At 36.8% G+C, this 144179-nt stretch overlaps 1 protein-coding gene and 1 pseudogene across 1 annotated transcript; one reads left to right on the top strand and one right to left on the bottom strand.

Annotated features, from left to right (window-relative positions):
- Positions 1-29267: 29267 nt before the first annotated feature.
- ITGB8 (integrin subunit beta 8) lies at positions 29268-109989 on the top strand. Its single transcript, XM_058526851.1, has 14 exons — positions 29268-30064; positions 61460-61545; positions 67375-67546; positions 75676-75922; positions 77325-77490; positions 78088-78246; positions 88836-88931; positions 92078-92167; positions 96107-96241; positions 98990-99395; positions 101819-102044; positions 103586-103692; positions 106716-106879; positions 106975-109989. Exons 1-14 carry the CDS (start codon positions 29938-29940, stop codon positions 107095-107097), a joined length of 2304 nt encoding a protein of 767 aa, XP_058382834.1. The 5' UTR covers positions 29268-29937; the 3' UTR covers positions 107098-109989.
- Positions 37895-59177, bottom strand: LOC131422716 (large ribosomal subunit protein eL31-like; annotated as a pseudogene).
- Positions 109990-144179: the final 34190 nt, after the last annotated feature.

The raw sequence follows: 144179 nt of genomic DNA on the forward strand, positions 1-144179 counted from the left end.
GGGTATGACCTTAAAGTAATGGGATCTTGGAAGACAATAGATCTAAATAAACTTTGTTGGACATCCAGTAATAACAGGCAAGGCATTTCTTATTCTTGGTTTTTATTTTCCTTTCCTTTGCTCTGGCTATTTTTCTGTAACTCCTATCTCAGTTAGATGTCACCACTCCCCTCTTTGAGGACCCAAAAGCAAGGGAGTCATCTTGACTCTTCCTTCTGCTACTGTACTTGGTATTTGTCTTTAAATAGACTCAGCATTTTTTTAACTTAAATAAACGTGTTTAAAAGGAAATCTTCATATTATTAATAAAATAGAAAACCACTATGAGTTACTATAAAAGAAATATATGTTTTTTAAATTCAATGAAAATAAAGTAACATCTTTAAATTTTAGCAGAAATCCACTCCCTCTTTGTTAAAAAGGCTGATTCGCAAATACCTTGTAAGATATAGATTAGTATCACAAACTAGTTAGAAGAATTAAAAGATAATTGAAAATGTTTTCTTCATTATGTGACTTAATTATGGTTTAATGCTGCATCCTTATACCACCAAAATGTCACCTGTAGACGAGTCCCACACTTTGCGAAGCACTGGACTACAGGATAAAATCCACACTCAATAGCCTGGTATGATCTCACCCCTGAATACCTTTCAACCTCCTTTCCTGCGACTCTACAAGCCACATACTCTGACTATATTTGACCCCATTAATTTCCCCATCGTGTCTGCTGGGAAAACTTGTATGCCTCCCTCAAGAGGTTTCAAATGTGAAGTCTTGAGGGACCTCCCTGGCACATTTCTCCTTAGCACTGACAAAGATTCCTCCTGGCCAAATTCTAGTCAGATTCCTCTGAGTCCTTTTCTTGACTAGGCTTCAATGTTGGCCTATAAAGACTTGAACAAACACTAATGTAGTTTCTAACAGCTCAAGGCTGCATCCCTAGGATGACCCTAGACCCTTACAGTACTTGCCTGAGAATACTCAAGGCTGCCAAAAAAATTCACTGTTTGTTCCAGCCAACACCTGAAGACAGCGCCCCGCCTCCCAGTATCTTGGAGAGGGTCAGAGTCTAACTTTGATAAGTGCCAGTTAGCAAACCCAGATGGATTTCACATGGACCAAATCCTCCTCTCCTGCTTTCTGTAATTTTTTTCCTTCGCTGAAAAGCCCTTCCCTACTCCCTCATTCTTCCTTTAAGACACCCAGTCACCTCTGTACAAATCAAAGTTGAGTTCAGTTCACACTGGACTCTTTTTCATATTACTATAGTTATTACTGATTAAAATCTATCTTTACCTCTAACTAATGTCTGCCTTTGTTTATCTTTGACAGCACTTCATATCTGCTTCTAATTTACTACATTCTAATTATTGAACTATCCCTCTTACTTGCTATGCCATGCTCATTTTTGTACTCCAAGCGGCCAGATCACTACCTATACAGTGTCTCCTACATTAGAAATGGTAAACTTTTGTTAACTCACAGGTTAATAAGGTGAAATGATTAAACAATGTTTTGTCAGATAGATTTTTGCACTATATGTGTACCAGTATGAAATAACTAAACAATATTTTGTCACATATACACCCATCTACCACTGAGGTGGTATTTTCTTGAGAGAAATCTTTAAGTTTAAATAAATGCATACATAGAAAGGAGGAACTGAGTTATCTGACTACTAGGAACAGGGTCATGTGGAGAGGATCTAACACGTTGCTTTAGTTTTTGTCTCAACTTACAAATCATCAGAGGGACATCACACATTGCATTAAATTTTACAGTTTAAAAATAGTTTAAAAATCTTTATCAGCTTATTTTCCTTCTTTCTTAGCTTTGTCAGTATCATTTTTAATTCCAATGTCTCCTTTAACCTCATATCTTCCTCTTTTGGATGTCCACTTCCTTTTAAAATAACAATTGCCTATTGCTTTTCATATCTTTTGTTTTATATTAGTAAGACCATTTTTATAACTACAGCATGGGGAATTTACATGCAAGTTATGGGAGACACTGGGTTTTTATTTCAAAATTAGTTTTGTTTTATTTGCTTCTACCTTATAGGTGAAAATGTTACTTTACATAGAGGCCTACTTTATTCCATAAAATTAATTGAACCATACGCCCAAAGTGCAATGAGATACACACAGCGTGACCACATTATTTCAGAAAACTGACGAGCTGCCAGTCCGTTGATCTCAGACTTCATGAACCACAGCGCAGCTCAAATTGGTTCCCTGCAGTAGCTTTGACCTTCTGCCAAACAGCCACTGCAGGACTCTGAAAAACACAAAGTAAGGAGATGGCATGTAGGCACATTTTTTATAATGTTAACTCTTTTATTGAACTTTATTTTGTTACTTTTACTAAAGAGGTTGGTGTCACATTGAACATTTTTCTTACTTAAAGGTAATATGCAATAATTGCTAGGATAGCATACTACTGAAAACATAGAACTAAATGTGGGGCCTATGTGAGCGTCCTTCTTTTGCCAATGAATTGCAAATGCTTCTTACCTATATATGATTGTACTAACGTTAAACAATAAATGTAAAGGGTTGTTATTGTGGGTTGATCTTTGGCATATCAAGTCTCTTTGTTTTCTATCGCTACCTATATCAGCATCACCCAGTTGCCTAAAAACTTGTTTCAGTCTCTGGCCATCCAGTCTCAGAGTCAATCCTGATGCAATTAGGGACTATGTTAAGAGCTCTATCCATGATGATTAAATGGAGCCTGGAATTAACCATGCATGCCGGTGGAGTGTCCTATGCGTTCATGCACCCAGCAAGCTGCAGCCACTCTCCCACACAATTCTTTTGCCCAATCCTCATTGTCAGATGCCTGTCCTTGCAGACATACTTCACTCTTGGGGCTGCAACAGGTGTCCTAAGCTAAACCACCACTGGTTTAATAGGAGCCCTGCCCCCTGACCAAAATCAGCCTTGCACCTCACACCCTGTCCCTAGACACTGGCTGGAGCTCTGCTTCCAACTGAATGAGTTCTTTCCTTCCCTTGCCTGGAGCTCAAACACTAGCACTGCCAGGAACTCCTGTTGCCATATCCTCCCCCACCAGATTCCAACCTTTTATAAATCATTCCTGGCCCAGGAGCCCGGTCCCTCTACCCTCAGATATTGTGATTGTAAATGCTGGTCACTCACCCACTTTAGATCCTTGATCCCAGCCCTCTTTATTCGGCTTACTTCTCTTTCCCTGACCTGAAGCCCAGCACACCTCACAGTAGGTGTGGTGTGGGATGAGACAATGTGAGTGCGCAAAGAGCACTCATCATATATAGAAGATCTTGAAGGCATCTTTTTTATTCAATGAAAATAAGCACTACAATTAACCTGTTTGGTGGTTTCTTTTTTCTTTAATGAAAAATAAACTTTTACATTTTTTCTGATGAGAAAACAGTATAGTTTCCTCTTATTTTATTGCTCCAAAGTTTGATAAGCCACAGGATCAAGTTATTCTTGAGATGCCATAATATGTAAGGTGTTAGAGAACCCAGCTAGTACTTGCATTATGTAGTTAAATTTGTGCCATTAGCTTGATTCATTCTATAAAGCTTTCTGTACTATCTATATTATGCGCTACCCAGTTTCCATGGCAACATGTTTGGTCCCATGGAGAAACAAAAATGAACAACTAAACAGAGTTGAACTTGAAGATATAAAACTTCACTCAATGAATAGTTTGCTCAGAGGCTATTAAAGGGCAAAACAAAGAGACAGGAAAGCAGAAAATACATCTAGTTGTCAAGTTCCAGCTCAAAGCTAAGAAACTACCTCTGATTTCTTTTGACCTGCTAAGTAAGAAATCGTTCTTGGTGTCCTTAATAGCAACTTTAAACAGACTGTTTTTTCCCAAAAAGCAGTTTTTAAAACTCACTACTTAGGCAAAAGGCCTTTTTTAATGGTGAGTTGATGGTTTGTTTTATTTTAGTAATTTGGTCCTCATAGTGGTAATTAGTACTTACATATTTCAAGATTTTGCAATTTTCATGAAACTGCCTAAATTGAAGCCAACTTGATTTGGAAAAAAACAAAAAACTAAACACTAAAGCAATGAGTCTGCAGGCAAATGAGCATAAGATTATTTTTTAATAAAGATTCTTTTTTTAATGTCCAGAATTTTTCTAGCCTACCTATTGCCAGATTATGCCATTTCAATAGAGCTTGCAAACTGCAAATGGATGGAAAGAAATCTGGCTGCTTTGGTTGAATATGAAAGGATGTTGGTAGCCTTAGTTAAGGCTCACACTGCTGTGCCCAATTCCTAATGCTATTACAGCAGGACTTTGAATGATACCAGTAAAATAATTCACACCCACTTGCAAGCTCCGTGCGAGTGGTATAAAACTCCACTTGTGCAAGACAAAGCAAAATCACTTGTCCCCCATGGCTCTCTGCTCTGCGACCTCGCTCCCTCCTGCCTCCCCACTGCCGCCCCCTTTAGAATCTAGACATGGCTCCCTTTCCATTTGCGTGCTGCTTCTTTGTCTGCTGTTCTCTAGCCTTCTTTGTGTTCTTTTTTGCCCTTATTCCTTGACCTCCTTTTTCCCATTCTCTTCTGGTGTTCCTACTCGAAATTTTCGTCACTTTTTTCCAGCTTTACTCTCTTTATGCTTTGATCTTTAACTTTTTTCGTATTATCTTTATTTCCAGTCTCCTTCCCTGCCTTTAGTTTATTTTCATTCTTCCACATGTTTTTCCCTCTTTGCACTGCCTCTTCTAGAAGTTTGTGCATTTTGCTCTATCTTTTAAAATTATTATTATGTATTGTTTCTGGATGAATTCTTTTTCTCTCTCCTTCCATGTATTATTTTTTCCTGATTGTTTGAATCCTAGTCTCACTGATTTTGTGCAAAAGGTTATGATTGGTGCAATTTAAAGTATTTATTTAATATAATAAAAGTGAGAAGAAAAATTAGCCTTAGAAAATAGCATCTTGAACAGTAGACTGCCTTTATTTTTAACCAGATTCTTTGTCCCCCATGTAGGATCACAGTGAATAGAATCAATGAGATATGTCATTATTTATTTGTCTAGATCAAGCATTATTCACTCTAATCAAATAGTGAAGAGCAGGATTCTGAAATCACCAAGTCCAGCATGCTGAGTTGTTGCCATTCAAGATAAAATAACTTTTGTCGATTGTGTGGTCAACTGATAAACAGTAGAATAAAGATGTGGCCCAGGATTAATTGTAGTTTTTGAAGCAATAGTTACAAGGAAACAAGGCACAAAGATTTTTACCCTATTTATCTTTGTATGATGATGGGGGTAGGGGCACTTCTATCATTTTATATTGTTTATTCCATATGGCAGATAGAATAATAAAAATTTCTTGAATACAGAGCTTTTTTCTGATCCCCTATCATCAAATGGGCATACACTTTGAGTTGCTTTATTTATTTTTTTGTTTGTTTTAGTTTTGGGAATTGGATGTTCATCTTTCCTTTATAGACTTTCACCAATTTCCAAAGGTACACAAAAGTGGATTGCATGTAAAAATAAATGGTCCACTCAGGTTTAAATGCATTGCTTTGAACTAATGAGATATATATCATAATATCTGAATTATTCATGATCATATAGTTATATAAATTGTATGATATATATATCATATATCTATATATGTATATATAACTGAATCCATTAGCATAGTGGCAGATTCTTTATGCCTCGGCATATTTAAAATTAAATTTTAACGTAGATCACATTTATTAAGCACTTAAAAGTCATATTCCTCCCCTGATAAATTTTCTGTCTTTTAAATCCATGAGAAAATATTGATGCCCCATAATATCTACTGGTTTTATAGCACTAAAAGCCTTGGTCAATCATTTTCACCCACCATAGTTATCTGCCCTTTCTGTTTACCTCAGTTTATCGCTTTTGCATTTAACACTTTTTATCTTGCTTAAAGACTCCAGCTTCTAAAAAGAGACTATGACTTGGAAAGTAAACCACTATTACATAAAATTCTTAGTACAGAGGAATTTTCCATATCTTCTTTTCTTTATTATTGATATAATTATAGAGCCGACACATACAGTCAGGCAAGTTGAGTATTGCACAATGCTAGGGGGCCATTCTTGACCCATGTGTGGGGTCCTGGTTACAGTTGCAGTTCTCACTGAAATTATACCATGCTTTTACTCATCAGATGGACAAAATTCTCTACTTTGATAATATTGGATTAAGTTTGGTTTTACTCTCTAAAATTCCCAAAATATAACATTTTAGAGTTAGGAGGAAACTTAGAGATCATCTGGTGCTCCTCTTTCATGTTACAGAGAAGGAAGATGCTTCCAGAGAAATGATGCATCCTGACCACAATTTTATCACCATATATACCATCAGAGTCTGAGTTAGAGCCAGCTTTCCTAATTCCTAGCTTCAGGAATGTCATTTTGAAGATATTCATGGTGACATAGAAAATATTATATTTCTACCGCATAAATCCTTTAGGTACAACTTTCTAGATTTTTAGCCTAACTTTACTCCTAGAAAATTTTACACTGCAAATTGCTAGGGGATTGAAGTAATTTCTGGGTAATTCTCCTTGTGTAGCTTGCCATGTAATCCAGCAACATACTAAATGGTTCTTTAAGAGGGGACGTCACCATCTCATTGACTAATGCAGTGGAAAATATTTAGAAAAGGAACTGTTCAATGCTACTATTACATCTATATTACTACAGTATAATTTTGGAATATTAACATTAAGTAATTGAAATAGAGTGTCTTAGGAATTAAAATGTTTACTTTCCCCATAATGTACTGGGAAACCACCAGTTTACTTTTCTTCTCTATGAAGTTTTCTTTATTAATATCAACTCACACTTTTCCTTCTCTTCTTTTTGATTACTCAACTATAATGTGTGGTTTTTGCTATAGTATTTTAATTTGTTTCTGTTCTCTTATTGCATCTAGAAAGCTTGTCAACTCCATGTGCACCAAGTTTGTCTTTATATATTTTCTCTCCTCCATGATTCTGGGTGTGCATACAGTTGATGTTAAATGTGTGCTATTTAAGTGGACAAGAATTGAACTAGAGACACTTTATCAAAGAAGTCCTGATTAATTGGAAGCAAATACCTAAATTTAGTCTATGTTGCCAAAAACGTTGTCAAAGGTGCACATTATGAATCTAAATGCTAATAGAATTATTCATTAATGGAAAAACTTATTACTATAAAGCAATATCTACTAGTGATGTTTAAAATTGTTTCTTCTTGGGGCCGGCATGGTGGTGCAGTGGTTAAGTGCGGGCGCTCCGCTTCGGCAGCCCGGGGTTCACAGGTTCGGATCCCAGAGGCGCACTGACTCACCGCTTGTTAAGCCATGCTGTGGCGGCGTCCCATATGAAGTAGAGGAAGATGGGCACGGATGTTAGCCCAGGGCCAATCTTCCTCAAGGAAAAAAGGGGAGGACTGGCATCGGATGTCAGCTCAGGGCTAGTTCTCCTCACAAAAAAAAAAAATTTTTTTAATTTAAAAATAAAATTGTTTCTTCTTTTAGTAGATTAATGCATATTGTTGAAAAGAACAACAAGCAGGGAGGAAAAACTAGTACATATTATCACAAAATCATGATGCTGTTTAAAAAATATTTCATCTTTTCCCTTTTTTTGAGAAAGCAATGAAAGAAGAGAAAAAGAACACATTAGTATTCTGAGAAGCCACAGCTTCTCGAAGATGTTGTAAGAATGAGTTAGATCATTGACATTTTTTTCAGAGGCCTTGTGTCAATTTTGAGTGGAGTTTCCAATTGCACAATGAGCATCTGGACAGTTTTGACATCTTTATTACAGTCTCCGAGTTCTTAAAATGCTACCATTTTGTTTAAAGATGATTTCTTTCAAGATTAAAACAATTATTTAACTGCCAAGAGGAATTAATACCATGACTCAAGAGCAATACAATTATATTCTCAGATCTGGTTTCCTAACTAATATTCATAATCAGAATACTCGTTTAATCAAAATTAAGATTTGATTGATTGTTTAATGATATTAACACTCAAATCCATTTCTTTCTAGGCCTAATTTTGTTTCTTGTATTTGCTTTGTACTGAGTTATTGTGGTTTAAATAGCCTGTTTAACATGACCACTTTTAAACAAGATCATAAATTCTCATAAAAGCAGACTAAGGAATTCATAATCACAGCTCTTGGTCGCCACCTAAAGGTTTCTTTCTTGTTTTATTTTACATAAGACCTACTGTGCATTCCTTTTATAAAAAAACTATTGCCTGTATCATCACATGTTTCTACATAACTATAGGGTAAAGAGACTTATCTCACTACGTTTTTTCACTTTTGTGTATTTGCACGAGCAGCCTGTATGTGCAGTATATCCACTTCTCAATCGGTTTGGTACACAAAAGCAATTTAAACTAGGTCCTCTCAGTGATCTGAAAATTTTCCATTTATTCAAGAAATAGTGTGTCCTTATTGTGTACCACCCCCTCTTCTAGGTCCATCTTGGAAATAGAAAAATACTTAAGTCCTGGTCTCTGGCTTCAAGAAGCATGTACCAGTTACCAACATTGTAAGAAATTGGCTTCTCTTTTGTCATAATCTGTGTTAGAATTATTATTAATTGGATGCATGGAGTAAATTTAGGAGAAGCCTGAACAAAGAGAAATGTTTCTCATTTCCAGTTTTCCAAGGTAAATTCAATTAAACTCATGTTTATTGCACCATTGCTGAATGTAATGTATATGCCAAACTCTTCAAATTCCATAGAGAACATGAATAACAGGTGTAATCTCTTGATTATGCTTGAGGGTAAATGGGACATCAGAATTAATATTTCCCTGCTCCATATCCTATTCTCACTCCCTTTATTCTCCTCCAAAGAAACACTTGATTGAATCAAGCCAAATATCTCCAACCAAATACTTGGATTCTGACAAAGTCATGTTTGGAGAATGGAATCAATGCAATCTATGACACGATAGTGAAAAGTTAGTTATAAAATCTACAAACTTTTCATTTCAAAATCCATATGAATATAGCATCTATGAGTCACCCAAATTATTCTTAAACATATAGACGTGTTTTATTAGCATGTGCACTTGCCATTATAGGTTCCATGTGTTTAGCCCTTGATTTATTTAGAGACCACTATTCATTCATTAATTAAGTCAAAAAATATTTACTAAGCACCTACTATGTGCCAGGCATTCACCATTGTCAGTGTTCAATAAAACAGACTGGTCTTTGCCCTCATGGGGCTTGTGAGGGAAACAGAAAATAAATAAATAAACGAAACACATTATGATATCCACTACAAAGTAACAACTCATTGTACTGTGATGGAGAATAATATTGAGAAGAGACAGACCTATGTTAGGTAGGGTAATCAAGAAAGGACTCTTGGAGGAAACAATATTCAAACTGAGACCTGAGAAATAAGGAGCCAGCTCTGCCAAGAATATAGAGAAGAGACAGAGGGAATTGTCTATGCAAAGGCCAAAGGGATCTAGAGCAGAGTGAACAAAGGAGAGTTTCCTGAAATGGGGCTGGAGAAGTAAGAAGGAATCCAATCATGCAGGGCTTTGAAAGCCAGGGGTAGAACTTTGGGTTTTATTTGAAATAGAATGGAAAGCAACAGCAGCAGATTAGAGAAGAAAGTAATTTGATCTGATGGCTGCATGGAGAAGAGACTGGAGGCAGCCAAGAGAAGAGCAAGACAGAAGTCTATTACAGAAATACAGATGGGAGAGATGATGATGACATGGACAAAGGCGGTGACAGTGGAGGCAAAGAGAAGTGAACACACTTGGGATGAATTTTGGAGCTAGACTCAATGGGACTTGGTGGTAGGTTCGATGATCCCTTGGTTCTGCCATTCCTTCCCAGCTTGTTAGCATTTGCTGATATAAATACAACTTTGAAATACTGACATAGTTTTCCATATTAGGTTTAGATCAATATATTAGATTTTATGCCACATTTAAGCATTTAACTTAGTAAAAGATATAATTTTAAGAAAATATCTTAACAGAATGATCTATTTGTACATCAATAAAGAAACACTTATTATCTAACATCCTCTGCAAATGAGGCAATCTACAAAAAATAATTTTATGGATACTGGAAATTTAAAAGCACCAAAGCTTATTTAATCTTAACCAGAAGATTAAGATTCTGGTTAGAATCTTAATAAGAAATTTTTTCTAAAATTATTAAATGTTGTCCTGATTTCTTAAACAGAAAATATTTAAAATAAGTTAAGTTTTTCAAAAACTCAGTCTCCCCATGATGAAAAATAGTTGCTGTACCTCTGTAATATAGTAGGACCCTTAAAAATAGTGAGATATAAAAGTGGCTTTCCCCTACTCTGAAAAACTGAAAACTACTCTGCTTTGAAATAAATTTTTTATTGCTCAGTTGCTCCTAGTTCTCGTTGTGCCAGACTGTAGCCCTTATTTTAGATCCATTCTAACATGATGTTTTTCCTTTGCTGTAAGCTGGGAACCCTGCTATCAGACTTTCATGCAAGTTAATAATACATAGACTACAAGTATAAACTTTTGTATTCTATTTTTATTGAACAGAGGCTTTTTTTACATCTTGTTTTCTAAAGTATATTTTAGGTCATTGAATTTGCTTGATTAGCAAAATTCAAGTCAGGGAAATGTAGCTCTACTAGCATTTTATTTCCTACAATTTTTATGATGCACCTTGAAAATGGAAGTCACATCACCATATACATTATCATTTTAGGTTTCTACTTCCTTCCTTATGACACAACTTTAACTACATCATTATAAATGTTTTTTTGTGTAATGCCTAAAGTATAATTTTCAAATGTAACATAAAAACATATAAAATTTGACCATAAAATTAAACTAAAAGGGGCCGGCCCGGTGGCGCAAGCGGTTAAGTGCGCGCGCTCCGCTGCGGCGTCCCGGGGTTCGCTGGTTCGGATTCCGGGCGCGCACCGACGCACTGCTTGGTAAGCCATGCTGTGGCGGCGTCCCATATAAAGTGGAGGAAGATAGGCACCGATGTTAGCCCAGGGCCGTCTTCCTCAGCAAAAAAGGAGGAGGATTGGCGGATGTTAGCTCAGGGCTGATCTCCTCACAAAAAAAAAAAAAAAAAAAAAAATTAAACTAAAAGAATTCCAAATTTCTTGTCTTGGACTATAACGTTATCTCTTTCCTCTTTTCATTTTGACATGCATGGAAACTGAAACAAAACCCCAATCAGCAACACTACTTTCCAAGCGTCTTTTGACAAGTAATACATGCATATTACAAACCCAAAGACATGTTTGAAGTGGCTCTTCTGAACAGTTACATTCCTCAAAGCTCTCTCTGTATCACCACCTTGTTTCACAGAAAAAAATGTGTAAATGTGCAATGGAAATGTGTAAATGATTAAAACATCTGTATAAACAAAGAAAATTCTTAACACACATAAGAATTATTTTGAGGACTTCTTGAAAAACTAGATACCAGATGCCTAAAGCTGACCTACCAAACGAGATTCCTTGGGAGACAGGTCTAGAAATTGGCATTTGAAACAGGCATTGCCCAGCTTATTGATATAGGTGGTCCTTAGAACAATCTTTAGATGGCACTGTTGTAGACTCCAGGGGAGCAATCCTAAATGATCTGTCTTTCCAACTTTGTGGCAGATTGTATTTTCCAAAGATGACTGGACCAATACATACCATCCTATATGCTCTTCCTATAAGGTGACATTGACACCTCTCCACCAAAACATGAGATTTATGTTCCCTCTCCTTGAGTCTGGGCAGACTTTTGACTACAGTGGAAGTGATGTTACGTGACTTCCAAGACCAATTCATAAAATGCGATACAGCTTCTCCCCGGTTTCCTGGATGCTTACCCTTGGAATCCAGCCCCTATGCTATGAGAAGGCCAAGCAGCCACACGACAAGGCCATGTGTGGGTCTTTCAGCCAGAGCTCATGCTGCAGCCCCTGTCAACAGCCAGCCATCAACCACCAGGCATGTGAGTGAGTTTCTAGATGATTCTAGCCCCCAGCTTTTGGGCCACCCTAGTAGAGCAAAAACAAGTTCTCTTACCTAGCCATAGCCAAATTTCAGATTTGTGAATAAAATTAACGTTCTCACTGTTTTAAGCCACTAAGTTTTACAATGGTTTTTTACGTAGCAATAGATAACCAGAACAAATTCCAAATACTTCCATGGCTTCTTCAGATGAAACGTAAAGCCCCAAATAAACCTTTATGCATTCCAGTTTGCATTTAAGGATTTATAATTCTATCCAGCCAAATTCTATCCAGACCCACTTGCTAAATTCTGCTTTAGTTTATTGCCTAGATCTGCGGTTCTCAACCAGGAACAATTTTGCCTCCCAGGGGACATTTGGCAATGTCTGGAGACATTTAATGTTTGTCACAACTGGGAAGGAAATGCAATTGGCATCTAGTGGGTGGAAACTGGGGATGCTTATAAACATCCTACAATGTGCAGCACAGCCCCTCTCCACAACAACAAAGAATTATCAAGCTTAACTAGTGTGGAGGTTGAGAAGCTTGAACCTAGATCTGGTCTAGCGGTGAGGTACTCCAGTCTTACCCATGAACTCTCTTTACCGTTCTATAGGTCTGGAATTCTCAACCAGGAGTTGAGGAAATGGTGGTGGGAGGAGGGGAGGAGGGGGGTGGTGGGGAGGGGGGTGGGGGGGCACGTGCAGGAGAGTTAAAATATCAAGATTATCTGTGAGGATTTTCAAACAACACAAGTGAGACTGTGGTGCTCAACGCTGCCTACAAATTAGAATAATTTGTCAAATTCTTATTTTTGCTTTTGAAATACCAACTCTATTTAAATACCAGCTCAATCCCCAACTCTAGAGATTTTGATTCAAAAAATACTGCATGCCAGTAGTTTTTAAAAACACCTTAGGTGATTCTACTGTGTAGCTAAGCATGAGAACCAGACATATTGGCCCCTTCACCTGGAGACTGTGACTCCTAACTAGGGGAGAAGAGAGTCTTTGTATTTGCCTAACTGGTGGGGTTTTTTGGCGGGGAGGTGGAGGTGGCAAGTCTCGCCTAACGAGGGGAGGCTCCTAACTAGTGGAGTGTGGAGAGTAAAATCAGAAAATCCTGACAGGTGATTCTGTTGGTGCCCCTCCCTGCTTCTCCCACCGAGAGCCTTTGGCCTACATCCCCCCCTGCACTTAGCCTGCCATATTCTGGCAAGAAAAGGACCTGTGCCAGACTCTCACTTCATTCTTCTGCACTTATTTGGGGTGAAAGCAAACCCTAAGGCTTAGTTAATTCTTGTTAAGCCAGTAAGCGGCACCATTTAGTAAATGCTGAATAGCCAATTCAGGTATAGTGGGTTCAGTCTGGTGTGTACCTCTTCACTAATAAAATCAGCTCTATTTACTAGATTTTCTATTAATTGCCTAAGGAGGATATAAAAACGTCAGTCAATATTCTTAGAATTTTACTGCTTGAATGTCAAGTTAAGTCAAATAATTTATACGATTTACATAGTTCAAGGTGATGACAAAAGTTGTTGATAGGATATTATCCTGCTGAAGTTCACCTCCTTCTAAATAGGACTTGCCTTGCCACCCTCACCTCCCCACCAAAAAACCCCACCAGTTAGGCAAATACATTGCCATCTGCCTCACACGCTAAGCAGATGAAAGTCTGCTCATTAAAAAAAATGACTTGAGTGGAGAAGGGAAAAATGTGAATAGCCTAGTATCATAATAATTACCTTGGCAAAAATGTGTTATTTCATCATGACAATAAGCTTTTCTGAACATATTATTATATTACATTTGTGGTAAAAAAAAAAAATCAAAACGATGTTTTTCTTTTCAAAGTGTATTTGTCGAAGGAAAACACCAATTTAATAAATTAAATTTATCAAAATTATCAAGTTGTAACTCTTCTGCTTTTAACTCTTTCCCATTAGAGCTAAAACCAGAAGGAATCTTTAATGCCATACTTATGCTACCTATCTATAAAAGAAAAACCCGAATGTCTCTAATGGTTTTGAGTGCTAATTGTAGAGTATGTGTACAATTATAGGCTATATCTGCTAGAAGATGGTCATGATTAAGAGTATTACCTCTTAAGTCAGATTGTCTAGGTTTAAATCATAACTCCACCATTTATAAAGTCATCTTGGGCATGTTGTTTTATCTCTTCTGACTCAGTTTACTCTTTTGCAAAATGATAATATTAATAGTACTGGAGTCATAATTGCCTTTGAAGATTAATAGATAAAATGAATAGAAAGTGCTTAGCGTAGTCCCTGGCACCTAACATGTACTTAGAGAATCAAACCTAACTGTCAAATCTAATTAATGCTGGCTCTGTCATTAATTAGTTGAGTAACTTTAAGTCACTTTCCCTCTCCAGTATTCAATTTTTCATTTGTATTATAAAAGCCTTAATTCCTAAAATACTATTAAACAATTATTCTTTGTACCAGGTTCCTTCTAGCTCTGAATTTCCACGAATCTGGCCTCTAAAGTAGGTCTGGACCTATTTCTCATATCAAGAGTGTCCAATCTATGTGAATACAACATGTTTTACTGGTTATTCTAACTAATGTAGTGCAAAGTCAGTTTCCATGGATTTCATTTCTTATGGCATCAAGTTAAGTATGTTTTGAAACACTAGAGTCTTTGAATTTCTGTGTCAAGTGTTACACATATTACTTATTTCCTGTTAGACATTTCCTCTGAAATGTTAATTCCTACCCCCAGGTAATGACAGGTAAGCCGTCCTACGGACACGGCTTGTATTGTGATACTAAACAAGAGTTTCCATACTGATCTTATAAAAATATTAAATATGACTGCATATATAAAGATTCTTTAAGAAAAGTAGAATTCACTCTCTCAGGTTGCTCTCTGACCTCTTTCCTCCTCATCTCATCTGAGCATCTCAAAAGATGTCTCCAACTGGTTCATGTACTGCAGTCTGGCTTCTAACCGCATCCTAGAGGATGCTCTCCCTAACGACAACACTGACCTCCTGGGTTCCAATCCAGTACGGAATTTGGAGCGCTTGTGATAATTGACTTTTCTGTAGCATTTGACCTCCTAAACACTCCTTCATTTTAAAAATGTTTCAGCTTTCTGGGTTTCTATCAGTGAGTCTCTACCATCCTTGTTCTCTTGCCTCATTGACCATCCTGTCTTTGCCTTCAATTACTATGTTTCCCAGATTCCTCTTCTTGCCATATTCTGTAATCCTTCTATATATTCCCCTATGGAATGCCCACGCCTTTCTGTGCCATCTAGCATATTTTTACTCCCAAATCTACAATAACAGTTCATACTTCTCTTTCAACCTTCAAACCTGTATTTCCAACTGCCTTCTGGATATCTCCATCTGAAATTCCTACAGGCCATTTCTAAATTATCTCCCCCAGTATACATTAGTTTTCCTCTTATATTCCTTAATTAATCACCAAATATATCCTAAATATCTCTTTTTACCCCCTAAATATCTCTTGAATCTTTTATCCCCTTCTCTATCATCAAATGTCACTTTCTTGGCCCAGGTCATTTTCACCTCTCACCTAAGCCTGCTTCAATCTCACACTCTTGAATTCATTCTCCACACTAACACCAGAGTGATGTATCCAAATGCCAATCTAACCAAATCATCTGCCTGCTTGGAACTTCTCAATGACTCCTCACCATTTGCAGGAGAAAGTCTAAGCTCCTTGGCCGACAGGGTCCTCCATGGTCTATTTCTACACATCTCTCTAGCCTCATGATTGGCTACTTTCTTCCACCGTCAAACTGGAACCCACTACAAAACTTAACACCTCTGGGCCTTTGCACATTCTGTTCCCTTCTCTTCATTATTCCAGTGTCTATTCCTTATTCATTCTTCAAAACCTTGCCCAAGTTTCTCTCATGTAGAGTCTTTCCTGATTTCCAGATGGAGTAAACTTCTCACTTCCCTATACTACCCTACATGTTCCACACATATTGCTATTATTGCTCATATAATCCTGTATTGCACTTATTTTTAAAATGACTGTCTCCCTCAGTATATCATGAAGTTCTGGTACATAGAGACTATGTCTTATTCATTATTGTATCCTAGCACCTAAGAGAAAGATGGGTACACACCAGAGCTCTATATGGTTAAGTTATTAATAGAATAAGGATATAAATTAGTTCACTAATGACCTAATTCAGTGTAAATGTACAAAGATAAAAGCCTAAGATAAATATTGCATGTAGTTAAAACTCTTACTTTTTTAATTTCAGCTTTACTGAGGTATAATTAACATATAAAATTATAAGATATTTAAAGTATACTTCATGGTGATATGCTATAGGTATACACTGTGAAAGGATTCCCCCCATCTAGTTAATTAATACATCCATCTCCTCACATATTTATCTTTCTTTTATTTATTTTTATTTTTTTGGTGAGAACATTTAAGTTCTACTCTCTTAGCAAATTTCAGTGATACAATACAGTGTTATCAACTAGTCACCATGTTTTACATTAGATCCTCAGACCTTATTCATCTTATTAAAAATCTTACTTTTACTTTTAATTTTAGTCCTTAAACTTTTCACTCACGCCAGACGTGGCCCCCACATCCACCTCACCCCCATCTGGTACCATCCCTAATTTTCCTGACCCTGTTCACTCAGCTGCTCCAGGACCTCTTACGTCTCAGGACGACCAAGCCTTCAGAGACCTTCTTGTGTTATGTTTAAAAGGCTTTAATCACTCACTTAATCTAATACATCCTACCAAGACCTTTATCTCTTTGAATCCTGCTTAGTCTTAAGAATCTGGTTCCCAGTTAGCAAAAATTACTTTTCAACTTCCTCAAAACATCAACAGTATGTGTATTCTAATACGTCCTTGAATCTTCTGTCCTAGGGCCTAAAGTAGATAAGAGAAAACCAAAACAGAGTAAGGTTTTTGGAATGATTTTTCAAGCTCTGGTGTCCTTCTGAAGGAAGGTCGTATGGCAATTATGCCTTGTTATTTCTCTCCCTTCTCTAGAGACATTTTGTTTGCTATCTGAGTAAAATACTTAAAATGGGCCTTTGAGTTCTTCAAACTCAGATCATCTTTTAAACTTTCTAATACTCTAAAGAATATTTATAAATAGTTTCTTAAAGGTGCTAGCCCTAATGCCTTACTAAACATTTTATGTAAATAACAAAACCTGATATTGCCCAGTTGTATGTATATCTTCCCTTGAGCATGTCTCTAATACTGTCTTCAGTGTCCATGATGGAGACCCACATAATTATTTAGTTTCAGGACCTGAAACCAACGGGGTAGGGTTTAATTTCATAAGAGTAAATCTGTTTTAACAGAAAAGAAGCTGCTATAATTCTAGACCACTTCCTGCAGGCTGAATAAAACACAGAGAGAAGAGACACAATGTAAAGTGGTGAGGGCCAGAACACAGAACAGGTAACAGGCAATCAATATTTGGTAAAAGGAACTGTGAAAAGATTGTCAGTAATTTTACTTATGCCCCATCCCATTGGCTATAATGTAATTTCGCTGAATTGATATTAAATGTTCAGTTGAGCCTAAGTAAATAAAGAATCGAAGGCTGGGCACTGCCTGCTTTGTCCATGAGCCACTAGTGCAGGGATCACAAACTTAAATGTCTACAGGACTCTGGCACGTCACGTCACATACATGAGCAAACCCAGCCTAAGTATATGAAAAGCAATAACATGACCACAGTGAAAAATGGTAACTGACTCTTAAGAATACAACAGGGAGTGGTGAGGACTGTGGAAAACTGGAGAGCCTGGACTCCTTCTTAGGTGGCAGTAGATATGCAGCTCCAGCTCACTGCCTTGCAGAAATGTAAGCCCTGGTATGTCCAATATTCTGATTGTTGAAGAGAAGCTGAAAATAGGATTTTATGAAATCTCCTGATTTTAAAATATTTGGCAAAAAATTCAACAGTTTTTTAAACCACTCTATGGGCAGATAGTATAAGGGCCAAACAAAACATGTCTTCACATTTGATTCTGAAAGTGTTTCATAGTCAATCAAGAAGATCTGGGAAATCCAAGCAAACAATTACAGGTATATATGAGAGGAAAGGGACCTTAGCTAGCAGTGATACAAGCACTTAATAATTAGGCAAAGATGTGAAATTTGGAATAAGGAGCATTCTTCATGTTTCTTTTGCTAATTTTGCCAAGATAGATTATGGCTATCTTAATAAAGCCAATCTCCTTTCCCTTGGCCATTTGATCTTCTTTAAAGCTAAATGTGTTGGATATTTTCCATTTATTCATCCAATTCTCTTCTCTACCCTCTTTATGTCCCAGGCAGCTGGCCAGCATAGATTGTATTAAAGGGTTACTTTATCTCTGGCTTCCATGAGGTTTGGCCCATCTGGGGCACAGGCAGCAGTTTGGAGGGAGGAAGAAATTGATACCAAGGCATTTATTTGCCCTGCTTTGTCCCTGCTGGTTCACTGATTGGCTCCTTTCTTCCTATCTGGAGGCCCTCTTTATAGAGCTCCCCCATGCCCTTGGTGTGTTTGTGTTCTTTGAAATACTGCCTCTTCTTGACCCTTCAAGCCAAGGGTGCTAAAGGCTCCCCACTGTTATAAGCCCAAGGGACCACACCATCACTTATTCCCCTCCATAAAACTTGCCTTACAGGCTACAATTACCCAGCTTAACTCTGCTTTCCTTTTCCTGCTGGGAGCCTTAAGATGCCATTTCCAAGGACACAATCATTTCCAGGGTTGGGATCGTAACTGGACAAAGCTTTTCATCAAGTCGTTTAACTCTTATTTTTCTGGGTCCTTTAGAAAAGTAAAGCTATTTGGCAGGAAGTGTCAGAGCCTTGAGAATGTATCTAACATTTGACCTGTAACTTCACGTTGGAAACTTTTCCTAAGGAAAGAATCTTAGATATTCGAGAATTTGAATAAAGATTTGTGCAACTATGTTTATTATTAAAATGGTCAAAAACTGTAAACAACCCACATCCCATCCTAGGGGTATGCCAGGTATTTTTTGTTTGTCCCACTTCACTGTGCTGTCTGCCCTAAGGGACCAGCCTTTCTGGACTCTGGCTATGGCTCCACTACCTTCTGGCTTAGGGATGGGCTTTGCCAATGGTGTGTCTTGATGGGAAATCAGAGAAGGGGAAAAGAATGAAGTAGGGGTAGTTATTCTTCCTGTCCCTTCCCTGCAGATGACCTCAGGTGGCTGTGACTCTTGAATAAATGTGACAGAGCTTGTCAGTAGATATCCATATAGTCAATATCTCTGGGGTTCAGTAATTCATACTTTTGCCCCTTGAAGCCTAAGAATAGTGATGCATCTCCCCACTGTTTCTAATTCAAGGATACAACCCTATCACTGACACCCTATCCTCCTATTTATAAATAGTCCCTTTATTAACAAATTCTCCTCAGATTACTCAGTTTGAGCATGCCATCTGTTTCACTGCCAAGAATCCCGTGGCGTCAAAGAGCATATTTGAGTAAACTGAACAACAAATTTACTAGGGAATAATATATAACATAAAAAGATATTAATAAAGAATGCATATTAACAACAAAAATGGTAAGTCCAGGATGAACAAAGCTACATAAAAATAAAGGAAATAAAACTCACTATGAAAACGCAATATATTCTTTAAATTTTCTATAATAAAAACACACTAATTTTTTAAATGAAAAATTTTTATTTAAAGATTACTTAAAAGTGAAAGACGTTGTAGATTATACCTGGAGGAATCCAGAAAGACTTTGTAGAAGTCACGTTAGAAATGATTCTTGACAATCAAATAGGACAAAGGAGAAGGAAGAGGGGGAACACATGTTCAGCGGAAGATAAGGCATATGAAAAGGCGAGTGAAAGTGCGTGCTGAAAATCAGGATTCTGTTCTGTGCAGCGTGGCGTGGCTGGAGTTAGAAAGAGGGGAGGAAGATGTCATAGAAAATGGCACTGGGAATGTGATGGGCCCGGAATAATCAAGGTTTCATGCTTGATGCTAAGGGTCTATTTCATGGCCCAGAGAGAGGTTGAGAATGGCAAAAAATGAAACATAGAAGGGTTTAAGAAAAGGATAACCAGTTTAGGTTCGTGTTTCAGAATGAAAACTCCCACAGCACTGTGGGACTGTGACGGCTGGGAGTTCAAGAGAAGGATGAGAAAAGCCCGAACTAAGGCAGCAGTAAAAGCATTAAATAGAAATGAAAAGATTGCAGACACTTCACTAACATGGGATTAATATAATTTGTTAACTAATGAAAGACAGAGGTTACGCGTCATACATCTCTAAGAGAGAATAATAATAACTAGGGCACCCTTAAAAACTTAATAATCTTCTCTGCTACTTTAGCTTGAAAAAGGCTTAAATGAACGAAAATATCATTTGCATTTTTTTGTTGTGGTTGTATATCATACTAAATGTGCATCTTTATAAATAATCTTCTTATATTTCTGAATTTTTAGAGAACTAACTTCCCAGAAATGAGATTAGTGTTTTAAATATTTTAAAGATATATTATTACTTCTTGTCAACTGATTGCAAGAAAGATAGAGCTGATTTACCATTCCACTATAAATGAGTTCCTATTTCAACCCTCTATTGTTAACATTAAGCATTGTCATTTTGAAAAGTCTTTGACCATTTAATGGGTAAAAATGGCACCCAACTTTTCTAATTTGTATTTTTTGATAACTGATGAAGCTGAACTTTTCCAAGATGTTTTTAAGCATTTGTATTTCCTATCCTTGAATTACATGCTGATACTCGTTGCACATTTATCTATTGTAGACTAAATGTTTTCTTATCCATTTATATAAACATATTCTATGGTATGCTTTTGTACCCTTCCCTGAAATATTTATAAACATCTAAGTTTTAAAGAAATCATCATAAAATTTGTTGATTTGTTCTTCTGAAATTGGACAGATTATTTTTACATTTAGAAAGAATTTTTATTACCAATACTAGAAAAAAATGATATATATAGTCCTGTAGTTTTATACTAAGCCCTCTAATCAATCACGAATATATTCTGGTATAAAGTTAGTTTCTAAATTAATGTTGTTTTTGTCTAAATAGCTAACAATTGTCCCAACACCATTTATTAAATTATTTATTCCATTTCCATTGATTTTTAAGCATATTTTATGTTAAATTATTATTGATATTAGAATCTATTTGTGACCTATTCTATTTATAAACTCAGTCATCTTTTTTTTATTATTACACATTATTTCCAGATCAGATTATAATATCTTTGAGAAAAGAACTGGGTTTTACTGATGCTTGTATTTTCCATAGGACCTATCACTTTACACACAGTAAATGTTCAATAAATATTTATATATTTATTAAATGAATGTTTAAATTGAATATCCTGTGCCTATTTTACAAAGAATTTCCTCACTATGTTAAAAGGTCACATTCTTCAAGGTGAAACATGAAGTAATTTTGAAATTGGAGAAGGGGGCTGAGAATGGAAGCATTCCAAGTATAAAAATGTCATGTGAATTTGATTAGAATAATTTAAATTTTGTAGTGACTTCATTCTCCGGAGGCGATGTGATCATGAGAAAATGCTGAGAGGGGGAATTTTAGTCGTGGGCTCACTCTGAGTTATTGAAGTTTAGAAAGGCCTTTAGCTGTGTAATGATGTGCAAATCAGTTCACATACCATCGTGGCTCAACAGATGAACTATGTCAACGGTGAAATGTTGTCTTTATAATGTCTGCTGATACCTTTATTTGGGAGAACCAGCTGTGGGCCCTTAACATTGCTGTACATTTAGAGTACTGAGCAATAAAGCAATAACATTTAAAACTTATTACATATTCATTTATCCTCCTGACTACATGTAAGTTTAAACATGTTAAATTTTAAATAAAAGTCAGTATTAAGTATTAAGTATGTTGTCCCTGTCATGTACAAATAAGTGAAGCTTTCACATAGTTTTATGTCAAACTGTACAATGATGACTTCAGGCTGAAAAAATTGCGGAACAATTTTCTTTGATTAGGGAGACATAAAACTAAACTGTCACAAAGAATGCTAGGATTACAGGCTTCTATATAAAGACATTCTCACTACATTTATTAATGTGAGTAAAGAATTATATAGTTACCAGAAATGGAAAGTTATGTATTCACCAAAACCAAAGATGTTTGATGTTATTTTTATGACAATATGCAGGTCTTGAAATACATATTTATGTATCTTCAATGTTGTTTCCATTGTGAAATTAAAATAATCTAAATTACCACTGCAAAAACCTTTGGGATAATATAAGATAAATTCTGATATGTGTCATTTCTGATCTCTCCTTTGATTCTCACAATAATCTTATTTGGTAGTGGGGGGTGTGTGTGTGTGTCTGTGTCACATAGACTATTTTTTAGAGTAGTTTTAGGTTCACAGCACAACTGAATGGAAAGTACAGAGAGCTCCCTTATGCCCCTTAAACTCCTCCACACCTAGCCTCTCTCACCGTCAAGATCCCATACCACAATGGTACACTTGTAACAATGGATGGACCTACACTGACACATCATTTTCACTCAAAGTTCATAGTTTACCTTAGAGTTCACTCTTGGTGTTGCAGATTCTACAAGTTTTGACAAATGTACAATGACATGCTTCCACGATTGTAGTATTGTACAGAGTAGTTTCACTGCCCTAAAAATCCCCTGTGTTCTATCAATTTATCCTTCCCTCTCCCCTTACCCTGGCAACCATTTTTTTACTATCTCCATACTTTTGCCTTTTCCAAAAGGTCATACAGTTGGGATCATACAGTATGTAGCCTTTTTACATTGGCTTCTTTTACTCAGCAATATGCATTTAAGTTTCTTCCATGTCTTTTTATGGCTTGATAGCTCATTTCTTTTTAATGCTGAATAATATTCCATTGTCTGGAGGTACCACAGTTTATCCGTTCACCTAAATGAAAGGACATCTTGGTTGTTTCCAAGTTTTGGCAACTGTGAATAAAGCTGCTATAAACATCCAAGTGCAGGTTTTTGTGTGCACACATGTTTTCAACTCCTTTGGGTAAACATCAAGGAATGCAATTGCTGGATTATATGGTAAGAGTGTGTTTAGTTTTATAAGAAACCACCAAACTCTTCCAAAGTGGCTGTACCATTTTGCATTCCCACCATCAATGAATGAGGGTTCATGTTGCTCCACATCCTCACCAGCATTTGGTGTTGTCAGTATTTGGGATTATGGCCATTCTAATAGAAGTATAGTGGTATCTTGTTTTAATTTGCAATTTTGGTAGTTATTTTAATTTAATCATTGCACAGATGAATAAACTGAGGCTCAGGGAAGTTAAATAACTTGCCCAGGATTCTACAGCTACTAAGTGGTAGATTCAAACTTAGTTTTTTCAGACTCCAAAGCCCTTGTGCTTTTTATTCTGAGGGTTGCTTTATAGCTAGACAAGAATGAAATTCAAACTCACACATAGAGGACACCAGAGAGCAGTTTCTAGGCTCATTTATTACTTTTCTTAGTTTAGGTTCCTCCAGAAGAGGACCCTGAGACAAGGAAATACCAGGGAGCAGTGGGGAAATGAGGGAGAGAAGGGCAGTCAATAAAGGATATGTTTGAATATAGTGATCACTGTGGGCAACTGCAGCTTGCTCCTACAGGGGAACCTGGGGAAGTGATTCTCAATATTACGCAAAATGTGGTATGTGACAGTACTAGACCTTGAACAACATATTTGAGACTAGTGCAGGACAAAGAACATATAAAAAGTAAAATTAAATACTTAGAAACTTTTATAACAATTTGACATTTTTGTAATATCCATTTTTCTAATAATTCATTTTATTTTTTTAAAGTACCAATCCATGATAGACTAAAAATAAAAAACTGGTCCAAAAATAGTTTGAGAAGCACTAGTGTAGAACACAAGGCCCAAAGTGATTCCATACAAGGAGCAAGAGAGCTGGGGTATTTATACCTCATTTCCCATCAAGTCAGCCCTTAGTTGAGACAGCATCCAGGAATGTTCATCCCCCAGCACTTCTGGCTGTGTGGAATGAAGTGGTGTACCTGGAGAGACACAGGAAAGTCAACAATAGCATCTGCTACAGATTTGGTCAATAAAGAATTTCTCAAAGCTAAGAAATTAATTCAAATATCATCACATCTCTATAATCCTTCTGATAATGAGTTAAAGGCTAAATAAGCATTAATTTGCTACATGCTGTAGAAGAATAACAAAAAGCTAGGATTAGACTATGCACAGATAAAATGTTTCATTCAAAAGTACCCATGAAAATAACTGACACCGCCAATCAAAGCATTGGTCAGTGGGCAGGGTAGCTAAATTAAAGCTGCATCATTACTGAAAATCCAACTGCAATGCAAAGTAGTGACCTGTAGAAGTCAGGATATGGGAGTAATGAGCATTTGTCACTTTACAGGGTTCCCTTCAACAACCTAAGACAATTTTGTGTCATCTTATTGGGGAATAGTATTATATTTTCCCCTGAGGAAGCCAAAGGCAAGAGCTCCTCCTCCCCTCCTTCCACCCCCAGAAAGCCAGGGCACTAGCATGTGATTAAGTTCTGAAAATCAGACATTCCCAACCAGGTTTCTGAATCTTGAGCAAGTGGTCCAAAGATGAGAGGATGATTAGAAAGCATTCTCGTTTGCTCGACACTTACTGCTACTGCTTATGCCTTCCTTGGTTTCTGTCATTATTCAATCCTGGTCTCTCAGCCTCCTGCTGATTCTGTGAGCTCCCAATTTCCTTCCAATAATTTCCTTTTTTTACTCATGGCAGTCACCATCTGACTCTGTTACTTGAAACCAAAAGTCATCACTAATATGAGGTGATGGAGAAGAATCAGAGTTCTGATTCACACCTGCTCAGTAATTCTCTTGAAGAAGTGAGGTCAGTCTCCTCACCAAGGTGGTTCTTAGTTTCCACATTTGTAAAATAGGATTAGTTCAGCAGTGTGCTTATGGAAAATTAGTCTGTGAGATGTTCTCTGAATAAAGGGTTCTTCCTTTGGAAAATCCAATTGCATGTTGGCCTATTTAAGTTTTTGGAAAATCCTCCAGTAAAGGATTTAACTTAACTTTAACCCAGCATTTCCCAAACTTAATCATGGAAGTCTTGTTTCTGAAAACATTAACATCTCATAGAGTTAATCATCCATAGAATACCCTGGGAAGAGACATTGGCTCCAGCAGTTCATGTTTCTTAACTTTGCACCTGACACTGGAGTTTGTCAATAAGCACACAAGAGGCCTTTGAGGAGTCTCTGTATTAATCCACTATGGCAGGAGTTCTTAAGCCTCAGTTTATAAAGAACAATTTGAGGAGCTTGTAATAATGCATACTGTTGGGCATCACACCATATCTAACAAATTCAAAATCTCCTACCATAGAACTAAGGAATCACTCTACATGTGATCATGTTGCAGGTAGTCTTCAGTCCACCGTATGAGGAATACAACCTTATGTGATATTTCAGTGAAAAGTACCTTCCAGCGGCTTATGTTCTTTATCGTTGGAAGAAGTCAGAAGTCATGGTCACAATAATCCATCCCACTGGATGGACTATTCATCATCTCCTAAGAGCTGTAGATGAAGCAAGCTCATAGACAACTTGTGAACATCTGCTTAAAACCTATTGACTATCTCTGATTCCAACTTCAGAAAGATATAATATTAAAACGTGAACGTGGTTTTAGCTGTAACTCAGGTCAGTAAGGTCAATAATTTGGACAAGATCTAGTTAAAGGCCGAATGCACACTGAAAGGAGCAGTCTCTCAGATGTCTCTCACTCCTGCTGTCTATAGCTTATTCACACCATAAACTGAATCAGTGAGAAATCAAGGTTAAAGGAGTAGGGAAGAAACTTAATTCATCGAATTTTATGACGTATTAGCAACTAAAAGAATCTGAAGATAGGATGGCTGGAATGAATAGCTAAAATGTGATTTTTAGACTATCTAAATTTCATTTGCTCTCATTACCACAAATGATGAAAAATTAGCCGTCAGAAATTTCAAAGCAAGACAGCAGAACATGATAGAAACAGAAATTAATTAAGTCACCATCTTGAGGAACATTTTTTTCCCTGTTAGAATTCTTTAGGAAATATGATGACGATAAGGCTTCACAATATCCTATAGATTTTCTTACAGGAAAAAGGATGAGTTGTGGTGACCAATGACATTTATTGGAAACAAGCAAACTTTTTGTTCCTGGGCCACTAGTTATATTTATTGTAAGAAAACCCTACAGATTATTTGCAGGCTCAAGAGAATTCACTTTTATCTTTATAGCCCAAACTGTACAGATAACTTATTTGTAAATAACTTGCAAGGATCATGGTTTCACAGCTGAGATATTCTGTCCTATTTTATTTTGATAACCATAATTATAACCTCTTTACAACTGGGAAGTGGTGATAAATGGCACCGTGCTTCTTCTTCAACAACTCCATAAAACTGGCATCTGACATATATTTGCATGAGCTTCATATAATAAAACGCAGAAGTCGTTCTTTCTAAGGGGCTTCAAAATTTCCTGTAACAGATTTACAAGCTTTGTTTTATTCTTCTTACTACACAGTTGTTTCAGCTTAATATATAGGACATATTGACATCTAACAATATAGAGTTAAAAAATTAGTGCATACCTCATCAATTTCATAAAATTACATCCATTATTATTTGCATAAACTTATATTTTATTTAATTCTGTAATTGTCCCTTACATTTCCAACATCAAGAGTTAGATTAAAAAATATGTCATGTAACTCTGATGTGATAGTCATTTTACAATATAGAGTGCACTAACACATCCTTACAGGAATTATGGATTGACATTTTTCTTTATTGCAGCACAGCACTGTCTCAAGGGTGGCTGCCTTCCTTAGGAATGTGAAATGATTTCTGGAAAATACACGTTGTCCCACTGAAGAGTCATTAATTAGAGCTTGAATATGTCCCTTTTTTGTTCAAATTTCAAGTTCTCATCCCCATCCTAGCCACTTTCATGTCTTTCCTTTAAGACCACCGAAAGCAAAATTATAGCTGTTCAAATTTGGAACTGAGGAAAGAAAATAAGTAATGAAGCTGAGCTGGATTTAATTCTACCTATTTAGAGTACATTGCCTATAGTGGAATTGTGTTTACAAGTATCAGTTTTTCAAGTTTGGATCATTCATTTGGTCTCTCAAAAGGACCTGCTTTAGGGAGCTGGCCCGGTGGCACAAGCAGTTAAGTGCGCGCTCTCCGCTGCGGTGGCCCAGGGTTCGCCAGCCCGGATCCCGGGCACGCACCGATGCACCGCTTGTCAAGCCATGCTGTGGCGGCGTCCCACATAAAGTAGAGGAAGATGGGCATGAATGTTAGCCCAGGGCCAGTCTTCCTCAGCAAAAAAGAAGAGGATTGGCAGATGTTAGCTCTGGGCCAATCTTCCTCACAAAAAAATTAAAAAAAGGACCTGCTTTATAGATTCAGGGCCCTTGTAATTTTAATTTTCCAACTGGGTTCCTGGTTTACTTGGTTAATTCTGTGGGCCTCAATGTGCAGTCCACACCTGAAAAGGGGGAGTTTTCAATGCTGTGGTTTATTAACCAGGTACTTTCCATTCACTCAGTGAACAATTAGAAAACAGAAAGAAAAAAGAGAGAAAGAGAGAAAGCCTCCTACTTGTTTTTTTACCCTAAATATGGAGATGGAAACTATTGAACAAATAAGAAGGAGGGAAACTCCCGCATATTTCACCTTGACCTGACTGGACTGCTCTGATGCCTGTAAGTGCTCTATGGAAGACGTCGGGCAGGCTGCTAGTGGAAAAATGAGAGTTCAGACTTGAGCAAGGGGAACCACTCCTGCCCCTAGAGGAAAAAGAGAACCATCACCCTGTGTCTCAGATTGGAAACTGCCTTGTTTTCAATTTGGGGGACTGGGTTCCCTCCTTCGGCCTAGCGTGGTAGTGACAGGATCCAAGGAGGCGCACGGCTTTCCCGACAGTCGCCCAGAAAAACACCAGCTCCCAGACTGCACCGAAATTTCTGAGCTGCAAGCAAGCAGAAATGCTCTCCCACCTCCTCTCCTGAGCTTCTCTCTCCTACTTCGCCGCCCTTTGTAACTTCTTTGTTCCGTTTATTGGGAAGGTGACGCTTAAGGTCAAAAGACCCACTGTAACTAGCAAAAGTCCAGAGCCACCACTTGCTGGGAAGAGCAGGCAGGCTATCCAACCCAAAGCTTCTCCAGGCTACGAGTCGAGAAAGGGCCGCGAGAAATTTCGGCCAGCAGCTCCGGGTACACCTCCGTGTACCGGTCCAACTCTCCAAGGGTTGGGGAGACGCCGGACTGTCTTGGGGTGGGGCAAAGGGTGAGCTCCTCACTCTGCAAGCAAAATGGGCAGTGCGCACCCGCGGAACGTAGGGTGTTGGGGGCGGGGAGAGGCCCGCGGACTCCACTTTGTATGCGGCAGCTGCCAGGCAGTGAGACTCTCCGAACAAAGGAGCGCGCAGCGCCTGGGTGAGAGGCTGGGGTTTGCGCACAGCTGCCACTCATGCTGAGCGAGACTCCGCACCCGCTAGGCGAGCGTTGGGGTGCAAGGATTGGGGAAGGAGGGGGAAAGGGAACAGGCCGTGCGATTCCTGTTGCGCGGCTACGCATGACGAGTTCTTGTGAACGATGGGAATGGCAACTATCAGAGCTAAGGGGGAGAAAAAGAGCTGGAGTGAGCAAAACAAAGAGCGAGTGTGGGCCGCGGTGACTTCATGCCTCACCAATGTCCCGCCCACGCTGCTTCGAGCTGTTGCTGCTGCTGCCGCCGGAGCCTCCGCCGCGCCTGCGGGCGGCCGGGGCGAGGCGCTCGGTAGCGTGGGGCGGTTTCCTAGCAACTCGCGGCCCCGAGCGCGCGTAGCTATGTGCACATCGGGAGCCACCCCCGTGGGCCGGGGCAGGACCACTCCTCCCCCGCCCCTCGCCAGCCTCGTCTCCTCGCATCCTCGCCGGTTGCACCCCAGAGCGCGCCAGCTGCCCGGGCTCTGGACGGCGGGACGCCTGAGCCGCACACTGGGGCCAAAAGGCGAGGGCACGAAGCTCCCGCCCCGCGAGGCCGGGCTCCTGCACCCCCGCAGAACCTCCCCTCCTGCGCTCGCGGCGGTGCGCTCCACCCCCGGCCAAGCAGGGAGTTGCGATGCCTCGCTCTGTGTCCGCGGGCGCCGGCGGGGGCTTCTAAGGCGCTCCCGGAGCCGCCTCCCCCGGCCGCTGGCACCCGGAGCTTCCTCCCTCGCCAGCCAGGACGCTGCCGCTTCGATTTTGCCCGCTGCTCAGCTGACGAGGTTGCAAAGCTGCAACAAAGTGGAGTTGGCCTCCCTGCCCACCTGTGGAAGAAGCTCGCGCTGATTGATGCGCCATCGACTTTTTTCCCCTTCGGCCTCGCCGGCGTCCCCTCCCACAGATGCAGCATCACCCAGTGAATGTACATTAGGCTGGTTTTTCCCCCCAGCTTCAGGCTTTGTTTGGGTTTGATTGTGTTTGGCTCTTCGCTAAGCTGATTTATGCAGCAGAAGCCCCATCGGCTGGAGAGAAACAAAAGCTCTTTTCTTTGTCCCAGAGCGGGCTGCAGAGCCTTCGCTCGCGTCGCCGCCCCGGGCCATTGGCCGTCGGAGGAGGTGCTTCTCGCGGAGATCGCGGGACCCGCCGTGCTGAGCTGGGAGGGCCGCGGGGGCCCTGACATGCCGAGCGGTGCCCGGGCCAGCGTACCTGCACCGCTTGCTTCGAGCCGCGGGGTCCGCCTGCCGGGCCTGCGGGAAACGTCCTAGCGACACTTGGCCCGCGGGCCCCGAGGTGCGCCCGGGAGGCGCAAGCGCGCATCCGGAGAGCAGCCAGGCAGCGGGCGCGGTGCTGGCTGCTTTGCATTATGTGCCGCCCGGCCCTGGCTTTTTTTACTGCCGCATTTGTCTGCCTGCAAAACTGCCGGCCAGGTCCTGCCCCATTCCTCCGGGCGGCCTGGGTGTTTTCAGTTGCTCTTGGACTGGGCCAAAGTGGTAAGTTGTTTTGCTTTCCTTTGTTTTCTCCTCTTACCCAAAGGTCTTGGGCTGTCACAAAGAGCATCCAGGCCAGGTAAGGGGCCCGGTGTCAGCCTCCATCTGCCTTGAGAATTTCATAAGGGGGTGTGTGGCAGCGTTCTCCATTGCAGGCGGCCTGAGGGAGGCCAGGTGTCAAACATTTCCGCCCCGGAGTGACAGCAATAACCAATTATACGAGGAGACTGTGTATTGCTCCCGTGTGTTGGGGAAGCAGTAATAGAATGGAAGTTTGGAAGAGTATTTACAGAAGCCAATTTAGGGGTTCTGCTCCATCCTTGAAGGCATCCTCCTTGAAGACATCCTTGAAGATGCTCCCCATCTTTCTAGTATTGGTGGGTCCATTACCCACTAGTTTGCATTTGATTCAAGGCTGAAGATAAATTGGTATAATAGGAGTGAGTCTTCTGTTTTTGAAGAAAACTATGAAAGAAAAGGATGGCAGCATACAAGTTTGTTCTATGATGGTCCTCAGCCTGAATGAATTAAAAACACTTGAGGAATATTCTTGCTTTAAGTCACCATTTTTTTAGCTTAAAAGAAAAATTCTAGCTAATTGATCCCTCAGTGAGATCAATTCCTGGGACTGAGACCCTGAAACAGAACCCTGGACCAGGATTGACAGCTTTCAGTCCAGATAAGCCACTTCTGTCAGAATTACCTGGATTTGGAGAGCATACTTATTTATAAAGTATATTGTCCTCATATTACAAATGAGGATAATAATACCTGCCTAAATCACAAAGAAAAGCTCAGGTCAAATAGTGTATGAAAAGGTGTTTTGGCACATCTGAATTATATGCAAATATAAGGTGGCAGTACGGGATTGTTAGCAAACAGTAAAACATATAGTAAGTAATAGTAATAATCATCAATTTAGGATGAATTCTTATCGGTTTTAAATATAGGCCATACATTTATTTTTGCCAATGCAATGATTATTGCCATACTTTTTTTTTTAATTTTACTCTGTGTTTGGTCATTGAGCCCTTAAATTCTATTAGAGCCTTTCTCTGACCTCTCCTGTTGAAGAACAGATGTAATTGTTTGTAGACTAAAATTTTATCTTATGCTTTGAATTGATGTGCCAAGTTTCTGCCCAAAGCTAATTAAAATGGTCAAGTCATAACCTTTTAAATAAGGGTTTATAATGGAAACATCCAGTTAGCTTCACTTATTTGTTGTATATATAGTTGTCTAATCTTTATTTCAAAAAGAGATTTACCCAGTTATGTGAAATGAGAGCAATTAGAGTAAATTTTTATCTTGTGGTTATTTTTTGGCTTATATGTTGCTTTCAAAACAAGTGAAACGTAAGGCAAAGGAAAAAAGTAACATTCATTATCAATTTTCTTAAGTGGAATACCCATTTGTTGCAGCAGATTTTCCACTGAGCATAATTCCATCCAGTATCAATAAGTGACAAAGTATTTTTCTAGATTTAGTAAACACATATACAATAGTAAAATAACCAAAACTTGTGCCAACAGAGTATATTTTGTCCCCAATACATAGGCAAAGGAAAAAAATCCTACTTGCCTCTAGAATTTGCTAATAATAGTAATAATTTTTTAATATTCATTGTGCTTGTAAAGATTTGTCAAGTTCTCGTGTAATAGCATTGTATTTCCATCCAGTGAGTATAATTGATTTGAAGCAAATGTTATGAATGGGCTCCCTTGCACCTGCAGTTGTGAAAAGGGAATGCTTATCCGAAATCAGAACAAGGCATCCTTTTCCCAGTCTCTGTCAATATACAAAGGTTTCAGATGTACACTGGTTTGCATTGCAGTTAAAAAACATGCAAAAAATTTAAATTATAGCCAGTGCAACTCAGAAAATTAGAGATCAGCATAAACTGTTATACTTTTGTGATATAGCTACAAGTCTCAAATTATATGTCTTCACAGTGCAAATTAGATGCTTAAAGCAGAATAGAAATTTAGGTATCAGTTACAAAAGAAATCTTGTTCTCTTGCTCACTAGTTTACACCAAGGAAATGTTGAGGGCAATAAAGTTATACAAAAGAAACCATAAACTGCACAACAACATAACTTTGGGTTTAATTTTTGAAGTAGAATTTGTAGGTCCCAAATACATAGTGGATTTTTAATAATAAATATATAGTGAGCAAGGGGGATATTATTAATAAAAACTGAAAATTTTTATGATCTAGAAAAAAAAATTATTGGAGTTTGTTTTTCAACTTTCCCTAGTGGAAATTACCAACAATTAGAGAAACAATAACACTATAAAATGGTTAATGAGTAACTGGAAAACACTAAAGACTACCTAATGGTTAATATTTGAAGAGTTAATTTAGCAACACTGTTGTTTCTACATTTGCTAGTTTTGAAGGGTTAAAAATCTTTTTTACCTAAATTTTTATATAGCAATATGAGTGAGAAATTTTTTTTAAAAAAGTGGTAATTGTTATTGCAGTGAAATTGCACCTTCTGTGCATAATGAACTATTTATTCTTTTAAATAACAATCAACTGAATTAGCATTGTTTTGTAACTGTAGTAGTACTTTACCGCAGAACATATTTCATAGCATAAGTGTTCTCAGGTTTCTTTCTGCTTACCTAAAGTGAGACAACAAAGCCTTCATTTTTAAAAATCCAGTCTTCCAAATTATTTGCACAATAAGCATCCAAATTAATTCTATGTTAAAGCAACTGAGACACTTTCTGATAAAAAAGTTGGAGCTTATATGAAAGATCTATGTGCTGTATATGAAAGCAAAGTAGTTGATACGATTTGAAAAATGCCAGAAAAATTCCTGTGCCCCCAAATAGCCCCTTCACCTGTTACCAAATTATCTGAAATTTCACCATTTAATGGATTTCTTTGGATTAAGCATGATATTGAAACTATGTTTCTTTTAACTTTTAACTTTATATTGTGGAAATTTTCAAACACATACAGAAATAGAGAGAATGGTATAAGGAATCGCCATACACCCATCACCCAGCTTCATCAATTATCAACTAAAGGCCAACTTTCATCTCTTCCCCTACCCAGTTCATCTTCTCCCCCAAATAGATTATTTTGAAGCAAATCTCGCATATCATTTTATCCTAAAATATTTCAGTATCAAAATACTACTGGAGGAGAAACACAGTCATTAATCCCACAACATGAATTTTTTTAGCTGAAATTTAGGGCCACAAGAATGTTCACTGTCTTTAAAGGGAGGAATGCGGAAGCAAGGGAGGCATGCAAAGACAAAGACAATTTCAACCATTTACTTTTCAATGGTTCTACTATGGCTCCATTAAAAATATTTTTCTTAAAAGTATGCATATGTAACAGCTTTTTTGTATGCATGTATATGAAGAAGAAAAAATAACATGAATAAAAATAAAAAATAACATGAATAAATCTACTTCCCCTGACAAACTTGAATTACTTTATCCCAATGGAATCACAGCAGGTATACCTTGTTTGAGTTTCAGTTTTAAGGATTATTCCCTCTGGCTATTGAATCAGCAGTTTTTCTCCTCTCTACTGGATCATTTATAGCATACGCATATCCATACATCCTGTAATATCTTTCATCTTCTATTTCTCAATCTCCTTTGTAGCAAAAATCCTTGAAAGAGTTGTCCATCTGTGCTATCTCCAGGTCTTCTCACCTTCTCTTTGATTCCACTGAGGTCAGGCTTTCTTTATCACCTCTGCAGTTATACCACTCTGTTAAGATCACAGTGACCTCCCTATTGCCAAATCCGATAGCCTATAGTTCATAGTCTTCATCCTGCTTGACCTATCATCTGTCAATGAGTTAACACTATTCAAAATACTTCTTTCCTTGGCTTCCTGGACCCACATTCTCTTGGTTTAAGCTCCTTCTCCATCTCTGATGTTGGTTCTTCCTCATGTCCCAACATCCAAATGTAGGAGTGGCCCAGGACTGAGTCCTCAGGCTTTCTCTTCTGGATATGTACTGCGTCCTCAGGTGGACTGATCCAGTCTTAAGTCTTAAATACCATTCTATGCTGACAACCCCAGTCCTGACCTCTTATCTCATCTCTATAGGGTATAGCAAACTGCCTATTCAACATCTCCAGTGTACATCTACAGGCAAAATCAACCCTAACATATTCAAAACCAAACTTCCAATTTTCTCCCTTAAGCTTGCTCCTTTCACACTCATGCTCATCTCAGTAAGTGGTAAGTCAGTCTTCTAGTAGTTCAGAGTAACAGTTTGGCAGCATTCTTGACTTCTCTGTTTCTCTCACGTTCGACAGTCAGTTTACCACCTCCACTGCCGCCACTCTGGTCTATGCCATTTTTTGCTTGAACTCTTGAATCCTTATTGAACTGGCTTCTTTGCTCCACGGTGCAGCCAGACTTACCTTTTTAAAAAGCTCCTCAGGTTCTGTCACCCCTCCACTCAGAACTCTACATGGCGTTTCATCTGTCTCAGATGGAAGGCCAAGTCTTTACATGGCTTCCAAGGTCCGTCTGACTTCCTGACCTTACCCCCTTACCCTCTTTCCCTCCCTCCTTTTGTCCCAGCAACACTGGTCCTTGCTATACCTTGGATGCACCAAGCATGATCCTACCTCCAATCGTGAACTCACTGTTTCTCTGCATGGAATGTGCTTCCCTGAGATATCTTGTTGATTCCCTCGCCCTCATTTCTTCCAGATGTCTATTCAAATATCATCTTATCAGAGAGGGTGTTTCTGTCCTCCTCATCAACACTATCTAGCCCACTTACCCTGCATCTTTTTCTTTTATATACCTTAGCATCCCTGATCTATTATGTATTTGTTTGTTTACTGCCTTTCTTTCTTGGTCCCAACCTAGCAACTAGATTGCAGCTCATGAGGGAAGGTACTTTATGTTCTTTCCGGCTATGGAAATGCCAGCTATGTAAAAGGTGCTCAGTACACACATGTTGATGAATAAAAGAAAAAATAAGTAAATTTATTCTTCATTTTGTCATCAGATTGATTCACTGTTCATTCCAAGACAGGGCTTCATTTATTTTCTATCAGTCTCTCTTCTCTTTGTAACAAATAGATGAACTGAAGAATCAAGTTCTATTATATTTATTAGAAAATAACAGAATCATCTTCCAGAAGAAAAAATAATAAAGGTATTTCTACATGTAGTATAAACATGCAAAAAAATAAAGATCTGCCTAATAAGCCAATTTTGCTGTGATTTTTTTATTTGTCCATTCATATTTGATAAAAGTTACCTTAATCCTGTAACCTCTTTTTTCTTTTTTTTTTTGGTGAGGAAGATTAGCCCTGAGCCAACATCTGTTGCCAATATTCCCCTTTTTTGCTGAGAAAGATTGACCCTGGGCTAACATCTCTGCCCATCTTCCTCTATTTTTTATATGTGGGACGCCTGCCACAGCATGGCTTGACGAGTGGTGCGTAGGTCCGCACCCGGATCCGAACCCTTGAACCCCCGGCCGCCAAAGTGGAGCGCACGAACCCAACCACTACGCCAACGGACCAGCCCCTGTAACCTCTTTTTTTTGAAAAGTATAGGATATCTTCAAGTGGTAGAACCATATATAGGACTATAAAAAATAGGAGGACTGACCATGTAGAAAAGGTTCTCAGAATAATTTTATCAGCTTACAATTTTTTAAATGAATGTTTAAGTTTTAAAGATATACTATTTATTCATGAATATATACACCTGCTAAGCTAATTAAGCCTTGATTAGACTGAAAACAAAATTAGTTAATAATTTTAATAAACCAAGGGAAATCAAGGGATATAGTTTCGAAGAGAAAGGGACATTTTTTAATAGGATTTAAAATAGGCAATTAAGATAAATATAATAATCAGTCTTCATTGCAATTTGATTTTTTTATGATACATGAGAAATATGATATAGCAACATTATATTACCTTTTCAGTTTTCCTGTACTCCATTTTGAATAAACCATTCTCAAAGCAAATAAAATATCTGAGATAATCTGGTCTTTGTTTAAATAGTTTAGAGCCTTTTCTGCCCTACCTGTTAAATTTGATTTACGCAGGTATAAATAGTTTGGTGTTAAATTCTTCACTTTGTTCACCACCCCAGGGCCATTTTATTGACCACTAGATAGGTTGTCAGAGGGTATGGTTTTAATCTAAGGTTCTTGCAAGTTTAACAAACTCTGATCCTATGCAGAGACCATTCAGTTTTCTTGAAAAGTAATAAACCATTTACCTTGTGATGCAGTCTTTCTCTTGTTTGTACTTTATAAGCAAAGATGCTCAAAACATCCTCCTTGAAAGTGCCTCAGTCATTTAAATGATGTCTGTTTGCTGGTTTGATAAGTCTCAGTGAGTAACAGATATAAAAATTGTGTTACTTATAATATTATTGAATATTACCCTACCAAACTGACATCAGGAAATAGTCTTTTTATATGTTCATTGAATAACCTAACAACTTTCATAACCAAACCTGTATTGTATATACTCAGTCGTTCTTGGTCCTCAAAACTTTAGTCCCTGTTGCAGCCCATGTCTACACATTTAGAGGAGTTTTGCCAGCATGAGGACTGTGAGGACCTGTGTATCTTCTCCAATTATATATGAAATATATTCTGTAAGCTATATATTGATTATAAAATAAAATAAGCGATAGAAAAATAACATTTTATGTAGATTCATATTGCATTTTATTAAATTGAACAATTACTGAGCTTCTTAAGTAGGTGGCCTAATTATTAATCTCTGAAAATGTAACTTTTCCCATTATATCCTAAAGATGTCATATAAGTATGGCTTCTATAGTGGACAGAAAGTGTAATTCTCATATAATTTAACAAACACTTAGGTGGCTGTCACTCTGTGCCATGCACTGATCTAAATGATTCACCATAGTAACTTCATCTTCGTACTAACACTACAAGAGAGGTGGACTTATTATCCCTGTTTTAGAAATGAGGAAGATGAAGCACAGAGGAGATTAGTAACTTGCTCAGTCACCTAGCTAGGAAGTAGAAGAGATGGGATTTTAACACTGTTATATTGCCTCATACTTTCTTCAAAAAATTTCTGGAAGTTGCTCTACCTTAAACATTCAGTGTGACAGTCAGATGAAGGAAGACCTTCACACTCATTCCTTGGGGATTCCTGGGCCCTGCCCTGTAACATTGCTGCCCTCACAGAGTAACTGCAGATAGGAGGATAAAGATTTGTGTGTTGAAGGCCTGGTCAAAGCATACCTCCTATTGAAGCTCCCACATACTCTCAACCCACCTTAAATGCACCTCACGCTGGTTGTTTTCATATAGGAGTAAGAAAGGGAGAGAAGACATATGGTTTTATGGGAGTAATCTGGAGTGTAACTCTGCCTCCCACAGGATTTCCGATGTATTATATAGATGTGTATGACTTGTGGTTATGAAAGAGAAAGAAAAAAAGACACTGACCTGCTAAGTGGCTGGTAACCAGTTCAGTCAAAAGTGTTCAAAGGGACAAAGTCAGGGTACACGAGTCAGACTATTGATCAACATAGGGCTCACCACATTCTTAGCTGCTTGGAGCCACTCTATTATAGATTGATACTCTATATTGTTTAATATATTCATATTATTTTTTCTCCATACATTTTTACTAAAGTAGGTGTTCCTTCCACTGTTAAATATTTGCGGTGAAGAGCCATGTATAGCAGTATTGGTCATTTAGAGCACGGCATTTCCAGTATATTCTAGGCTAAAGACGTATACTGCTGTGCTTTCTTCAGGCAGAAGTTTTTGCGGTTTGTGTGTGTATTTGTAAAATAAAGTTTTATAACTTTATTTGACAATCAGTAGTTAGTTCTCATCCATATTGACTGTCTATAGGTTTTTGAAAGTGTGACAGGTATGTAGGTAACCAATGTATAGAGCTTGTTGAGTGAATCTTCACCCTCATGTTTTCTGAACAACCACACATGGGTACGGTATAGGACATTCCTTATTCCTTTAGCCCAGACAGCTTTGTTGAACCTGGTGTCAATGCATACATCTGGAGTTCCCATCTCCTTCCTGGCAAATTTCCAGATCTCTTTGAGTGCCTGAGGAGCACATTTCTTAAAGCCCACTCTGTGGATGCACTTATGAATGCCAATGGTGTATTCTCTGGTCACTACCTCATTGATGGCAAAATGGCCCTTCTTCTCGCCATTCTTATGTGTGGGAGCTATCCAAAGAGCACAAGGGATTGTGTCTCTTCAGGCAGAAGTTTGATGCTGAGACATCAAAGGCTCTAAGCACTGGGAGTACAGCAGAGAGCAAAACAAAGTCCCTGCTCGCATGACGCTTACAATCTAATTGAAGAGGACAAATATATGTATGTATGCATGTGTATGTATGTAAATACGTATACATATATGCATGATATATATGTATATATGTGTATATATATGATAAAAAGAAGAAGAAATAAAGCAGAGTGAAGGAATTGACCTGAGAGTGAGTGGGACAGGCTGCTATTGTATAGAGGATAGTCAGAGCAGGCCATTCTAATAAGATGACATGAAACTTCTTAAATTTTTTCTTTCTGTGGTCCAATTAAGGCATTTCACAATCTTTCCTATAGTTTAGCTCTTCCTGGAAAAAAGAGGGGAAAAGATATGTTAGGAGTTCCAAGCTGATAACAGTAATAGGAATTTTTTTCTTCTTTGCTATTAAAAGTGATCAAATTCTGACTTATGGCTAGGAGGAAAAGAGTTGCCAGGTAATGAAGGGGTGACAAGATGATAAATAAGTGGGTGATACTAGGTAAAAAGATTAAAGGAAAATGGAGATTTTTGTTTCTTAACATCAAGTCTTTGTCCATAATGGATTCTCAGATCTATCCCCTCCTTTTAATACAATACCTCTGGGATAGAGAAAGCCTCAGATATCTTTCATTCTATGAGCTGCCTAACTGGTTTCCATCATGTCAAACCTTTGTCCACATTTTACCTCCCTACTCAAAATCTTCCATGGCTGCCATTGTCTTTAGGCTCCTTCGCATGGTATGGAAATCCCTTCCAGAGCATCCCATGCCTAACGCTCTGGCTCCCTGTTCATGTCCTGTCTCCACACCCACCTGTGATCCTCTTGAGAGGAAAAACTGTGCCTGTTGGTTCTGTGTCTGCAATGCCTAGCACAGAGTAGGTCCTAATAAATTATTTGAAGTAAATGATTCTATGAATGAGGTGAGGACAATAGTGATCAGTTTAAAATTGGGCAGCTAGGCAAATAAGCCCTATTCAGCTCTAACCCTCACTAGAATTTGAACCTTAAGAGATGCAGTTTTGTTTAAAAGTGAGTTCTACTATAAAGGGTTTAACACTGTAAAAGACACTTGTTCCTGCTCTCCAGTCCTCTCCAAAAAGCAGCCTCTTGACTTTACAGGCAAATCTTCAGCAAAGATCAAAATAGAGACTTAGTATTTATTAATCCACTTTTTACAAATTTGTTTTGCTTTCAAATTTCTCTGATAATTATTATTTTCGTTGTTGATAATTAAGTATAAAAAGTAATCATGATGCTCTACCCTTAATGTATATTTTAAAATTGATTTCTATTTAGATTATACAAACTGGAATTTGTGGTCATTTTAACCAAATAATAAAAAAGGCAATGAAAAGAGAAACTATTCTAATCCATTTAATCATTATTCATTCAGATTTTCCTAAAGCACCTACAGCTTTGTGTCAGGAACTGTTTTGGCAGTTTTATAGATAAGCAAACTAATTAAAGAGACGTTGAATAACTTCTTCAAGATCTCTTAGCTAATAAGTAATGGAACCAGAATTCAGGCCTGTGTGAGTTTGACTCTGCACTCTCAATCACCATTATAGACTATCTTTCAGGGGTTAGAAGAGTCTCTACCCTGGGCCTTGGAGGGCCCTGCTCTGGCCCTCCCCATAGCCAAGGAATCCATAGGGCATGCCTATACATAGTCTTCAATCCCCTTTTAGATCATCTCCAAAATTCTCTGCCCAAACAGCCCCAAAATACTTTCAGGGCCATCCTGTGGGTAGACTGTGCCACTTATATGCCAAACCCTAGGAGAAGGGAAATACACGGAGGTTGCACATGCAGGGCTGGAGTGTCCATGCAGATAAGTGATAGGCTACTTGCAATGCAGAATAAGGCTGGAAGTGAGAGAGAAGAGGAGCAGTTCAAGGACTGGAGGGGCAACACTTCACATACTGCCAAGTTCCCAACCAGAAATCTTAAGAGTCTGAAATCCTAAATTCAGACCTAGCCTTCTAGGGCATTATCAGTGCATATTTATCAAGAAGGGAAAATAGAACTTAGTGTACTTAATGGTTTCTTAGCCTGGGTTGTAACTGTTAAATATTTAGTCTTGTTATACCCGCCACCATTTGTACTCTTGCTCACGGCCCTAGAAAAGTTAGGGGCAGACTCATCTAGTAATTTAAATATTATTAGGGGGAAGGGTGATAAACAATGAAAGCACCAGAGAGCACTGCATAAGGAGAACTACCTCATGTCAAGGTGCTTTGTTAGTAACCAAATGCCTTTTGGTAAACTCTTAGATGTATAAAGATTACACTGAATTCTATTCTTGCAAATAGTGTTGTAGTGAGAGTCTAGTGAATGCATATTTTTAATTTAGTTTTACTTTTTATTTCCCCTTATTAATTTAAAACATGTCACAGAAAAGAACATGTTACTGACATGAAATAGCCAAATTTGGTTGAATTATTCAACTGGCATATATTTAATATCTGCAAGTGAATGAATATGTAGAAAAAATATTTCCATACTGGCTTCATGGACTAAAAGGACTATTTTTCAACTTAAAAATCAGTCTTAATGTGACTTTATTTCTGTTTTCACAGTAAGTAAATTCGTATAATTTACATATCAAAGAAAAATATAATGTAAATCAGAAAGCTTTCCATTGGGATTTTATAATTTAATTAAAACAGTCCAACCTTTCAACAAAAGTACTGGGATCGAGTTTTGCTAGGAAACGACTAATATTAAGCAGATATATTAAAATTATTGTCGCTGAGTTATTTAAAACAGTTTCCAGCTAAAATTAGTTTAATTAATAAGAATAAGATCATTAAATTGAAATTGCAATGTTAAATTATAGTGGTCTTATTGGATATATACTTTTAAGATGACTTTAAAAGATGCTTTTGAGTGCTGTTATTCAAAGTACTAAAAATTCATATTTTAAAACAGCATTAAAGGCCTTAAAAGTGGCCTTTCATGCTAACCTTATCAATGAGCCAACCATCATTCCTATAGTGGTTTTGGAGATGTCTTTTCTCTCTTTCCCAGGTGTTTTTGTTGTTTTGTTTTAATCAACAAATACTGTTACATTTGTCAAAGACAGAGTCTGTTGCCATTCCAGATCAGTACTGGTGCAGTTTGAATATTCTAAAGAGTTGCCCAATAAATCACAGTCCCCAGGTAGTATAGAGTAAGGAACCAGAGTAGCTGCCAAGGGCTAGTTCAAACCAAAGTCCATGGGAGAAACCAAGTTCGGAAGTGGAGGGAAAGGCTGGTAATGAAGACAGGAGGATAGAAGACAAGAAATATGTCAGCTCTGAAGAAATGTGCCAAATATGTCTTACTGGTATGTGAGGTGTGCAGTGGCTTTAAGCCAAGGATGTTTTGATGTTTTCCATAGTTTTTGGACCCAACTGTCCTTTTAGGATAGAGAGTTGATATTTCAAGATATGCCAATGGTAAAATGCAGCCACACTTAAGGTACTGCTTGTTCCACATATATGTATGGTGCCAGGGTCACATTCTTGGAATTGAACCTCAAACATTTTCCTAGATACAAGCATTTTTCCTGATTTCAGTGGGGACCATATTTAGTAGAATTCCCTAGTCTGTTATAGATACTGGGTAGAGAAAGGAGCTGGGTAGAAAGCTTTATCCTTATGGAATGAGGGATTATTACAAGACTCCAAAGAAGCTTTAGGATATAATGAAGTTGAGCGAAGAAAATAATTAAAAGAAAAATTCAAAATTCTACAAGGTTAGATTGACAGGTAGTACCGTAAGGAGTGCCAAACTAGAAAATCTCTTTCCTAATTGCCAGCTTGAGTGGGGCTAGGAGGCCAGGCTGGCTATGCCTAGTGGTGTAAGGTATTCATTGATTGCGGTAGAACAAAGAATGCAAGAAAGTTTTAGAGTCTGCAGGAATTGCTGTAGAACTGGCTGTTCTAGTTGGAAACAAGGAACTCATTGTAGCAGAACTGTATTATTGGCAGAAAAATGACCTAGCCAGTCTCTTTCTTAGTACAAGGCATACCTCCCAAGATATCACTCTATTGTCTTTTTGTACATTTGGTTTGGATTTTTATGGTGAATTGAAGACAAGTGGACCATAATTTTCAAAAGAAAATCTTCTAGAAATGATAGATGAGGCTCAAGTTTCAAGAGAATGCATCTGGAAGATAGTAACACTGAAAAAGGCACTCAAGAAAGGAGTCAGTTTCAGGCATTCTAAATTTTGGTTTAAAAGGTCCCTTTTGATGAGTGATTCAACCACAACTGCATAGAACTAGAGCCCTAAGGTGAGGGCCAATATATGTGATCACAGTACCTGACCTCTGAGGTTGGTAATAGAAACATGAGGACTAAAGGTTATTAGTACCAGTCCCTACCACAGAGGAGGTAGCATGTTTGATGCCTCTTGAAGAATCCAAGGTTACATGATACTCAGTGACATCTGATAGGACATACGATGGGGTGGGAGAATGGGAGGGGGTTCCTGAGCATGTACCGGTGCCCTGCTGAAGGCAGCATAGCAGAGCTGGAGAATGAGGCCCAGTGCTCCTCTTAGGGTGCACATGGTGTTGATATACATGTCCAGGACTGACCCTTGGCTACTTGGAGCTCAGCAAAGCATTGATGCCATAGGTCACTGCTCTCTGAAAACAGGGTTGCAGACTAGATTATCTGGTGATAGACTTACTAGGGCAGAAATTGACTTATGGGCATTATGAAAAGTCAGATATCAGGGCTTTTTGAACAATTTCTGCCTCCCAGAGATGTGTTTGCTTTTGAAGTTAAAAAAAGACAGGTGCTCCTTCTGACTGAATTATGTTGCAGTGCAAAAATGTTCGAGTGGTTAGAACTGTCACTGGATGTTACACCTGCCTTCCCCACAGGACAGACTTCTCAGACACCACCCAGATGACATGGGTTTTTTCCCTGCTACATGGGGTACTTAGCAATTCCTTTGGGGTTAATTTCTCTAAATAACAAAGCCCATGTATGGAACCAGGGTTTTCTTGGCCCTTTGGCCAAATTAGATGTTTCTAACCCTATGTTAAAACTTCAAGCTCCAGAGTACAGCAGAATTGGTCCTTTGAGTTCTGTAGAGCTGCCATAGTGTCAGAGGACTTACTAATGGGTCAGTCCACTTTAGGATATTTATTAGGGGTCCGTATTGGCAAGCAGGGAACTAAACACTCAGGAACTCCCAAGAAATGTAGAATTACCTAAACTTTTGGAAGCCCTGCTCTCCAGTACAGTGACATTCCTATATATGATTTCGTATGAGGAACTTGGCTTCCTAAGAACATTACCCCTAATAGCACAAACTTACCTTTCTAGGGCTTTGAGGATGCTGTACAGTAAGTGGCCCAGGATGGTCTAAATGAGTTGGTTATACGAGGCAGGCTGTTGAATGTTGCCCAGATATACAGTGACCCCCTCCATCCAAAAGTTCACAGAAGATACCACATGAACACTGAGAGACTGGCAGGGAATTCCAGAATCTAAGAGGGCATTACCAATAATGTACATGCTCATGGCATACTTGGAAAAGGTCTTTCCTTCATCCCCTTTCTAAATTGTTAGCATGCAAAGGTGAAGTGCAGTGGAAATCTGGGTGTTTCAGGGTTGACTGGGAGGCAAGCAATCAGCGCCCACAGGTGCGCATGCTGCGTGTGAGAGCACAGAAGCCGAGGAACAGAGTCTAGTTGTCATTTGTTTGGGAAGAGAGCAGAGCCTTCCAGGCCAGAATGGGTAGGTAAACTGAGTTATGTCTGCATATTCAATGGATCTGCAACGTGAGTTTGACAGGGTAGAGAGACACTCTATAGCCTCAGTCATGGTGAGGGAGTAGCTCCCATTTATCCATGCAAATACAATCATATTTGATTGCATATTTAAAAAGCCAGCTTGGGGATCTTTAGCAGAAGTGTAGGGATTGAACCTGAAAGAAATAGTTAAGGGTTGGGAAACAAAAGAAATCTGAGGTCCAAGGAGAAGCTGAGTAGAAAACAAATGGGTTCGGGTATGAAAAATTAGACCTGGAGTGTTGGATGTTGGGGGATGATTTCATTTCTCTGAGTGGGTTGCTGCTGTTTCACCAGCTTTTACTGATCCAGCAGAATAGGCTGACTCTCAATAGCAACCAAACAATACTGTATGATTTTTAACAGAAAGCATGTACTTGAGAGCCATACAGAATAGAGAGGCAATCATGTAATAAAAAGACCCGGCAAATTCCTCAGGGAAGTTCTCTCTGACCTTCCCTGTCTCCCCTTGAGGTGACATCGTCCTATCATCTGCTGCCATAGCACCCTGCCTGTTCCTTTTCAAAGCACACTTGCTAAGGTGCTGTCGTATGTCAGTTTCTGCTGTTACTCTGTAATCTGCACAAGGCCGGTACCCTATTCTTAAGAACCTGCATAATGCTATGGCTTATAGCAGGTATTAAATAGTTACCAAATAATTCATAGATGGATGAATGCCATCCAAATCATTACAACTTCTAAATTCCTTAAGAAGTGGAATTTTCTGCTCTCTATTCCCAGATGATAATGTCCTTTTCTCTTTTGACCTAGTATTTGCCCATTCTCTTCCTTCTAATCAAGAATTCTTTTAATAATACTAACAGAGCTGCCCTTCAGAACGTGAAAAACAGTTATAGTAAAACCCTGATTACCTAGAGTGTATGTGAAAGGTGGTGTGTTAATTAATTCAAACCATGGTCATTCATATTTTGACTCTTTCTTTTGAAAATCTTTTCAAGATGTGTGTATAAAATTTCCTGTCTTGATAAGTACAGTATTTGTACTTTCTTTGAGATTTGAGGAAAGCCTCACAGTTATCGTTCAATCAATAAATCAAAAGGTATTGCTTGATCACTTACTCTGCATTTGCCATTGTCCTAGTTGCTGTGGGGACAGAGGAGAAGGAAGATAGCACACAGATGGGATAGCTGCACTTAGGGCACTGTGTGAGCACACAAAGCAAGATAGTGACATGGGGCTGAGGTGGGTTGTCTCAGTGGTTAGTACTATAGCACTTCAGACTTCTGAATCAGACAGAATATAAGTCAAGTGTGTCCTTATGCCAAGACAGGACCTTGAAGTCTCTTCTAAATATTAGTACTTAGTTTTAATTTTTCCTATACTTGAGCAGAGAATTAAAGTGTAGAGCCTTGATTAACTGAAGGTTTCAACTACTTAGATTTTACTATACATATGGTTCACCTTTTTAGGCACAGTGTATTCCTAGGGAGTGTCATAAAATGCATCAACATGAAGCAAAATTCAGGTTATGTATCCTGTACCCTAATAGTACACATGATTACTTGCATTGTTTTGAGCTATTGTCAGAAACTGTTAAATGGGTGTATAAAGATGGGAAGAACAGAAGTATAAGGATCAATTTATCAAATGAGTAGAGTAGGGAGATCAAAGTGCAAAATTCAGGACCAACTTGTCAAAAAAAAAAGTATAGTATGTATGTGTGAGTATTGGGGAGCAATGCATAATGGCCAGAGAAAGTAAGTGCAGAAACAGAACAAAGCTTCCTCAAGGGAAGGCATCCTGAGCTGAGTTCCACAGTTGATTGAGAGAAGGGCACACAACTAGGAGAAAGTTATCTGAGTGACACAGAAGTAAACACGTTAAGTTAGAGAGAGAGAGAGCAAATAGGACATTTTGGTCAATAGAGGAGATATGCATTCATCATCTCATTCAACAAATATGTACCGAATCTCTATAATGTGCCAGATATTGCTCTAAGCCTTGGGGATACAGCAGTGAACAAAACAGACAGAAATATCTGCCTTCATGGAGTTTACATTCTAATGGTAGAAGGCAGACCATAGACAAAATAAATAGAATGTGTAACATGCTGGAAGGTGCTATATGTCTAGCATCTTCTGTAGACTAAAACAAACTCAGATTGGGAGTAAGGAGTACTGGTGCCAGCACTCCTTGAAGTCATGAAGGCAGCGAGAGAGTTAGCCTTGTGGATAATTGGATGAGGGGTCAAGAAGAGAGAGGATATCAAGGGATGTAAGAGATGTAAAATAGGTGGGAGGATGGAAGGACTGGAGGTGGCAGATTGTTGGTGTCTGGATCCTGAAAGGAGTGAGTTAGATTGAAAAGACAGGAGGTGGTGGTCAGAGAGGGTGATATGTGAAATTGAGATTGTAGAGGGGTTGCAGTTACTGGTAGTTACAAGGTCTAAAGCTATGACCACGGAAGCAAGTAGCTAAATCAGAGTGGAGGACAAAATAATTGGAAGAGAAGAGAACAAGGAGCTGAGGCATCTGGGTATTGCAAAGATGATCTGTATATATACTGAAATTGCCAAAAACTTAAATAGGAGTAGTGTTGGAGACCGTGATAATAAGCAAGGAGTCAAAATTCTCTAGAAATGAGAAGGCATCACCCTCAGGTCAGTAAATGCTTGCAGCAATTCAGAGTAGTGGGTGATGTAATCTGAGTTAAGAGTGTCAAAGCTGGGGGAGGGTTAGGATGAGGGAGGGAGAATGCTCTTGAAGTGGCAATGAGAACTAAGGAGGACACCTATCTGCCTCCAGGCCGGTGTCATAAGGGTTTTGGGAGAAACATCAGTCCTCACTCATGAGGTCAGCAAGGGAAGCCATGTCCTCAGGGGAGAGCCAGGTCACATTAGAGCAAGAAGGAACGGGAACATTCAGAGACTGAGATACAGGGATTTCTTCTGGAAATGGACTATGAATTTCAGAGAGCACAAGGAGAGGGTTTCTGGAGTTGTAAAGGAGTGCAGATGGGGAGCGGAGAGATTGTGTAGAGCCTTATAAGGATTAGAGCGTGTGGGAGAAATGAGGGGCATCTGCGAGTCTTAGACTCCTTGAAGGGACCGAAGTAAACAGGGAGAAGTGAGATTAGTCTTTGTGAACTCAAGGTAGATAGCAGTGATGAGGCTGTGAGTGGTGAGGGGGCGGTGGAGGTTCTGGGGCTACTCTTGATTTCTATGGAAGGAAGGGAAGAGGTCTGAGGAAGCCTGACTTAGTTCCTGTGTGAGGGGCTCACTCTACCCTATCACCTGTCAAGTGGGATGGATTTTTTTGGATGCCTTGAGCAACCCATGACTCCAGGCGATGGAGCTGATTGCCTGAGGAAGTGTACATTATCTGAAGATTATACCTGAAGGTGGTGCAAACCAACAATGCTCTGGAAGTATAAAGGTTTAGCGAAGACTTTCCAAACGGCCTGTTATGAAAGGCATCACCTCCTCCCTGGAGGAATTTGCTTCTTGCTAAATATATTTACATACATGTAATATGTAAATTATACACACACTTGCATAACACACAGCTAACTAAATAAACAAAACACAAATAACTAAATAACATACATACGAATAACTATAATTCAATCAGAATGTAAGGATCACAGTGCAAGTTCTTATAAGGATTAGAAAGTGGCGAGATCAGCTACACCTGAAGGGAGCAGGAAGGAATTGATGGCGAAGATGTGTAATGAGGGAGCTGTAGAATTAGATATAGGTAGATTTGTTAAAACTTTACTACTCAGGTAGTGAAAAGTCATTGAAGGCTTTTAATTTTATTGTTTAGGAGGGGAGTAATGTGATACATTAAGTACACTGTATCAGGAAGCTAATCTGGCAATAGTGTATATAATGAATTTTAGTGGTAGATCTGTAGGTGAAAGACTGTGGGAAAGTTGTTACAGTAAAGCAAATGATAAATGAGGGTCTAAACTCAGGTGAAGTCTACCAAGGGAGAGACGGATGCTAAAGAGACTGAGGTCAAAGCAAGAAGTCTTAGTGACTGACAGGTTGTTGGGATTATAGTAGAAGGAGGAGTGAAGGTTGACCACAAAGAGTTAAAGCAGAATAACTAGGAAAATAATGTAACTAACACAAATAGATAAGTTAAGTCAGGAAGAGCTACTGGTGGATGGGAAGATGATTTTTATTTGAGACTTGCAGATTTTGAAGTTCCAGCAGGAATCTAAGTAGGATATTCAGCAGATTGTTGAAAATTCAAGACAGAAACTTGGGTGAGAGTTTGGAATTGCAGATACTAATTTGGTGGTCATGTGCAAGGAGGTGAGACTTAAAAGTCTTGTTAGTTCATGAAGCCATCAAGGTATAGAGTTTAGAGAGATGTAAAAATAGCCACAGATATAAAAAATTAATTAATTGTGAGAAGGAAGAAGGGATAGAATGCATACTCATTGTTAAAAGACAGAGGACATTTAAACATTGCTAAATGCTAGTTGCTAAATATAATTAGGAAATTATTGTTTGACTTGGAGTGAGCAATTCACTAGACAGATAGAGGAAATGATCTTAGCATGGAGGAAAACTCTTCTTCCTCCAAAAAGAGAACAAAGACAATTTTGAGTTTTAAAAAAAGGAAAGTTACTTAGATATTTTAGGCAATATAAAGGTAAGTTAGGGTCATATCCTGAGTATGAGGACTTGGTAGAAGTGTTTGGGGATTTGAGGAGAAAGAATCAGAATAGTGAATGTGAGAAACTATGATGGAAAGTCAACAAGAGATGAATAAAAGCAAGGCCTAGGGGCTAGGTGAGGTGAGAAAGGAATTTGGAAGAGACTCAATACTTAGTAGGCCTGTGACAGTGCCCCATAAAGCCAGCTTCACTTGCTAAGATTTAAGCTGTTGCTTAGGATGCATCCCTCTATTTGTGTCTGACCTACTTCTGTTTATTTTCAACTTCATGTTTAGAATTCTTGGCTCAGGAACCTGCCCTCTGTCCCATTCTCTGGCTCCTCCTGAATTTGTCAGTTATCCTGCTTTTCTTTGGTCTTTGGACCTAAGAACTCTTTCATGGTTTCATGATCCAGTGGCCCCTATAGCTCATGGGAATTCCCGACCACAGTCCCTGGCCCCAAGGATTCCCAACAACCTTTCCCAAGGTGGAGGTAGTGAGATGTGGGGGTGATTTGGGTGATTACATGGAATCAGGTGAGGCTGAATACCAAGATGTATACGTTGTATAGTTTAGAAAAGTGTCTGCTGATGATAACAAAGATGAGGAGCTGTGAACTTTAAAAGAATAGAGGTTGATACTGTTGGGAGGTGGGGAGTGCGGGAGAACCCTATAAGTAGCTAGTGAGAGTGAGGAGAAGATTAAAGCATTGGTTGAAAACTTACCCAAACAATGATGAACTCTGATAAAGCTGAGTTTTGATGAAGGAGAAGTAGTAGCTGGACCATTTTGGAGAATATGGAACAAATATGGAGAATATGGAACAAAAATTTCATAGGACAATATGGACTATAGATTAATTCATGATATAGTATCAATATTAAATGTCCTGAATTCACCAACTCCATGGTGGTTTTGTAAGAGAATATCCTTGTTCTTAGGAAGTACACGCTGAAGACTATGCGGTAAAGCATTGATAACTGATATATATGTATAAAGAAGTACCTAGTCAAATTCCAGCCAATGAAATTAAACTGGGCAATTATTAATTGAAATAGTTTAAGCCAATTGAAGTATTATAAAAGATTAAATTCAGGATAAGACAAGTGAAAATCTTTTATTATAGTTCAGAATTTCCTTTGCCTGAGCCCAAAAATAAAATGAATTTTATAAAACACACTAAAGTATTTAGGATCATCTTTGACATTGAAGATAGAAGAGGTTTTACTTTACAGAATAGAATAAAAAAATATATTATTAATGTGTACTTCAAACTATGTTAATATTATTAGTGATAATAGTACTAATTACTAAGATTTTTAATCTTACATTTGGTATTACTGCCTACTTTTTTCAATTTTTCATACTGCTGAGGGCTTGCAAGAAATTCCCAGTAGAATATAAATAATAATTTTTGAATATGAAAAAAGTTTTATCACCTCATAGCTGAGCTCAATCCACTTGAAGGAGCATTAAAGTAATTTACCTCTCGATCTGAATAGAAATTATGTAAATTAGGTAAATACTGTGTAGGGATAAATGACTTTAGTTAACCACAAACCGATCTGTAAGTATCTATAAGTCAAAAGATTTATATAATGTGTCATTGGCTTACTTTTTAAAAACCATACAATGTAATTTAATATTTTTTGTATATACTATCAGGAAAGGAATATATTTCCTCACTGTGCACTGATTGTCCTTTAGCTAACACATAATACCCTATCTAAGTGAATTTTCAATGCTAGTTTTAAATCAAATTTATTGATATAATTTACATCAATAAACTGCATCTATTTAAAGTGTCAATCAGTGGGTTTTGACAGATGTGTAGACCTGTGAAACTACCTCTACAATCAGCATACAGAACACTTCCATCCCCAAAAAAGTTTTCTTGTGCCTCTTTGCTGACAATGTTAAAATATAAAACAGTGAATGATTCTGCATTACTGGGCAGCTGATGGACAACCTAACAGATAGGGTTTTGGGTGGCCTTTTTTCTTTTTCTCTTTTTTTGTTTTGGTGAGGAAGATTGGCCCTGAGCTAACATTTGTGCCAATCTTCCTTGTTTTTCTCAAGGAAAATTCGCTCTGAGCTAACATCTGTGCCAATCTTCCTCTATTTTGTACGTGGGATGCCGCCACAGCATGGCTTGTTGAGCAGTGTGTAGGTCTGCACCCAGGATCCAAATCCACGAAATCCGGGCTGCTGAAGCAGAGTATGCAAACTAAACCACTACACCACCGTGCAGGCCCCTGGGTGGCCTTTTAAAATAAATCTTTCATGTTATAAATTATATCTTAAAATATTCCCATAAATTTATGGAATTGTACATGCTAGAAAGCAAATGTTCTTTACCAATCATGTCATTTTAACTCACACTCTACTTTTTAAAGTGGTTTTTACAGCTCAGTGGATAAATAGAGCACATAAAGAGGAGGAGCATTTTCTCTACCTCATCGGCAAGGAAGCAAAACCTCAGCAAAGTTAATTTATGAAGCCAAGGTCAGAGAATAAGCAGAGTTACGACAAGAACAAGTTGCCTGCTTCCCTGTTCCAGATTTGGCTTCCAGGGCAGAACTGGAAATTCACAAATGGAAACAGCAACTGCAAACACCATTTCAAGTGCTTCTACCTCATTAGCATGCAGCCCAGAGCTGTCCCCTGGCAAGAGGTTGGGGAAACACAGTCGTAAAAGGAGAAGCTCTCCCCCATGCTGAACGAGTGCCAGCCAATCTAATTCAGGCACTCCGTGAGATGTTCAGGCTGGGGCTTTGGTGTTAAAACTCAAAGTTTCCTTGTGCATGGAAGTAAAATGAATTTTGAAAAGGACACTGAAGTGTTTAGGGAGATCTTTGGCACTGAGGATAGAAAATAATCCTACTGGGGAGAATTTAACACCCTCATCTTTAGAGTGGGACTAATGATAGGAAAAGTATGACATATTACTTGTACGAAAGAATCATCTTGAGCTACATGGGAATTCTTATTGAGTCATCACTTAAGGACTAATAATAGCACAATTAGCAAGGGTTTTAAATCATACTTTGGTATAACTGTCTTTTTTTATGTTATCTCTATTCCATATAGGACAGTGTTTAAGAGAAAAGGCTCTGTAGTCAGAACCAGGTTCAGACTTGATCTCTGTACTCACTCGCTGTGTCACTTTGGGATGAGACTTTGCCTAACCTTTAGTTCCCCATCTGTAAATGGGCATAGCAATGCTTTCCTTATTGGATTTTTATAAAGTTTCAATGAGATAATACATATATAGTGCATGGTACAGGACCCAAAACAGAGTAATCGATAAGTATTTGCTATTTATTTTCCTTAATTTTATCCTATTGTATATATAGATTTGATATTTCAAGTGGCAGATATAAATACCTTTTTGGTCTTTGAAATGTGATTACAGGAAAACGAAATGCTAAATAACCTAAAATTCACTTTGTGTTTTAATTTATTTTTTTACTTAGAAAAAAATTCTTTGCAATATAAGATGTTCCTTTCCTGCTCTAGCCAAGTGTACACCTGCAATGTGACTTCAGGTTTAAAAAATGTAATGTAGAAAACACATTCCTACTATCTTGGGGCATTTCTTTTACCTCCTTAACTATGGCATTTGAGGTTTTGACATGAATAGCAGTGTGATTTTTTTTTTTTTTTAAGTGGGAGAAAGGAAATTCATACCTGCCAAGAGTTGGAGAGGAAAATAGGAAGAGCCCCTGGAACCTCTAGTGTGCTCGATGAAAAACATTATTTAGAGGAACAGAGTGGGAAACCGGTGAATATTTTGGCTTTTATAAAAAGGGAGTGTGCCTCATAAACAGGACAGTTGGAATGTATGGAAAAGTTCCAGTTAAAACAAGACACAAAGCACATGACTAATATTGCTTTTCCAAGTTAGACAAATGCAGCTTTAACCAGAATTTGCCTCAGAGGGGCCTCTGGAGCCCTTTCTGAATCTTGAGATTTTGATCCTTTTTGAAGCTCCAAGTCTGAAGTAGGAAAGCTACACTGAGAGATGCTGTGTTTTGACCCCCATCTTTCTTCCTGACTTTCTCTCACTTTCTCACAAATTCCTACCAGGTAAGTGAGTGTCAGAAGACAAACTGATGTGCTTAGGTAACGGAGCAACTGAAAAATTGAATTTGATCGTCTCCAGGAATTCTTCTTCTTGTACATTGAATACCTGCTTGGCCCACCAAGAGAAACTTCATTGTCTAGGAAATGATATGAACCACAAAGTCATTTTCAAATGCAAATGGAAAATATTCTTTATACTCTTTTATCTCCTTGCCACATCAAAGAATATATGTCAAGATGGAGACAGCATATAATCTAAAAACAAGCAAATTTCAACCAGATTTCTGCATTGTACCTATCCTTCAAAACCTGTCAGGCCCTCCTTATCGTGAAGAGATTCCTTCATCACTAACTCATGGCATTCTTTCTCCTTTTACATTTCCTGTCACCTCAGCATGGATTGCATTGTTTATTGTTTTTATTTCTTGTTTTACACTACCAAACTACTGTACATTTAGGGTGACCTTAGACTTCAGCTTACCTGAGGAGTTCTAGTTTATACCTGTTACACCAGTGTAATTAATAGTGCCCTCTTTCTGGGGCCGGCCCCATGGCATAGCGGTTAAGTACGCGAGCTCCGTTGCTGGCGGCCCGGGGTTAGGAACCCCGGGCGCGTACCAATGCATTGCTTGTCAAGCCATGCTGTGGTGGCGTCCCATATAAAGTGGAGGAGGATGGGCACAGATGTTAGCCCAGGGCCAGTCTTCCTCAGCAAAAAGAGGAGGATTGGCATGGATGTTAGCTCAGGGCTGATCTTCCTCACACACACACAAAAAAAAATTGGTGCCCCCTTTCAAGTTAAAAAGTGTTCTGATGTAGAGCATAAATTATATGATAATTCAGTGTATGCTGAAATCAGAACTTTTTCAAAGCAAAGTTGAATCAAATGTATGTAAATGAATCACAATGGAAGGTTGTGATCTGACTCCACCAGACCAGCCTTCTTGTGATGGCCCGTTTCAACACAAGTGAGTGTTATCAGTGGCTTCACAATGGTTCTTCTTGTAAATTCTTTCATGACCTAGAGTTTTGACTTATGCCATCCCAGCCCACTTTAAGTTCTGACTCATGTGGAGATAGCCCTGAACAGGGCAGGGCAGACTAATGGAATGTGTAGCACTGCCCTAACATTTCTTAACCTGCCCAGCGTTGAAAGTGGCTCTTTCCCCACCTGTTGTTCTCCAAAAGTCTTTAAGCTAGCATAAAACTTTATTGAACTCACATGAATTTTTTGCTGTGTAACAAGGGACTTTGAAACTTGTCCCTGAAACATGAAGATTATATGTAATAAAAGCCTAATAAACTTGGCTAATGAGAAGAAGAGATAATTAGTGCTATTTCCTAACATTGGCAATATAAGGAATTTCTGCTTAGTAAGAAATTACACAACCTTATAGAGGCAAAGAACACTTGCTGAATTGAAATTTGATTTAGATCTGAGCAATAAGAAAAAAATAAATGAATTCGGTGGTTTTGCATCTGAAAATGGTAGCATTAAAAAGTGCTATTTCAATTCAGTATCATTCCATCACATATTCAGAGTTCTTCAGAAAGAAAACAGCCTTGCTTTTAGTTCTTGCCAGCATAACTGTATAATATCAGAAGACCAAATGTAAAGAAAATAAATTTGTCACAGTAGGTGTGTTTGTTTTTTTCACATTTGGAAACATCAAGATGAGTTCATCCAGAGGTGTATCATTAAGTAAACATAATTGTATTCCCTTTTGCAAGACTAGGTTTTTGAAATGAAGTTTTTTTTATTGAGGTAACATTGGTTTATAGCGTTATATAAATTTCAGGTGTATTATGAATATTATTTTAAAATGTAAATAATCAAGAGCTATAAAAACCTAAGAAATTAAACTGCCAAATCGACCTCAACTTAGAATATCATTTATTCATCCCACATTTATTGAGTGTGTACCAGGCACTAGGCTTGGATACTGGGGATAGAAAGAAAATATGTGTAAGCACCGGTCCTCCAGAAAGTGACAGTCTAGTAGTCTTACTTTTCCAAGGAAAAACAAAACATGAAAAAAATACATCTCTTCAAAGTAGACTAGTGGATGGTCTACTTCATATAAAGTAATGTTATGCTTAACATTTCTAAAAAAGCATTTACATTAATCCTGCTCAATTCTGTCTCTTATTAATTTATCTTTCAAAACTCAGGTGAATTTTTCTCTTAAACAATTCTGAGAGACAACCCAGAATGGGGGTTGCAACTCCATGGTGCTCTGAGTGGCCTGGGCTCCCTTTACCTTTGCCATCCTTCCATGAGAAAGGTTCCCTCAGGTCTGAAGATGGCTGCTGCTAGTCTAGACATCCTTTTATACGGCTGGTGCACCATCCCCAGCTACTCTGAGTTCTGGCTGTTAGTGGCTCACAGCTGTCACCTTCTTAGAAGAGTTGGCCTCCACCAAAGGGAGCCACATGGCTCAGAGATGTCTGGAGGTTAACCCATCCTAACCCCCAACCCCCACTCCAGGCTGCCCTCAGCCAATGACTGACTGATGGGAGGGTATAAAAGCCAGACCTCCCTTGCCTCAAGGTGGTATCATTTGTGCTTTGAGTTCTGGGTGGGATCAGGCTGAGACCAGACTTCTACTGCATCCACATCTTTGCGTAGCGCCTTGCCCTGTACTGACCTTACCTCACTTCCCTTCTCAATAAATCACTTGCCAAGAATCTCTATCTCAGATACTTCCTCTGGGGAGCTAAGACGATTATTTTTTCTTATGATGTCCTCATTCCCTCACCCTGTCTCCTGAGCCACTATATAAGAATTGAACATGATCATACCTTTTCTTCCAAATACACCTTTAGACTATCAAACCTGATCACTGCAACAGCTAGAAGAGAAGACAAGAAAGAAAGGAATCCAAGCTGTTTCTCACTAACAAGAAATATCGGTCTATGTTTTTTCAAGAACCAGTAGAGGCAAAATTACTTAGACAAAATGGTTTTCCCCATAAAGATATTCATTTTCATTTTCATGGGCTGAATGCTATTTTGCTACATGTTTGAAACAAACAATATGGTAAAGGCAGAGGAGAGGAATACTCTAGACTGGGGGTTACTGCTAGAGAGTCGTATTTACTGAATGGATCATTTAGTAGCAAACTACAAATGTTAAAATGAATTTTTCAACTAATTCTATATGAGCACATTTGAAATATGCATTTTTTGCATGAAAAATATTTTAGTAAGCTGAAGTTTTGCCATAGATGTATTGTTTTAATTCTTTTAATTAAATCTACTTCTTTGTCTATTTCAACAGTAAAATTATGTTTCCTATATTCTGAATACTAAGTAAAAGAGCAAATGAAAAATGCTAATAAATAAAGAATGCAGTTTTATATTATGTTTATATGAAGTCCAAAGAAAAAACTAGGGAAAAAAGAGAAATACAAGTAGTTGTACTATTTCCTTGCTCCCTCTGTTTTGAGAATCTGCCTCAGGCATTAACTTCCTTGTAATACATCTCCAGCTCTTCAGAGCTTCCCTATTCAGATCTACCTTTTCCAAAGAGCTTCCCAAGAATTCCACCTTTTCTCCCATGCCCCTTTACTTAATCCCTACTGAAATTCAACTAAATTTGATTTTGTTTCCTGTGCCTGATTTTCAAAGTAGCCCTAATCACCTCTTCCCTCCCCATATTTTTGTAGGGGCCTTTAGGAAGTACTTCCTCAATCAGAACTTGGAATAACTAGGAAATGGCAACTGATTAGAACACTAATCTATTTCTTTGTTTTGATTTTTATAGCAAATGATAGCATATATTAAATTTCCTTCTAGAAGAGAGCTTTCAATAATCAGGTAATATATTTGAAGATATCTGTAACATTTACATGACCATGATATACATCTAGAACAAGGAAATCCTAAAGTTATACTCCAAACTTTATTCTGTGTGTGCTCAATTTGCCTGGTTTTGACTGTTATCAAAGGAGAATATGTACTCATTATAACAGTGTTTACTTTGTTGTTTTTTTTAAAGGAAGTAGCTTTATGTAATTATCTAAGTTTAATTTAATTTGTATAGTAAATGCAATTAGGAAAAGGATACTGCCTGGAAAAAAAAATGCATTTCTGCATTTTTCACAAATCATTTTGTTTAGGAGTAACAGGAGAATCTAGAATGATGGATTCTGAATATCAAGGACTACAATCTTTATCAGTTTTAGTTGTTCCTTCTTCCAGATAACCATGGACATCCTTTAAACTTTGCTCAAATTTTGTGGTATAGACTTTAGAGCAGAAGAACATTAGAAATGTTTGCTAAAACTTTCACTTGATCCGATCACTTGACTTATGGAAAGATCCCAATCTAAACTTTGAACCTTCTGTTGTCTTTTCTAGTTTTTTTTTTTCTTTTGTTCATTTTCTTCCTCCTTTCACTTCTATAGATTAAACATTCTCAAAATAATATGAATAAATGCATCATCTAAAACAAAGAATACCTAAGCGAGTGTCATGAATATGTAGTTTCCTGATTTTTGTGTTCTCTATCCTGTTGATGATGGATATTTATTATACTTCATGACAGGGTTATAGAGGTCATTTCACATGCGTCATAAACATTTAATTCTGGGAAATAATTCAAAAATTATTCAGATTAAGTCAATGTTCACTTTGCAAAATGTGAACAAAATGAACGTATTCTAAGAGATTTTCAGAAATCCAATTATAGTCATGCCAAAATTGTATTTGTAATAGATTGGACTGAAGTATATATAATTGACTAAATTGGCTTTTAAGAATCATTTTTAAATAACTAAAATAAATGCAGTAACTTTTAATTTAATAATTATTTTTATAGATTAGCTATATTTTTAAAACTTTGTCTTTATAACCCAAGGGACTTTCATTTTAAAGACAACCAATTACATTTATAACAAGTTTAAAGACATATAATGCCTTCCTTTTTTTTTTGAAGCTAGAACTAGATACACACACGTATGTATACATATATACATCTGTGTATATATACACACAACTTATTATAATATTAATTATAATAACATTATAATAGTCCCTTTACTGAGAGCCTACTATACCCTAAGCACTATGCTTGGCATGCTTCTACTAGCTCGTTCCATCCCGTATCAGTATTTTGATATAGGTATAGTTAGCCCTGTGTTACAGCGGAGGAAATGGAGCCTCAGAGAATTTAGGTAACTAGCCTAAGGGCACGTAGCTGCTAAGTAGCAGTGGTATGGAAATTTGTAACTTTGTTCCCAGTAACCACTTAGCAATGCTACCTCATCACATTTGTTACCTCCAGTTGTAACATGATGAGAAAAAGTAAGACTCTCAGCCCATGCTTATAGATCAAGGAATAGAATTATTCAGAATGTACACACTTACTGACATATCATATTAAGTCCTTTACTGATTTCTGTCACGGCAGCACATTTTTTAATGACATGAGGTTTGAGAGACACTTAGGTCTAAAACAAATGGGCACAAAAGAGGGTTCCAAGGATATGTGCTTTAAAATATTATCATTCTGCTCCCACTGGCCTAAGAATTTCCATTAGGATCCATAAAAAATTATCCTTAATACAAACACAGTGCTAGAACATAAAGAACAAGATGCTTAAGGCACATCACTGGACAAATAGCTGGACAAGAGATACCACTGTCCTTGAGAGGGAAGAAGATCCACTCAGGCACACCCTTGAATGAGGTGTCAGCACTGAGGGCTGCTAGGGAACCACTGCTGGAAAGTAGCCTTCCTGTGGTGTTGCATCAGGGATGGGAATGAACTGAGTAGACCCGGAGGCTAATGACAAACTGCCAGTGTCTGTAAACAGCATTCATACATTGATGTGTGCACAGTGTAAAGAATATTTCTATTCACAAAGAAGGTGTGTGTGTGTGTGCTCTGAGAGAGAGAGAGAGAGAGAGAGAGACACACACACACACTCACAGATTCCTAACATGGAGTGACTAATAGCCCCCAAAGTAGCATGTCTATTCAGTGTAAAGAATTGCTGTAATTGGTGTAATATTTTTATGTTAGGTATTTACTTAGTTGCATATTTTAAAATTAAAAAGAAAATCCTTAAAATTATGCTTACCAAGTGTATCTGGCTTGTCTTCTGTAAAGTATAACCATGACACTCTCCAGCAATAACGTTTGACACCATTCCCATGGAGTTCAATTTCTGGCCTTCCTCCAGTTCTGCAGAACCATAAAGCCCACCTCCTCCATATCCATTTATGGGATCATTTTTCTTGTAGTTAAAGAATCTGAGAAATGTCAGCTCTGGAACCTGGGATGTATTGACAGAAGCGAAGTCTCTATCCCTATCCGTCATCATCCTTAGATATCTGAAGTTTGAGAATAGAGGTTGGCACGAGAACATTTTAAAGAAAACAATCAGAAAGCAGAATACAAAGAAAATGGATTTTTGCTTGTAAATTCAGTATTTACCACATGTGCTATGGAAGTAGGAGCCTGATTTGAACTTGAATCTGGGTTAACTTAGGACAGAGTCAGACAACCATTAGAAACAAAGACCAGAATCATAGAATCTGCAGCTTCCCTTCCAGGAAACTGCAATCTTAACTGCCAGAGCAAAAGTCCTACCTAGTCAGTAAAAGGCTTGGTCAAGTCTGATCTGAAATAGACTTAATTCCATGTTCCAGTTGGGTCAAGTTTAAGAGTTGGTAAAGGTCAAGTTAAGTCTGCAAATATGCTTGAATTCTAGACCTAAATTGGTTTTCATTCTGGAATAAAACTAAAAAGGTCACTCCCTCTTCTGAATACTTTAGGAATAAGCAGGTTTTACAGTTTTGTAGGCTAAGCCAGATGGAAGGATTTTAGGCTATGGAGTCTTCATAGTTAGGTGGCTACACTGGTAGTAAAAGGAGCCCAAAGCATTAGTTATTTTTAGTCCTTGGTATTCTTGGCCAGTGAAGAAAATTCTAGCCCAGTGCATCTAGATCAGTGAAGAAGTTTTGAATAATGTATTCTAAAAGTTGATATAAAGCCACAGACAAAGGGTGCAAGGAGACACAGAAGATAGAACAGCAGAGGTGTTAGGGAAGGATGCTTTCAGCTTAATGCATGGGTGTCTGGGGAAATACAGGGAAGAGTGCTCACTACCACCCCAGTTAGCATCTCTCTGTGATGTTTACTCCCCTGTAGTTTCCTTCTCTCTGTTCCCACTGCCAATGCCCATCTCATGCCACCTCCAGGTTAGAGCTGTTTACCCTGTATTCTAGAGTGTTGGAGCAAGTCAAGAGAGAAGAAAAAAAGAAAGCAATTGGATGGGGACAGCAAGAGATTTTGTGGGCTCCATCGCCTTTCAAATGACCATGGCCAGTGTTATTGTGCACACACATATAGTCTTCTTTCATGCCTGTGACATTTTTTTAAAGAGATAAAACACAGATTAGAAGAAATAAAATGAGATGGCAAAGAGACATACTAGATATCACTGCCTCTGGAGAGCCATCCTTAAACATGCCCTATTCCCCCACCCCTGCCCTTTCCTCTAAAGCAGAGCGGGAAGCCCCTCACTATGTTCCCATGGTGCCTTGGTGATATCTCTCTTGTTGGGCTTATCACACTATTTTGTTGTTTGCTTATATAGTTCTCTCCTCACCTGAACTGTGAGCTACTTACAGCCAGGATATTATTTACTGTGTGCCTGTGAGTGAGCTGGATAGAATGCTGTGATTTCCAGTGTCCTTGGGACATTTCATAGTAAAGGATGGATTGTAGGAAGCATGTGATTGTTCCACTAAAAACTCATGATGAAATTATTTATGACTCATTGTTTATTATATTTTATGTGTTTAAGTCTATCATGATGAGGCTCCTTTTAATCATATAAGTAGTTAGGGGCTGGAGGGATAAAGGTAAATAGTTTCCAGGCACAACTATGTTATTAAAATATCACAGCCAAGTGTGGGTATCTATGGAAAAGTGAATTGGTCATGATCTTCAAGTGATCCAGTCAGAGAAATTAAACTGGGTTAACTAAAACAACTCATTCATTTTAACCACTTTATTTCTAAAATACTAAATCATGCCATTATATCTGGTTCTGATATCCTTCAAGCCAAAATAATCAATATTAACACAATCAGAATTCCCAAGTTAATTACTCTGTATCCATTAAGATTATTTCTCAGAAACTTCATTCACTATGACTCCACATGGATTTACATGTTGAGATTGGGTCTGTATGTGATTATTTTTACAGGAAAAATTCTAGATCCAAAAATGCCTCACTGATTCAGATAATATGAAATGCAGTGAAACTTTAGCACGCTAAAAAATTTGAAAGATCCTCTACTATTGCAGCAGAATTCAAGCCAAACCCCAAAACCTAACTAAAATCACATTTTTATCACTCTCCTTTTCCCCAACCTTATAAAACCAAATAATAACTCTCCAGGAAATGCAGTATCTATTAATTGCAGTGAGTGGGTTTAACTCTTCCCAGTGAAATTATATATATTTTGATGTCCTGTACTTAAAACTATTGGTCAGCTTATTTCAGTTTTAAAAATACATTTTCATCTAGAATTGTATGTATTTCCTAACATGAGAGTGAACCATAACACCTCGTTTTCTCTTCCATTACAGAAGACAATAGATGTACATCTTCGAATGCAGCGTCCTGCACCAAGTGCCTTGCACTGGGTCCGGAATGTGGATGGTGTGCTCAAGAGGTATGCCTTTTTGTTCGTTCATTCTTTCTTTTTTTGCTCTTGTCTCTTTTCCTCACAGTTGACCTTCTCTCTAGCTTGATTTCATTGCCCTAATATTCTATGCCTTGAGGGTACATCAGGAAAAACAAAGATACTGCTGAACATCAGGAAAATTTTATTTGGTTTTATGTTTGGAAACAGCATATCTGGCTGAATATAAAATAAAGTATAACCTTTTTATTAGGAAAATTATGGTAATTTTGAAATGAAGTGCAAACCATTTTATGTTTTCCATCTGTTCTATAGAGAGAATTGGCAAACACAGTCACTTTTGATGGGTCAGTAGGCTTCGTGTGAAATTCTTGCTGCAGCTTGGGGCATTGGGTTATATATCCAAGTTGGATAGTTGTCTTGTACTTGCTTATTAACGAAAAGCAAGCTAATTTATTGGTCTGTTTAATTTGTTTTTATTTGAAATACTGGAGATAAGTGATTTACTCCATTTCATAACATTGTATATCAATTTGTTGGTTACTTATGGAAAATGGGATGGTTTTCTTTTGACATGTGACCCTGTTCATGCAATACTGTATACATTTAAATTCTGTGGAATGGAAAATAATTCAGAAAATGTTTATTGTTCAAAATTGGTGTTTTTATATTCTAAGAGAAACATATCCCAATAACAACTTTTTAGTAAAATAATTATGCATTTCTTCTTTCTTGGCTCTAATGTTGTTTTGTGTTTTTTTCTTTTGTTGGTAATTTTAAATCAGAACTACCTTATATAATAAATTGCAATGAAGAGGCTCTTTGCTAACTTGGGGTTTATTTTATGAAATTGCCTAGGTAATTTTACATTTATTTATGTAGCTCCTGGGAAGTGGAACAAATAGATCTTTAATAGTCTTTTGCTTGACATGAAGAGAAATCTCTAGCTTTTGCCTCCTCTGATTTAACTCAAAAACTGCACCTACCATCATCTTTCCAACCTCTCCTGTTACTGCTTGCCCTTATGCATCCCCAGGGGGAAAAAGAAAGGTGAAAAGTAGCAAAGGATGGTGGATATTACTTTCTTCTATGAAGCAAGTCAGGAAAGAGGCAGGAGAGGGGTTCATGAAATAGTAGCCATGTCTGAAAATTAAGCATCCCTCCTATTGACAGACTGGAGGCTTCCTGGATATACTCTGAGCTTTACCAGTGAGAAAATCAGATGTCATTCAAAACTAGGCATTGCTTCACCAGAACCCATGGAGACAGAGAGGACAATTCCAGAGTTTCTGGGACCAATCCTATCACTTCCTATGAGCCAAGTGACCAGACAGAATTCACTCTATTCTCTGAGTCTCCCTTTCTTCATCTCTATAACCTTGAGTTTGGAGTTTACTTCCAGGTTATTCTCTGTCAAGAATGTTTCATGGCTTCATATTTCTTGACCCTAACTCAATACTTCCTTTTAGATTTTTCCTGCACCACTAAGAAAGATACTTAGAGTTGTGAAGTTTGTGCCAACTTGACATCAACTGCCTGAGAACTTTAGTGAGTGTAGTTAGGATGAATTTTCAAAAGGTGCTTCAGAAAACCAGTTGTCAGCTAAATGCAACATGCCAGCCATATAGAATGTCAGGTTCCAGAGAGACCCTTTCTCCATCTCACACCTCTGCTAGCACTTAAAATCTGGAGAGTCACAGTTATGAGAGTAGTAATGTCAGTCCTGCCACAGAAGGAGAGATTTTGAGTATTCAGAGGAATGGGTGGTCAAATGGAGGAAGGTAAGCCAAGTGGGAAAGGTGGCGTGGCTGTCAGAGCAGAGAAGGCAAACCTGTGTCTGCTGTTGGTCAGATCCTCAGAAGAGGATCTCAGAAAACATTTAGAAATGACTCAGTTGTTCATGTCCCAAAATATACTTCTATGTAGTGCAGGCTGGTCTAATTTATGTGTTGAAAAAGCAGACTCTGAAATGAGATCAACTTGGATTCAAATCCCAGTCCCATCAGTTTCTAACTGTACAAACTTGGACATGTTAACCTACTCACTCTGAACCTCAGTTTTCCCTAGCTCTAAAATGGAAATAATAACTGTACCCTTGACACACTGTTGTGAAAATTAAATGAAACAGTATGTGGGAAGCATTTGGCATATAGACATTGCTTAAGAAATCAGAGTTGTTACCATAAGAACTTCTGTGAGACTCTAGAGCAATTCACTCAGGCTTAGCAAACGAAGAGAATTGCCTGTGTTACAAACACAAACTCAGGGGAAGCAACCAGTGTTAGGACTCAGCCACTAGCCACATCATTAACAGAAGGAGCTGTCCACTCTCTACAGGCTGACCTGACATCATGGAGAGGAAGAATGTAATGGTTAATTTTGAAAGATCGCCCACCATTTAGGCACAGGCAACTGATGTCTTTTATTTCTCAACCAGTAAGGGTGGAGGGACAAGGAAGAAAGATGCAGTTTTTCTGTTTGTGATTAGGAGAGATAAACAGTAACAAATTAAGCCTGGTTTGTATAATTTTCAAAGCTGGTCAAAAGTGAAAGATCACTGGAAAATTTACCCAGAATATACTCAGTTTGCCTAGAATCTTGTGTAGCATGTTAATCCGCCATTCTATATATTTCCTTCTCTATATATTGCCTTCTCTTTCTCTCTGTGCTACATAAAAGTAATTGGAAAATATTTAGAATACACAGAATCTTATCAATATTACCTAGTTTAATGCCTCATGTTCCTTTTTAAGATATGTGAAAGACTTGACAAGTTTTGAACACTTCTTTTCCTCTCCTGCCTGATGTGTCAGATATAGGTTGTGACTGCATAGCCAGAAGTTAAAAGGGCAGACTTAGGCATAATTATACTAAAATATGATACGAAGAACATTGACTGTCAAAAGGAAGATGATAGGATTCTTTCATTTCTGTGCCAATTGCCATGTTTGGAGGTCAGGAAGACTCAGAAATGAGTAGGAGAAAAAAACTTTTCTTATTTATATCCCCAGATTTTTCATTAAATGAAAGTAACAACTGATGAAAAGCCAATCAGGGTAACTTCATCCTGGGCTTTTCGTTCTCAAATAGGTTTCAGATGCAGACAGTTGGAGGAGTATGAGTTTGCTTGAGTATTTCTTGAAGAAAAAGTAAAACATAAGAATTAGAAGAAATTAAAATGACACAAAACACTAAGAATTAAAAGCGTGTGGTTTCAAATTCTTTTCTTTTATACAAAGTGGAAAGTAGGCCACAGTGAGTAGGGGCAGCATTCCATTCTTTATTGTGATGCCACGGTCTTTTCTTCCCTTTTCAAACCTAATTGTCAAATTGGCAGTGTTTTTCTAATTTAGTTTTTACAGTGGAGTAAAAACAGCCATGCTGATTCAGACATTGCAAAATAATTGAGACTATTTTGTCTATTTCAGCGAAATGATTTGACATTTAAAGGTCAAGTGGCATAGCCTGATGTATAGTTGCAGTGGATTAACCACTCTCCCTTCTTTTCCATTCTGTATATAAAAATAACAAAATCCCTGGCTGAAAAGAAAAATCAGAGTTATTTGTACTTTATTTCCTTTCCTGACTTGAAGTCTTAGAGTTTTTACATCTGTAAAATGCCTGTGGCCCTTGGTCTGTGGCCTGCCATGTGAGGCATGAGTGAGTATACACGTACCAAGCCTCATGCACCCTCCTAGTCCCCAGGCTCCAGGACGGGTGGGATGCCCGCATCTAGCCTAAGGCTTTCTGAAGGAAAGTGACACATACGATAGCAGTATTTACCACCTTTCTCTGAGGAAGTCCATGTTGTTTATATACTAAATCTCGCACTTAGTACCTCTAAGTTTTACCAATAGACAGGATAAATTTGGATATAAAAAATTAAAGCTTTGAACGTCTTAAACTTCAGGCTAAAATCTAGGTGTATGGTCAATAGCAAAGCAAACTGAATTTTTCTATTCCCATGAAGTCATCTGCCAAATGAGTCCTCGAAATCTTGATTGAGAAGGACATATTCTCTTTTGTCTTTTAATTATATTTATACTACAAATGTGCTCCACACTCTAATTCAGGATCAATACTATAACGGGTCACATAGTAAGATTTTTTAAGTTTTGTGGGCCATATACTGTCTATTGCAAATTCTTCTTTTTTGTTATTTTATAGCATTTTAAAAATGTAAAAAGAAGGACTGGCCCTGTGGCGTAGCGGTTGAGTGCGCGTGCTCTGCTTCGGCGGCCCAGGGTTCACAGGTTGGGATCTGGGGCACGCACTGATGCACTGCTTGTCAAGCCATGCTGTGGCAGTGTCCCATATAAAGTAGAGGAAGATGGGCATGGATATTAGCCCAGGGCCGATCTTCCTCAGCAAAAAGAGGAGGATTGGCATTGGATATTAGCTCAGGGCTAATCTCCCTCACAGAAAAAAAAGGAAAAAGCTTTAGCATTCAAGCCATACATAAACAGGCTATGGGTTGTCCCACTGTCCCTAGTTTTCCAACCCTTATTCTAAATAGAGAGAAGAATTAAATTAAAATCCTGTATGAATGTTTTTATATTGCCTACCAGCACCATCCCATCTAATTACTCACCAGTGCCAAGGGTGTCTCTGTTCATAATTAGTGATCTCTTTTTCAACTAATATTAAACTTGATAATCTCCTTTCTCCATAATCCTATGACATTCTGTGCTTCCCCTAAATTTAATGCCCATGATAATTACATTTACTTGCTTAATGGCTGAATTCACTGATGGTCTGTTGACTCTTTGATGACCAGGACTCTATCTGTCTTGTTCCATTCTCTATCCTCAGCACCTAACAAATAACTGTCCCTGAGTAAGTATTCAATCAGCCTTCTTTGATTGAATGATTAATTGATTGGAAACCCAATTCTCTGAATCAGCTGAACTAAAGGAGGAATGACTGAATGCCAGATCAAAATAGCCACTGCCAGGAAGATCACTGAGCAAATATCCAGCAAATGTGTAAGCAAATATCTCCAATAATTCAGGCCAACATTATATATAATAAAACATATTTCTATACTTTTCAGTATATTTCCTGTTCATAGGAAAAAACCTGAATAGTTACACAAAAATAAAAATATCAATTTTTTCTCAGTCAGAATAAATTAAATTTTAAGCTTGCTCTGTTATTCCAAGTTTATTGGATGGCTATTGGATAACCATCAAGTAACCAATGCTGAATGGTAATGAAAGTTCCTGATTCAGTTGCAAAATCAGGAGAATCTGAGCTGCGATCTTCCATCTCCCAGCCTCATTATGAGCAACTTCTTTGGTTTATTAAATTACTTACAGGCTGTTTGTGTGTTATAAGTTGGAGGATTTTATAGTCTAATGAATGTAGATTTCCAATTCATTCTTTTATGAATTTTCAGTACCTAATTAGGCATGTGATTTCTGAGGACTTGCTCTCATATTCCAAAAATAATAGTATATAATAAACATACCAGTTGGGTTCTTTGAGAACTGAGGCTTACATTTGGAACCACTGAATGGTCTATTTTGGCTAATTTTCTTTTGGAGCAGTCTTTCCAAAGTAAAATATTTAGAAAGAATTAATTTTACAGTGATCAGTTAATAATACCTAAAGTACTTGATTTAAATCTTCTCTTTAATATTCATTTTCTTCTTTTTAAATAAGATTTAGAAATTAAAGCTTTATTTAAGACAAATTTGCCAGTACTCTTATTGGAAACATGCAGCTATTCTGAAGAGTTGCATAACTTGTACAATATCTGAGGATGGCTCCTTTGCAATATTTGTTATGTGGTTTTCTTTGGTTATAATTGAGATGATATGCACTTAAAACGTCAGTGATTTTCCTTCTTTTAAACAGGATTTCATTTCAGGTGGATCAAGGAGTGAACGTTGTGATAGTGTTTCCAATTTAATAAGCAAGGGCTGCTCAGTTGATTCAATAGAATACCCATCTGTGCATGTAATACCAAGTGAAAATGAAATTAATACCCAGGTGACACCAGGAGACGTGTTGATCCAGCTGCGTCCAGGTTTGGTGATTTTCAAATAAATCTATGATGATTCTTAATTTGAAATTACATTTAATTTTATTTGCTCATATTTAATATTTTGTGGCAGGCAGTATTGTTGTAGTTGAAATAACAGCGGGCTCAGCTTCAAGAAATCAGAATTCTAGTCTTTATTGTGCCTATAGCTAGCTAGCTGTGTGGCCTAGACACTCTTTGCAAACCTGATCACACTGTATTATGATTATTTGTTTCCAGACTTGATCCCATTGTAGTGCAATTGTGTTCCTACTCCACTGCCAGTTCTGGAAGAAAGAGAACATGTTTTATTCCACTCTGTTTCTCCAATGCCTAGCAGAGTCCTGCATGTAGTAAGCACTTCATAAGTATTTGTTGAATTTATTAGTTGTTAATTAGTTAGAGATGTGAATTAGCTTAAGCTAAGTCCTCAGAGCCTTTGTGAGAAACTTTTAAACACAAAACTACAATTCATAATTGTCATAATTAACTTGAGCTGCTTTGTGATGGGCCCTGAGATTAACACACATTTTTCCTCCTATACTTCTCTTGTATTTGCCCTTCCATCACATTGTATTCCACAGTTTGGCACTATATGCTACATATAGTAGGCCACTGGAAATTACTCATTTTCCTCCAGTGCTAGAGAATCCCAGTGTACAAACTACATATGGCCAGATAAGTTCAGGTACACAGGTATGCATCACTCAGATGCATTTAGTTTTAAGAGGTACGCAATTGCCTTCAAGCCTTCATTTTTTCATTCTGGGTGGTCTTGTCCTGGCATTAAATTTTTAAATAACCATTACTGATACATGACCTTCCTATTCCAAAGCTGAGCTATTTCTTCCAGACTCTTGGATTACCAGAAAAACAAAGTCCATTTCTTTCTTGGCCCTAGGCATACTCCCAGCTACCAATTAAAACTGTGCTCTTCACCATATAAATAATTATAGAGCCCAGTATGGTCATATATCAGCAACAGTTGGAAATGGATACACAAAAATGAAAGTAATTAGGTTGGTAAGATTATGGCGCTTGCCATCTTCTATTGCTGCCATAACAAAATACCATATACTAGGTGGCTTAAACAACAGCAATTTATTTTCTCACAGTTCTGGAGGCTATGAAATCTGAGATCAAGGTCCTGGCTGATTCTGATTAGGTTCCTGGAGAGGGAGAGAAAGTGACAGAGAGAGAGAGTGTGTGTGAGAGAGCATGCATGAGCGCTCTGGTGTTTCTTCTTAGAAGGGCACTAATCCCATCATGAGGGCCCCACCCTCATGATCTCATCTAAATCTAATTATCTCCCAAAGGCCCCCATCTCCAAACACTATTATATTGTAGGTTGGAGCTTCAACATATAAATTTGGGGAGACACAATTCAGTCCATAGCACTTGATATATAAAGTAATATTTTCAAAGGCAGTGGAATATTTTTAAAAATTGATCCTATTTTAGACAAGAAAACTGAATTCCAAAAAGTGAAACTGTTTTCATAGGCCAACATCTCTGAGCACTGTGCAATAAAATTTGAAATCACTACAAGAAGATAAACAAATATTAAATAAGAGAGAAACTAAGAAAAGCTTCTCCTAAACAAATTCTTATCTCCAAGAATAAATCAAAACTCTAGTCATAGACTATTTAATAACAGCAATAATAACAACAACAACACAAACAAAGTGTATGAGATGTGACTGAAATTGCTCTCAGGAATATTAAAAACTGCAAATGCTTTTATTATTAAAGAAGAATGGACAAAAATTAACTAAGCATACAAATAAAGATATAGAAACAACAAAAACAAAATAACCATAAGAAAAACAAGAGGAAGGAATTTATAAGTTAAGAAAAAACAAAATTAATGAAATGCAAAATAGAAATAAAAAAGTAAAATAAATGTATAAATCCAAGAGCTGGTTCTTTGTAAAGCCCAATAAAATAGATAAATTGTTGGCAAAACTAATTAAGAAAAGAGGACAAAAGCAAATAACCTAACTATATAGACGATACCCAGAGAAAAAAATATTGGTAAAAAAGACTAAGAAAATATTAAGCACAAAAACCTGTAGTAAATGTGTAAATCTTGATAATATAGGTAGTTTCATAGGAAACTATATATGACTAAAATTGATTCAAGAAGAGGTAGAACCCTAAGAAACCTAATAAAGATATAAATTAAGAAAATTATAAAAGAAACACCCCCTAAAGACATTAGGTCTAAATGTTTTCATGAGAAGAAATGATTTCATGTTTGCCCAAACATTCAAGGAACACATTATCCCAGTGCTACATAAACTCTTCCATAGTTTTAGAGAAGGCCTAGAAGCTACTCAATTTTTACAAGGTTAGCATAACCCTAGTATCAAATCCTTAATAGCATTTTAGGAAATTAAATTAAACTGCATGTGATAATAAGAACAATACCACCATACAAGTAGATTTAACCTAGAAAACCCAGGGTACTTGATTATTTTGAAATTAATGTATTTTTATTATCTCAGTTTGCCAAAAGGAGAAAAAAGATATGATTATCTCAATAGATCCTGAAAAATCATACAATGAAATTTAGTGTCCATTCCTGCCAAAACCAAAATTGAAGTACATTTCCTTAATATATGTTAAAATCCTTCTGGAAGTTTTACATAAAAGCAATTAGACGAGAAAACTGAATATGATTATAAACATTCTGAAAAGATAAAGCAAAATTATCATTATATGTCTACCTTGAAAATCCAAACAAATCAACTAAAACTATTAAAATTAAAAATAAAAAAATTGGCAGGTTGTTTTTTTAAATTTCCTATATATTATTAAGTATAATGAAAAAAGGGATCAATTCAAAGCAGCAACCTAAAATGTAACCTGTCTAGGGATAAACTTTTTTAAAAAGGTGTAGGATCTATTGTGCTACCTAAAAGAAGATAAGAATAAATGCAGAAGAATTTTATGTTCCTGAATAGGAAGATAATATAACAATAACAGTTTTCTATAAACATATTCTATAAAAGTAACAAAATCCAAATGAATCGATAAATGTAAGACAATTCCAATCAAATTTGAATGCAATTTTTTTAAACAAATCTTCAATGATACTCATTATGCATGTATATAACAGCATATTTATTTGGGATACATTCCTAGAAATAGATTTATTAGGTCAAGTATATGTAAATTTATTTCTGTTTTTAATATATATTGTCAGATTGTTCACAAAAAAGAGTCAGCTTTGCCTGTTCTCATTGTTTTTAATCTCTTCAGTTTAAGTATAACTAGTCCATTAGCTGTTCTCTTTTGCCTCTTTCCTAGTACTAGAAATCTTGAACATTTTTCCTAAGCTTTCCTATGCCAGCTTTGGGGTTAATATATAAAGCTATATTTTTACCAACTCCAGATATATAGAAACATCACTCCTCATGATGTAAAAGTCCTTACCACCATGACACATATTAGAGTAAAGGATTTAATATAATGCATTTCTAAGTGTAAAATGCATTTATCCCCTAATATTGAATTTTATTTATTTGATTTATTTATAGCTAATCACTTTATTCTTATCTGATAAAAATTTATTACCTTCAACGTAGCATCTATTAAAATTTTTTTTAATTTTTCATGGATATTTCTATTATATCATATACCAACTAATTAAAAAATGACATTTTCTTTTACTTTTCAGTTCTTAAATTATTCCTTTTTTCTTATTTTTACCTATCAATTTTAAGGAAAAATAATAACAGAAATAGGCTACTGATCCTTGTTCATGTTCCCTAAGAACATTGAAATGAAATCTTTAGGAAGGTAGGAGAAAGAAGGGAATTCTCTAATTCTGCTTCAGAAGTAATGCAATGTATAATCTATACTTCAAAATTCAAGAAAATTTTTTGAACTTGATTCATTTTAACACCGTAAAGAAAAAAGGACTTTAACGTAGCTTAATTTAAAATGTAAGATTTTTCAGCTATTCTTCCTAAATTCAAAATTTTTTTCAAAAAACATAAACATGTAGAAATCATGCATTTTTCTTTCCCCTCACCCCCCTGGCACATATCCTCCATTTTATCCCCCACAGAAATTCAGCAATGTGCTGGATTTAGTCTGTACCTTGCTGTTTCAAACCAGTTTCATTCTTGCGCTTTCTCCTTTCCTTGCCCAAGTCAAACTAACAGAAATTGGCTGCTCTTTGTTCCTGCTACGGTTTTCCACATTTTCTTATGGTTTTTCAGTTTTATCTTATTCAGAACATTTTTTAGTTATCTTTTCTTTTTTTTTTTAATTTTATTTATTTATTTTTCCCCCCAAAGCCCCAGTAGATAGTTGTGTGTCATAGATGCACATCCTTCTAATTGCTGTACATGGGACACGGCCTCAGCATGGCCGGAGAAGCGGTGCATCTGTGCACGCCTGGGATCTGAACCCGGGCCGCCAGCAGTGGAGCGCGCGCACTTAACCACTAAGCCACGGGGCCGGCCCTAGTTATCTTTTCTTAATGTCCAGTCATGTTCATTGCAGCCAGTTCTTCAGAGATGCTCACACCATTATTTTAGTGATTTAAAACTCATTCTAACAGCTTTTAATTCTTTGGGCTATTCAAACCAATACTGGCAATAGCTCTAAGTAGGTCTCAATTTGCCTCCAAGTCCTCTTTCTTATTCTATGTCACAGACTCACTTCTTCCCTTTGAAGTTAATTGAAGGGAATAAGGATCTGAGCCTTCGGAATCTCAAAAGGTATGGGGATAAAGCTTTCCTGGAGATAATATAAGTGGTGACATAAACATTTTGGGGCCAGATGATACTCTTTTCCTACTAAAGAGAGAAACTATTTAAGTTCTCCCTAAATTGTGGGAAAGAAGGCATAGATATTAGCTTCTTACTGTGATAAATATGTGGGCCTTTTGAAATGCTGTATCAAAATATGCTTCAAATATACTTTAAAGAATATTTATGAGTGGCTATGCATGTACCAAACTCAGAGGCTTCAGAGATGAATAAACAGCTCTTACCCTAATATTGCTTAGAATCTAGTAAGAGTAATGGTAATAATTACCAACATCTACATATTTACTGTGTACCAAGTACCATGGTAAATATTTTACATAGATTACCTCACTTAGTAGTTCTTAGCCATTAAAAGAATCCACCTCTGCATAGCTCCTCTCTCAGAGCAGCATTTAAGACATAGCTACTTGCATTGATAAGCTCACAATGGTGATAGCCACAAATATTGTCTTATTTTTAGATATTTCTTTCTCATCCGATATATTCAAAGCCTCTTTAATGTCATCTGCCCTTTGAGCCCTGTGTTGATGGCACCCCAGTATGAACTGAATGGAGATTTTATCTAGGGACACAGTATCCATGTTCTCATGAAAAGGTATTTCTGCTACCTCCAAAAGAAAGTTTCTCCCTCATATATAATTATCCAATTCAAAGCCAATTTGAGAGCATATTGTAGGGATTGTCTCAAGCTCATGGGCAAAACATGTTAACCTAAGCTTGGTCCCTTGAGTTTCCTTCTTAACAAGCAGAGTGGGGTTCGGGGTTAGCCTATCTAGGGCTGCCTACCTGGAGCTAACTACTTAAAGCTAGAACCTTACAGGAAACTCAAGTGCCTTGCAGTTTAAAAGTAGTGATTATTGTTCTCTCCGGCAGTGACTAAAAGACCTGTGTGTGGAAAGATTCTTTTCTCCTTTATTGAAAACTTGTCTTACTGAGGCATCAGCCCACACTGAGGTCTTCAACTGACCCAGGTACATATGCTGATGCAGCATCTATATAATCCAAAATCAAGCTACAGCAGCCTATACCCTCCAACTATGATCATTTGGCAAAGCTTCCTTACAGCCCTCTTCTTTGCTGAGGCCGGTGAGACAAGGATTTGCTTGCTGGGTCATGAGCAGCAGGTGTGTGCTGAAAGCCCCTGTGTGGTTAGCATTTGGTTGGACTTCCCTGAATAGCTTAGGCCTCCAAGGACTGTGCTTTTGTTGATGCTATACAGACTCTGCCTGTTGGCTGAAATAACCAACCAACAATATAACAACCTGATAACACACTGAATATCTGGTGCATTTTGCACTTACTCTGTAAAAACAGACAGCCGTTCATCTTTAGACAGAGCCACCATAAACTACAATGATCCATCTAGATGAAAATACAAGGTAGCCAGTGCCTAAGGCCTTCAGCCATATGCCTAAGTCAACAGTTAAAAAACAACTACACAATTTGTAAAAAAGTTTTTTTAAATGCTGAACCACACATTAAAGTTCAAGTTCCTCCACATAAACACACTCCCCAGCTATGCTGCATTTCTATTTCTCATTGACACAGCCCTGTGTACCAGATTCTATCATTCTCTTGAATTGCGCTTCTTTACCCCACTTGCAGGACACTTCCACACGAGCAGGTTTTTTCACCAGATACTGGAAAAGCAGAGCTGAATATATGCTCTCTGGAGACAGCCCAGCTCCTCAAGGGAAGGAGTGAGAGAGTTGGCTGGGTGGGCTACTCATGCTCAATTTCTCCTCCCAAACTCTTGGGCCAAAAAAGTAGGAGTGTTACAGTAAAGGGATATGCACATAAAGGCAAATTAGGAATGAGTAAATAGCCTCCTTCTACCATAATTATTATTATAATATACCAGAAAAACCATACTATTTTTAATACATTTACTAATTTGGCTGAAAAACATCTGACCTGTGAACTAATTTAAAAGAAAACATTGCTAATTTTAAGCACATTAAGACTGAAAATATATGTATGGTGCTGGCCCTGTGGTGTAGTGGTTAAGTTCACGCGTACCACTTCGGTGGCCCGGGGTTCGCTGGTTCAGATCCTAGGTGCAGACCTACTTACCAGTCATCAAGCCATGCTGAGGCAGCCTCCCCCATAGAAGAGCTACATTTCTACAACTATGATATACACCTATGTACTGGGGCTTTGGGGAGAAAAAAGAAAAAAAAAGAGGAAGATGGGCAACAGATGTTAGTGCAGGGCTAATCATCCTCAAAAAAACAAAAAAGACTGAAAATATAATGTGATAAATTAGAGGATTCCTTAAATACGTAGATCAGGCTACCAAGTATATATAGAAATTGGTGTTTATTAAAAAAATGCGTTTCCACTCAAAATATTCTCTGTAGACAAATAATTAATGACTTACAAAGCATTTGCTTTATTGTTTAAAAAAGTAAAATTCATGAATTGCCTGTATTTAAATTGATGACTTTTCGCCATATACTTTAAAAAATTAAATACAGAACTACCATCTCTGAAGGGTGCCATATCCTCATGTACAGGGATACAGATCCTTGTATCAAATGAGAATGGACAGCAAACTAAATAAAACTGTCTTGCAGACAGTTGTCCTTGGAAGGCTCCCACAGTCCTCCTTGTGGTGACCCTCTCTTCTCATCCAGTTCCTTTGCCTCTGTGATCCCTCTTCAATATATGTTTGTCAGGCACCCACTATGTTGGACACATTGCCCAGGTCCACAATGTGGCACTGCTAGGTACCATTCTTTAGACCACTGTCTCATTCTTTTTTACAACTAACTGTTTGGAAGAAGCTTATCAAATAATTTATGATGAGGTGCTAATTATTTTGAGTAGCTTAATGTACTTCTCAGTACCAGAGTTTTCACATCTTATATGTAAATATGGCTTAACCCAAAAGAATAAATTTATATTGGCATCCAATGAGGGGTAATTTTTTAAGATACCTTTCTGGTTTTCTTCAAACCTGAAAGCCACCTTCAAGTAAACACAGCCACCTACTCTGCCTTGAGGTAGAATGCTGCTTGCTGTTTTGTGCTGTATTTTTCAAGATACTAGAAATACAGGTTCATATGGTGACAAATATATTCTCCATTACATTTACATTCAGCTGATTCATTTGTTATTATCTCTATCTGCCCTTTAGAAATGTGAGAAATGCATTGTAGAAGTTTCAGACTAATAAATTGGTATGGTTTTCAAATTGCCTTAAAATTATTCCAGAATATTCCTAACTTCATTCATTATGCACAAATTTGTGATAATTGTTCTATATCTAAAATGTGACTGACTTATTGACAGCTTATCCTGAGATATTTAAAATGAAGACTACATCATATTTGTCTTTCTTTGAACTAGGAGCTGAAGCTAATTTTATGCTGAAAATTCATCCTCTGAAGAAATATCCTGTGGATCTTTATTATCTGGTCGATGTCTCAGCATCAATGCACAATAATATTGAAAAATTAAATTCCGTTGGAAATGATTTATCTAGAAAAATGGCATTTTTCTCCCGTGACTTCCGCCTTGGATTTGGCTCATATGTTGATAAAACAGTTTCACCATACATTAGCATCCACCCGGAAAGGATTCATAATCAATGCAGGTATCTAGTGTTTGATGTGGTTTTCAGAATACTAAATGAATTTTTTTTCTTATAAAATCTCATTTTGTTTTGATATAAAGGACTTACTAAATTTTATATTTTTGTTTTATTAAATGAGAAATGAAAATATTTGGAGAGGAGGTATGTTCCTGTCTGAAAACTTCTGAGATTACCTGTAGCTGGGATTTTTTTAATATTTTTTCAAATACCATTCACTTAGTTTTTATCACAAAAAAAACACAAATAATATTAATAATTTTGAATAAACCTTCAATAATCGGGCTACCATGTATATAAATACCTTTTTGAAAATTCTGTATTCCTCTTTGTGATTGCTCCAAATTTGTTGAATTAAAGTTTATCAAATTTAAAGTACTTATGCTGCCAGTACTGCAGCTGATCTTCCGTTACTGTGTTGTGTTACTGTGTTAATTATGTTGCTTATGATGTGACTTCAAAGAAAGCTCAGGTAGCACAGGGAGGGTAGGGCAGAAGACGAGAATACGCCTGCTAGAAAGAGCCTTTTTTCTTATCATTTTGGAAGTCTGATTCTACATAGCGTATGCCCCACTATGAAAGGAGACCTGACCTTCAAGACACAAGTTTCTCACACAATATTCTAATTAGCCTGTTGAATTTTCAGAGAAAAATAAACGTTCAGTTCTTCCTTAATAAAATATTTCATTTTAACATCTTCATTCCCACTTCCATAAATTGCCCAGATCACTTTATAGTACGCACTCTCATCTACCAAAACAACTCTGCTCTCTGTTGTAGTGGAACAGGACTGACACATCTCCTCGTGGAGCTTCAGGCACCTTCTCCCTGAATGTAAATGCACTTGAGGAATGAGTCTCACTTTTGGGGACATCAAGGAATTCTTAAAACAATTTTAATGAATTCTGATTGTCCATCAATGATTCCATACCAAGCATCACTTAAAAAATTAGCACATTTTAAAATATCTAACAGTATAATACTTAGTATAATACTTTAACTAAATTTCTAAAAGCATTTCCCAAAAAGTGTTTCTCAGCTGTCCTGTGGTCAAATGTGATAGGAAATCACTGCAAATTCTTATCTCCTCTTAAAAATTAATAGTGCATATTAGCATAATAAAAGCCCTTAGGTGTCTTATATTAAAGAAACATGTTTAATCTTCTGTATTTTTTGAACACCAAACCACTATATTCCTATTTCCTACTTGCAAAGAAATATTCACCAATACTGAAATTTCCTCTGATTTTATAAAGTACAGATTTTCTCTAATAAAATTTCCTTGGCAAAAAAAAAAAAAACGTATTCCCTTCTCACACCAACCACACAATTTTACTGTGAATAATATTTTGGATCTTTGGAAGCATAGCAAAATAGAATTTGCATTTCTTCTTTTCCCATCTAGTGACTACAATTTAGACTGTATGCCTCCCCATGGATACATCCATGTGCTGTCTTTGACGGAGAACATCACTGAGTTTGAAAAAGCAGTACACAGACAGAAGATCTCTGGAAATATAGATACACCTGAAGGAGGTTTTGATGCCATGCTTCAGGCAGCTGTCTGTGAGGTAAGAAGTTGCACATTATTGAGTGTTTGCTCAGATGCAAAATCCTCCAAGAATTTAGGATTTTTCTTTTCTCTTTGATTTATGGAGTGAAAATATAGATAGAAGAATACATTCTTCTCCTATCTCTTATCTGTCACCAATGTTATTCATTTTGGTATGTGTTCAAGACAGAGGGGCTAAATTGAGAAAGGGTTATAAATAGGAAAAGATAAAAGGGAAAAAATAACTTATGCACTTGGAAAATCCTTTCCAAAAGGGCGGCTCTTTTCACTCACCACTCTCCAAGGAAGAACAAGAAATAGCCTGTTATCCTACTCACATCATGTTGGGCGCTCTGCACTTCATAAACCTGGCTTGTTCTTCCTCTAGGGGAACATTAGAAGTCTCTAGCCAGGAGCTTGTGTGGTCAAATGACTGTGGTAAAATAAAGGATATACAAATAAAAGTTAATGCTATTTATGAGACAGCATTGTATTTATGCACATCATTCTAGCCTGACTTAATGTTTGTTAACTTGAACTTAATGTTTACTTGAGATGAAGACCACAGTACAGATCTATGCTATTGTACAAGGTCTAATTACATGTTTATTTTAAGAGTCATATTGGATGGCGAAAAGAAGCTAAAAGATTGCTGCTGGTGATGACAGATCAGACATCTCATCTTGCTCTTGATAGCAAATTGGCAGGCATAGTGGTGCCAAATGACGGCAACTGCCATCTGAAAAACAACGTCTACGTCCGATCAACAAGCATGGTAATGCGGCAACAGCCTCTTAGTAGTTACGACTCTTTTGGTTAAAGTATAAGTTTAAATTGGCAATTCAGCTGTTCTTGTACCAAGAAATTATCTAAAGAAGAATGATACAGAGTCAGGATAAGCCATGAGAGAGAAGTTATGGAACAATGAAATCTATAAATGTTGATCAATAAAATATAAGGCTAAAATACTTTGACAACATCTAGTAGCTGACTCTCTGATGTGCTGCAAATCACTGTATTATTTGTGAAAATAAAAGTGATACAAGAGCTTACTTTTTATGGAACTAAAGGACCTTAAAAAGAAAAAATATATCCCTTTGTTTTTATATAAATAAACTAGTTGGTGTCTAAAAATAATATTAAGAATTGGTAAGAAAAGTATATTTGGCCCAAGGAATCCTTATATTATAATAGGTAGAATCTAAATAGAGACTAGGAAAAAAATATTCTGTGCCTCACTCCTTCCCTCTGAAGCTTGTCTATATTTAGGGGCTCTTTTTTTAAATCAGTGGATATCTGGATTGCTTCCTGAGGGTTAGCTTTAGCTCTGAATCACATATTTAAATACAATCTCCCAGAACCATATCTTTCCCAGCATTAGCTATTCTACATGTGGAAAATCAACTGCGCAAAGCATCATTTATTTCTGGCATTGACATCTATTTATACATCCAGGTAAATATTAGAACAGAAGCTTCCAAACTTTCTCAATCTTGGTACCCTAGTGTCTCAGTAATTTTTTCCCCAGTGCCCTTAGACCAAAAGAAAAAAAAAATACCTGACAGTTCTGTTTATAAAGCAGTTAGGTCCAAATATCTTAACTATTTATGTCCTACAAACTTTGTGGCCAGTTAAAAAAATAATACATATGAATCATAAAAAAAAATAAGTATGTATGTATATTTGTATGTATATATATATATTTGTATCATTCTTAGTTAATAACTTACTAATGGGAACTTCCCAAGCCTTGGAATCAGATTGGACATCACCACCCTCATTTCCCGTTCTGTACTGATTTCACACTGCCCAGCTTTGCAAAGATATGATGTCATCTAAAGGAACAAAGCCAAATGTAATCTTAAAATGGTGAAATACCTCTAGCTAGTAGTTCAAAGGTACCTGACAGATGCAAGTATCACTGTGTTTCCCTGGAAAATTTAAGATATTTCAAAGCACCCTGGTGAGTGTACTGCGGTGCTTCAAGGCACCTCATATACAATTTGGGAACTGCAATATAAAAAACCTATAAATTATGCTGAAATATGTGTGATTCCAGTGAGCAAAATTTAAATAGTTTAAATTTAGTTAATCTGGAACACTCTACCAGACTTACTGAAAGTTTAGAGGAGCAATTGTATTGACACATAAACCAAGTTCAACCCTTGGTTGGTTTAGTCTCTTGAAAGCAGCCTCAAAATTTAAAGATTTTAAAAGGTAACTAGAGTTTGAATTTAAAAATTCAAGATTTGGAGTTATTCCAGTATTGTCTTTCCCTTTGCTAATTCTCTTCTACTCAGCCACATTTCACTTTGGTAAACCCACCCACTTCAGTTTAGTCATTTCTTATCTTTCCTTCCTTCTATTTAACCTCTTTTAATCTGAGATAGAGTTCTGATTTATTTACTGAGTAGTGGAGGAGGAGACAAGAGGAATTATTCTATTGTGAGACAAGGAGGAGATTTTTTTTAAAGGAAAAATAATAATCACATTATTCTCAAATTGCATTGTATTATTCTTTTGAAGTTTTTCCAAGTTACTGAAGTCCATATGAATACTCCATAACTGTATTTTAGAGGGTGCTGTTGCTCATCTAGGAAGGATTCCTTAAGGCAAAGAAATGCACTTATGATTTTAGACACATGCCATGCCATATAACCTCATGGAAATAAATTGTAATTCTGGTGGAATTTTAACACAGTGTTTGAGCTCTTTGATATCAGGAATTTGGACAGTCTATCATGAACTTCATTTGCCTTATTGAACATTGTTCTGTCTACTTAAAAGAATGACCCTTCCACATGTCACTGATGGAGCAGTATGTCTATTAATACCTTAGAAAAATACTTTTCTCTCATTTATGGCAGGTCTGTGTTTTAAGGGATCCTATTCCTAAGAATTCTCAGTGCCTTCATTTCCAAGGACACTGCCCTAAAACAAAAGAAGTTGAGCATTTTGATTGATCCCTTGACTATGCATTTATTTATACAAGATGTGCTGCTGCTCTGAAATCTCCTATATCCAAAGCTACTCAGAACTCGATTCTAAGCATATTTACCTGCTCATTTTAAAATGACCCCCATCCCCTCCTATTTGGCCATTTAATGGAATTTAGAAAGGTTTAAATTAGACAAGCAATCAAACACTTCACTTCCTGGCTTTATCTCCAGCAGCCAATACCAGTAATGTTGAATGGTATCCGAGCTTCTTGCTTCAAGACTCTGGTTCTTTTATTTATAAAAGGAAATAACTGATAAAAGACCTTTTATATGTCTAAATTGCATGGACCAGAGTTCTACTGCTTGTACAGTAGCTATTTCATGAGGGTCAATGTGAATTCCAGAAGAATAACAACTACCATGTTTTGAGTATTTTTTTAACTGAAACCACAGTAGCAAACCCTACATACAGTATCAAATTTATCTTTACGACAACTCTGTAGGATAGTCATGATTATCCTTCTTTTACCTACAGAAAAACTGAGGGTGGAAGAAGTTATATAAGTTGACTGAGGACAGACAACTAAAAAGTTAATAAGTAGCAGAGCTGGGGCTCAATCCAGTTCAATCTTACATTAAAATCTGTATTCTTAACCACTTTGCTAGTGTCTTGAGAAAAGTAGAAGAACCAGAGCAATGAAATACTTGGTGTAATTTCTGCTCTAACTGTCTAGCTGTAGTCTTACTTATGGAAGACATAGAGCAGATAATTTGGCTTACATAAATTACAAAACAAGTTATAATTTAAAATAATTTATACTTACACATTGTTACATAGTTGTATGTAGCTGTTGGCAAATGATGTTATACTATTGAATAAATTACATTTTCCACTGCTTTTTCTCCAAGTGCTGGAATGAAAAACTTGAGTAGTAATGTAGTTTTATAATTTATCCAGCAATAATGGCAGTTTAAAATATGGCACTCTTCTTAAAATGGTAGATGTTAGTATAAAAATTGTTAATGGTGTAGAAGATAAGTTATTAATACTGAGGGTCTGGAATTTCACCTTGTCTCCCCACCCGGCTCCTCCAGGGTGATTCCCAATCTTACTCAGAGCCCTCCTCACAATCATCCACCCCGCCCTTGGTGGAGGCCAAGAATAACACCAAGGTCTCCAGTAACAGTAAAAGGAGGCCAAGGAGCAAGTATTGGGAAGAGACACACCACAGGTCATGCAATGACCTCTTATTTACGGGATTTTCAAATGTTGCTATGACTCTCAGTCCTGGACGGAGAGATGCAAATAGGCAAGAGCCTACCATACTCCTAATTGCATTTAGTACCTTAAGTATAGTGTTTCTTTCTCTACTCAGCTTTTGTTTGCCTCATCATATTATGGTCAGTGATTCTTCACCCCTCCTATTATATAACCCCTCAGAATTCCCTTACTGCTGGCTTCACAGTTCATCCCCTCTCCTGCAGCCTCATCTGAATAGACTAGATGCTGAATTGATCACCATCTTAGAGGACTGGAGCTGAATTGCAGAAGGCGTGTTAGGCATTACTAAAGAGTTTTGCTTCTTTATTGGTAAAAACAGTCAAGATTCTGCTTCTGGCTGCTCATGCAATTTTGTTTAACACGTTCTTGACTTATAGTAAGCCATCTAGGAAGCTTTATTTTTACCATGTTTCTCAACTATTTGGAATCATATTCAATTCTTCCAGAACTGCAGATGAAGAAAGGGAGCTCGAGAAGATACTTACTAGTTTAATCCATAACTTTGCTGAGTTAACAAACTTTCAAAAAGTTATTATATTTATTTGTGTTCCTTTTTTTTTTCTGAAAGGGCTATTTCTGATATTTTCAAAGTCTGGGAGACTCATTTTAATTAATGCTGATATCAGACAGCATTCCATGTAAGGAGACAATTTTAACCTTTTAGTAAAGAAAACTGTTAATTATTTTTGCTGCTCTGTGACCAAGAAATAGTCTCTTCAACTTCAGAAAGTGTTAAATGTTCTCTTTTTCTGCTTGTCAGCTTCTTTGTCCCAGACACATACTAATAAAAACGCTAATTCATCGAGCACTTACTTTGTGCTGGGCACCGTGCTGAGCATATTGCTTATGTTATCACGTTTGGTCTTTACTACAACCCATGTTATAGATAAGGAAGCTGAAACTTAGAGACATCAGATTAATTTATGCAAGGTCACAGAGCTACTACAAATATCAGAGTCAAGATCCACACCTAAACTATCTAATGCCAGAATCCATTGATCTTCTTCAACCTGACGCTGTGCTGGCTACCTCCATTTATTACCACTGACACTGAGCTGGGTCATCTGCCAGACCCTTTATATACCTTAGCTAATTAAATCTCCACATCAGCTGGGCAAGGTAAGCATCATCATACCCATCCACAATGGATGAAGTGGAGAGGGAGGGTAAATATCTTGATTCTCAGGTCTCTAGTGTGTCTCCTACGCCACAGTCTTCATACTGATTCTGTACTGGCTGCCTTTGAAAAAAACCAATGTATGCAAGTGATTTTGATGACACTGGAAGGGAGCTATATTAGTAGTCATTTTTTAAAATATTTTTAAGCATATTCGACTCTGAAGAGTCTTCTCAAAATAATTATTCTTCGTAATGTTTTAAACACTTGAAAAAGATGTACTTCCTAAGCCCAAGTTTATACAACGTTCCTAATTTTGCATAATACTGAATCTTATATCTAAGGAAAAAAAAGAGATCTAGAATAACCCCAAATCTGCTGCCTTTTGTTATAGACTGAGGCTTAACAGCACAATGGCTATTTAAAGTCAAATGGAGAGGCCATCTAAACCAAAACCATCATTTTAAGAGAGAGAAATAAAGAAGTATTGCTATTTATTTAGTCTCATGGAAATTACTGATTTGTAATTATGAGAACAATAACAACAGTAATTTTAATATGGCTAAACTAAAGCATATAATGAAAATTTTCACCTTATTTCCTGATTTTTACTTGTTTTTCTCTGCTTAACACTGTATAAAAAAATGTAACTTTTTAAATTAATTAAAGAGATAAGATTAGTTTAGAGTGTTAGCACCTTTGAGTTTTGTGAACATGCACAATGAGGAAAGTAAAGGAAATGTCACCCAGGCAGAATGCACCTAGAAAGTTTTTTTGTTTTTTTTTTTGGTGAGGAAGATCAGCCCTGAGCTAACATCCATGCCAATCCTCCTCTTTTTTTGCTGAGGAAGACCGGCCCTGAGCTAACATCTATTGCCAATCCTTCTCCATTTTTTTTTTTCCTTTTTCTCCCCAAAGCCTCAGTAGATAGCTGTATGTCATAGTTGCACATTCCTCTAGTTGCTGCATGTGGGATGCGGCCTCAACATGGCCGGACAAGTGTGCGTCAGTGTGCGCCCAGGATCTGAACCCAGGCCTCCAGCAGCGGAGCGCGCGTACCTAACCGCTGAGCCACGGGGCTGGCCCCGCACCTAGAAAGTTTTAATTCCGTGTGCAGTTGGTTTTTTAAAAATATTGTTACAACTTTTAAAACTAATAAAGTGCCTTATTTCAGCTTACTGCTCTCTGAACTATCTGTTTTAAATTGTAAATGCCATGAGAACAATAATGATTTCAATAATAACTTTAGAATAGACCTAATTTGAATGCTTCTCATGCTTGCAGAAAAACAGCCAGGAAATGATCTCTGCAAACAATATTATTTTATTTTTTTCTTTTAAATTGAAAGCAAAAATTGCACACAGACTCACCTAGGCCAGGCTCAGAGTAGCCTGGTACTGCTTTTACAATGGCTCTGAAAATGAGAGAAAAATAATGGTTTATAAAAGTGGCACAATAAAAACAAAATGTGATGAAAATATTTATGAAATAGAATGTTCCAATTAAATTATATGTATTGGTTAATTATATTTAAGCAGAAAACTTTTTATTACCACTCGCATTGAAAAGCTTACAAAAATTTTAAGTACATGCCCCTCTTTCAGTAACTAGGATATTATGATTACAATTGATACTGTGTTTGGCAAACTCAAACACTTCAGGGGCCGGGTATGAAGGGTAAATAAATGAGGCAAGTCAAACAAAGCATACCCAGGAGCCCAACATTTAGCCTTTAGTAATGGCCTCTAAATGTCTTTTATTAAGCAGTCTTTCATTGAAAGCTGACTTATATTAAGCAGTCCTGTGGCATTTGCCCCTTTACATTTACCTAATACCACCCACCATCCCCATGAGGTATAGATATTGCTATTGCCTCCATTTTATAAAGGAGAAAAGGGAGGCACTAAAAGGATCAGGAACTTGTCTGTGGTCACCCAGCCCTACCTAGTAGTGCCCACAGTAGATGCCAAGCAGTGTGACATCAGGACATGAGCCCCTACTCACCATTAATCTGGGCTTAATGATTACAGAATGGTAAACGGACATACTGTAATTATTACACAGATTAACCTATAATCCCCACCAAAACTCTGAGAGGTAGACACTAGTATTTATACCTGTTTTATACATATGGAAACTGGATGGCAGAGAGGTCAAGACAGCTGCCCTGTGTTACACAGCTAGTAACTGCAGAGCAAGGAGCTGAAGCCCCACGTGGTCTGTTTCCAGAGCCCCTGCTCTTGATATGGTTCTCAACTGGAGCGATTCTGCCCTCCAGAGGACATTTCACTGTACAGAGACATTTTGGTTGTTCCAACTTGGGGAGGTGGGAGATACCAGCATCTAGCATGTAGAGGCCAGGGATGTTGCTAAATATCCTACAATGCACAGGACAGCTTCCCACCCATAATACAGAATACCTGGCCCAAAATGTCAGTAGTGTCACTGATGAGAAACCCTGGTCTATGCAATTATTACTGTGCGGCCATGTAGATAGAAAATAGGCTATTGCGATAGATGGGGACTGACAACACATAATTTAAAGTCTTCATCTCTAAATAAATCTCGGCTATCAGATTGCTTTCATGTTGTCTCTTTGCTCTAAAGAGTGAACTGTAAAAAATAATCCAGATAATTTAGTACTTTAATTAATCAAGTCATTGGGGTTGTTTTTTTTTGTATCTTATTAAGATGTGCAATACTACAAATTCTATATAATAAAAATTTTTATTATGAATCTCTTTTACGAAGAGAATCTTAGACACTTCTTTTTTTGCCACCACATATGCGCATTATAAAATTCTCCCATACATCTCTACACTGTTATCTCTTTAACCAAAATTGCTACCAATGAATCTTTCTTACCTCCTTTTCCCTTCTGACATTTATAAGTTATTTCCCACAAGTCACAACGAAGGTGTTGGTGAAGAAGAAAAATATGAAAGGAATCCTTTTGCCCTTAATTACTTAGCAGCTGTCTTGGCATATTGCTTTCCCTTCTCCTTTTTGCCCCTGAAATGCCTATTATCTCTATTAATTATTTTCAGTGCTTAGAAAAACAATATGTAATGGGTTAGACAGAAGGGGAGTTAGAGATGAGGAGCAGTGACATCACCAAAACAGCTGGCTAAGATGGAGCGTTCCAGCTAGTGAAATACAAGGCATAAAAGATAAAATTCTTAAATGATAATGCGCTTCCTGGAGGAAAGGGGAAGGGGCTTCAACAATGGTCATTAATCCACAGCTCTCCTGTCAACAGTGGCTTATTTAAACATCTGTTAAACATTTGTAATTTTAACAAATCTGCCTCAAGGTACTTGGAATTCTCTGAAACAGATTTCTTCTAGGGTTCAAAAAAATGTGTTCTTTTAAGCTTAAAAACCCAAATGACCTTCTTAATGAGCTTCTGACCAAACTAGAACTTTCTAGATTTAAATTTTGTGTACTTTTGGTCAATGTGACTTCCTGTTTTTGAAAAGAGGAAAGAGATTAAGAAGGCTCCAAAAGCTGCTTACATTTTAGACTGTTCTTTAAATATTGATTTTATGTGAGTTAAGTATAAGCTGATTAAAAACATATGGATTAAATTTTCCTTAAAATATGAATAGTTTTAAAAATTAAGAAGGGGGAATGCTTGGCAAACTGTGATTATTTTTTGTCAAAGCAAAAATATTTGAAAAGTAGTTGTTGCCATTAAAAAAATATTCCCAATACAGCTAGATTTACCCTTCCTTTACTTGTTCTGTTTAAGTTACTAGCATTGGGCAAACTGTCATAAATCTATTTTAAGAGTATACTTATTATTAGGAACAAGGAATAAGAATTTATATGGCAGAATTTATGTTTTGGGGATTCTTTTTCTGTTACTTTAAAATTATATTCTCAAGAATTGCTCTGAGCAGAATTTTTCTTGTGCAAGTCCATGTGGTAATAGTTTTTAAACCTCTTAATAAATTGGTTTCATATCACATTTAAACGCAGTTCATGAAAATTTGATTTGTTTCTACCACAGCAATTATAGATTATATAGAAATAAAAGGATATTTGTTATGGTTATTATCTTAGTCCATTCGGGATGCTGTAACACCATAAATTGGTGGCTTATAAACAGAAATTTATTCCTCACAGTTCTGGAGGTTGGGAAGTCCAGGATCAAAGGCACTGGCAGATTCGGGGTCTGGTGAGAGCCTACTTTCTGGTTCACAGAAAACATGTTCTAGCTGTAACGTTACATGGAGGAAGGGGCAAGGGAGCTTTCTCCACTGGCCCTCTTTTTTTTGTGAGGAAGATCAGCCCTAAGCTAACATCCGTTGCCAATCCTCCTCTTTTTGCTGAGGAAGATTGGCCCTGGGCTAACATCCTTGCCCATCTTCCTCTACTTTATATGGGACGCCGCCACAGCATGGCTTGCCAAGCAACGCATCAGGTCCGCGCCTGGGATCTAAACCCGTGAACCCCGGGCCTCCGAAGTAGAGCGCGTGAACCCAACCGCTACACCGCCGTCCACTGGCCCTCTTTTAAAAGGGCACTGATCCCATTCATGAGGGCTCTACCTTCATGACCTAATCATCTCCCAAAGGCCCACCTCCTAACACTATCACCTTGTGGGTTAGGATTTCAACATATGTGTTTGGGGAGGGAAGCATAAATATTCAGATCATAGCAGTTACTCATGTTAGTGATAGTATTTTTAAACACAAGGCTATCTCCTATGTCTGTGTATATAAGTTTAATATGTGGGTCACAGAACTTAGACTATAAGTGAAACTAGTAAAATTAGCTCTTTTACTAAGTTCACATAGTTGCCAAAATACAGAAATATGCAAGACGATTTAGCAAAATTTTCCCTTAAAGAAAACATAGTTAGCATTGGAGGGTACAAGGGCAAGTAAAAGCTACAGAGTAATTTTAACTTGAATCTCCTGCTACTAATTAGGCTCAGTTACATGATCCTTGACTAATGCAGCTAGGCACCAATGAACAGGTGGGACCACTGCAGGTGAAGTTTGACATGATCTCTCTGAGAGGTGTCTAGGTATGAAGCTGTTATTCGAGATCATCACTTTAATTTCTAGAAAAGCATTCATAGAAAGAAAAAATATCAAGTACTATGTCTAACTATATTACTGTAGATAGCAGTTTCTATAGTTGTCAGATTTCTCGTATTTACTAAACTAAATTTTATTCCCCTTCTACTCTCCCCAGCTTTCTAGCTACTACAAAGAATGTCACAGTTGGCTCTACATAAGTTTTATTTATCAAAGTAAAACAGATTTATAATATATATATACAAAGTATAATGATAATAACTTGAGAGATCTGTAACCTATACATTGTATAAGCTGTTGGAAATAAAAATCATGATAATTGCTATTAAAAATCATTACCTACTATAGGCAAGAAACTGCATTAAATAATTCACATACTATTGTTATCTTTTTAATCTTGCCAGCAATCACGTAAGGCAAATACCATTCACATGTTACAGAGGATGGACCTGGGAGAATTTTTATCATAAAGTGACAACCTGGGATTTGAGTACAAGGTTTTCTGCTTTTAAACAGAGTTTATACTAAATCATGTTATATATCAAATATATATGTATATGTGTGTATAAATAGATGCATATATTTGCATTTCAACACTTGTTACTGAATTCCACTTCAGAATGTGATTGTCACTAATGTATCTGTTTCTGAATATTAAATTATCTTTCAGTTATATCACTTTGAGTCCAATATTAATCCAAAGAGGTGCTGAACACTCTTTGTGCTATGTTGAATCCAGCCCTCTTCATTTTTCTGTGTTATAGGTTTTTATGGAGATTTTATCTATAAATATACTTAATACATTGATGTTGATCTTATTTTTAAAAGAACTTAAATGCCTCTAGTAAAACCATAATCCTTCCCAACACAGTACATTTTTATGTCAGTCATGTTGTTTTCCTTATAAGAGATGTTTGGATATGTGTGGGATTAAGCTACTAAATTTTACTCCCTTCTTTATTTCATTATCCATTCCAGGAACATCCCTCACTAGGCCAACTTTCAGAAAAGTTAATAGACAACAACATTAATGTCATCTTTGCAGTTCAAGGAAAACAGTTTCATTGGTATAAGGTATGTTAATTCCAGAAATATAAAAATTAAAATGTTTGCGTTGGTAGTTGAAATTAGAAGACTTCTTAGAATTCTAGGTAAGGATTCTGGAATTATTGTACTTTGTACAACCTAAATTTAATACTGTATTAATTAATATATACTACATAGCGTCTTAAGTTAGCATTTAAGTATAAATTCTGTCTGTTTGTAACACCTAGAACCAAGCGTGTACACTCATACTTAGTGTGGTACTGACTGTGACAATAATGGAGAAGACTTTAGTCAGGTGAAAAGTAGTTCACACTCCAACTACACCTTTCGTATTTGGAGACCTGCTTATATTCTGGTCCATGGGCACATCCTTATAATAGATTATGTTGGGGAATATCAGCTTACTTTTCAATAGCACCAACATACCTAGATTTGGTCTAGGTCATCCAGTAAAGGAACAGAAGAGCGGAGGAAGCAGTTGACCCAGTCAAAGCCTTTCTACATAAGAACAATCTTGGTTTTGTCCAGAGTCCCTCTGGCCAGGTGACACTCACAAGCAGAATAGACATTTGGCATCTATGTCACTCTGGCAGTGCCATGGGACTCCCCGCCCCCACCTCCACATGGAACTGTTCTTCTATACCCCTGCTATAGCTTTTTTTCACAGTATTTTGGGTTCTTTCTTCCAGGAAACTTTCTTTTCTTCATTTCCATGATGCTGTGATACCCTAATTTTCATTGCACATGTCTGATCACTGGGTTTTCTTCATCTCCTTCATTGTCTTTGCTTCTTCCTTCTACTCCCAATGTCGTTTACTTATTTTTTAATACTTCAGAGAAATTACATTTGCTTTCAGCTTCAACAAATACTTGAACCCATCTGCATTTGCCCCAAAGCTGGTGTTCCCTCCACCCGTTTCTCTAACACCCAACTACCATATTTATCATCTAAAAGCACTACTTTAATCATCCCACTTCTTCCCTTAGAAATCTTTAGCAACACTTTAATTCCCTGTTTTCCCAAATTTATATACCATGGAACCCCTTTTTAATGTAACAACTGTTAATATACACAGAAGTAGGGCTCTGGCCCAAATTAAATCCCCAAACTACTTTATTAACAACAGTAACAGCTTCCACTTATTGAGTACTTACTATCGTCAGGTACTGAGTTTCTAACATTAACTCATTTAATACTCTTAACAACTCATAACAATGAGGACAGTATAACTAATATGCCCATTTTTAAAGATGAGGAAACACACTTAGGGAGGTTATATACTTGCCCAAACTTTCCTAACAGCCTAAATCCTGTGCTCTTAACCTCTAAGCTTAATAGTTGAATTTCAAATTATTGTGCAGCTTTTTATTGTTTTTGCCTCCTCGTTCTCTGACATTTATTATTTCTTGATGGTGTTATTGGTTCTAGCAGTTTCTCCCTACTCCTTTAAAAAGATTTCCAATGACTGATAAACCATAAAACCAGGCTTATTATTAATTGAATTGTGTGCAAAGTAAGAATCACCAGGCTCTGAAAGCCTGACAAGCTCTTCTATGAGTCTTGTGTTTGCCCTTACAGTCCCCTACTTTGGCTGCCCAGAGATATTTTTATCAATAACGTTCGTCTGGGTTGTAACAGCCTCCTAACCCATCTCCCAAATCCATCATCAACCTGGCTGCAGGATGATCTATTTAAGTCACAAGTGTGACCATGGTACTCCCTAGAGTAAAATGTTCCAGTGGTTCCCTTTGATTTAGAGGATCAAGTCTTTAACGTGGCATATAAGGCCATCTGGTCCCTGCTTGCCTCTCTGGCCTCATCCCTCACTATTCTCTGCCTTACACTTGTCCCTCAAGCCATGCTTCTAATTCTCCTGTGCACACACTCACCAGGCTCTTTCTTTCCTTTGTTCTTCTTTGTGCCTTTGCTCTTGCTACCTATCCCCCATGCCTGAAAGCCCTTCTCCCTCATTACTTGGCTAACTTGTACTTATCCTTTAAGACACAGCTCATGAGTCACCTGCTCCAGGAAACAGTCTCTGGCAACCTTCCCCAGCCCTCAAATGCTTGCTGAGTATCCCTCTCATTAAGTTTGCATATCTCTATTGCTTCAGGTGTACATTGTTTTTTGAAATTGTCATTTATATACCTGTGAGATCCTTAAGAATGGAAATTATATGGCCTACCAATTTAGCATCTCCAAAGTGATACACAATAGAAGCTCAATAAAGGTTAGATGAATGGATTTTAAAAATCTGTAAGTGATGTATTTTCCCTGTTACCTAAGATACCAAATTGTTAGTGTCTAAGTAGTGGCTGGCATACAGCAGGAACTTAATGATACTTGTGAATGGGAAAACGAGTGTATAAATGAATTTCAAGACTTTTCATAATTTGATTCCTTATAAATATGCATCCTTCACTCCAGTCAGACTGGTTTCTTCTCTGTTCTTACTTCATCTACAAGTCAGGTAAACCTTTAAGCCTTTGCTAATTCTCATTTTCTCAGTAGGAATACCTAGAGTCTTCTCCATAATTATTAAGTACCATCCATCAATAACACCCACTCCAAGAGGCTTCCACTTGTGACTATAATTTTTTTTCTCTGGTCTGGACCAACACATCCTAAAGGTCGTTCCATGGAACAGTAGTTCTGCAAAATATTTATATATGTTACAGAGAAAAGAATTTTGTAATTAAAGAAATGTTGGGAAATGCTACATGAAATAATGCTAAATTATTTCTGAATTGCAGAACCTCTCTGAAACTTCAGTTTGCAAGTGAGCATTTTGAGTCTCTAAGTGGAAGAAACCTTACGCAGAACTTCCCAAACTTATTTGCCCTCAGAATCCTTTTCATGTTTAAAATCTCTTAGGACTATGTTCCATGGAAGATACTTTGGGAAATGCTGGTCTGTACCTTGGGTTTTTAGGTCGGCATGAAATTTGTGCACGCACACACTCGCATGCATATACACATACACACACTACCATTTCACGTGTATATGGTTTGGCTGTCCTACTTGGTTGCTTATATTTTTCTTTTGTTGTATATTTTTTGATTAATGTAATGGCTCACCTTCCACTGATAACTATAAGGATTTTTAATATTTTGTGATTGCTAAACCATTGTATACTATTATCATTAAGTAAATGTATTGGTATATTTTCTAGGACCTTCTACCCCTCTTGCCTGGCACCATTGCTGGTGAAATAGAATCAAAGGCTGCGAACCTCAATAATTTGGTAGTAGACGCCTATCAGGTATGTATATATTATACACAATTTTTTCAAATAAACTTTTAACCCCAACTGCTGTTGCAAGGTACAAAGTAGTGCCATGTCATGTTGAGGGGAATCCTGGAAAGAACATTAGATTAGGAACTCAGAACCTGAGTTTAGCTCTGGCTCTACCACTAACTAGCTATGGAAGCTCGTGAAAGTCACTTCAGCTCTCTGTGCCTCACTGTGTCTCCTTGGCAGTAAGTAAACTCAGGTTGGGCTAGAGGCTGTCTAAATTTCCTTCCAAATCAAATGTTCAGTGAGTCACCAAATCATGGCTATAGAATATACTTTATTACCAAGAAATTTCACAATTTCCTATGTCGTAAAGATAAAGTAAGAAATCCACACTGTTATTTAAAGCAGCAGTCTATCAGGGAAAATGAACTATCTGGGATAGAGAGATTACTAAGAGGACTCTGTTGAGGTCTCCTAGATCAATCACTTGATTGTTCAATCAGTTATTTTAGCAGTTTTATCAAATTAGTTTGATTAAAAAAATCACCTTAGGAGAGAGACTGTTTTACTGAGTTGACAGTTGTATGCTTATCCCCAGTCTATGAAGATTGGGTGCCAAATGCAAAGATTTAAAGAAACATCTTATCTTTCAACCTAGGTCATCCCTGAATAGAATATGCTCTGTTAAGACATTGTAATAATAGTGACTGTTAACTTTAATACCACTGAGAACCAGTTACTTTTCATACATGACCTCATTTAATCTGCACAATTGACCTATAAGGCAGGTGTTAGTAATCCCATTGTGTATTTGTAGAACCTCAAAGAACCTGAGCAAATTAAGCAAAGGTCAAACAGCTTACAAGAAGAAGAATCAGGATCAGAACCCAGGTCTTCATTAACTCCAGGTGCTTCCTCCTGTGTGATATCACCTGTTTTTGTTTTTGTTTTTACATAGTGTCCAAATATGCTTTATTCTACCTTGAATTTATGGGCCATTGATAAAGTCTCACTTTTCAAAATTCTCTGATTCCCTTCCTGACACAGTAGAGTTGAACAGCATAAATAGCAGCCCAAGCATTGTGAGAAACCTCAAGCTACTTCTCTTCTCATTTTCTCCATGCAGCATCTACCTTCAACTCAGGTACAAAAGCGAAAGGCAGGAGGTAGGCATGGGATAGAAAATGAAGGATTTGTTTAAACTTTCTCCTTTTAAAAGGAAAATAAGGACTAGCCCTGGTAACCTGGTGGTTAAGTTCGGTATGCTCAGCTTTGGCGGCCTGGGTTAGGTTCCCAGGCACGGACCTACACCACTCATCTGTTCAGTGGCCATGCTGTGGTGGCTCACATACAAAACCAGGAAGATTGGCAGTGGATGTTAGCTCAGGGCGAATCTTCTTCAGCAAAAAAAAAAATTAAAAAATAGAAAAATAAAAGGAGGGACTGGCCCAGTGGCATAGTGGTTGGGTTTGTGTGCTCTGCTTCAGCAGCCCACGGTTTACAGGTTGAGTCCCAGGTGCCGACCTACATACTGCTCACCAGGCCATGCTGTGGTAGCCTCCCATCTGCAGAGTAGAGGAGGACTGGCAACGGATATTGGCTCAGGGCCAATCTTCCTCACCCAAAATAATAATAATCATAAATAAAAGGAAAATAAATCTTGTGAGATCTTTTTTTCTTGGCAAAAAATTGTTCTATGTCTGAAAACGATGTTGGATGAAATAAGAAGAACATCTTTAATTATATTTCTTTCTCACTGCTGCAAAAGAATATTAGGACTGGGGGAACTTCTTATCAAGGAAAATCAAACGTGTACAATTCGTTTCCATCGGTAGTTTGTTCCCAAGAATAATCAAAATAAGGAAGGCGCTTACAATGTTAAACACCACTCTAATTTTTATAGTATGAACCCATTTCTTACCCTAAACAAGGAATATAAATTGACACACTTACCTGTGTGTCAGTACCAATGTAAAGGGAGATGGCAGCGTTTGGTTTCATGTTATTTGCCCAGGGTAGGTGTGGGATGCCTTGGCTAATTGCAGTTCTGATTAGCCTTAAACGATGGGAAAATAAAGCAAATCCAACAAAAACTTACTCTGGCTAACTAATCTCCTTAAGGTGGAATTCTGTTGTTATTTTATATACATCTATATTTTCAAAATTCTTCTGAAATTTCATTTTGTCTTCACAGTCCTACAGAAACAATTCACAATTCATTGAAGAAAACGAAAGAATAAAATTATTCCATTCTAACTTTTCATTTTTTGCATTTCCTTTTTAAGAATTTTATAAAATTATATACAAATTTAGTACACAGTGAATGTGACTGCATTTTATTTTTATTCTTTATATCAGCACTGCCATTAGAATTAAAATTATATAAAAATCATGACTTATAATAACATAATAGTAATTTCACTGAAATTAAGAAATGAAAAATAAATTATATTTAATAAAAAAAAGATTAAACATCAGAAAAAATAAATTCTGCTTCTGTACCTGTTAGTTAGTAAAAGGGAAGTTTAAGATTGTGTCTGGAGCTTAATTTCTAAATCCCCAAACTGGGCAAAATTTAGATATGTGTCTTCACAGCTTGAAAAACACTGGTATAACTAGTTTAAGATTTTAAGAGAAGCAGAATTTCCAAAGGGCAAACTGAGAACACTCATTATATTAAGAATTTCTCTGTCAAACCATCACCATATCAACACCATTTTTGTATACCATTATAAGTTTCTATTGATTTGCTAAAATTGTTCAATTAAGTGATTACAATTTATGAGCTCTCGGGGAGATAAAAAAAAAATGTGGCTGACATAGTCTTACCTAATCCAAATAAAATTTACTAATTTGAGGAAGTATCCTGTTCTAAAGATTTACTACCGTAATTCCATGATCAATTATTAATCAGTAAGCACACATCTCTTTATCAATTATATAGTTGAAGAAGAAAAATTACTCAATTAAATAATTATAAGCCATTAGAAATTTTTTTTTTCTTTATACCCTGCTACTCACTCTCTTTCCTTAGGTACACACTTCATCTTTTCCTTTTGTTTACAAGTATAAGTTAAGGATTTCTGTATGTGGTAGACTCTTAGTTTTATGAGATTAAATACACACAGACCTACAGTATATATTTAATGTAGCCAAAACTTTTGGAACTCAGAGATTGTCATGGAAAAAATTAGTGTATGCTTGACATATGATAGGCTTTACATAGATGTTTTCTGAATGATTGCATAAAGGAGTGAGTAAATGAGTGAATCATTTTCTGCCCAGTAAAGGGCCCTATTTCAGTATTAAGGATTGGAATAAATTTGATTGATACAAAGCAGGCCCCAGGGACTTGGCAGAAATCCTAGGCCATTCTTGGAGAATTGATAGGCCCATATCTGGCAGGTAATTCTTATGCCTACAATATAGAAATGCCCTCCCCTAAATTTACTTTTCAATTCTGTATCAATAAGGCCTTTTAGCTTTCATTATGGTCTAGAGTGTTTGAAACTAAAATGTTTCTTTAACAGCTGTAAATGTCAGAAGCATGTTCCAGATTTTTAGCTGTCAAGATTTACTTTCTGTGATGATATATGTCTTCTCAAAGTTTTATTTAAATTTCATCACAAAATATAAATATTATTGGATTAAAAAATGATTATTTTTGTAACGCAAGCTGGGTGAGAAATATCTTTGAAGTAATCAAAATGCATAGTCATGGAAATATGTGAAAAAAATAGAGCAATTTAAATGCAGATAGTCTAGTCCTTCAGTATTTCTTATGTATTTCAAATATAATTGGGTCATTATGTGGAAACACTGTTTTTGTTCATCCTTTTATAGAGACAGACCCTTTGATTTAGTTAAAAATTAAATCTAGAATGCTTTAATAAGCCTGACTCTGTTTAGTTGCTTACATTTGAAACTGCTATAGAATACAATTAAAAAATAATGTCTCTGCAGAAACTCATTTCAGAAGTGAAAGTTCAGGTGGAAAACCAGGTAAAAGACGTCTATTTTAACATTACTGCCATCTGTCCAGATGGGACCAGACAGCCGGGCACAGATGGATGCAGAAATGTGACAAGCAATGATGAGGTATGTGGGTGTGCATTTTTCCCATTTAACATAAACTACGTTGTTTGGCATGCTTTCTCACAGAAAATCAAATCATTCTAAAAAACTTTACTCACTACTGACTCCAAGGATCTTATTTACACTACAAAGTAATTTTTATTGTCTCTTGCAAAGTTCTTGCTTGTTTTTAACCCCATTGTCTATTCTCTCAAACTCTCAATTAAAGTAAATATATATATATAATATTAAATACTTATTTAATAATAACTTCAAACTTAGGTGTCACAGCCAGTATATATTAGGAAATCATATCTCGTCAAACAAGTAGTGTCTATACTTATGATGATGATAATTCCTTTTTGGTTTCAAGTCTGAAAATTCTCAGAGTAAATGTGAAATTGAAGGTAATAAGCCACAGAAAAGAATGGAAGTGATGGAGCAGCTGATAAAGACTAACAATTTCAAAATCTTTCACTTTGTGATTGTCCCAATACGCTCATAATGATATAGGAGGAGATAGGGAAATTCATTAAGAACAATAAAAACAAGTGTCATCATTTAACTAAAAAGGGATGAAATATGGAAAAGAGAGGCCTAGATTATAGCAGTGTCAGGAAATACGACCAGGGGAGATAGGGATTCTCCCAGGATCGGCAGAAGAGAGAGTAAGCACACAGAAACATACTTTTAAAGGGAATTTTTGTTGGATGAAGTGATTTTCAGTGAGTCATTTACCTCTTGATGCATCAGCTGCCTAATTTTTAAATAAATAGCTTGTACTAGAAGATTTCTAATCCCTCTTCCTTCTATCTCTAAGGTTCTATGATGTAATTATTAATTATTTTAATGTCATGCTATAGAGAAGAAGAAGAAGAGCTATTGAAAGACATAAAAGATCCTAAGATTCTAAGACTGAATAAAAGAGAATCTTCCTTTCTCTTTAGTTAACATATATTTTTCCCTCTTGGGAAGTTTAGAATCTGCAGGTAGTATAGTTTCTTCAACAAGCTGTTTATTTGAAATTAATTATTGCTAGTTTCTAATTCTGTAGGCTCCTCCATAATCACTCCTTGGATTTTGTTCAAAAGACATTATATACCAGTTTACAAAATACATATTTGATTTCCATTAAGTATAGAGAAAACTTTGTGCTAGCAAAAGACAGCACTAAGTAACTGTCTGAGAAAGGCTTACCCTCTTAGAAGCTTTTTCTTTCAAAATTGGTTTTGGTAGAATGGTTTTCCTTACTTCTTACATTTTTTTTCTTTTTCTTTGTCTACTCCTCTTTTTCCCCCTCACTTTTAACCAAGTAGTATAAACAGTTTGACTCTCAGGAAGAGTCATATGACCTTTTAATTATATAAACCCAAATCTTTGCTCCATTATTAATATTGGCAGTAACCAAATTATTCTATACATCTGTTAATCCTTAACATTCTTAAAGACAAATAACATTTCAAGTACAACACCAACTGTATTGATTTTAATATTATGAGACTGATTCCAATTCCCAATGCATATAGGTAATATATAAGCCTATTAAATTTAGATTTTTCATATCATTATGTGAGTGTGTGTGTATGTGTATGTATATGTATTTGTGCAAGGCTTTTCAGTTGGGATGGAGATATAGATCTATAGAGATAGAGATAGAGATGCATATATATATATGAACAGATGTATATGGAGGATATATATGAATAGACATATCCACAATATATCATCCATATATGTGTATATATATATATATCTCCATCCATATATATCTGTTCATGTATATCTATATGAATCTTTCTCTGTATATATAGATAGATACATATAGATATATATATCTCCATCCCATCCAAAAAGCCTAGCATAAATTATTTTTAAATTGTAATGGATCTCAGTGTAACATGGAAAAAAACATATAACCTGCTTATTTCCAAAGTACCTGAAGATTGTAAAGTAGGTTAACAAATATAAATAGACACATTAAACCAGTTGTGTTGTGCAAAAAGAGAAAAATAGAGAAAAAGGGAAAATTTTGCAGGAGAAATAAATTCTGTAGTTTCATGAGGGAAACCAATTCCTGCCAGCCCAGATCCTTACCTCTGGGCTAACATCTCCACTGAGACAAATGTATAACCTTGTATTGAGATCTTAAGATCTAACAGTGAGAATCCTAAATCTTTTTCCCTTGAGTAACAGCAGAGAAAGCCTCATGTTTTCCTCCATTAACACCATGTATAAACTAAAATTTAACACTGAAATTTTACTTGGACCCCTAGAAAATAGAAACAAAATAAAAGTTGTTCCTTTGAACATCTCATCTCAGGGTTTTAAACCAGTAGAGCAGAAGCCCTTTACTTTAGTTTATTTGGTCTATCACTAATGCCAAATATTCAGTAACCCTACATTTTAAGGACTGAGTCCAGAAAATCATGTGTTCTCTCTTAAGTTTGCTACATCAATTGAGGACATAACTTAATCATCAGAAGTGGAGTGGACATTTCAAATAGGCTTGAACCCATGTCCGTTTAATGGTGCAGTGTAGGCAAGTAGCAGTCACTGCATCCTTTGACTCTCTAGTTCATTAATTAGGAAATAAATGAAACTTATAAAGGATGTTATGTCTATGTATGAAAGAGAGTGCATATGTAATTTATAAATATTATTAATTTCTATAACATAGTATATTATTGATTCAATATAGCATTAACAGATATAATATTGCTAATAAAAATAATCAACACATATGAATATATTGTCTTTCCTCCCCACATTTAGGTTCTTTTCAATGTAACAGTTACAATGAAAAAATGTGATGTCACAGGAGGAAAAAGCTATGCAATAATCAAACCTATTGGTTTCAATGAAACCACTAAAATTCATATACACAAAAACTGCAGCTGTCAGTGTGATGACAGCAGAGGACCTAAAAGAAAATGCGTAGATGAAACTTTTCTAGATGCCAAGTGTTTCCAGTGCGATGAAAATAAATGCCATTTCGATGAAGATCAATTTCCTTCTGAGAGTTGCAAGTCACACAAGGATCAACCTGTTTGCAGTGGTCGAGGAGTTTGCATTTGTGGGAAATGTTTATGTCACAAAATTAAGCTTGGAAAAGTATATGGAAAATACTGTGAAAAGGATGACTTTTCTTGTCCATATCACCATGGAAATCTGTGTGCTGGTGAGTATAAATATATACATGAAGTTTTTACTAGTCATTATTAAATTAGCATATATGTTAAAGTATCTTTAAAAATCACATCTTTATAATTACCAACCCTGAATCTGAATTTAATATTTAAAGTTTTCAAAGTCTTTGAAATTAGGGCATGTCAATAAACTTATAGCACATGATTCTGATATTTATATTTTAAATTATTTTGTACAGGAAATACTTAAAAATAACCACAAATTAATTGTTATTTTCTAGTATGTCTTGACCTTGTAAAGATATATACCAGAAAAGGAACTTACTGACGATGTCTGACAAGTTTTCTGTAATCAGAGTATTCTTCTAGAAGGATCTGACTCATTCTCATAAGTGGTCACTCTCTCTAGTTTGCTCAGAGGATAGTGAGCTATAAAAACATATTTTTCACTCACTGGAAAATTCTTACTGCATTATTATAGATGGTATTATAAATTTATAGTAATTTAAACCTCTCCAGTTTGTTTTTGGAACGATGCCAGCAACAGAATTGCCAAAGACAGCATTCTTCAAGAAAATACTGGTTTCATACGTAACTGAGAAGATTAGTCCCAGAGGCCACATACAGACCAAATTTAAAACAAAAATATCTTATTTTTTAGCTAATTCAGTTTTTTGCTACCTAGAGGTTAGATTCAAGAAAATCTATGCAACGTTTGAAAATTAATACAAAATAATTGTTTTTAAATGAATTAATTTTTTCTGTGACAGTGTGCTAAATCCACTTATTGTTAAAACACCTTTTTAGTGTTTACATTTTGGTAAGCAAATATTAAATTACTGATGAACTGAAATATTTCATTGTCATAAGAATATAGAAAGTAACAAATCTATACAAAATAAATTTTCTATTCTTGTGTAAACTAAAAATTTGCCCTATATCATGTAAATATGTGATGGCAAATTGTCTTTTTATTTTATTATATACACAGAATATTTTATATTCCAAACATTTATTCAGCTGTACCTGGTATCATATGTAGAATAGATTATAGATGACTTTAGAAGAAACCAGAAATTGTCTGCTAACTTTTTAGAGGTAATCCTGCTTGGGAGAGGGAAGAAAAAGAATTCTGAGATCATTTCCTACAGCTGTCAATCTCTCAAAGAAGTCTGAAATACATTGAGGTTCCTAGTCTCTGCTTATAGTAAAACATCATAAATCAGTGTACTGAGCCTTCTATATGACTGTGATACTACTGACCCACAGGCATTTAAGAATCTGCTTTGAATTATTTATGTATAAGTTGTAAGTGCAAACTGTAGGCTGACAAGCATTTTCTTCACTAGTATCCTTTGAGAATAAAAACACATGTTCACACATCAGCTGGCTAGGATTAGGCGTGTAGCCTACATACGGGGAACAAGGTCTGGCAGGCATTTGTTTGGCCTGGACCTCATTAGTTTTTCACTTAGCAAACTGAGCTTATACAACAGTAGACTCTGTGGAAGTTACCCTGTGAGGTACTCTACAATAAAGGGAGGGAGGGAGGAAGCCAAGAATTGAGGGAAGGAAGGAAGGGAGGGAGGGGAGGGGAGGAGAGGGAAGGGGAGGTCTGTGACCAAATAAGCTTGAGAAACACTATATAACCCTGTAAAATGTACCACCCTCTTGAAGATTTCTAGTTCACATTAGCATACTAAATTTTGGATACTTCCTGCAGTCTAAAATTCATTTAACTACATATAACTAGTGTTTTTCCTAAACTTATTTGTCCACATAAATGCCCCCAACCCCAGCACACACACACCCACCTTGCTTTCTCTCTTGCTTTCTCTCATTTACCACCTAATAACAGCTCACAACATAATTTAGGACATACCCCACTCACCTGTTAAATAATGTGCTAAAGACGTGAAAGGATTAGTTCAGCCTCCCCAGAGATCTTATCTTTAAACATGACACTAACAGAACTGAAGCACTAGAAGGGTCTGCCTCACAGACCTTCAGAGTTATGCCAGGTCCTTAGTAGTAACAAGAGACTAGGAGAATAAATTATGGAAGCTATTAATCAAATACTCCTGTTTTTCAGATTTCAAGTCAGACAATTACCATGACTTCAGCCTTTGTAGGTTCTTTATATTTGTGTATTTTTAATTTAAAACTGAATGTACAGTGACCTTCAAGTAGTAGGGCAGCCACTGGAGCAGGGCAGACTCCCCAACCGTTAGCACAATAGACGAGCAATGGGAGATTATCTGCAATGGAACAGCTTTGAAAATAGACACTCCTAAATCCTGGCACTGTTTATGTCAGACAACTAGAAAATGATGCTGTTTCCATTCACTTGACTGTCAGTGTGTTTCCATGGAGATGGGAGGGGAATTCATGTTTGGAAATGCTTCGCAAAGTTGGTGGCCCCAATAACTTACATCCTGGAGTGTCTTTGTTGCAGGGCATGGAGAGTGTGAAGCAGGCAGATGCCAGTGCTTCAGTGGCTGGGAAGGGGATCGGTGCCAGTGCCCATCAGCATCAGCCCAGCACTGCGTCAACCCAAAGGGCCAAGTGTGTAGTGGAAGAGGCACATGTGTGTGTGGCAGGTGTGAGTGCACCGATCCCAGGAGCATTGGCCGCTTCTGTGAACACTGCCCCACATGTCACACAGCCTGCAGTGAAAACTGGTATGTGTTCTCTGACTCCAAAAATACATAAAGCAGTCCTTTGTTACAGCTATGTCCGTCCTTTTTTATCTTGTCTTCCTTATTCTTAGAAGTTGCTGGATCTTCTCCTCCAGATACATTGTTATCATCGTGCTAAACAAGAACTGAATGGGGAATGTAGGAATTAGAAGACTTAGATTCCAATCTTTGGCCACTAGAAAGCTGTGGAAGCATCAGAATTTATCTAGACATTCACTAGATAAAAAGCTAAAGCCTTAGTGTTTTTGAAATAGGTTTGTTTTTTTTAAAGAATACTACTCGGTGTTCATAAGGGTTCATTGGGGTTTTTTTCTCCAGCTTTATGTAGATATAATTGACATATAACCTTGTGTAAGTTTAAAGTGTACAATGTGATAATTTAGAGGCTGCCTACTCCCCAGCTTACTATTAATTAGCTGTTTAGGGCAAGTTGTTGAAGTTCTCTGGGCCTCTTTTTCCATATATCAAAAGTGAGGATAATAATAATAATACCTGGCTACAATTCTGTGAAAGAACTGAATTAGATGATTCATGTAAAAAAAAAAAAAACCTAGGGGCTGGCCCCATGGTGTAGTGGTTGGGTTCAGCATGTTCTGCTTTGGCAGCCGGGGTTCACAGGTTTGGATCCTGGGCACGGACCTACACCACTCATCAGCCACATGTGGTGGCCCACGTGTAAAAAGTAGAGGAAGATTGGCAACAGATGTTAGCTCAGGGCTAATCTTCCTAAGCAAAAAAAAAAAAAAAAAAACCTAAACTTTTGTTCTTGGGGCATAGTAATCATAGAATAAATTTTAATTGTTGTTATTGTTTTATTTTTATTATTTTAAAGATAAAGAATAATGGTGGCTATAAGGCACTCTAGAAATAAGTGCTAGATAAATGAAAGGTGATATGTTAAATGAAGGTGGCGTTATTGTTTTGTGCCAATAATTAATTTTCCAATAACAGTTTTAGTCCTGCTCAAACAAAGGCCACTGCTCTAAACATCACTGTGCCTTCCAATTTGTTTCATTCAAATTTTTTAAGACATTCATTTTCTCAGATTGGTAGCTCAAGTAAAATTGTTTAAATTATGCATAGTAATTTACGTACCTCACTTGGAAATGCAGTACTTAAACAAAACGATGGAGTTATTTCTAATGAACCCAACTAAATTTGAACTGTGTATTCAATTGCTAAACTTTTCTGGTGGTATCGTAATATTCATCTTCTAAACCATCTATGCAAAGTTTTTTTTGTAATGAGAGTATTTTATTCATTTCCTAGAGATTTTCTTCTCACTACAGGAAAATCATTAATTTTATACATTATTAAAATATTTTAAATGGTTAGAATGTAACTTTGCCATGGTACAAAATTCAGCCAAGATTACCAATAAATGTCATAGCTTTCTTTCCCAGTTTTATAAGGCTGCTGTCTTAAAGCAGTACTCTAATTTGTTGTTTTATTTCTTGCAGAAAATACTACAGGCTACAACCTTTTTAAAGATTAAATATTTTCTCTTCTGTTTCCCCTTACAGGAATTGTGTGCAATGCCTTCACCCTCATAACCTGTCTCAAGCTTTACTTGATCGGTGTAAAACCTCATGTGCTCTCATGGAACAGCATTATGCAGACCAAACATCAGGTAAACCAAAGCTTAATAGTCAAAGCACAGAAGAGTATCTGTAGAGAATCTCGTTCCCCAAAAGGACCCATAGTCAACCATCCTAAAGAAAGAACTAACTGCTTCAGTGTTTTCAATCTCCCAGAGATGGTACTCTATAAAATCAGCTGAGTATATTTGCCGTGGTTTGGCTCACTTGTTAGATGTCCCATCTCAACTACCCAGCTACATTCCTATGCTGTGCACCTCTGTGGAAGCACACCAAACAGATTTTATAGGGAGGCCTCAGTGAGTCAAGAATAGGAGTTTCCTATGTAGAGTCCCTTTCACCTTTAGAGACAAGATCTATGGAGCCACAATTATCCTTCATAACCCAAACTTTCTTCCAGTTGTAACCTTCCTCATGTCAAACCAACACTGACTTTCATGTTTCAGGTAAAGCCAAAAAATTCTAAGTAGGAATGATCTGCTTTTGCAAAATACATAACTTCGAAAGGGCCATTCCTTCCTGGTACTTTTCATTCTGATATAAATATAATTTAGGGGTGAATGATAATAAAGGTGGCAAATGGAAAGGAATGGAACTTTTAGTCTGAAGACCTTGGCTTAAGGCATGTCCTTGACACCAGTAGCTAAGAAATATCAGCCTTCTTACAAAATTTCTTTAAGCCTGTTTCCTCTTCTTAAAATGGAGATAATAATACCAACCTCAAAGAGTTGCATGAGATTAAATGAGCCAGTGACCATGAAAGAAGTATGTAAATTAAAATACGACATATAAATGGGAGAAACATGTGAAAGCTATACTCAAAGACCATTTTTACACAAAAGTTCATTAGAACCCAAAAGCCAGCACCCCACTTTGCTCAGGTAAAGCTGTTAAACTACACATGAATTAGAAATAAAGCTTGAAATTATGTCTTCACTGAAGACATTCCTGCTGCTGCTATTATTTCCAGTCTCTCTTCCAACCTGTAAGAATAATTCCAGCTCTTACAGAGATTGCACAGAAGAATAACTTTTTCCCGAGTTTTGTTTCCTTTTTCCCTCGCATCCACACTGTTCTTAGCCCATAATGAATTTGGCTCTGAACCGAGCCCATGTGCTGCCAGCTGGGGCTGCAGAAATCACTCCAGAAAGCCAAGTGCCTTTTCTAATAAATAGAGCCCTTACTGTCAGCATGTCATTTATTATGTTAAGTAAACAAACTTACTCTGACCTAAGTGTGGTTACAAAAAGTATTCCCTTAAAGCTGCCCCCTTGCTTGACCTAAACTAAGAGAAGAGTCATGGCCAGGGCTAAATGTTTGGCTATCCAAAATGACATTTTAAAATGATGCACACTGATTTGAGCCCTGAAAATGTCCTCTATCCTAACCCATTAGTAATATTTGTAAAATGTATTGGTAGCTAGGGGGCTCCCCTGCCCTTCACAACTATTGTGCAAGAAGAGGGAAAGGGCATTTGTTAGCCACCTCTATTATCTAGCCTCTCAATCACTCTTAAAGGGTGTTCTTTTGGTCTTTCTGGCTAAGCTCCTACTAGGCGAGGAGCCAGTAAGTGGGATCAAGCCACGTGCCCCCTTTGAGGATCTGCTTTAGTTGACTGAGTAATTCTAAGTCAGCCAAGGGAAATGACAGTCTGTCAGAATGAAAGGCGTGTCATGAACCCGAAGATTGCCGTGGAAGACCCAAGGGCACCACCTTTGAATAGAGCATCTTGGATTCTCTCTGTGTGTGAGACCTGTAACAAAGGGAGACTTGCACTTGTGTTTGGTGCTACAATTCCAATTAGGAGTTCTCCGGCCTCCCTTTAGCTTTTCTTTCAAGGAACCTCATCACTGACCAGAAGAAAACTGGGCTCTAAATCTTCCCGCTTGGAGAGGAGCCCTTGCTTTTGTTACTGAGTTCTTGGCTTATTCAAGAGCATGCTTGGTCATCCCTGGGAATTCAGACATAAATCACCCACGATTGGGTGAAATCACCCATGCTCTTCTAAGCCTTGGCAGATCCCCTCCTGAAAGGCTCTCTCAGGGAGACCTTCAGACATTTAGGTGAAGTCCCCAAAGTCTGGAGAATGGGCAGAAAATATGCCTCTTTAGGCCAGGAGGTAATTTTGTGAGTCTGGGGCAGCTGGTGAGTTCTGTGGAATGCTTGCACATTGTGCAACCATCTTCCTCTTAGATTAGGGTAATACCTCTGGCAGCCACAGAGCCTGTAGACTTTCCAACTAGAGTTTGCCAAAGTCTAGTGCTAAAACAGAGACCTAGCATGCCCCCTCCTCTTAACACAGCATTTCCTTTTCCAGCTAGTAATTATTTGTTCTTGAAAAAATACACAGTGGAATTTTTAGAAGCAAAATAGGATAGATTTGGTTAACAGACAAGTTAAAAATGAATTAGTAAAAGTTGAGGAAAGAGATTTGTGTATTGTCCCAAATTGCACACTCCTGTGTCCTGGAAAGGCTATGTGTAATAATAACGAAAACTTATACAGCCATTTCAAAGGAAATATTTATTCATCTATTAAAGGAGTACTGATTTTAGCTTCTGCGGATGTTTACTTTATTTTCCATTACTGGTGTGCAACAAATGAAGAATAAGCATAACAAGAGAAACAAAGGCTAATGTGCAGAGTTGTTAATTTTTTAAATCCTATTTTCTACTTAGTGCTCAACAATACACACTGCAAACAGTCCCTCTCTCTGTCATGGATAAAATTATATTTGGTTAAAGGATTTGGACACATTCCAGTTAATACAATTAAAGAATCAAGCTGCCAAGAAATAACCTTATTGAATACCTAATTGTGGCTATTCTCCAAAGGAGAGTTTTCTGTTGAAAATATTTTAGTAATAAATGTGTAATAAAAATTAGAGAGTTTGCTTTTTGCGTCAACAGTAATGGCAGTCCTCTGTTTTGAAAATGTAGATTTGCAAATATCACTGGTCCTATTAATTGAGATGGTGAACATTTTTTACTCATTAGAATCCTTTGATTTACTTATTCCAGTTTTTTAATGTATTTATTTGTTTGCTTCATTACAGAATGTTTCTCTAGCCCAAGCTACTTGAGAATATTTTTCATCATCTTCATAGTTACATTCTTGATTGGGTTGCTTAAAGTCCTTATCATTAGACAGGTGATACTACAATGGAACAGTAATAAAATTAAGTCCTCGGCAGATTACAGGGTGTCAGCCTCAAAAAAGGTCAGTGAACTCTAAAAAAGAATTACTATAAATATGTCATTGTCTGCTTCCAATATGTAGGCCCTTATTAATGGTAATATTTCTTCTCCATCAAGGACAAGTTGATTCTGCAAAGTGTTTGCACAAGAGCAGTAACCTACCGACGTGAGAAACCTGAAGAAATAAAAATGGATATCAGCAAATTAAATGCTCATGAAACTTTCAGGTGCAACTTTTAAAAGATAAAAAGTACTTAATGGGAAACTGGATTTTTAGTAATTGCTCCTAAAAATTATAATTTTAGAAGTCACAGGAGGAGAGAAATTGTTCTAGATCATGCTGGTTGCTGGTTGTCCACTCGAATGAAGACTGATAAGCATCCTCATCATCATGTGACTCACATCGCTGCTGAATTTTTCAGAGAAAAATGTGTCTTACTACTGTTTGAGACTAGTGTCATTGTAGCACTTTACTGTAATATATAACTTATTTAGATCAGCATAGAATGTAGATCATCTGAAGAGCACTGATTACACTTTACAGGTACCTGCCATTCCTGCGCTTCCCAGAGAGAGACAATGCTGTGAGATAGTTTTGGCATTGTGTCACTACAAGGGTACAATAATCCCTGCACCGAACATGCAGATGAAAAAAATAATAAGGCGGTTATACTAATGTTGCCAAACACTTCAACAATTGGCAGTGAATAGACAAGAACGGCTAGATGAATAATGGTTAGTGTTCACTCATTCAGGAGGTGAACAGATAGAATCTTAATCTTGAGGGATACTGCTTTTGAAACTGTGTAGTTTTATGCATGTGTGTTTATGTTTTCTTCTTTTTACAAGATGGATACTAATACCCACATTCTCTCCTTTTTGCCTTTATATTTTGGTTTTCTTTCTTACAGGATAAGTTTATATGTGTCACAGATGACTGGATTACATAAGTGCTAAGTTACTACTGCCATAACAAACTAATAATACAATGTCACTTTATTAGAATACTGGCTTTAAAAGCTGAATATTTAATAAGGGACACTGTCAAGTAACATCAAAATCTGAACAGCTTTGTTGTTTGCAGATGTGGAGTTTTCTATCTTTTTACCTGGCAAACTGGATGGATTGTTTCACCATTTCATTTATCTAATCATCAGGTTGAAATTAACAAGATATTTAGAAACTCTGCCTCAAACAAAGTGCCACACTTTTGAATGAGTTTTCTCAGATATTTTCTCCAAGTTGATATCAGCATTTCTCACATTAAAAGCTATATTATTTCTGCCCTTCAGTGAAGCCTAAGGACATTCTTTCCCTGAATGACCTCAACCCTACTCACCAGAATTCTAAAAGTATACAATTGGAGGAGGATAGACAATATCCTAGAAATAAGCTAATTCACCCTTTTAGTTAGTCAGGGAACCGAGGCTCAGAAAGTTTAAATGATTTCTCAAAAACCACCCAAGTGATTAAGTGACAGCATTTGAAGAGAACTTCTATCGTCTTATTGCCAGGCCAGTGTTCATTGCACAGTATCATGCTACCTCTCAAATCTTCAAAATGTTCAACTGGCAAGTATTTTTAAATGAGATTTACTGAAGTCTTAAGTATATGGGCATGAGAAAATTTCAAAGCAAAGCAGAAAAGAGTAATTCAAACTGAATCGTCCATGATTGGCTTCCCATCTTTCCTGCTAATCAGCTTCTAAGAGACTGCAGCACGGCCTAACTACAGGGAAACCCATTCACACCATTGCCTGTGTGAACAGCGCTCCCTGGAGTTGTGCAGTGCTCAGCCCAAGAGCTTGATACTACAGAGGCCATAAACTTTTATCTTCCCCAATGGAAACTTCTTCACAATTACCATATCCCTACAGATTTATTCAGTCTGATTTTATTGACTAGAAGTCCAACAGTCCTGTGTGCAGTACAGAGCTTTGCCTATGACAAAAAAGGAATTTATTTAAAATGTCCTTTTATAATTAACTTCCCAGATTTGCTGTCTTCCAGCACTTGAGTTAATCAAATTGCTAGATATTTACATTTCAATGAAGACTAACCCCCACCCCATATTCTATCCTAAAGAGGATTTAAAAACATATAAGTTGTTCTGGAGCCCACAAACCACAGCAGCTCCATTAGCCATCCCGGATAGCTAAGCAATTATGATGCTAAGTTGAACTGTATGTCCTTCCCCAAATGAGAGATTGGGGACATTGACATGATTCAGTACTGTGACTCACTTGTGTAAGATACCTTTACTCACCAAGGATAACGTAAAAATCGTATTTTGCAGCCTGCCTGTCATGTACAGCATCTTTTTTTAAAAGGAAAATAAATGGATACCTGACAGCCCCTCAAAAGGGAAAAGTAAAAAATATCCATTCATTAAAATGCTGACATTTTAAAAAATGAACATTACGATGTTCAGAAACTAATTTCCACGTGGAATGAATTATCCAAAAGAGCATAATAAAATAAAACCCTTAAAAACCAAGGATTTATATTTTTACACTCTCACTAGGTTGCACTAATTTATAATGGACCAAGGCTGTTATCTTAGGAAGGGACAAACTTCCTGATAGGCAGTTCAATGCTAGATAATGATTGTAGTTATGCTTGTGATGTCTTGTTCTTTCTTTTTTTACTTAAAGGTCTAATTCTCAAAGATTTTAGAGCTTATATTTTACTTGAATAATTGATATTTTCCTGTATAATGGCTTGTGAGAAGAGAATTAATATTTGACTAGTTAGAATTAATTAAAAGGTAAGGAGAAACAGGGTATTCTTAGATTAAATAATTTATGTAAATAGAGGCTATTTTCAACTAATATGACCACAGGAGCCTTTTGAGATTCATTGATATTAAACATAAGCAATGAAATTTTAAATGGTTAACAAAGTTAAGAACTTGAACACTTTGGTACGACAGTATTTCTGTGCCCTAAAGTATGTAATGATTTAGAAATGTGCCATATATACACTACAATATAACTTGAGGCATTTTATTTCTCTGGAGACATCTTTACACTGCAGTGTACATGAATTTATAAGCATTTGATATCTTTTTTGGAAATTTATTAATATTTATTGTCATAGATATTCTCTGCAAGATTCAAAAATTCACTAAAAATCTGACTATATTCTAAATGTTCAATTTAGCTTTGGTTTATAAAGATAAAAAAAATCTAAGGTTAAATAGAATAGATTTGTCTGGAGTCAAATTTTTCAAAACTCAAAATTAAAATTAGTGGATGTATCAGATGTAATACTTTACTAAAGAAAATTCCAAATATTTTTTAAATATATACTTAATCTCTATTGAAGATATTCATATGTATGACAGCAGGTATCCATGAGACACTGAAATATTATGATAGACTATGAAAATTTTTCTCCATAGAATTATATTCCTCCTGGTACCTGGTATAGTAAATTAGACTCAATGGCTTTTTCTTCCTTTCCTTACTCTTGTTTTTGCCACTCACTTTTCCTAAGAGATTGCCCTAAAACTCAAGCTCAAAAAGCCTAATTGTGACAAATAACTAAATGTAATGATATAATGAAGTTCTTCATTTTCAAACATCTCAATAATTTTAAAACTCATTTGAATCTATGTACCTGAAGAAAGACAGACCCATTAAAAACTAAGAATTTTAAAATTTCACATCTGTGCAAGCTTCTTTCAGTTTTAAAGGATTTGAGATCTATATATTTTAATAAAAGTATTAAGTGAAATATAGCTACTTGGGAGTTCAGTCATGTGCATATTGTATTGTTTTATTTACTCTTAACATTTAATTTACAACTATCCTTATCTATATTGACCTTAAGAACTCCATTTCATGCAATGCAAACATATATTTTCAAAGAGATACAGAACTAGCATTCTTTCAGATCATTTCCCTTTTCTTTTATAAATCCTCTATGGGAAATTTATTATGGATAACTGATTATACATATTCATATTTCGTTGATTCTAAGACATCCACTTTTTCAATTTAACGTCTCTGAAATTGTGATGTATCTTGCAATCATTGGCACCTTAGATGCAGTGTTTAAGGTTGTGCTTGAGTAAGTATTACACTAATTCATCTTTAACTAAATGTTCATGGATATAGGGACATTCCTTTTCTTATGAATATTTGAGAACCCATTTAAGATAACATGTGAAGCCAATTTTCAGTACAACTGAATCACATACAACTCAACATAGAGCCTAACTGTCTGATTATAAGCTCAGATCTTGCAGACCTTTAGGTTATAAAAGCTCTTTCAGCCTCCTGTTAATATTTTATGCTAGATTTCTCCCAGTTTTGTTAACAAATTTTCATTCTTTCTATTCTTTTCTAAAGAATACTTTCATATGATCATCTCACTTTTAAACAGAATTAACTGGAAAAATATTACATGAAACCATCATAATTAGATTTTGCAGCATCTTGTATGTCTTATGTCAATGACAGGAGAAAAACATAATACAACCAATCAGTGCTGTAGGAAAAATACTTTCCTTTCTAGTCCTCCTATTTTTTTTACTTCTTTATCATTTCTGTTCTTTTGTTTGATTTTTTTCTTTGGCTCTGATAAGTTTACCTTCAAGCCCATGTAATAACTGTCATAAAACTGCATATTTAAATTATTTGAGTTATATGAAACAATTGTTCAGCTATCTCGGCAGCTGTTAATGGAATACCTGAGAGTAATAACACTACTCTTTTATCTACCTGGAATACTTTCCCACATAAAATTTATCTTTGTAAGCTAACTCAATTAATCAGGTTTCTAACCTCTACAACCTGCTTCAGTTAAAATTATCTAATCCAACAATAGTTAAAAAAAAAAACACTGCAGTCATCAAGGATGGAAAATGTGTGATTTCGTGTAAAGAACTTTTGCTAACTTTACACTGTACCATGGATAAATGTGATTTTGATAAGAATTCTACACAATGACAAGTATGGTACATAGATTTTATTAAAAATATTGAATATAAAATATTTTAATTCTAAATTATAAGAAAATATAAATTTGCACATATTAATATAGAAATTCATTTTGTGTATATTTAACATAACTTTAAAACTATTTTGCATTTACCAGCTACTTCGTTTAAGTTTTTTAAACTTCTGCAAAAAAAAAAATTTAGAAATGTTTTTAAATTATCAATAATATAACCTTATTTGTTTCATTTAACAAGTCTTGCTTTTGTAAAAAAAATTTAATATAAAGTGTATTTTTAAATTAAAATATTTGAATATAAAATAGCTCTAAAAAGGAAACAAATTCTCATTAAACAAGTTTCTTATTATTTCTGACTTTGAATTATACATAAAGTTAAATTGCCTTGATTGACACAGAAAATTGGGGAATATGATAATTTCACATAATGTACTATGAACCTGTTCATATAATTCTGATTGACTACTAACTTCTGTTTTATGTATTTATTAAAGAGCTGACACTGTAGTTTGTTGTGAGATGTTTATTTTTCTAACAGAGCTTATAACAGTTATGACAAGGCATTTAATTAATGCATCATTCTGTTTAAAAGTAGCTGTTAACCAATATGAAATTTTATGTTTTAAAATAAAAATGTAAAGATCTAAGAATGCACAGAATGCTTCTTTATTTACCATTGTGTGCTACATGACCCTCAGAGCTGTCAGACAACAGCACATCGTCACACAAGGAAACATAATAAAATCCACATATTATCATTGGTAGAGGACTTTGCGTAATTCCAAAAAACTACTACTTCTAGAAAATTGTAGGGCCAATGATAAAGATGTGGCAATCCTAATTACTGTATTTATTTCTCTTTCAATAGCTGCCCAACGGTGGAAGCAGAAGGAATATCTTAATTGCAAAGAACTGAAAAATTAGCTAAAAGATAAATCAGCCTTTTTTTCCTGGCCAGAGACTTCTACCATCACCTCGATACAAATATACCACGTTCATAAACTTCAGTTGCACATTCTCAAGAGCCATATTTAACCAACTGAAATTTATGGAATACCCTTGTGTTGAGATTTTTCTTTAGTTAACCTAGGGAGAGCATAAAGCAGATGAGGGGACACATTAAAAGTTAAATAAGACATGTAGAGAGATTCTCTGTCTTTAAGGAGTTTTAATAGTTTGAAGGAAAAGGTATGTGTAGCATACCTATAGATAGAAAGTTTGCACTGGAAAGATGAGATGGAAGCTATCAGGAGGTCTCACAAGGCATTTTTTTGTGTGAGGAAGATTGGCCCTGAGCTAACATCTGTTGCCAGTCTTCCTCTATTTTGTATGTGGGATGCCATCACAACGCCCAGGATCCAAACCGGCAAACCCTGGGCAGCGGAAGCAGAACACGTGAACTTAACCACTATGCTGCTGGGCCAGCCCACAAGGCCTTTATTTTTGAGAATTCATCCCTGTTGGGTTTGGGCTTTAATCTTTCAGGCTCAGAATCCTGATTTTGTTATGAGTGTTGTTTGGCCCCATTCTTCCCTCTCCCGTTTAGTAATACAACCTACCCCCTGAGTTTCAGTAGAGCACACAGCTGAGACTACTCAGACTCCTTTGCCGCTAAATGTGGTTACAGGACTCAGTGTTGGCCAGTGCAGTAGGAGAAAAAGTGATATGTGCAACCCCAGATCTCACTTCCTCTTTCCCTCTATTTGTTTTCTGGAACAACTGGAGCATCTGTCTTGGAAAGGAAGCCCTGTGCTGAAATGGTCATACTTTCCTAATATGATTTCCTTCAATTTTTTCAAATAAGGAAAACAAGGCACAGAGAGGTTAAGGACCTTGTATAAATGCACACAGCCAGTAAGTAGCCAAGGCAGGATTCATACCCAGATCTGTTTTTCTCTCCATAAATGACTGATGATATGTTTTATGAGGTTAGATTTTACTAGTTTAACGATGTCCCCATGCCCCAAAAAACACAACGCAACAAATAAAGCTGAGGAGCTAATACATATGCACAAGTACTACACAGGAAGGAGTGAATAGATCTTAAAAATGAAAAACAAAATGCTAAGTGCACTCAGATGCTGCAGTTTGACTAGAGCTAGTCGGTGGAGGGCAGCAATTGGCCTCGGCCTTGGAGGAAAAGTGAGTGTGGACACGCGGAAAGGTGAGGTCAGGGAGAGTTAGGGGAATGGTAAAGCAGAAAACTGTGGAGGTTCCATCCAAGAATACTGAAATCTTGTTGAGCCGTAGCATTGGATAATGAAAGGCAATAACCGACAGGTCCTAGGTTATGGAGAGCTTGATTTCCAGGCTAACTAGTCTGAACTTTGGTTACTAGGAAAAAGCAAGCCCTGAAGTTTTTGCACAGAAAAGTGATATTATTGGAATTATACAAGGTTTGGCATATGTTTACATAATCTAAATATAATTTTTAATTAAACATTAATTTTATATCCTCTAATACTAAATGTAAATACTATTTAATACTACTGAATATTTAACGCTATTAAATGCTATTTAATACTAAATTTAAATTTTAAATAAATTTTTAAAAATTGGAAATATATAAAAGCAGAAAAAAATTCAAAATCCAACTTCCTAATCGCAATCAATTTCACATGTAGGCATATTTTCATTTTATTTTTCTATGCATTTAATAACTTTTGTCATGTAGATAATACATATTTATTATGAAACATTCAAAAACAGACATTAAAATTAAAATAAATATTACTCTAATCCAGCCACCCAGAGTTGACCATTGCCATATTTTTAGCTAAGAAAGAAATATGCTATAAATTGTCTGGTATAAAGATATTTTTTTTTTCAAAAACATTTCAAACATTTTTCCACATCAAGTTTTTCTTTTGCTGAGGAAGATTCACCCTGAGCTAACATCTGTTGCCAATCTTCCTCTTTTTGCCGAGGAAGATTTGCCCTGAGCTAACATCTGTGCCAATCTTCCTGTATTTTGTATGTGGGTTGCAGCCACAGCATGCCTGCTGTGAGTGGTGTAGGTCCATGCCCAGGAACCAAACCCGGGCCACCAAAACAGAGCACGCTGAACTTAACCACTACACCACAGGGCCGGCCCCCCATGTCAAGATTTAAACATTGTTTTAATAGGTAGAATTATCCCATCTATGAATGTGCCACAATCACAGCTCTTATATTCATTGAGAAAAAGAATGAGCAGGATAGGATACCAAATATAAAACACTGGTTAACAACTTCCGTACTCAACAAGAGGAGATTGGTTAAATAAATTGTTTCTGAATGGGAGAGATTTGCATATTAATAATGGCAGAGGACAAGGAGCCAATATAAAGAGAAATGTTTATGTTGGGAAGGTTTGGATTGGTCTAAGGTATAACAGGGGCGGCGTTTCAAACTGTGACAAAGAGGAATCAGTAAAATGAGCTTGAAGAATTTTCATGAGGAAGTAAAGATCTAGACAAAAGTACATAGGAGGGAACATGAGCTACTGCTGCAGGGAAGATCTGAGAGAACTTAGGACTGGCTAGATATAGATGATAAAGAAAGAAGTTAGCTGAAGAGAATTCTAATGCCAACTCTGAAAGTCACTACAGACTTCCATCCAAATTGGATAAAATTTCCAATCTGGTCTCACAAACCACATTGTTCTTGACAATCCATGACTTTTAGACTAAATTCTAACTTCATCAAAATATTTGGCCAGACAGAACTCAAGCTGTGAATTTTTAAACCATGTCAATGCTCATGCTTTCAATATTATCAAAATAAACCTAACTGAAAGATAGACAGCATCTCCTTTTAATCTATTTATATATGAATATTATGATCATAATTAGAAGCAGTGGTGGGCTGCATGAGAAAAACAAATGACATGTTGGATTTCAACTTAGCAATCCTTTGGCACTTATTTGGACCAGTGCATCATTTAGTACTTAGGGCCTCATGCTGTTTAGTCTTCTTCCAGTAAATTGCTTTAAGGTCTAAAACAATTCTCAGACTATAGTGTTTAGCAAAACTCTTTCTTTATTGGGCTTTGTCATACTCTATGCTATTTTTCCATTGTTATGACTACAAATTACATTCTAACCATCATTAAGGTCACGAGAGATAGTTATCCACTTAAGAAAATTTAATTTGCCATTAACAACAATTTTTTTTCACATTTTCCCCCATTAAATTCAGGATAATCTATAAGTCCTTAGTTCTCAAAGAGTAATCCCCAGACGAGCAGCATCCATGTCACATGAAAACATGTTAGAAATGCAGATTTTTGGTCTCCACCCCAAATCTTCTGAATCAGAAACGCTGGGAATGGGGCCCAGCAATCTGTGTTTTAACAAGCTTTCTAAGTAATTCTGAAATTACTGCCAAAGTTTGAGAATCATTCCCATGAAGAGTGAAAACTAGCATCAAGAGACCCTAAGCTATAGGTTATGCTTACCAGTGCAACTAGGCCAGTACTGACACTCAATACTCGGGGCAAGAACTCAATAAATAAGTGTTGAGTGAGTCAATGATGTTCTGTTTTCTCTGAGCCCCTCAGACATGTCCCTGAGAAAAGATTGTGCTCACAATTTGTCATTTGTTATAGTTAAAATCAAAGAAATAAAATGATTGTCTGGCATGTTGTTCAAAAAAATAAGGTTGACTTCAATTACTTTTTATAATAATCCTAACATCTCTAGTGTATGTAGAGACCTACATTGAATATTATTATCTACAGCCAGTTCTCATTTTTTCTGCCACTGAAACCCTCTCTATTCTTCCCCAAAGCTAAATGCATGTAGATTTGCGTGCATGTATGAAACAGTTGGAGGATCTCGACCACTGCCCTAATTAATAGGAAAATTCCTAACACAGTCTGTGGAGTTCCATCTTGGTCAGAGGACTAAATCTTCTCTTCATACTCTCATCTCCACCAAAGTATACAACTTCTCTCCCTCCACTCTGTACAGAGACACGTACAAATGCCGAGGTCTATTGGTTGTCTTCAGGGAATGCAAGGGGGACAGCCATACCAAGGACCGCTGGGTACAACATCCCTTCCATCCCACTGCCTGGTCACTGGAGTAGAAAACTTCTGCTCTCTCTCACTTGGAGGAATCACATTTGTTTACTCTTTTTCTCTCAGGTCTAAGTCACCCCATTCTCCCTTGCCCCAGATCCAGTTTTATCTCATCTTGGAAAAAAAAAAAAAGAAGTAGCTCTACAGGCATGCATCCAAATTTGTCTCTAGAAAACTAAATTTTGCACTTATTTTGGTAGTATCTCTGCCTAAGTGTGGGCTTGGAAAAGGGAAAATAACCCCTATGGTGCCAATGAATAGCGTAAGAGAAAGAAAATATATACATATGTGTATGTAAGAGTCAGGCCAAAGAATAACAAATGGTACTGAGAACCTGTTCTGGAACTTGGGCCATGGCGGACATAAAGAGAGGGCAGAGATGGAAGGGAAAGGAGATTGTTAAAAACATTTTTTGAGAGATCCCTGCTTTGAGTCTCCACTCTACCTCTCTTTGGGGATTGGTGGGGTTGGATATTCTCTCTAACCTCTGGGCTAGCAGGGTTTCAAGGGAACCACTAGGAGCTCTGAAATGTATTCCCTTCATTTGGGAGACAGAAAAGTCTGATGCCTGGATCATGCCAGAAAAAGAGGCTTCATCATAGATTAGTGCTGATAATGCATAAGGCTATGGCCTGGGTCCTATCTCCACTCAGGAAAACTAAAGGGGATGAATGACTAGTACTAGGTATATCTGTCCTAATTCAACTGTGTATTCTCACTCTACAGGTTAAAGTATAATTTGAAACAGAACAAATAAGTGTCATTTTCTTTCCTTTCAAATATCAAAATAATATCAGACTCTTCTCAAGAATGATTTTGGATATCATTTACAACTCCCTCTCCTCTGACCAGAGAATCTGAAAAGAACAAAAAACATGTATTAAAAATATTTCCAATAATACTGTTTATTACAATTAATTAGAGTTTATATTTTAGTGCATTTAAAATTTATGAGATTACTTTGCATAAAAAATATTTACTTTAATCTACAAACTGATTTTGCAAATATTGGTTACTTTTCACTTGACAATTTTATAGCTTCCTTTTTTTTGACTAAGAGCTTTTATTTTTTTAAAAAATAGAAATACAGAATATTTTTCAACATTTAAAATGACCACAGTGCTCTCCTTTGCCCTTGGATAAATTATAAAAAGACCAATTATTATTATTATTATTTTATAATTTTATTTATTTATTTTTTCCCCCAAAGCGCCAGTAGATAGTTGTACGTCATAGCTGCACATCCTTCCAGTTGCTGTATGTGGGACGTGGCCTCAGCATGGCCGGAGAAGCGGCGCGTCGGTGCGCACCCGGGATCTGAACCCGGGCCGCCAGCAGCAGAGCTCGAGCACTTAACTGCCAAGCCACAGGGCCGGCCCAAGACCAATTATTAAGCTTCAAGATTTCATTAGCTTATGCTCTGATGACATTGGGTTTATTTGTGTAAAAATATATGTAGTAATCTTTGAGTCAAAATTGATGACTAGAATGATAACCATATATGTCATCTTTTAAATTTCCTCTATTTATAAAATATAAATATGCAGTTTAAGTTTCTTCTTAGCTCCTTAGTCATTCAGTAAGAATCAGCATACATCTTAACTCTCTATTCTGGTAATGGGTAGATAATGGCCTGATTAGTCAGTAATTACTTGAAAACAAGAACAGAATAGAAGAAGAAACCCACACACTTCCAAAGAATTGGGGAGAAAGTAAACGCATTCTTAAAAATGATGGTGAGTGAAGGCGTCAATGAGTCTTTATGATGGGTGTGGGTCGTTCAAGAATAAAGGAGAGACAAAAGAGGAAGAAAATGTCACAGCAGGAAAAATCTCCATCACTTATATATCAGCCCTTACACACACACACGTACACACATACTCTCATACACACATACACACACTCCCATCATATACTCTGTATGAGATATCACATCAGTCATGACACAGCTGCCAGGGCCCCTTTAGGATTTTTTCCTTCTGTATAATTTATACACAATATAATGCACAGATCTTAAATGTATAACTTGATGAGTTTTGACAAAGGTATACACCTATGTAACCACCACTCCAATTAAGATATAGAACATTTCTATCACTTCACAAGGTTCATTATGCCGCTTTCCAGTCAATCAATCCCCTTCTGTGATGGTTAATTTTACGTGTCAACTTGACTTGGACACGGTGCCTAGATATTTGGTCAAATATTATTCTGGATATTTCAGTGAGGGTGTTTTGGGGTGAGATTTACATTTAAATCGGTGGACTTTGAGTAAAGCAGATTGCCCTGCATAATGTGGGTGGGTTCATACAATCAGTTGAAGTCGAAGTCAAATCAGTTTGTTCTATCACTGAGTAGAACAAAAGGCTGACCTCCCTTGAGTAAGAGTGAATTCACCAGCAGATTTTCTCTGGAGCAACATCAGCTCTTTGGTCTTCATCTACAACATCAGCTCTTCCTGGTTCTCCAGCAGACAGCAGATTGCCTTTGGACTCAAACTGCAACTCTTTCCTGAAGCTTTAGCCTGCTGGTCTCCTCCATCAGATTTTGGACTTACCAAGCCTTCACAACTACATGAGCCAATTCCTTAAAGTAAATCTCTTTCTATATATATATCTCCTACTAGTCTGTTCCTCTGGAGAACCCAGTACACCTCCCCTTCCATGCAATCACTGATTTTTCTTACCATATCCAAACAGCTTTCTCACTTGTAATTTCCCTCAGAATTAATAGCCCCTCACCTGACATTTACTCAAACCCAATCTTCTCATAGCAATACTAAAGTATGGAAGGCAGCATAATATTTAAATAAATTACATGTGCTTTTTTTAAAGTCAGGTTTATTGTAGCATAATTTACCCTATAGAAAAATTTACTCTTTTCAGATGGATCTTGACAAATGCATGCATATAGTTGTATAACCACTATCACAATCAAGATACAGAATATTTCCATCATGCCCAAGTTTCCAGTGGCCCTTTATAGTCAATTCTCTCTCTCTATCCCCAGCCCCTGGCAACCACTAATCTGATTTCTGTCCCTATAGTCTTCTCTTTCAAGAATATCATACAAATGGAATTATACCGTATATAGCCTGTTGTATATGGCTTCTTTCACTTAGCATAATGCTTTTGAGATTCAACCATGTGGAGATCCATAAGTAAATCCTTTTTATTGCTGAATTGTAAGATTCTACTGTATGGATGTACCACAATTTGATGATCCACTCACTGGTTGAAGGGCATTTGGACTGTTTCCAGTTTTTGGTGATTAGGAGTAAAATTGATATAAGCCTTCTCATAAAGGCATTCATGCAGAAATATTTTTATTTCTCTTGTTTAAATACCTAGGAGTAAAATTGTTAGGTCAAAAGGTTAGTGTGTGGCTAACTTTATTACAAACTACAAAACCATTTTGCAAAGTTCGCTGTACCATTTTACACTCCCAGCTGCAACATATGAGTGTTCCAATTTCTCTGCACCCTTGTTAAGACTTTGTAGTATCAGGTTTTTAAAAGCCATTCTAGAAGGTGTGTATTGCTCTATCTTTGTGGTTTTAATTTACACTTCTCTGATGACTAAAGATGCGGAACTTCTTTTCATGTACTTCTTTGCTATTTCTAGTGGCCAGCATCCAAGATGGCCCCCAGAATGATCTCTAGATACTAGTATTCACACCTCTATGTAGCTCCCTTCTAAATTTAATAGAGCTTTGTAAAAAATAGGATACTGTGGAAATGATGGTGTGTGATTTCTGAGGCTAAATCATAGAGGCTGGTTCCTCCTTGATTTCTCTTGCCTCACTCACTTGGAGGTAGGCCAGCTGCCATGTAATGAGGATGTTCAAAAAACTCTGTGGAGAGATCCAGGTGGTGAAGAACTCAGGCCTGCTGAAAATAGCCAGCACCAACTTACCAGCCACGTGAGTGAGCCATTTTGAAGGCAGATACTCCAAGTCCCAGTTAAAGCTTCAGATGACTGCAGACCCAGACAACATCTTGGCTACAACTTCAATGAAAACCAGAACAATCCCAGCTAAGCTGCTCCTGATTTCCTGAACTACAAAAACTGAGAGATAAATGTGTATCATTATTTTAAGCCACCAAGTTATTTAGTAAATTGTTATGCAATAATAAATAACTAACACCATTCATGTCTTTTCTTTGGTAAAATATCTGTTCAAACCTTCAGTTTATTTTTAAAAATGGATTATTTGTCTTCTTGTTATTGAGTTAGAAGAGTTCTTTATATACTTTGGGTGTAAGTCCTTTATAAAATAGTTGTTCTTCAAATATTTTCTCCCAGCTTTTGGCTTGTTTTTTCATTTTCTTAACAGAATCTTTCGAAAAGAAATTTTATATTTTGATGAAGTACAATTTGTCTATTTTTTCTTTTGTGATTCATGCTTTTAATGTCATATCTAAGAAATCTTGGCCTAATGAAAAGTCAAAAGATTTTTTTCCTAGGTTTTCTTCTAGAAATTTATAAATTTAGGTTTTACTTTTAGATATATGATCCATTTTTTAGTTTTTTAAAAATATGGTGTGAGTTTATTTTTTGAAAGTCTAATTGCTCTAGCATCATATCTTAGAAAGACTATTCTTTCTCCACGAAATAAACTTGGCACGTTTGTAAAAAAAATCAGTTGACTACATGTGTATGGTTCTATTTCTAGGTTCTATTCTATTTCATTGATCTATTGGTCTATCCTTATACCAATGCTGCATTGGCTTTATTACTCTAGCTTTAGAATACAAATCTTGAAATCAGGTTGTATCAAAAACTTTGTTTTTCCTTGTCAAAATTTCTTTGGCTATTCTAGGTACATTGCTTTTCTATATACACTTTAAAGTACATTTTTTATGTTTCTATAAAAAAGTCTGCTGAGATTTTGATTAGGACTTATTGAATATATTGATCTCACTTGCGGGAGAATTGGCATCTTAACAATCTTGATTCCTCTGGTCCATGAACAAGATATATATTTCCATTTATTTAGATGTTCTTTGATTTCTTTCATTTATGATTTATAGCTTTCAACATATCAACCTTACACATATTTTGTTTGATTTATCCCTATGTATTTTATATTTTAATGCAATTTTAATGGTACTGTTTTATTAATTTCAATGTTTAATTTTCCATTGTCAGTACAGAGAAATACAATTGATTTTTGTGTACTGGCTTTTTATCCTGTGACCTTGCTAAACTGACCTAGTAGTTTTAGTAGCCTTTTTATAGATTTTTTTGGATTTTCTACTTAGATAATGATGTCTACTGTAAATAAAGATAATATTATTTCTTCTATTCCAATCTGTACAGTTTTTCTTTCTTTTTTTTAACTTGATTTTTTTTAATTGAGGTAACACTGGATCATAACAGTATATAAATTTCAGGTGTACGTCATTATATTTCAACTTCAGTATAGACTACATCGTGTTCACCACCAAGTCTAGTTTCCATCCGTCACTGTACCAATGTCCCCCTTTAACATTTTGCCCTCTCCTCACTCCCCTTTCCCTCTGGTAACTACCAATCTGTTTTCTGTATCTATGTGTTTGTTTGTTATTGGGTTTTTTTTTAAATCTTCGACATATGAATGAAATCATATGGTATTTGTCTTTCTCCATCTGACTTATTTTGCTTAACATAATACCCTCAAGGTCAATCTATGTTGTCTCAAATGGCATAATTTCATGCTTTTTATGGTTGAGTAGTATTTCATTGTGTATGTATACCACTTCTTTATCCATTCATCTGTTGATGGGCATTTAGGTTATTTCCAAGTCTTGGCTATTGTAAATAATGCTGCACTGAATACAGGGGTGCATATATCTTTTTGAATTTGTGTTTTCATATTCTTTGGATAAATACCCAGAAGTGGAATAGCTGGATCATATGGAGTAGTTCTATTTTTAATTTTTTGAGGAATTTCCATACTGTTTTCCATACTGGCACCAATTTACATTCCCACTAGCAGTGTACAAGGGTTGCCTTTTCTCCACATCCTCTCCAACACTTGATATTTCTTGTCTTTTTAATAATAGCCATTCTGAAGGGCATGAGGTGATATCTCATTGTGGTTTTGATCTGCATTTCCCTAGTAATTAATGATGTTGAACATCTTTTCATGTGCCTGTTGACCATCTGTATATCTTCTTTGGGAAAATATCTGTTGATATCCTTTGCCCATTTTTTAACTGGGTTGTTTGGGTTTTTGTTGTTGAGATGTATGAGTTCTTTATATATTTTGGACATTAACCCTTTATCAGATATATGATTTGCAAATATCTTTTCCCAATCGGTAAGTTGTTTTTTTGTTTTGTTGATGGTTTCCTTTGCTGAGCAGAAGCTTTTCAGTTTGATGCAGTCCCATTTGCTTAGTTTTGCTTTTATTTCTCTTTCCTGAGGAGACATATCCAAAAAGATATTGCTAAGACCAATGTCAAAGAGCTTACTGCCTATGTTTTCTTCAGGATTTTTATGGTTTCAGGTCTTACATTCAAATCCTTTATTCATTTTGAGTTAATTTTTGCATACGGTATAAAACAGTAGTCAAGTTTCATTCTTTTGCATGTGGCTGTTCAGTTTTCCCAAAACCATTTAATGAAGAGACTTTCCTTTATTCATTGTATGTTCTTGGCTCCTTTGTAGAAAAATTAGCTGTACATAAATGTGTGGGTTTATTTCTGTGCTCTCAATTCTGTTCCATTGATCTACATGTCTGTTTTTATGCCAATACCATGCTGTTTTGATTACTATAGCTTTGTAGTATACTTGAAATCAGGGAGTGTAATACCTCCAGTTTTGTTATTTTTTCTAAGAATTGCTTTGGCTATTGGGGGTCTTTTATTGTTCCACATAAATTTTAGAATTCTTTGTTCTATTTCCATGAAAAAAATGTTGTTGGGATTTTGGTAGGGATTGCATTGAATCTGTAGATTACTTTAGGTAATATGGACAATTAAACTATGTTAATTCTTCCAATCTATGAGCATGGAATATCTTTCCATTTCTTTCTGTCTTCTTCAATTTCTTTCAACAATGTCTTACAGTTTTCAGTCTATAGGTCTTTCACCTCCTTGGTTAAATTTATTCCAAGGTATTTTATTCTTTTTGTTGTGTTTGTAAATGGGATCGTATTCTTCATTTCTTTTTCTGCTAGTTTGCTGTTAGTGTGTAAAAATGCAACTGATTTTGTATGTTGATTTTGTACGCTACAACTTTACTGTATTCATTTGTTATTTCTAATAATTTTTGGTGGATTCTTTAGGGTTTCTATATATAAAATCATGTCATCTGCAAATAGTGACAGTTTTACTTCTTCCTTTACAATTTGGATCCCTTTTATTTCTTTTTCTTGCCTAACTGCTCTGGCTAGGACTTCCAATACTATGTTGAATAAGAGTGGTTAGAATGGGCATCCTTGTCTTGTACCTGTTCTTAGAGGGATAGCTTTCAGTTTTTCACCATCAGGGATGATTTTAGCTGTGGGTAGGTCATATGTGGCCTTAGTATGTTGAGATATTTTCCTTCTACACCCATCTTATTGAGAGTTTTTATCATAAATGGATGCTGAATCTTGTCAAGTGCTTTCTCTGCATTTTTTGAGATGATAATGTGATTTTTATTCTTCATTTTGTTAATGTGGTGTATCACATTGATCTATTTGCAGATGCTGAACCATCCTTAGATCCCTGGAATAAATCCCACTTGATCATGGTGTACGATCCTTTCAATGTATTGTTGCATTTGATTTGCTAACAATTTTTTGAAGATTTTTGCATATATGTTCATCAGTGATACTGGCCTGTAATTTTCCTTTTTTGTGTTGTCCTTGTCTGCTTTTGGTATCAGGGTAATACCGGCCTTGTAAAATGAATTAGGAAGCATCCCCTCCTCTTCAATTTTTTGGAAGAGTTTGAGAAAGACAGGTATTAAATCTTCCTTGAATATTTGGTAGAATTCACCAGAGAACCAATCCGGTTCTGGACGTCTGTTTTTTGGGAGGTTGTTGATTACTGTTTCAATCTCCTTACTAGTGATCAGTCTATTCAGATTCTCGATTTCTTCTTGATTTAGTTTTGAAAAGTTGTATGATTCTAAGAATTTATCCATTTCTTCTAGGCTATCCAATTTGTTGGCATATAGGTTTTCAGAGTATTCTCTTAAAATCCTTTGTTTTTCTATGGTATCCATTGTAATTTCTCCTCTTTTGTTTCTGATTTTATTTATTTGCGCTTTCTCTCTTTTTTTCTCACTGAGTCTAGCCAAAGGTTTGTCAATTTCATTTAGCTTTTCAAAGAACCAGCTCTTAGTTTTATTGATCTTTTCTATTGTCATTTTAGCCTCTCTTTCATTTATTTCCACTCTGATTTTTATTATTTCCTTCCTTCTACTGACTTTGGGCTTTGTTCTTCTTTTTCTAGTTCCTTTAGGCCTAGTATTAGATTGTTTATTTGAAACTTTTTTTTGTTTCTTGAGGTAGGCCTGTATTACTATAAACTCCCTTCTTATTACTGCTTTTGCTATATCCCTTATATTTTGGTATATTCTGTTTTCATTTTCATTTGTCACTAGGTATTTTTGATTTCTTCATTAATCCAATAGTTGTTCAGTAGCATGTTGTGTACTCTCTACATATTTGTGACTTTTCCAGCTTTCTTCCTGTAGTTGATTTAAAGTTTCATATCATTGTGGTCAGAAAAGATGGTTGATATGATTTCAATCTTCTTAAATTTATTGAGACTTGTTTTGTGTCCCAACATATGGTCTATCATTGAGAATGTTCCATGTGCACTTGAGAAGAATGTGTATTCTGCTACTTTTGGATGGAATGTTCTATATATATTTACTGAGTCTATCTACTCTAAAGTTTCGTTAATGGCCGATGTTTCCTTGTTGACTTTCTGTCTGGATGATCTATTCATTGATGTAAGTGGAATATTCAAGTCCCCTACTATTATTACTCCCTTTAGTCTGTAAATAATTATGTATTTCGGTGCTCCTATGTTAGATGCAAATATATTAATAAATGTTATGTCTTCTGATGGATTGTCCCCTTTATCATTATATAGTGTCCATCTTTGTCTCTTGTTTTCTTTTTTGGCTTGAACTTTATTTTGTCTGATACAAGTATGGCTACACCTGCTTTCTTTTGGTTGTCATTTGCTTGGAGTATCATCTTCCATCCCTTCACTCATCCCTTCACTTTGAGCCTATGTGTGTCTTTAGAGCTGAGATGGGTCTCCTGGAGGCAACATAATGTTGGGTCTTGCTTTTTAATCCACCCTGCCAATCTGTGTTTTTTAATTGGTGAATTCAATCCATTTATTAAGGTGATTATTCATATATGACAACTTAACACTGCCCTATTATCTTTTGTTTTCTAGTTGCCCTATATTTCCACGTTTTCCCTTCCCTTGTGTTTCTGTCTGCCATTTCAGTTTGGTGGTTTTCTGTGATGTGATTCTCAGTTTCCTCTTTTTTTATGTTTCATGACTGTGCTCTAAATTTTTATTTTGTGGTTACCATGAGGCTTGCATAAAAGGTCTCATAGATAAGATAGTCCTTTTTTTGCTGATAGTATCTTATCTTCATTTGCTTATGCAGGTTCTATCCTTTTCCTCTTCCCCTTCTATGTTTTTGTTATCACAAATTATCCTTTTTACTACTGAATTCATTACCAAATTGAAGTAGTTATAGCTATTTTTAATGCTTTCTTCCCCATTAACGTTTTTGTTATAAAATGTTTACTAATCTATTCTGATACAGAGCTGCAATTTTCTGATTCCGTCTGTCCATTTATCACCTTCCTCAAAGCTTTGTATAACTTTGCCTTTTCATTTCATGTAGGATAGCTCTTTTCAACTTTTCTTGCTAAGACAGGTCTAGTGGCGATGAACTTCCTCAGCTTTTGTTTATCTAGGAAAGTTCTTATTTCCCCATCATATCTGAAAGATAACTTTGCTGGATAGAGTATTCTTGGCTTATAGTTTTTACCTTTCAGCATTTTGAATATGTCATTCTACTCTCTCCTGGCCTGGAGGGTTCCGCTGAGAAATCTGATGATGGCCTAACCAGGATTCCACTGTGGATGATTGTTTTTTTCCCCCTGGCTGCCTTTAATATTCTTTCTTTGTCATTGATTTTTGACAGTTTTATTATCATGTGTCTTGGAGAAGGTCTTTTTGTGTTGAAGTAATTGGGTGTTCTACTAGCTTCAGATTTCTATATCCAGTCCCTTCTCCAGGTTTGGGAAGTTCTTAGCTATTATTTCTTTAAATAAGCTCTCTGCTCTGTTCTCTCTCTCTGCTCCTTCTCAGATACCCATTATCCTTATGTTGCCCTTTCTATTGGAGTCAAATAATTCTCATAGATTTTCTACAATTTTTTAAAGTCTTAGTTCTCCCTCCTCTTCTATGTGCATCATTTCTAGGTGCCTATCTTCAAGATCTCTATTTCTCTCTTCCATATGATCTGCTCTATTTCTAGTGCTTTCTGATGCATTCTTTATCTTATTTATTGAGTTCTTCAGCTCCAGAATTTCTGTTTGGTTCTTTTTTAGAGTTTCATTGGTCCTGGGCTAACATCCGTGCCCATCTTCTCGTATGTGGGATGCCTGCCATAGCATGGCTTGATAAGTGGTCCATAGGTCTGCACCCAGGATCCGAACCTGCAAACCCCAGGCCACCAAAGTGGAGCATGCAAACTTAACCACTACGCCACCAGGCCGGCCCCTACTGTAGCTGTTTTTGGTGCTTGCTGAGTTATTCTTCTGCTGGCACATTTGTTCTGGCAAACACATTTCTTATTTAGGTATAGATTTGTTTGTTTTGATTCAAACTTTTTAACCACTTGGAGATTCGAGGCCTTTCTTTTGCTTTTCAGAAAGTAGTGCTATAACCCTAGTTTTTGGTTTCTCTTACCTGAGCTGCCTCTGGTTATATTTAAGGATCTGCAAGTTCCACCCTCCATTGCCTCTATTTGGGGTGTCACCAGTATCTTGTCATCACTTCCCGCACTTCTATAAGTCACTGATGCCTTGCTGTTGCTGATATCTCTGCAGTCACTGGCTTCACCACTAGAGGCACAAGGATGGTTAACTTCCAAAGCCCATCACCTGGTTTGGAAGCTCCACTGCTGTGGTGCAGGGAGAGGGAGGGTAGGGAGGGAGCAGGGTTTATAAGGCACTGCCTCAGCTGTTGCCTGTTACCTTGTGGCCACAGGCACCACTGTGGTTGGGATGTCAGAGTCCTGTGTGTACCTCTGCCACTGCTATTAGGCTTCGAGCCATGGCTGGGGGCTCGGGATCACAAGGCTCTGTCTCCACTGCTGCTCTGCTTCCCGTGACAACAGATGCTGGCTGGAGTTGTACACGTGCCTCTGCTGCTGCCCACCAAGTTTTCCGGGGCTGAGGGCAGCTGGCTCAGCTGCTGCAGCCCGGGATCTGGGATCTGCCTCTGCTGTTCCCCCATTTGCCCTCCTCTATGTGTTCCAATCCACCCCCCTTTGTATGTATCCAATGTGTAGATCTCTCCAGTGTACTGGTGTGTTGGGCAATGTAGCCTTTGTTGAGTTATGGATGCTTTACTCACTGTAGATTGAAGGAGAGAGACAAAGGGATACTCTCATGCCACCAGGATGATAATGTCTTTTATAAAAGATACAAGGCTTTTATACCCTTTATCTTACCCTATTGCACTGGCTAGGACCTCCACTACAATGTTGAATAGGAATGATGAGAGCAGAGAGTCTGCACTGTCTCCAACTCTTGGGTAAAGGCATTCAGTTTTTCACCATTAAGTAAGTTGTTAGCTATAGGCTTTTGTATTTATGTCTTTTAACAAACTGAGGAAATCCCCTTCTGTTCCTCATTTACTGAGAGTTCTTTCATGATGGATGTTGAATTTTTTCTAATGTCTTTACTGCCTCTATTGCCGTGATTATATTTTTTTCTTTTTTAGCTTGTTGATATGGTAATTTACATTTATTGATTTTTTTGAATGTTGAACTAACCCAGCTGCTTTTAAAGACCCTCTACAGTATAACCTCACTCTACATATTCAACTATATTTTACACGAGGTGCATTTACAAACTCTAAGCTGTGATACCTCACTATCCTGCTTGACTGATGTTCATCCTTTGACCCACAATGCTCTTTTCCCTTCACCTGTCTGGATCCCTGTCTCCCTTCAAGGTCTAGTTTAATTCCACCTCCTCCATGAACCTTTCTCTAGTTATCCAAATTCTCTCTCCATGGGCCAATCATTTGGACATGAGCACTCTTCCAATACATTTTTTATTAGCAAGAAGCCACCAAGAAGAGGGAGAAATTGCTGGGGTCAGGGGATGGAGATAAGAGTCAGCAGAGGAGAGTACTGGGGAGGGAGGATAGCATAACACTTATATATCACTATTAGTCTTTTTCTCCTAGTACAATAATACAGGGAATTTCTTGTTCTAGTTCTGGGGAGATTCCAGTAATGTTATGCTCATAGATAATCCTCCTCCCACCCCAACTGCTCTGGGAACAATTCTGGAAGACTGTGTTCATTCTTTTTGGTGGAACTGCAAAGATAAAGAGGGCCTCCTGTTTCTCTGTAAATCCTTTGTAAAAATATGGATAAAAGAATAAGATAAAATGTTGCATTTTTTTATTCAATAAATGCTCAGCAGCACTTTATAATAAACACTGTGTTGAGCTTTGTAGGGGATACAAAAATAAACCCTATTTGACATCTCTGAATTTAAATTACATCTAACATCCTATATATGCTTATTTTTTTCTTGTGTTGAAACCTCTATTCCTTTGTAGTCCCCCTACCCCAGACGTACACTCTCAGCTTTCTTCCACCCATGGAAAAGTGCCATTCAATATACAAACACTAAAATATACGGAATATAAACACATTATCAACATCAATTTAGCATCATTTTACATAGTTTAATACAACTGGTTTCATTATCAAGCAATTGTGAAATATAATTCTTAATTTGTAAAAATCATTTTGAATATTTTCTCATAATCTTTGAATAGAAAACCCATTTAAAATATAGCAAACTGGTTTTCATTAAAAATTAAAAATGAAAAGCACCTTGGTTAACGCCAGCTTTTAAAATTAAAACCATATGGGAGCTCTGAACAGTGCAGCTTTTGGCACTGTCAGGATTTCCTGTGATGAAACTAACACCTGTTTTCATGAAAGTATTTTGCCACCTATGCTTTTGGACATTTTCAGTTTTGGCCTCAATGACAGTCTCCAGATGAGTATTAAATTACCTGGGTAAGGAACTGCTAATTTTTAAATATTCTTTTTTTAAATTTATTTGTATTAGTGTGGCAGACATAGTACATAGTAACTGCCTGGGAAAACAGAAATTGCCAAATGCTGGATTAGCACTACCCCCCCACCTCCTACCCCCAAGATCAGAATCTTAAGACACAACAGTAAAACTTTGGTGATTTCCATGATCCAAGATGAAAAACAAAGAAGAAAGTCTTATCCTGTAAATGATAGTGGGGATTTTTCTCCCTTATATTAGAACTCAGCTAATTAAAGTTCAGCTGGAATTTAGAGCACGCAATGGTCAAAATCAAATGTATGACTTGAACTACAAACACAAGTCAATTGCCATAGGAATTATAGACCAGGATACTTGATGAATCTCAGTTTTATGTACTTCCTACAATCAAATTCTGTGTGCAAGTCTTAATTCTACCTTGAATAATTTGGGAGCCATCTGCCTGAGAAAGTATCTGTATTCCCCTTTCTTCTATCTTCTGATACTCTGATTTTTGGTATGTTTTCTAGTTAAGACTTGTCAACCTAAAGTAAATAATTTATTAGTTCCAGTAAAGATGTGATGGTAGAAGAATAAACAGCATAAAACAGTATATAAAAGAAATGCTTTTAAAGTCTACAGCTGTGTGAAAAGTCTCCTTCATTGCCTGTCTATAAATCATCCATGAAAACTAGCATAGACAGTCTAGAGTGTTTGAGCTGAGGGGGAATGTAGGAAATACCCAAAGGGAAGAGGAGTACTTCGTTCACCCTTTGCCAGCTCCTGCAGAGCCATACCACACTGAGGAACTAGTCCATAAACACACAGAAGTCTTTCCTCTGTGTAACCTCTGATCCCTCTCTGTCCCTCTTCACATCCATAAGAAAAGTAAATGGAATCAATGAGACTCATAAGAAATATTAAATATAGATATTAAGTATAAAAGTAGCTTGTAAGACACAGGAGAAACTCATAACAAGTATTATATATTAAGCATAGATATTAAGCTAGTAACCTGTGAGATACATTAGATGTAGATAAAGTAAGAAGAACATAAGTGATAAACATAGGTAGAGATGGAAAGACCAAAGGCTCCAAATATTCATATGGCACTTGAGACACCAAAACTTCATGTTCTACTAAATATTTATGAGGCAAAAGAGATACCAAATATTTATGAGATTCTCAATATTCATTAGACTTTAAATTGCCCCCCATCTATTGATGACACCCATTCTGGCTCACATGTCTTCTGCCTAGGATATGCAGATAAAATCTACAACTGCTCAGCAAGCTAATGGGCAAGCTACAGCCAGGCATACTTGCCCCTGTGTCTCTCCTATCACACAAGAATTTATTGACTCCAGGCACCTTCCATCAGCTGAGTTCCTTGCTCACTTTCAATTCTGCTCCTTGTAATCACACTAACAGTGGGGATGGCTGATAAGGTGGAAGAAAGATAAGACATAGAAACATTGTTTAACACAGAATTCACATAGTGTGGTCCTTCTAACTCTCTACCCTAAGTGTGTTAACTTACACACCTCTTTCTCTTGCTTTTCACTCTTTGTTTTATGTGGATTCAATAAATCATGAACTTTGATAATTTTAGTTTAATCTCTGAGTCTTCCTATTCTGTGACCTCTGGGAAAAATTCTCTGGCTATACACTTGCAGGCTTTCATTGCATCAAAGTAATTTCCCATATGATACCCCATCCCCATCACCTCCAATGTTGACTCTCAGACTTGTTGTCCTGGTTGGTGTGGAATAACAACAGGTATTCAAGGATTCCAGATGGCTTTAGATGATGCTGTTGAGTTCCCCAGACCTCTTGCTGCCATCTACTCCTAAACAGTGAAGTGTCCCCTTACTTGAGACTTTTTTTATATGAGCAGATTAGTTTTCTTTACATAATCTCCCATTTTTTCCTGACCTTTAGATTGTCAGTTTTCCATTTTATAAGTTTTATCATATTTTTTCTATTTTGGACATTATTGGAAAATTTTTTAGTAAGTTATTGAGTCTTCCTCCCACTCCTCTCCCCAGTCACCCAATTTCCTTCTCCACAACATCAAATATTTTCAGTTTTTTGGTAGGAGAAAGTAGATAAAATAGAATGACTCAGATCACTCACCAAATTTAATTTTTACACTATTCCAAATTCTGGTGAGACTGAGAGGAAATAATTTTACCAATTTCCAACAAAAACTATTTTTAATGTTTCTATTATCAATAATAAAGCAATTGTAAAATAGTTGAAATTTTTTGGTACTTTACATTATGTAAAGGAATTTTCAAGTTATATTTTTTGATAATTACTGAAACTCCTTGAGAAATAACTATAATAATACTAGATGTATGATCACAGTCAAGATCCTTAACCCCTCTGTGCCTCAGTTTCCTCATCCATAAAAATGAGAATAAAAAGAGTACCTGTCTTATAAAGTTGTTGTAAGTATTAAAATAATGAATACATGTAAGGTACATAGAATAAATGCCTAGCACTTCATCATTTCAATCTCTTCTTTTGTAAACTGTTTATGCCCTTTTTTGATTTCTCTATGACATGTTCATCTTTAAAAAAAATAATAATGTTGTAAGCATTTGCTATTTATAAAAGTTGTAAAGATAATAATACTTAGAATTAAACTTTATTGAACTCTTGCCATGTTCCAGTCATTCTGCAAAGTACTTTACCTAGATAATCTCATTTAATACTAAAAGCAACCTGATGAATAGATACGTTATCTCCCTTTAAAGATAAGAAAATGGAGACTTATCATGATTAACTAGCTTTCCCAAGGTCACACAGCTAGAAAATATAGTCAAATCTTAAACAAATGAATTTATCCATTTCTGTCTCTAAAGAGCATAATGTTAATATTGCGTTTTAGTGCTCTTTGTCAAAACTTCTTAAAATATTTCCCCACTCTATAATTTGCCTTTTAGCATTGTTTATATTAATTATGACACAGAAATGTTTCATTTTTATGCAGTAATATCTAACGATGTTTTGTAGTTTCTATCAAAGTCATTTCCCACCCCAAAATAAGATATTCTGCAATATTTTCTAGTAATTTAAGGGTATTTTTTCCTTTATTTACATTTAATTCATTGATCAATTTGGTATTTATTTTTGTTCTAAATATGAAGTTAGGGATAACTTGATTTTGCTCCCAAAGGATTAACTAATTGTCCCAGCACCATTTATTGTGTAATTCTTTCTTTTACTAATATGTGAATTCACTGTAATTACACAAATTGAAGTTGTATTCTTGCTTTTAAGTTTGAATTATGGGAATGTAAAAACATACTCCACTATGAAAATGTTAGTAAAGCATCGTTTTGTGCAGAAAATTTAATACCTGTGCTCTAAATTAAAAATCTCTCAAGAATGTGGTAATTCCAAAAAGGGAAGTAGGAAAAATGATAAACCATCCTCTTGTTGCACAATATGATGGCAGCACCTGTAGCACAGCATTGTTTATTCTAGTAAATGATGCCCCTGGTCTGTGCAGCCCAGGTCTGTGAAGCCCTATAACCAGCAACTGTAACCTTGGCTGGTGGGTTAGTTTAGGCTCCCCCAGAAGTCGCCTCTCCCACCCCCAAAGATCCAAGTGGAGGTAGTTTATTTGGAAGGTGATCTGAGGCAACGCTGGTAGGGGAATGGGAATTGAAAGAGAAACGACCAATAAAGAATGCCCTATCAGACTCTTTACCACTGTGGGCAACTGGAGGTTTAAGTCTGAGTCAGTGTAGACCTCCTTCCTTGGAGGTGTCCACTCTAGGGATGAGGGAGCTGGAGGTGTTACGCAGCAACTCCAGTCAGTCTATACTCGAAAGCTACTGGCCACGGTGGTAATTCTCCAGCACTTCCAGCCACCTCTGGAGGCAGACCTGGCTTCAGCAGCCAGAAGAGGGGGCAGGGGTTGGGGGGGTGTACTACAATAGTGAGGCCCAGGGGATTGGGTTGGGGACTGAAGGCTTCTGATTTAGTTGGCAAACAGAAATGCCATTAGTCAGGATTCATCTTGAATGAGTCGCTGAATTACAGGAAGTCTTCAGGAATAAGTCCCTTGTGATTGCTGTGTATGACGTGTGAATACTTACCAGGATGATCTATCCATCTATTCTTTCTATTTTAGGGTGATTATCTATTCTGATCTTTTACTCTGTCAATCTACTCTTGCACTACTACAATATATTAATTATGATACTTACGCATTTTAGGGCAAATCCCTCCTTTTTATATTTTTCTCCAGACTGTTTTTAGCTAATCTCATTCTTCCAAAAGAAATTCAGAATTCTGCATCAAGACCTACATCCACCCAAGAAAGAAATTCTACTAGTAATTATATTAGGATTTCAAAAATTAATTTAATAAGAATTGACCTCTTTAGAAACAAAAGCAGTCTTTCTGTACAAATCCGCAAATTCAACTCTTCTTTTATACTTTTCAATACATTGTTGTAGTTCTATTCGTAGGCTATGCGATGTTTTGGAGAATTATTCCTGGATATGTTATAAGGCTTTCTTTTTTGCTATTCAATAAGGAATATCCCACCCACACTGTTCATTATATTTTTTAGCTAGATATAAATTGCATATAAGAATGTTATTGATTTTTGTTTCTCTTATTATATTTAATCTATTTTTTTAATTCTAAGCATTTTTTATTATTTTCTTTGCTAGCTAGGTTATAACCTTTTATCTGCAAAATTGTCTGCAAAATTATCTGCAAAAATGATCATCATCTCTTCTGCCTTCATAAAATTCTATCATTAAACATTTCTTCCTTTGAATCAAAGCATCGTCTCTAAGGTACAATATCCTTCTGGAGAGAAAGAACATATTTGGCTCTTATCAGTCATTATTAACTTATTAGTGTGAATTCACTAATCAGATCCTTTATAGGAGGATATTAATTGAGATAATGTATTAACAGGAAAAGGAGAGAGTGTACTGGTAAAGAAAAGGCTGGGTGTCGTTTCTAGGCCTGTGGAGGTAAGATATGAACAAAGCTGTTAATCTTAGCTGGGGAAATACCAAAGACTATCTTTTCTTCTGCAATGATGATTAGGGAAGGCTCTGATCTCCAGTGTCCTTCCCACTTATCAACCTGGCCCTTTTCCAGGTCTTCCACTCTGCATGATGCCAAGAAAGAACGAGCAAGAAATGCTTTCACAAGGAGCTTGGCTCAATATCCACACATTTTCTGAACTGCCTAGGGCAGCATGCTTGGGATATGAATAGCAGAAAATTCTGGACTTGATTATTATACAGCTGGATTACGAAGCATTTTGCTGAGTTTCTGGAAGTATGTTAGCACACACAAAAATAAAGAGCTTCATTACTTTTTACTCCAGGATACTAAGACATTGAGTAATTTTTTTTTAAAGTGCCAAAATTTAACATTATGAGGAGATGACTTTAGGTAGAATATTAGCAGCATTTGAAATAACTGTAAATGACTAGAAAGAAGAAATTCATAGATATCTGCAAATTTAAAACTTCCCTCTCACTAGGCACCATATGGTTAAAAATAAGGAAGAAAAGAAAGGTGGGAGGGGGGAAGGCAAGGAAGAAGAAGGGAAGAAAAAGTGCAGAAGAAACTCTTACATAGCTAGTAATTTAAGGGATTTTTCCAATGTAAGAATCCGATCTAATGATCTAATGCTCATTTCTCTATTTTGCTTTATTTTCTTTAATCAGTATGCCTTTCTGCAAGCCATCTTCCTAAATATCTTTGAGGAAAAATTACTTGGGGGGCTCTCCAGACGGAAGTACCTTTCTGAAAACTAGAAAAGCCTTTGGGTGTGAAATGAGTGAAGCTCAAAACTTGTTTTGAGACTCAACTGGCTAAGCTTTACAAAATTATTTGGGAATAGCTTTCATTGTTATCTTTTTGGTAAATAAAATAAGATTAACAGTCTAATGTTTTGGAAATCATTAGGTAAAATCCTAAAATGTAAAGCTAGAAGCACATATTTCTTAATTGGCACCAAGTGAACACAATCTGTTTCTTATCCAACAAAGTCAAACCCTTAAAATCTCATATAATAAGGGACGAATGAATAAAGAAGATGTGGTATATATACACAATGGAATACTACTCAGCCATAAGAAACGATGAAATCCAGCCATTTGTGACAACATGGATGGACATTGAGGGTATTATGCAAAGTGAAATAAGTCAGAGGGAGAAGGTCAAATACTGTATGATTTCCTTCATTAAGTAGTAGATAATAACAACAATAAACAAACACATAGAGACAGAGATTGGATTGGTGGTTACCAGAGGGGAAGGGGGGAGGGAGGAGGGCGAAAGGGATAATTCGGCACATGGGTGTGGTGACAGGTTGTAATTAGTATTTGGGTGGTGAACATGATGTAATCTATGCAGAAATAGAAGTATAACGATGTACACCTGAAATTTATACAATGTTATAAACCAATGTTACTGCAATAAACAGAAAAATATATATATATATATTATAGAATGGATTATTAGAAAAAAAGAAATTAGCATTACACAAATATTTAATTATAAACATTTAAATACAAAACTCAGTGAAGAAATATCAAGTCTTAATCATAAATTGGAATATATTAGTTTTTAAGTAACTAAGTAAACCATAGTTCTTGTGCAAAATGTTGATTAACACAAAATAGGTCAGAATTTTAATCTTGACTTGCGTTTAAAAAATCAGATTAATTTACACAATGAGGCAGATTTTGAATCAAAATGAAAGCTTTTTTTTATATTTTACAAAAAAATTGCCATATTCTTTATCACGTAAAGTCATCTAACACCTCCAGTCCATCTAACACCTTTTGTGCTGTCCTGGTAATTTAAGTCATTCTTTGTGTAATGAAAATGGATGTTGGTTATTTGAAACTCTGAAAAATAAAAGAACTGTTAAAAATGCATTTTGCTACAAGTCAGTGCAATAAATGTCTACCAATACTTTCATCCTGTAGTTGGACTCATTAAGTACAAATACCATTTGTGCCCTAGAATAACTTATGTAATTGTAATTACACAAATAACCTAAAAATTCAAGTATGATGTCACATTTTTATCTTCTTTTCTTTATAAAGCTACTCTCCTATAATATCTTGGTTCTCTTTTATTTAATAATGAATTTGGCTGGTCTTTGTCCCTGCTTACTGGGGGGTATCCTCTAAACTCTTTGAATTTCCAGAGTGATAGGAGTATCTTTGCTATTCATGGTGGGCCTTTGGAACCACACTTGAGTTTATGCTAATGAGGTGACTCATGGTAGGTCCTTGGATAGTTTATGCTAATGAGATGACTCAGACGGGGGGGCTGGCCATGCCAGAAAGACCAATCATGTGATTAGAAGGCTTGGGCTTTGAGCCAGGTGATATCAGCTCAACCTCTGAGGAGGAGAGAGGGACCATAGACTGAGTTCAATCATGTGGCCAACGACTCAACCAATCACGCCTATATAATGAAACCACAATGAAACCTCTGGACACCAAAGCTGGGGTCAACTTCCCTGGTTGGCAATACATATATTGTCATACACTGATGTTCTGGGAAAGTAACATGTCCTGACTCCACGGAGAGAGGACAACTAAAGCTTTGTGTTTGAAACCCTCCCAGACCTCCCCCTATGCATCTCTCCAGTGGCTGGATGTGATTTATATCCTTTGCTATAATAAAACTATAATCACAAGTGTAGCACTTTCCTGAGTTCTGTGAGTCATTTCAGCAAATTATCACACCTGAAGGGGTAGTGGGAACCCCTAAATTTATAGCTAGCTGGTCAGAAGTGAGGGTAGCTTGGGGTCTTCTTGCAGCTGGTGTCCAAAATGAGGGCAGTCTTATGGAGGACAGTGCTCCTAATCTGTGAAGTTAGGCCTAGTTAGTGTCAGGATCCATTGCAGTCCTTTTCAAATTGAAATCATGTCACATTCTAATGACATTCTTCTAAATTCTTCTAAGTCTTTTCTTTTTCCCTTTCCTTCCTCTATTAATGAGTCCACTTAAGTGATTTTATAGCCAAATTGTAAGACTGAGATAATGTTTTTTAAAGTGTAATTGGGCTAAGGAGGTCACAACTTTGTCTCTTCTCTTCCCTTGTTATCTTCCTAGGGAGTGGGGTAACGTTCTTACATCAGGATTCATTTCTTCAAAGCATGTTTCTGAACACCATCTTACCTTTGCTAAGTAACTATTTTAAATCTCCCGAAGCTTGTTTAAAAAAAAATGTTAAAAAAGTTTGTTAAAAAAAAAATTAAAATCCTTTACCTCTAAAAGAAGCAACATTCCTTGGGATGATTATCAGAATAAACTGATTTAAAAAGCAGATTTTTCTTATAATTTAGCACTCTTTTGCTAACTTCTATTATTAGATCAGTTCTATCTTGAAGGAGAAATTTTCCTCCTGCCTGGCAGTTAAAAGAAATTTATAACTATATTTTCTATTATTTCTATAAACATCTTAATTTTTATTAATTCATAATATTGAGTAATAAATAAGTTAGCAAATAGTCTAATGAACCTCTAGAATCACTCCATCTCTTTTCTCTGCTAGGACAGTCAGATACTACCAAGGTAAGTATTCAAGTCACAATGGTCTCTGAGGTCTACAGTAAACATCATATATGAACACCTGGCTGCAAGAAGTAATTTGCCATTGATAGGAAACACACTAGACTCAATGTTCCTTAGGTTATGTAAAGGGTTCCCTTATCAAGGGATGTAGTGTTCTCAAGGAAGACCTTAACTACAAGAAAAAAAGAGATCCTGGCATTTCCCCCAACATGAGGAAGTTCGTGTTTCTGATCTCATTTTTTGAGACAAAATTTCAAATGAGGAAATAGGATCAGAAAACCTTACCATGAGGAAACAGAATAAAAAAATGTAAATATCTTTGATGTGGGCACAAAGAGCAGTCTATCAGGAATGTTAGCAGAGCCCATAGTTCACTTACCAAGGCAAAACACCATGTCAAAAGCATTGCTTTCTACTTGCTAAAAATGATGAACCTATGAGATTCATGTAAATGAACCGAATGACTGTATCAGGAAATGTTTCTTTTATTTAATTCTCATGCTATTTTTGTGTCTGGTAACTTTGGTTACAACAAGGGTTTAAAAAATGAGGAACTGAGAAGCAGAGTCATACCCACTTTATAGGAGCAATTTAACATTGCACATTGCTTCTTTTCTCAGGAGATAAATGGCTTGAAGTAGTGTAGAATCAAGACATCCTGATGAAGGTTATTTAGGGACAACTCTCTAAGAGGAAGAACGTGTGGAAGGTTGACTGAACCACGGACTATCTGCCTCCTGACTTTCCCATTTCATGGCTAGCTTTTCGTTTCTCCTAGCTTACTTCTTAGGCAGGAGGTAAATTTTAAGGAAAAGACAAGTGCACTCACACCTCCTTCTTCTGCCCAGCTAACTTTTACTTCCAACAGTCATAACTGTACCCTAATAGCAGAATACTGGAGGGAAAACAATCAAGACACCCAATATTTGGGCATATCTGTCTCCCTTTAGTGCAAGAGATTTCAATATGCCTTAGGTAATCCTAAATCTTTGTGCTTGCTGTTTATTTTGTCTCCCAAACAGACTGTATTGCTATTTATTTGGTTTGTTTGTTCATTGAAATCTGCCTTGTTCACCAAAGGATTTGGAACACTTTAAAGTCAGAGCCAGCCCAATAAAAACAGTTGTATAATATGAATAAAAAGAGATAATCTGGACAGGCATGTAAATAGACAATCTAGACCAAATTTATTAATATGTAGATCATATAAGCCACCTTAGCTTCTTTAGTTGGGTTTCTGAGTTTCCAGGTGAAATAAAAGGGGAATATCATCACTCAGTTCTCATTTTGGAGAAAGAGAAGGTCATAAGTCATGTTGTCTAGAGTAAGCAGACTTCTAAGCAGAGATTTGTATTCAGGAAGTTTACCGGGGAGGGCTCTTGGGATTAGCACCTGTGTGGGAGTGAGGAAAGTCCAATGGGCAGAGAGAGGAGTTGGTCTATGAAGCAACAAGGGCTCCCCAGGGGGAGTACTGAAGCTGGGGTAGCTCTGCAGAGTTGTTCCAATTGGATAACACAAGCCTTTATACCTCTCACTCCATCCTCCCAGATTGGGCAGTCATTGATGCAGGCTGCTCCTGGGAAGTAGTGTAATGTTGGGCCAGGTGGCTCTTTCCAGCATGGGGCAATGGGAGGTGGGTGGTAAGGGTCTTAGCTGCAAGTCAGTTCTCCTGGGAGCTTTGTTATGTGTGTTTCAATCCTGAAGGTAGTGGATTTGGGCTGCACCCCTACTTTTAACTTACAAAAGAAAGAAAACAGATTACTCTCTCTGGGAAAGCAAAATTATTCCAAAACAGGATGAAAAATAAATTATGTTTTACTATTTGGTATATAGAAAACTGAGTAATATGATGGAAAAAATTCTTACCAACAGCCCTACAGGAAACACAGTTAACAGATTTCATGGGGCTGTTTTCTACAGTATCCTTGATAAGAGAGTAACATTACCACACCTCTCCATGAGAGTGATTCTGTAAAAGGGTAGCCACAAACAACCCTGGGACCCAGTCTTCTGGTGGTCCAGCTTCATTCATTCCTTTATTTAATAAATATTTATTGAGTGCCTTCTGTGTGCCAGGCATTATGCTATGCATAAGAAGTATTATGAGATGGGGGTAAAGATCCCACAGAGATTGCATATTTTAATCAAAGAATCACATGAACAAATGTGAAATCACACTTTTGATAACTGCACACAAGAGACGCTTACTCTTCAGTGTTACCGAAGCTTCTAATAGTGAAAATGGACCTGGTTATGGAATTCAGTGATGTTTCCTTGAGGAAGTGATTATTTATCTGAGGGTTCAAGGAAGAGTAGGAGCTAGCCAAGTGAAGCAGAAAGAGGCAACAGACCCAGTGTTAGAAGGAACCACAGGAAGCTAAAAAGGCTGGTGTGGCTGGAGCACAGACAGATGCTGAGCGTGAACTCGGAAGAAAATGAAACCATACAGTTAGAAAAAGGCAGCCCAGGAAGAGCCTTGTGGATTACATTAAGGAATGTGGTCTTCATCTCAAGAGGAATAGGAAAATCATTCAAGTGTTTTCCACACAAGAGGTATTGCTGATGAGATTCGTTTGAAGAAGGTATTAGTTCTCTATGGCTGCTATAACAAATTGCCACAACTTAGTGACTTAAACCATGCAAATTTATCATCTTAAAGTTCTATTGTCCTGAAGTTTATAATGGGTCTCACTGGGCTAAAATCAAGTTGCCAACAAGGGTGCATTCCCTTCTGGAGGCTCTAGCATAGAATCTATTTCCTTGCCTTTTCCAGCTTCTAGAGGCTGCCCACGCTCCTTGGTTCATGGCCCCCTTCCATCTTCAAAGCTAGCAATGGCCAGTCGAGTCTTTTTCTCATCACATCCCTCTGCTACTGACTCTTGTGCATCCCTCTTACACATTTAAGGACACTTTTGATTATGCTGGGCCCACCCAGATCATCCAGGATAATCTCTCCCAACCCAAGGTCACCTAATTAGCAACCTCAATTCCATCTGCAGCCTTAATTCCCCTTTGCCTTATAACCTAATACAGTCACAGGTTCCAGAGATTAGGACATAGATATCTTTGAGGTCTGCCTACTACAGCAGAGACCAGAGTAGAGACAAGGAGAACAAGTAGAGAGGCTACTGGTGTTGGTATGGTCAATCTGGAGAGCTGTGGACAGATTTGAGAGTCATTTAGGAACCAAAACTAAAAGGATTAGATCATGGTTGTCCTGGGAGTGAGATCTATCCAAGGAGCAATATAGGACCCTTGAATGTATTCATTTATTCAATATTTCTTGTGTTCAGATACTTTGTGAACAGATACTGTTCCAGTTTCCAGGGATAGAGCACTGAGCAATTCATAAAAGCCCCTGCGCTCATGGAGCTCACCTTCAAGGTGAGCCACTTATGCCAAGAATGATCATCTATAAACACCGTTTTTCTCAGGCAGACATTTGATGGGCACTAGATAGAGAGACACTCCTTTCTGATGAGGACATGATTGAAGCTTTATCCTGTGTTCTCTGTTGCTTGCTGACATAGGCTACCTGAATTTTAATCCCAGTTTTGATATGATCTTATATCTTTATGTTAAAACAGAAAATTATGTGGTTTAAGCAACTATTGTCCTCAGTTTGCCACAGCTGAATTCTTCATTTTTACAAGAGATATGGAAATTTGCCACAAACTTGCTTCTTAATTTTGATTATCATATGGCATATGAAAGTTTTAGGGGAAAAGAGATGTCTTTTGATAGTCAGGCTAAGGGGCTCCACATTAGACCAGACTTCTCAGGTTTTTTATTTTAGAGGAAATATTTTGCACCTTGTAGGACTTGTCTACTTTTGTACAGAGTCTGATTTTCATAAGAAATACACAAATTCTCCTCATAGATTTTGAGAGTAAGAGCAGATGAAAATTACCTATGGCTAGAAAGTAGTTACCAGTTGGAAAATGTGAAATAGCACTAAAGAGAAGGTCTTCTGCAGTACTGAATGTTTCCTAGGTTAGAACATTAGAATGTTTTCTAATGCTTGTATTTCATGTTGCATGATTTAGTGGCTAGCTATTGAAGCAGATATGGTGTTAGTTTTGTACATATCACTAATCCTTTTCCTTTTAACTAAACAATCGTGCTACAAATTAAGAAATACTTAACATGCTCAAACAGTAGGTTGCATCCTTGCATTTATTCAAGTTTTATAAACTAAATATATCTAACCTCTAATTCAAGCAGTATTATTTTTTCTTTTCTCCTTTTTAAAAAACATGTTTATGGAAAAATATTAAAATTGAAATTAGCTTCCGAAAGCAAGAAAGACTGGAGAGGCAACTCCTACATCCTAAGAATTTACCCCTATGTGTAATTCCAGATAGCTACCAAAACTTTCAAATGGATTTGTTAGGACTAAAACTATACAAAACCATTAACTTCCATCCAGTTGGTTATGCCTTTCTTGTATGGGATTTATAATTGTCTGGCAATATATTTCCAGGAATTAGTTTGTTAACTATAAATAATATGGGTAAATAATGATTTTTCTTTAGAAAATCAGTTATGGCAATTAATCTGAACAAAAAACATGAAATTTCTTAATCAACTGCTTTATACACACACACACACACACACACACACACCCCCAGTATCACACATCAGATGTTCTACTTTAACATGCAAAATGGAGAAGTAATTGTGGCAGATGGTCCTAAACATTTGTCTTCCTTAGAAGATGATCTGACTTAACCATTCACCTCATAGTTTTCAATTGCTCATTTCTAGTTTTCAAAAGAAAATTGGTATCTAAATTTACAATGAACTTGAAAAAATAGAGACTGGCTTTTACATAGTTGGGACGGTGTTCTTTTCTGGAATCTTACAACTAGTTAGCCATCCATAAGAACGGATGTCAATAAATATGTCAAGAGAAATACAGATGGTATTCAAATCCCATACATGTCTCATCTTAAAAGTTATCCCTGTACCATGCAGTACAGACAGGCATGGGTAGGATGAGATCATGGCATGAGAAGAACCAGCATTTTTAAGAGAATGGGAGAAATTCATTCATTGGAGGAGAGAGAAGAAGGAGGGATTAAAGAAGGCTTCATGTACACCCATGCTATAGCAGCACTATTCACAATAGCCAAGAGGTGGAAGCCACCCAAATGTCCATTGACAAATGAATGGATAAACAAAATGTGGTTTATACATACAATAGAATATTATTTAGCCTTAAAAAGGAAAGAACTTCTGCTACATGCTACAACATAGATGAACCTTGAAGACATTATGCTAAGCAAAATAAGCCAGTTACAAAAACATACATACTGTAGGATTCCACTTATATGAGGTAGCTAGATAGCCAAATTCATAGAAACAGAAAGCAGAATGGTAGTTGCCAAGAGCTGAGGGGAGGGGGAAGTGGGGAATTGTTTAATGGG

This window comes from Diceros bicornis, chromosome 3 (genome assembly GCF_020826845.1).
Source record: "Diceros bicornis minor isolate mBicDic1 chromosome 3, mDicBic1.mat.cur, whole genome shotgun sequence".
In the NCBI taxonomy this organism is placed as follows: domain Eukaryota; kingdom Metazoa; phylum Chordata; class Mammalia; order Perissodactyla; family Rhinocerotidae; genus Diceros; species Diceros bicornis.

Bases quoted from the DNA above. Each gene is read 5' to 3' on its own strand.
- ITGB8 (XM_058526851.1), top strand. From the start codon at position 29,938: ATGTGCCGCCCGGCCCTGGCTTTTTTTACTGCCGCATTTGTCTGCCTG. The intron at 88,932-92,077 runs GTATGTTAATTC...TATATTTTCTAG, and splicing joins AACAGTTTCATTGGTATAAG to GACCTTCTACCCCTCTTGCC. The intron at 96,242-98,989 runs GTATGTGGGTGT...CCCCACATTTAG, and splicing joins ATGTGACAAGCAATGATGAG to GTTCTTTTCAATGTAACAGT.